The sequence below is a fragment of the Pteropus medius genome, unplaced genomic scaffold (genome assembly GCF_902729225.1).
Source record: "Pteropus medius unplaced genomic scaffold, Ma_sr-lr_union100, whole genome shotgun sequence".
NCBI lineage: Eukaryota > Metazoa > Chordata > Mammalia > Chiroptera > Pteropodidae > Pteropus > Pteropus medius.
Genome location: NW_024350397.1, coordinates 5875407 through 6019585, shown reverse-complemented (window position 1 = coordinate 6019585; position 144179 = coordinate 5875407). Strand labels below are relative to the sequence as shown.

The window sequence follows — 144179 nt, the reverse complement described above, 5'->3', positions numbered from 1 at the left end:
TGCCAAGAATCTTCTTCTCTCTCAGTGTAGGGCTTGAGTTCCCCTCCGCTCAGGGAAATTTGCCTTGTCCTGCATCAATACTAACTATATCTATGGACTAGTCTATAAAATTAGTGTATTATTTTAACAAAAATATTTTTAACCAGATTATTAAGCATTTTTCCCTTTAGTGGGCATTAATCTTGGCAAAATAACTATAAAAATAAATCCACTTGAGTTTCTTGAGTGGCATTAAGAAACATGGTGGAGTGAGAGATGTTGCCAGATCTCTCCCCTTGAAACGACAATAAGCTGAACATCTAAAACTCAATAAAAAACACCCAATCTGCATACAAACACATCTGAGTGAGAGAACTGTGAATAAGAGCTACCACATGTCAGAACCCCTGGAATCAGGCGGTAGACTGGGAGAAACAAACAAGCTGCCTCTCACAGATGGAGCTCCCTGAAGGAGGAGGGAGGGGAAAAGGGAGGAGAGAAGGTGCAGCAGGTTCCCTGAACAGCTCTGCCTGGGAGAGCTGTGAGCTCCACGCAGCAGCAGTGACCAGGAATCAGGGCAGAAAGCAGAGAAGTGGGAATGGCAGACAAGCAACAGTTGATTATTACCAGCTGTGATAGCAAATGCAATGCAGAGCTGTAGCTCCCATCCACCAATCCAGAGGGGGCCCCCCCATATTCTCTAAGACCGAACATTGGGGAGCCCCAGGAGAATCTGAGCAAACGCTACCAAAACTGTCACTAACACTGACAGGGACTGAAACTGAGAGTAGCAAGCATAATTGAATATTTATAAGAAAAAGAAAAGGCATTATTAAGACTTCATATAAAACAGGGATCTAAGAGGCTTAGACCCCACCTACTGGAAACCAAAAGAAAAACGCCTTCTTTGCAACAGGCTTAAGAGAGACCTTTAATATAATAAATCATCTTTCTGGAAAAAGGCAGAATACACTTCCTTTAATGCCCAGGTGTAGAAATAGTCTATTAAACACCATGAACAACCAAAATGACAATGCATCTCAGAAAGAAAGAGAAAAACCTCCAGAAAAATAAGCTTAAAGACATAGAAATAATGTGACTTAAAAGACAGAGAATTCAGGATGATACTTCTGAAAAAAAACTCAATGAGATCCAAAATAATTCATATCAACAATTCCAAGAATTGAACAAACAAATAGATCAGCAGAATGAATTTTTTAGCAAGGAGATTGAAACCCTCAAAAAGAACCAAATAGAACTTCTGGAGATGAAGAATGCACTAAAATAGATGAAAAATAAAATAGCAAGCTTGGGAAATAGATCAACCAAATGGAAGAAAGGATCAATAATATTGAAGACAGAAATTTAGAAATAAATCAGAAGGAAGAAGAGAAAAACTAAAGAATGAAAAACAATGAAGATGAAATACAAAAACTAGCTGATACCATCAGGAAAGGAAACATGAGAATAATAAGTATTCTCAAAGGGGGAGAAAAGGAGCATGGATTAGAAAGCATTTTCAGACATGAGAGTTTCCCAAATCTAAGGAATGAACTGGAGTTTGGAATTCAAGTAGTCAACAGAACACCCAATTATCTCAGCCCAAAGAGGCTTTCTCCAAGATACATTATGTTAAAATTATCAAAAATCGGTGACAAAGAATTCTCAGGGCAGTCAGGGAAAAGAAGACAGTAACCTACAAGGAAAACCCATTAGATTATTGTCAGACTTCTCAGCACAAACCTTATAAGCAAGAAAAGAGTAGAATCAAATATTCAAACTATTAAATGAAAGGAACTACCAGCCAAGAATAACGTATCCAGCAAAGCTCTTCTTTAGATATGAAGGAGAAATAAAGACCTTTCCAGACATACAAAAATTGAGGGAATTCTTTACTATGAGGCTTGCATTACGGGAAATACTGAAAGGAGTCAGCTCACCTAAAACAAAATGACATAAAAATACGTAACTATGAGTAAGGTGACTAGCGGACAGATAGAACTAGATGAGTGCAACCATTATTAAGAACAGGGCATTATAAGCTTAAACAATAAGAAGAAATTTGTTATTGCAAGATAGTATGGAATATTAAGCATATAGGGACAAACTGAGACAACGATATCAGAAAAGGAGAGAATTGAAAGATCCAGATTCGCAAAGGGGAATGGAGATAAGGCACACACAGAAGAAATGGACTAATATATATATCTCCTCTACATATACGTAATGATAACCACACACTGAAGATTCAGGACTGAAGTATATAACATAAAACAAAAAGGACCAGAGGGAAAACACACAAAACCCAACCCAAATTAAAAAACAACAACAACAACAACAACAAAACAAAAAACAAAAAAACACAGAAGCAAAGGAAACACCAAGCTATCAGAAAGAAAAAGATAAAATGGCTATAGGAAAACTTCATATTTCAATAATTACCCTAAATGTAAATGGACTGAACTCAACAATAAAAAGTCACAGAGTTACAAAATTAATCAAAAAACAAAACTGAACTATATGCTGCCTCCAGGACAGACATCTCAGTTCCAAAGACAAATAGACTCAAAGCAAAAGGGTGGGAAATGATATTTCAAGAAAATGGCATTCAGAGAAAAGCATATTAAATGACATATTAGACCAACTGGACATAATTGACATATATAGAGCCTTCCATCCGAAAACAACTGCTTATATATTCTTCTCTAGTGCACATGGAACATTCTCAAATATTGACCACATACTGGGACACAGAGATAGCCTCAACAAATATAAGAGGGTTGAAATCATGCCAACCATATTCTCTGATCATAATGCTTTGAAGTTGGAGATCAACTGTAAAAAGAAAGCAGGAGGAGCCACAAGTACATGCAGATTAAACAACATGCTACTGAAGAATAACTGGGTCAGAGAAGAAATAAAAAGAGAGATCAATAAATACATAGAAATGAATGATAATGATAGTACAACATATCAAAACTTTTGAGACACTGCAAAAGCGGTCGTAAGAGGAAAGTTCATGTCATTACAGACCTATGCCCCAAAACAAGAATGAGCCCAAATAAACAACTTAACACTTCATCTTATAAACTAGAAAAGGAAGAACAAATGAAGCCTAAAGTCAGCAGAAGGAAATAAAATTAGAGCATAAATAAATGAAATAGAAAACAAACAAAAAAATAGAAAAAATAAATGCAACAAAGAGCTGGTTCTTTGAGAAGGTTAATAAAATTGACAAACCGCTGGCTAGACTCACTAAAGAAAAAAGAAAAAAGACACAAATAAACAAAATCAGGGATGAAAGAGGAGAAATTACGACAGACATTACAGAAATACAAGAGATCATACAAGAATACTATGAAAAAGTACGTAACACCAAATTTAATAACCTAGAAGAAATGGACCCATACTTAGAAAGATACAACCTTCCTAGACTGAATCAAAAAGAATTGGAAAATCTAAATAGACCAATCATCAGTATGGAAATTGAAACAATTATCAAAAACCTAACAAAAAGTAAAAGTCCAGGACCAGATGACTTCAGTGAATTCTACTAAACATTCAAAGAAGATTTAATACATATTCTCCTCAAACTCTTCCAAAAAATCTAAGTGGAGGCAATACTTCTCAACCATTTTATGAGGCCAATATCACCCTGATACCAAAACCTGGTAAAGATAACAACAAAAAAAGAAAACTACAGACCGATATCTCTCATGAACACAGATGCAAAAATCATAAATAAGATACTAGCGACCCTGTTAAAAGAAATCGAAGAAGATACAAAGAAATGGAAAGATATTCCATGTTCTTGGATTGGAATATCAACATAGTTAAAATGACCTTATTACCTAAAGCATTATACAGATTTAATGCAATCCCCATCAAAATTGCATCAGCATTTTTTAAAGAAAAAGAACAAGAAATCATCAGATTTGTATGAAAGCACAGAAGACCCCAAATTGCCATAGCTATCCTGAGAAAAAAGAATGAGGCTGGAGGAATCACTCTGCCCAATTTCAAATTATTCTACAAAGCGACAGTAATCAAAATGGCATGGTATTGGCAGAAAAACAGACACAGGGACCAGTGGAACAGAATCGAGGGTCTAGATGTAAATCCATATTTACATGGGCAAATAAATTTTGACAAAAAAGCCAAAAAAACACAGTGGAGAAAGGAAAGCCTCTTCAATCAATGGTGCTGGGAAAACTGGAAAGCCACCTGCAGAAGAATGAAACTAGACTGTTGTCTATCACCACACACCCAAATTAACTCAAAATGGATTAAAAGCCTGAATATAAGACCTTAAACAATAAAATGCATTGAAGAAAACATAGGAACTAAACTCAAGGACCTTGGACTTAAAGAGGAGTTTGTGAATTTGACCTCAAAGGCAAGGGAAGTAAAAGCTAAAAATAAATGAATGGGACTATATCAAACTAAAAAGCTTCTGCTTGGCAAAAGAAACTGTCAACAAGGTAAAGAGACAACCATCTGAATGGGAAAATATATTTGCAAGAAACGCTTCCAATAAGGGCCTAATATGCAAAATATACAAAGAAATCATATGACTCAATAACAACAAAAAAAACAATCCAATCAAAAAATGGACCTGAACAGACACTTCTCCCAAGAAGAAATACAAATGGCCGACGAACATATGAGAAGATGCTCAACATCACTAGAGAAATGTAAATCAAAACCACAATGAGATACCATGTCATACCTGTTAGAATAGCTATAATCAACAGGACAAGTAATAACAAATGTCGGAGAGGATGCAGAGAAAAAGGAACCCTCATACACTGCTAGTGGGACTTCAAATTGGCACAGCCACTGTAGAAAACAGTATGGAGGTTCCTCAAAAAACTAAGACTTGATCTACCATATGATCCAGCAATTTCTCTACTGGGTATTTACCCCGAAGACTTGAAAACTCATATCTGAAAAGATATTTGCACACCATGTTCATAGCAGCATTATTCAAGGTGGCCAGGATGTGGAAGCAACCGAAGTGTCTTATGATAGATGACTGGCTAAAGAAGTTGTGGTACATATACAATGGAATATTACTCAGCCCTAAGAGACAAAATACTGCCATTTGCAACAACATAGATGGACCAAGATATAATCATAGTAAATGAAATGAGCCAGACAGAAAAAATTGAAAACCGCATGATATCACTTATGTGTGGGATATAAACCTAAAAGCAACGAACAAACAGGAGAAACAAACAGAGACTCCTGGACATGGACAATAGACTAGTGGTTACTAGAGGGCAGGGAATTGTGGGGAGGAGGGAGGTAGATGAGATAAAAGGAGTCAAACATGTAGTGACAGAAAGAAATCTAACTATTGACAGTGAACATACAGTGCAATATATCTATATCTATATCTATATCTATATATCTATATCTATATATATTGTGTGTGTGTATATACACACACACACACACACACACACACACACACACACACACACACATATATACACCTTACTGTTGAATCGTGCACCTGAAACTTACTGGATTTCATTAACCAATGTCACCGTAATAAAAAATATATATATAAAAAAGAAAGAAAGAATTTAGCTTCTAGGGTCATATTAGCTTCCACTGTACTCCCCATGGCTGACCATTCTGCTGTCAGATCCTTTTCCCAGGAGACTCATGATATTGTCTCCTCTCCTTCCTCCTCCTGGACTTAGCCTCCCGAACAACTAGAATTGGAGCCTCTGCTTCCTCAGTAATGCTCCGCTCCCCTGGCAACATGGCTCCTATACAGCTTGATTTCATAGATTGCTCCCAGTCACTCTATCCTGTGTTTGCAGCGCAAGTCTTTCTGGTTTAGCACGAATGCAGAGGTCTTGCCTCCTTCTGTCAGTCTGTGTTTGAAATTTGACATATGATTCCTTATAACACTCCTCACTGTTGAGGCCCCATCTGAATGTTTTTGGGCATTCTGCCATGGGAAACAGTGGGCTGACAACTCTAAATTCATTCAATTCTGAAAATGTGACTTCATAAATTCTCTCTTAAGTTTCTTTTGCTTCTCTGCCTCTGAGGCTCCCATTTCCACAACATATGGCAAGTTCTGAAGATGGCCAAAAAGACCCCTCTGTGGTTCCTGTCCTGCAGTCTCCACTAATAAATCTTGTTTCTAGTATCTTCTCTCCTCAAATAGGATCATCCATGCTTGCCTGATATCAGGCTTATAGTAGGACAACAGGCTCCAGGGGTCCTCATTTTATAGATGAAACAAAATAATCAATCCAAATACAACTGTCACGGATCTTCCACATACTGCCCCCTGCCCCACTCCACCCCACCCCATGAAAGTTGCCAATTTCTTTCTTTTTTTTTTTTTTAATTTGCATCTATTCTAGACCTCAGGGTAAAATAGAGAAAGAATCCAGAAGAATCCTCTTTCCCCAAAATTAACAACAACAAAAAAGGGGGATTAAAAAGCTGCAAAACAATGCAGTAGCAATAAAAAAAGGGTGTATGTAGAGGATGGGGTTTGTCTCACATCATAATCTTTAAAAATCCCCATCAAGGAAAGAAAAAGACAGAAGATTCCCACTATCCTCTTGACTGAGCCAGTTTCTAGATGATTTTAACTCATCCTAGTCCCTATTCCCAGAAGCAGCATATGAGGAAGAGGTGAATGGGGGAAATCCATGGAAAATCACCCTAATATGCCCAACAAGAAAGAGGCAGGTCAGTCACTGGATGAAGGAGCTCTTCCAGCTGTGGCGGTCCCTGAAGGTTCTGTGGGGACAGTCCTCCCAGTGGCTAGGTCTTCAGTTCCTTCAGTGTTAGGGAAGGTGGGTGGTGTGCCACAGTATTCACCGCCGTCTACCCCTTCGAGCTGCTCAGATTCACATATATATAGGAGTAGCTCCTCTGAGTCTGAAGGGCCTCTTCCTGGGAGAAGTTTAGAGGAGGAAGGTTAGTGGGACAAACCATAGTTCCTACCACAGCAGCTGGGCTTAGGGCTGCAATCAATACCCCTTCCTCCACTACCCATTCTAGATTCCTCCATTCCTCAGCCAGCACATTTGCTAACCTCAGTGGCCACCTAGTAGTGTCTGAGTCCTTGATCACTATGCCTTTCTCAGGCTGGGGTTGCTGTACTTGTTCATGTACCTTTAAGAGGTGCCAAGTGGATCACCTAGGTGCCAAACACATTCCTCCTGTCTGCGGTGTGAAACAGAAGCCCTTCCTCCTCCATGAGTGCTACAAGGAGAGCGACTCCTCTTCCTGCTGTGGGCACCTTGGTACAAGGAGCCTGAGTACCAGGTGGCACTTCTCCTGGTGTAAGTGTCTCCTGGGAGCCAGAACATTTAGCCCTGCAGAGCCCAGACTTGTGGAGGTGGGAAACACCAATTCTTTTCCCAGTGGGTTCCTGGGAATGACAGAGGCAGGGCCTCTTGGTCCCCAGGCCTGTATAGTCTTCCTATTGTGTACACAGCACTGTGTAAAGGTCTTTATATTTAAACTGCGGACTGTGTCCTGGAGGATGGCACCTCATTCTCTTAAAGTAGTGCCCTGGAGCAGGTGGTTCTGCTGTGCCTTTAACAGCCTGTTCCAACACCTTAGCAGGTCAGTTGCTTCTGGGTTCTGTGATTCAACGAGGGGATCTTTGCTCATGGGCCCACTCACATACCCGTTTGCTGTGAAGTGGGTCCCAGGCCCAATGTGATGTTAGGAAGCATCCTGGGCCAGCGGATCAAACATCCTGGAAGGCCTGGGATAGTGCTGCCGAGGCTCTCTAGACAGGAACCCATATCTGGACTATGTGTCTATTGCTGTTGGAATACATCTCTGTCCTTCCTGAATGGAAGGGGGTCCCAGGTAGTAGACTTGTCTCCTAGTAGCTGGTTGGTCTCTTCAGGGAATAATGCCAATTAGGGGACGCAGTATTGGGCTCTGTTGGCAGATTGGATATTCAGTTGCATAGATTGCTGGATCAGTCCTGGCAAGTGGGTGTATTCATTATCTACTGCTGTATAACAAATAACCCCAAAACTCTGCGGCTTAAAACACATTATTATCTCACAGTTTTTGTGGATCAGGAGTCCAACCCTGGCTTATCTGGGCCCTCTTAGTCTCTCACAAGCCTGTCATCAGATATTAAGACTGCAGCCAACTATCTGGGGAGAGACCTGCTTCCAGTCTCACTCACTGAGGCAATCTTTTCTGAGACCCACCTACTGCCTCATGAATTACGAGTGTTTTCCAAGTTGGCTGTTGGAAACACAAACCATTCCTGGCTCTGTGTGAGCTGAGAACGGTCCCACCTGCTCCTTTCTCTGGTTCTTCTTATAGGCTGGGGGAAGAGCATGAGCCTGCTTGTTAGTGTTCATTGAAAAGAAGCCTCTGTAGAGCTGGGCTACCTCTCTGTGCAGCTCTCCTCCGTGAACGCTGGCTGTCTGGGCATCACAAACCCTCAACTTTAGGGAGACCTCTGGGCTTATTTGTTCCTTCCCTGAACAGTAGCCTTGGAAACTCGTTCCAGACAATGCACTGAGCAATTGCAGAGTTCAGCTCAATCTTGTCCTTTCTCTCAGGGATCCCTGTCCTGTGTTGCTGAAAAACAGTGCTTCATTATACTTTGTTTTCATCTGTCTAAGGTGGAAGGGTAAATTTGGTCCCTATTACTCCATCATGGCCAGAAGGGGAAGTCTCTGTATCCTCTTTAACATTCTGTATTGCCAGCCTTCTTAATTTACTGATCTAATCATTGCTAAATGATCTCTCATGATCTTAAGTTGTATTTCCTTCATAACTAGAGGTAACACAGCTTTTCGTGTGTTTACTGGCCATATAATACTCTTCCACAAAATACTTATGTCTATGACTCCTGTTAATTTTCCTTTGGATTAACTTTTCTTTGATATATAGTTCTTTATATGTTTTGGATATTACTCTTAATTACGCATATTGCAAAAATTAGGACTGCATTTGTGTTCTAAATTTTCACTTAAAATAGAAATTCTTAATTTTAATGTAGTCGAATTTATGGTCTTTTTTTATGGCTAGTTTGTTCCTGTTTAAGGAATCGTTCACTACTTCAAGGTCAAGAAGATATCTTCTTATATGCTGTTCTGATAGTTTTGCTTCTCACAGTTAAGTCCTAGTCCATCAGAAATGGATCCATGGATATATTATAAGGTAAACATTTCATTTCCCCATGTAAATAACAAACCACTGAGTGCCATTTATGAGGAATGCTTCCTTTCCTCACCGATCTAAAAGGCACCTCTGTAGCCTGGAGGTGTGAATGTTGTTTCTGCTCTGGCACTGGCTAGTCTTTGCATGTGTTTTGGTGATCTTTGTGGAATCATTGATCCTGGAGCCCTCCAGGTATGAATTAGGGAAGCTTCCTTCCAGAGATGATTTGCTTCTCCCCTGCAGTTCTCCTTAATGCCCCCCTCGACCCAGAACCCAAACCTGGCATCCTTACCCCACCCTGGCCAAGAGTAAGTGTCCCAACAGCAATACTGCCGCAGGCCTCCTCCTATCCAAGGCAATCCTTCCCTTCACCTGCCCCACCCAGCTTGCATTTTTTTCCCCAGGGGGTGGCCCTTGGAGAGTGTAGGTGTGGACATCTCCAGAGTCTAGTTGAATTATAGTGGAGGGTTTCTCTCAGAGCACCTAATAAAAGTGCAGTCTAGCCCATTTTCTATGAGCTCATATACTTATAGTTTATCCCTAAATATTGTATTCTTTATGTTGCAATTGAAATGAAATTGTTTTATTAATTTCTGATATTTCCTATATAATTATATAGGAAAACAACAAATTTTTATATACTGTGTATCCTGCAACTTTACTGTATTTATTTCTAATAGTCTTTTAGTAGAGTCTTTAGCACGTCAGTGGATGAGACTGACTCTCAAGCTAACTGGCTGTGGGGATTAGCCATGTCCGTAGGGTATGAGCTGCTGTGTATGAGCTGATCTCTCAGAGTAGGATTCCCCCAGCAGGCTCATATATCTGATAAGACCACCCTTTGGGTGTGCTGTTTATGGGGCTAGTCAGATGGTACTCTGTTGTGGTCCGATTCCAGACTCCGGTGTGTTGGTTCTGTGACCTTTGAGAGGGGCTCCCATGTAGACCAAGGTCAGCCACTGCCTTTGATTTCTTGGGGCTACCTTGTCGGAGCTACAAAGTGGTCCGTGGATGGTTGCTGCCTATGCTGTATCTTGAGGCAAGTGGAAGAGACCACACTACAAGCCTAGGTCTTATGGTTATCATTAGGTTTATGTAAAAAAAAGTTTCATACATAACAACAGTTCTTTTTCTACTGATCATATCTTATCTAAATTCACCTGTGCAAGCTCCATCCTTTCTCCCCTCCCCTTGTATGTTTTCGTTGTCGCAAATTATCCCTTTTTATGTTGTGCATGTTTCCGAATTGCTGAAGCTATAGACTTTTTAAAAATGCTTCCCCCGCTTTAACTTCTATGTTATAATTAGCGTTTAATATCCTATTCCAAAATAGAGTTGGAAAAGCGGCACAAGGCCTGCTTCAGCTCTTCTGCTATCATTTCATTGAACTGCACTTGCTGCTCCAGGTACAGGCAGATGACACTGTTATAGTCATGGGTATAAAAGTGATTCCTCTCAGCTTGTAATGCACAGGACATTGTACTGACACATCTCACCATATTCTGTTTGTCCTGTGGGGTAATTTTACTAGTTGCAACCAGTTTCTCACTTTCGCTTTTTCTATTGCTCCCTTGTGAACACCAATAATATCAGGGAAGCAGCCAAGGAAATCTTTATGATTACATTCCATTAGTAAATGGAGATCTTTCTTTGGCTGTTCTGCTATGAGACTGACAATTTCTTCATAAGTCTTTCCTGCTTCTGGTATTGCAACACAGTTGTATTTCACCTTGATAACCACTAGCACTGAATACTGTTGCTAAACTCTGCGAGGCCTGATATTTCTTGGGTAGTGGTCCTGTGAATCGCTTCCAGTGCTCCTGCTCCATGGTCAGCAGCAATTTCATGCCATCATGCATGGCTTTGGTGAATATACCAACAGCATCACATTTCTTTTATTTCTAAAAGTCCAAGTCAGCTGGTTCTATGGTGGCAAATATCATAACTCCCATTAGCTAATTTTTCTCAGCCTCCTTCCCAGTTTTCTATTCCTTTTCATCCTGGAAATTTAGAAATTGCTGGAAAATCTCACTCTGAAATTACTGGATAAAGGCACATCCTGGTCATCCGTGCCTTAAGTCTCTCCATGCGGATTTTGATAAAACCTTCTTCAAAGTGGCTTGTGCCTTGCTTATCCATAAGAGAAGGTATTAGAATGGCTGACCCAAACTTAACCAGGAGACGCTCATATAACCAGTCAAAGTGTTTATACTTGTGGTTTACAGATTGATTAGTGTTACTGTTTGTTGGTTGCTTGGCCAACAAATACTGTTCCATTCCAGGTTTTCCCATTCCAGGAAATTTGTTAAGTGACAGCTTCAGGGAAGAGGCACCAGCATAACTATTTTCATGCTGAGAACCTTTGCTTTGACAGACTATGGATGCTTGAAGTAGGGAGATTACTTGGGGTCGTTCCAGTCTTCATCCCAATTATCATTATCACAAGTTGCTGGTTTTTGATGGGCCTAGGAATGACCAAAGGCAGCATCCCAGTTACTGGAAGTGTTTCCTTGGACTGTAGACCTCTGTGGCTCGGTTCCCAAATTATCCATGCTGTCCCAGTTTCCAGATTTTGAAGAACTCCAGGCTGACCAGGAGCCATTGCAACTGCTGACCTGATTGTTACTGTTGGCACCTGATGAATTGGCTTGTGCTGTATTTGCCAAGAGGGAATCGAGGAAGGTTTGGTCACCACTGAATTTCCACAAGAAAATGGATCTTTTCCGTCACTGGGCAATATTTCAACATAGTCTGTGGGAACAAGACCTCATTCTCCTTTGCTATTTCTTTCTTCTAGCTATCCTCCATCAACATCCAGATTTGTAACTGTGATGAGTTAACCATTAGCCATCAGTTAATTTCCAGGCTTAGCAGCAAAATCATTCATAACCAGAGCCTTGGTGGCCATGGTGGTGGATATCCTGCCCAGGACAGCCGAGGCTGTCAGCCTGAGGCAGGCAGGTCAGGGTAGCTATGGCTGGGCCCTGGTGTAGCTACAGTGGCAGCAGCTCCACCTTGGTCCTGAGCCTGGGTGCTCAGTGACTCCAGGTGACACCTGCTCCTCCCTCAACATTTCTTGTAATGTACATCTTATGGTGGCAAATTCCCTCAGCTTTTGTCTATCTGGAAAGCCTTTATTTCTCCTTCATGTCTAAAGGATAACTTTGCTAGATAAATTTTCTTGGCTGGTGATTTCTCCCCTTCAATATTTTGGATATTTGATTCTACTCTCTCCTAGCTTGTAAGGTTTCTGCTAAAAAATCCAGTTATAACCTAATGAGGTTTTCTTTTTAGGTTATAGTCTTTTCCTCCCAGGCTGCCTTGAGAATTCTTTGTCATTAACTTATAACAGTTTAATATAGTGTGTCTTGGAGAAGGTCTTTTTGCATTGAGATAATTAGGTGTCTTGTTAGTTTCTTGAATTTTTCCATAGGTTTGGGAAATTATTACTTCCCAAAGTTATTATTATTTCCCAATATATAATAATAATTATAATTATATAATTATATAATTATAAATTACGTAATTATATAGTTATTATATAATCGTATAATAATTATTATATAATAATATTATTATTATTTAGGCTCTTTATTCCCCTCTCCCTATCTAATTCTTCTGGTGTACCCATTCTTTTATTTTTAAATTAAAGTTTATTGGGGTAACATTGGTTAATATAATTATATAATTTTCAGGTGTACATTATAATTTGACATCTATATATTCTATTGTGTGATTACCAACCAAAGTCCACTTTCCTTCAGCTACCATATATTTGATCCCCTTTACCCACTTCGCCCTCCCCCTACATCCTATATTTGTCCCCCATTACCCCGTCTACCTACCCCCTCTTCCCACACCCCCTACCATCTGTAACCACTAGTCCATTGTCCATGTCCCCGAGTCTCTGTTTGTTTGTCCTGTTCATTTGTTGCTTTTAGGTTTATATCCCACATATAAGTGATATCATGTGATTTTCAACTTTTTCTAACTGGCTTGTTTCACTTAGAATGATTATCTCAAGGTATATCCAAGTTGTCAGTGTTTCATCTCTTCTTATAGCTGAATAATATTCTGTTGTATATATGTACCACAACTTCTTTAGCCAATCATCTGTCGTAGACACTTCGGTTGCTTCCATGTCCTGGCCACTGTGAATAATGCTGCTATGAACATCGGTGTGCAAATATCTTTGCGGATATGAGTTTTCAAGTCTTTGGGGTAAATTACCCAGTAGAGAGATTGCTGGATCATATGGTAGGTCAAGTCTTAGTTTTTTGAGGAACCTCCATACTGTTTTCCATAGTGGCTGTACCAATTTGCTGTCCCACCAGCAGTGTATGAGAGTTCCTTTTTCTCCACATCCTGTTGATTATAGCTATTCTAACAGGTGTGAGATGGTATCTCATTGTGGTTTTGATTTGCATTTTTCTAATAGCTAGCGATGTTGAGCATCTTTTCATATATTTATTGGCCATTTGTATGTTCTCCAGGAGAAGTATCTGTTCAGGTCCTCTGCCCATTTTTCATTGGATCATTTGTTTTTTTGTTGTTATTGAGTCGTATGAGTTCTTTGTATATTTTGAATTTTAGGCCCTTATTGGAAGCATTGCTTGCAAATATATTTTCCTATTCAGATGGTTGTCTCTTTACTTTGTTGATGGTTTCTTTTGCTGAGCAGAAGCTTTTTAGTTTGATGTAGTCCCATTCATTTATTTTAGCTTTTACTTGCCTCGCTTTTGAGATCAAATTCACAAAATCTTCTTTAAGTCCAAGGTCCTTGAGTTTAGTTCCTATGTTTTCTTCTATGCATTTTATTGTTTCAGGTCTTATATTCAGGTCCTTAATCATTTTGAGTTAATTTTGGTGTGTGGTGATAGACGACAGATTAGTTTCATTCTTTTGCAGGTGGAGTCCAATTTTCCCAGCACCATTTTTTGAAGAGACTTTCCTTTCTCTTCTGCATGTTTTAGGCTTTTTTGTCAAAAATTATTTGCCCTTATAAATATGAGTTTACTTCTGGACCCTCGATTCTGTTTCACTGGTCCATATGTCTGTTTTGCTGCCAATACCATGCCATTTTGATTACTATTGCTTTGTAATATAATTTGAAATTGGACAGAGTGATGCCTTCAGCTTCATTCTTTTTTCTCAGGATGGCTTTGGCAATTCGAGGTCTTTTGTGCTTCCATACAAATCTGATGACTTCTTGTTTTATTTGTTTAAAAAATGCCAATGAGATTTTGATGGAGATTGCATTAAATCTGTATAATGCTTTAGGTGATAAGGTCATTTTAACTATGTTGATATTCCAATCCAAGAACACAGAATATCTTTCCATTTCTTTGTATATTCTTTGATTGCTTTTAATAGGGTCTTACAGTTTTCATTATATAGGTCCTTCACATGTTTCGTTAGATTTATTCCTAGGTATTTTATTCTTTTTGTTGCAATTGCAAAAGGAATTATTTTTCCCACTTCTTTTTCTGACACTTCATTATTAGAATATAGCAACACTATGGCTTTTTGAATGTTGATTTTGTATCCAACGACAAATACAGGAAACTTTACTGTATTTGCTTATTGTTTCTATTAGTGTTCTTGTGAAGTCTTCAGGGTTTTCTATACAGAAAATCATGTCATCCGCAAATAGTGACAGTTTGACTTCTTTGTTTCTTATTTGGATGCCTTTTATATTTTTCTCTTGCCTGATTGCACTCATTAGGACCTCCAATGTTCTCTTGAATAAGAGTGGCGATAGTGGACAGCCTTGCCTTGTTCCTGATCTTAGAGGGAAGGTTTTTAGTTTTTCATCATTAAGTATAATGTTGGCTGAGGGCTTGTCATATATGGCCTTTATTATATTAAGGTACTTTCCTTCTATACCAATTTTGTTGAGTGTTTTGATTATATCAGGGTGCTATATCTTGTTGAAGGCTTTTTCTGCATCTATGGATATGATCATATGATTCTTATTTTTTAATTTGTTTATGTGGTGTATTACATTAATCGATTTGCATATGTTGAACCATCCCTGTGCCCCTGGGTTGAAGCCCACTTGATCGTGGTGTATAATCTTTTTAATATGTTATGTATTCGATTTGCTAGTGTCTTATTTATGATTTTTGCATCTATGTTCATGAGAGATATCGGTCTGCAGTTTTCTTTTTTTGTGTTATATTTACCAGGTTTCGGTATCAGGGTGATATTGGCCTCATAAAATGATTGGGAAGTATTGCCTCCTCTTCGATTTTTTGGAAGAAGAGAATAGGTATTAAATCTTTGAATGTTTGGCAGAATTCACTAGTGAAGCCATTTGGTCCTGGACTTTTACTTTTTGGTAGGTTTTTGATGATTATTTCAATTTCCATACTGCTGATCAGTCTATTTAGATTTTCCAGATCTTCTTGATTCAGTCTAGGTAGGTTGTATTTTTCTAAGTACTGGTCCATTTCTTCTAGGTTATTAAATTTGTTATTATATACTTTTTCATAGTATTTTTCTATGATCTTTTGTATTTCTGCGATGTCAGTTGTAATTTCTCCACTTTCATCCCTGATTTTGTTTACTTGTGTCCTTTCTCTTTTTTTCTTTAGTGAGTCTAGCCAGGGGTTTGTCAATTTTATTAACCTTCTCAAAGAACCTGCTCTTTGTTGTATTTATTTTTTCTATTTTTGTTTGTTTTGTTTTGTTTTCAATTTCATTTATTTCTGCTTTAATTTTGATTATACCTTTCCTTCTGCTGACTTCAGACTTCATTTGTTCTTCTTTTTCTATTTTTTTAAGATGAAGTGTTAGGTTGTTTATTTGGGCTCCTTCTCGTTTTTGGAAATAGGCCTGTCATGATATGAACTTTCCTCTAATGACAGCTTTTGCCATGTCCCAAAAGGTTTGATATGTTGTGCTATCATTATCATTCATTTCTATTTATCTCTTGATCTTTCTTTTTATTTCTTCTCTGACTCAGTTATTCTCCAGTAGCATGTTGTTTAATCTGCGTGTATTTGTGGTTCTTCCTGCTTTCTTTTTGCAGCTGATCTCTAGTTTCAAAGCATTATGATCAGAGAAAATGGTTGGCATGATTTCAACCCTCTTATATATGTTGAGGCCATCTCTGTGTCCCAGTATGTGGTAGATTCTTGAGAATGTTCCATGTGCACTAGAGAAGAATGTATAAGCAGCTGTTTGGGGACGGAAGGCTCTGTATATGTCAATTATTTCCAGTTGGTCTAGCGTGTCATTTAAAGATGTTATTTCCTTACTGATTTTCTGTTTGGATGATCTGTGCATATCCGACATTGGGGTATTTAGGTCCCCTACTATGATAGTGTTTTGGTCTATTTCTCCCTTTAGTTCTATTAGTAATTGCTTTACATATTTCAGGGCTCCCTGATTGGGAGCATAGATATTAATAAGTATTATGTCTTCTTGGTGCATGATTCCCTCTATCATTATGAAGTGTCCCTCAGTATCTTTCTTTACCTTTTTGATTTTGATCTGTTTCGTCCGATATTAGTACTGCTACTCCTGCTTTTCTCTGAATGCCATTTGCTTGAAATATCATTTCCCACCCTTTCACTTTGAGTCTTTGGAGCTGAGATGTGTCTCCTGGAGGCAGCATATGGTTGGGTTTTGTTTTTTGATCCATTCTGCAACACTGTGCCTTTTTACTGGTGAGTTCAGTCCATTTACATTGAGGGTGATTATTGAAATATGAGTTCTTCTTATAGCCATTTTATCTTTTGCTTACTGGTAGCTCGGTGTTTCCATTGCTTCCTTGTCCTTCTGTTTCTGTTTTCTTTATTTTGGTTGGCTTTTGTGGGTTTTCCCAATGGTCCTTCTTGTTTTATGTTATACACTTCAGTTCTGAATCTTTGGTGTGTGGTTACCATTATGAATATGAAAAGGATAGTTATATATATATACATACAGTCGTCCATTTTCTTCTGTGTGTGCCTTATGTCCATTCCCCTTTGCGAATTTGGATCTTTGAATCCTCTCCTTTTCAGTTATTGTTATTTCAATTTCTCCCTATGTATGCTGAACGTTCATTACTATCTTGTTATAACAATTCTCTTCTTATTATTTAAGCTTATAATGCCCTGTTCCTAGTAAGGGTTGCACCTTTCTGCTTCTATTTGCCTGATAGTCACTTTACTCCTAATTGAGTATTTTGTTGTTGTTATTTTGTTTTGGTGAGCTCACCCCTTTCAATATTTCCTGTAGTGCAGGCCTCATAGTGGAGAAGTCCCTCAATATTTGTATGTCTGGAAAGGTGTTAATTTCTCCTTCATCTCTAAAGGAGAGCTTAGCTGGATACGTTATTCTAGGCTGGTAATTTCTTTCACTTAATAGTTTAAATATTTGATTCCATTTCTTTCTGGCTTCTAAGGTCTGCGCTGAGAAGTTCGATGATAATCAAATGGGTTTTCCTTTATAATTTACCGTTTTATTCTCCCTGGCTGCCCTGAGAATTTTATCTTTGTCGTTGATTTTTGATGAACTTTTATGCAGTTTGTCTTGTTGAAGGCCTTTTGGGGTTGAGATAATTGGGTGTTCTGTTGACTTCTTGAATTCCAAGCTCCAGCTCATTCCTTAGATTTGGGAAATTCTCATCCAGTATTTGTCTGAAAATGCTTTCTAGTCCCTGCTCCTTTTCCTCGCCTTCGATAATGCCCATTATTCTTATGTTTCCTCTCCTGATAGTATCAGCTAGTTCTTGAATTTCTCGTTCATTATTTTTCATTCTTCGGTTTCTCTCTTCTTCCTTCTGATTTATTTCTAGATTTCTGTCTTCGATATCACTGATCCTTTCCTCCTTTTGGTCTACTCTATTTCCTAAGCTTGTTATTTTATTTTTCAACTCTTGAAGTGTGTTTTTAATCTCCAGAAGGTCTGTTCTGTTCTTCTTGAGGGTTTCAATCCCCTTGCTCTGCTCATGCAGTTGTTTTTTCAATTTCTGGAATTGTTGATATGACTCGTTTTGGAACTCATTGCGTTTTTTCAGAACTACCATCCTGAATTCTCTGTCATTTAAGTTGCATATTTCTATGCCTGTAAGCTTCTTTTCTGGAGATTTTTCTCTTTCTTTCTGAGATGGCTTATCACCTTGGTTGTTCATGGTGTTTAATGGACTATTTCTCCACCTGGGCATTAATGGAGGTGTATTCTGCTGTTTTTCCAGAAAGAAGATTTATTATATAAAGGTCTCTCTTTAGCCTGCTGCAAAGAGAGCGCTTTTCTTTTGTTTTCCAGTAGGTGGCGTCTAAGCCTCTTGGATCCCTGCTTTATATAAAGCCTAAATAATGTGTGTTTTTTTTTTAATTTTCTTGTAGAAATGTAATCACTCTGGCTACTCTGTTTTAGTCCCTGTCAATGTTAGCAAAGACTTTCAGTAGCGTTTGCTCAGATTCCCCTGGGGCTCCATGGTGATTGGTGTCGGAGGGTGGGGAGTGGGGCCCTCTGGGCTGGGAAATGGGGGCTGCGGCGCAGCCATGGTTTTGCAATCAGGGCTAGTAAAAATCAACTGTTGTTTCTCTGCGACCCTGTCCCACTTCTCTGTGTTCTGCCCTGATGACTGGGCCCTGCTGCCAGGGTAGAAGTCCCGGCACTTCCAGGCAGGCTGATCAGGGAAATCACCGCACCTTCATCCCTCCCCCTCCTCCTACAGGGAGCTCTGGGGGCTGCAAGAGGAAACTTCTTTATTTCTCCCAGTCCACCACCCAACACCAGAGGGTCTGACCTGTGGTAGTTCTTATGCACAGATCACATGCTCAGACATGCTGGTGTGCAGTTTGGGTGATTTTTGTTCAGTTTTAGATGTTCAGCTTATTGTTGTTTCTAGGGGAGAGATCTGAGGACGTCTCTCACTCTGCCATGTTTCCCCACTATTCTTATATTGCTCTTTGAGGTTTTTTTTTTTTTAAACTCTCAGTTCTCTCTCTTCTTCTATCTGAGTCATTAGGTTTTTTTCTTTAATCACTAATTCTCTCTTCTGTGTGGTTCACTATATTTCCTAAGTTCACTCATTCATTCTTCATCTCATTTATTGAGTTCTTCAGCTTCATAATTTCTGTTCGGTTCTTTATTATAGTTTTAATCTTTTTAGTAGAGCACTCCTTTTGTTCACTGACTTTATTCCTGAGCTCATTGAACTGTTTTTCTGAACTTTCTTGTATCTCACTGCGTTTTTTCAAAACTGCAAACTTCAACTCTCTGTCATTTAAATCACAGTCTTCTATGTTTTTGACTTTGGATTCTGGAGACTCTTCTGAGATTTTCCTTCTGAAGTACCTTGTTATTCTTGGTACATGATCGATTATTTCGCTGCCTGGGCATTTGAGATATTGAACTCTTCTTTTTTAGGTGCTGTTTTACTATTAACTAACTGTTCAACAGGTTGATTAGTAGAAGTCTTTTTTTCCAGTAGATGGTGCTATAGTGCAAGTTTTTGCTTTTTCTTATCTGCACTACTGGAACTTCTTGTTGGGGTGGTATAGCCTCAGCCCTGGAAAATGCCCTATATTCCCTGAAGAGGTGGGCATCCTCTCTGTGACTAGGTCCCTGTGGTGGGATGTGGTGGGCAATGGGGCTCCAGGCTTGTGAGTTCCTGGAGCTGCCTCCTTGAAAGCAGGGGCTGCCAGCCACACTGTACTATCTAAGGTGTCCCAGCTAACTAACTCTACCAGGTCCCTCTGGGTTCTGCCATGATGGGTCGGGGAGAAGTGGGAGAGGGCAAGGGTAGAAGTAAATTCATGTATCTGTGGCTTTGTTTTCTCCCTGGTAATGGCAGCTGCTAGACCGCAGCTACCACACCTCTGTGCCACCGTCTCTGCACCTGTTACTGGGTTTTGCTGCAATGGGCACTAGCCACTCAGGCCAGTATGTTGTTTCTGCTTCTCTGGCTCTCCAGGCTGCTGAATGTGGGCTGCATCCGAACGCCTCCACAGTTACTGTGTCACCTGAGGCCATGGCCAGTGCAGGACTGGTCTGTGGCTCCTGTCCCTGTCCTTCTTGTTCTGCCTCACACGCCCACCTTCAGATGTCTTATTGCATGGACCTCTCATATGTGGTTGTGTGTTGAACAGAGAATCTTTTGTGGAATTATAATTGCACTACTTATTGTAACTTTAAGGGGATAAACTAAGAGGTTGTCTCACTCTACCATGATGCTGATGTCATTCTTATAAATTTTTTAACTTAACAATGTGTTAAGGTACTTTAGAGTCCATTGCAGGTAAGGGGACCAGAGGGTGAGGGTTGTTGTTGGATTTTTAGTTTATTGTTCTATTTTATTAATAAAAAGTAAGCTTCTCAAGACCAGATCAACAGAAGTGACAACCGGCCTAGACTTGGAGTAAGGTCCTTTGATTTAAATAAGTCTCACTTATGATCAAATCCTTAAGTAGTAAGTATGATATGAACAGAGTCATAATGCTTTTTTAAAATGCATGTTTGATCCCCAAATAGGCTTAATCACAATGGAGCTTTTAATTTCTGCATGTAGTCTTCATTCCCAAGCACCTGATTTGTGTCAAATGTACTCAACCAATCAAAGATTTAATGGTTTTGATTTTTTTTCTTTAAGTGTGATTCACTAAGCCTAGATGCCTTGTAAAGAAAATCAATAACAAAAAACAAACACCCCCCCCAAATAACTTCAAGAATATGTATGTTTCTTAGTTATTATGAAATTTCCAGGCACTTTAAGTTAAAAAGATTGACTTTACCATTCTTTGTATCACAGCAAGCAAAATAAAACCAAATTAGTTAGCTATAAATACACATGAACAATCTTATTGGGGTGGTGTAAGTGTTCTACATCTGGATTGTGATGGTGATTGCACAATTTGATAAATTTGCTAAAAATTATTGACTTGTACACTTAAAATAGGTGAATTTTGTGGTATGTAAATTAGATCTCCATATAGTTACACACACCAAATTATTTGCAGTCCTTCCTATGACCATGGAGTTTTTGCAAAGACAGCCATGAAGGAATTTTCCATTCATCTGATTTTCCAAAAAGAATGTCACCAACCACTAGATGTAGCTTCCTTTCACTGTAGAAATTCCTTATTTCTGGGTCTCAGGTACTTAAGTTATCAAATACTAAGTCAGGTATCAGAAATAAAATACTTAAAAATATTGGCTTATGCAAATCCACAATGATAGAACTTATCAAATAGTTTTTTCCATGGCCTAGACAATAATTTAAGAATCTTACACTCCAATAATTTTCAATAAGCAAGCTAGAAATTCATTCCTATTGAAAATATTTAAATCATTTAAAACTAGTTTTAGACTAGTTACACATTCTAGTAAATATGTTATATAACTTTGATTATGACTATTGTATTCTACATTTTAAAAAATGTACATTTTAAAGTACAATTTTAAAATTTCCAGTCTAATTCCATTTCAGTTTGAGAAAAGGTAATCAATAAAACTTTTCAAATAACTAGTTAAAATGGAGAAATAGTCTAAAGAGTATAATCTCTCTCATTACTTCTTTCTTTCAAGAACATTAAATATAATCAATCAGATTATGGGAAGGTAAACCTTCTAATACTCACTGAAAACTACAACTGTTTCTGGCCTGATGATACTATTTCTTATTCAGCACAGCCCTTTTAAGAAGGGCAGAGGAAACTAGTGTGCTAGAAAATTTTCAGTCAGTCACATATTGAGCATATTTAGAAATAACTGTAAGTGAAATAACATTTGTCCAAATAAATAATTCTTCCGTCGAAATCTTAACCAAGTTACCCAAAACCAAAATAGACACCTCTGCCTTAATCATTGAGGTCAGCTTCAGTCTAAGGCCGTTTTGCTTTTGAATTCCAGTTAGTATCAAAGGCAATCTAAATGATTAAGAACTTGATTAAGGACTTGAGTACCGAGAATCTAGGAACTATGCTTGCAGGGATAAGAAAAGATAGGGTCTGATGAACTCTTACTTATATTAACTCTTCACAATATCAACAAATGTCAAGGTCAAACTAGAGGAAACAGAGGTTCAGGCAGGTTCAGTTGCCTGCCGAAAGTGACATGGGAAGATAATGGAAGAGCCAGGAATAAAACCCATGTTTTCTGACTCTCAGCCATGAGTTCTCGCTTAAAAGAGGCATCCTTTATTCATTCTACACTTTGTATCATCTGTAACATGGGTTTTTATTTTGTTTCTCGAGCTCTTTTTATCCAGGGAGATTTTAAAAAATAGATAACCACTGCTGACTCAAAAGCTTTAAAATCAAAGTTATGAGACAGTGATGTTTAGAATGCTAAATGTTCTGGAAGAGATATTCAAGTAATTAGTTATGGTGAAAATGCCTTATGACTGAAAAACTACATAGTGAATCCTGATGTGCTTTGGCGAATGAAGTCTATGCAGGTTGTGGAAGTGTTCCCCTTGCTGTCCTGCAAAGCCTCCACAGCAACCCACGCTTCTTTACTCTTTATCATCATGCTGGGTGCTCTGGCTACTAAACTCTGGTAGCAAACTTTCTCCTTCCCCAAAACTGCCCCATCCTATATTTCTGGAGCAGGAGTAACCAGGCATTTAATGATGTAAGTCACGTTTCTCGACTAGTAAGACTAATGGGTAAAGCATTTTATATATCCTCGATAAAGTAGATTTGTTTTCTACCCTTCAAGGTCTAAATTCCAATAAACTCCAGCTTGGGTTATACCAGTTGGGTTATACCAGTTCAGCCATCTCAATAAAAGGATAAATGAAACTATGTAAATAATACAGATCTATACGTGCCTACAAAAAAATCATATTGCCTAAAAACTGCAACCTTCATGGCATCAAATGTATTTTAACACTGGCTGGTTAGGTGAGTAAAAATTCTGGCTGGCTAAGTAGTATGTATGTCTGTGTATTTGTTTTTAAACAAATTAATATTGAAATGGATTAAAGTTCTAAAACTTGGATTAATATTTTCTCATTCAGAATTTTATGTATCATAAAATTTTAATTTAAATTGTTCAGAGGTATATGATCTAATTATCATTACTCTAAGCAATCACCAAATGCCCTCAGTGCCTTAATTGCCAATTACATTTTCTTGATCTTTCAAGCTAAGACAAGACAAATGCTGGCCTTGGCATCTAGGATAAAATACTTTTTAAAAATCTATGAAAATATCACTGCTCTCTCACAATGAATAAAACACTTATTTTCCCAGTATTGTCTATAACTTGTGGTGATGTGATCATGCTCATCTGATCCTCATGAGGCCAATGGTCTGATCACAGGTTAAGATAAGAACTAAAATGGTAGTTCTAGTCAAGATGGCAAAAGTAGGTAAACACTATGCTTGCCTCCTCTAATGACTACATCAAAATTGAACTATCATCATTGAGAATCACCTGTAATCTAGCTGAACAGAAGTCCTATAATCAAGGATATAAAGAATAAGTCGCATCAAGACTGATAGGAGGGGTGGAGATGTGGAACGAGCCGGTCCTACACCATGTGTAGTGGTTAAAAATTGGGAGGGGTATCTCAGCTCTGGAGATTCCCTAGGAGAAGCGAGGGGTCCCAGCCTCATACCAGGCTCCCTAGCCCAGGGCTCTAGTGCTGGGAAGAGAAGTCTCCATAATTTCTGGCTGTAAAATCTAGTGGAGACTGTGGCTGAGTAAGACGGAGGGCTGCTGGAGTAGTAGGCGTTCCTCTTAAAGGGCCTGCACACAGATTTACTCTGATGAACTCACTCATTCTGAGCTCTAGCACTGGGGCAGCAGCTAGAAAGGTGCCAGTAACGTATGGAGAGGAGCTGAGTTGTTTGGCTTAGGGGTGAGGGCTGGAAGGGCAGCTTTCTCCCAGACAGAAGTGCTGGCTGAGGCGATTATTCCTTTGTTTAGCCCTCCCCCTACTCAGTGTGCAGATGCAGGCAACCACCATATCTGAGTCTCCATCAGTCTAGCTAACATAAGTTGCCTAACCCTGGTAATTCTGAGACTGCCCCATCTAATTTGTAGGTCCACTCAAGCCACTTCCAGTGGCTTCTCCATACAAAGGGCTTATCTCGACTCATGCTGTGGACTTTCCTAAAATCTCTCAAAGGTTCACAAATCCCAAACAAGCAGCATCTGGCATCAGTGTACTCTGTACTCCTTGCTTAACAGCCCCAAGACTGGCACTAGTGGCAACCAGCCTCAGTTCCCAGCTTAGCCTATTCAAGGCACTTCCAAGCCCAGCACAAGTGGAAATCATCTCTAGATCACTTTGTATCTCATACCAAGTGGCCCCAGGCAGGACACAGGCAGTGGCTGACTCTGGCCTGCACTAGAGACCCCTCTAAGAGATTCCCAACCAACATATCCCATGGCCAGCTTTAGACCATACCAGAGCACTACCCAACCATCTCCACAAACAACGCACCCAAAGGGTAGATTTGGCAGGCACCAGAGGCCTGCTAAAGCAAATCCTGCTCTACAGGGTCAGCCCCTGCACAACAGCTCCTCCACTGTAGTCATGGCTAGTCCTTACAACCAATCAGCCTGTAGGTCACTCCCTCCCACTGATATGCAAACAGCAACCAAGGCTCAACTACAATAGGAGGGCAACCCACATAAGGGATACACCTGGGGCACCTGGCTCAGGTGACCAGGGAGACTGCGCCACTGGGCCCCACAGGACACCTGCTACATAAGGCCACTCTACCAAGACTGGGAGACATAGCAGCTATACCTAATACATAGAAGCAAACACAGGGAGGCACCCAAAATAGGAAGAGAAGAAAATATGGCCCAAATAAAAATAAAAAAGAACACAGAACAAAGCTTCAAAAAAAGAACTAAAGAAAATGGAGACAATGCGCCACATGCAGGGTTCAAAACATTGTTTATAAGGATGCTCAATGATCTCAGCAAGAACTTCAACAAAGAGATAGGAGACATAAAAATGGAGATAGAAACTATTAAAAAGAACCAGTCAGAAATGAAGAATACGATAACTGAAATAAAAAATACATTAAAGGGAATCAACAGTAGAGTAAATGAAGCAGGGGATCCAATCATTGATTTGGAAGAGGAGATAGCAGAAAATACGCAATCAGAACAGCAAAATGAAAAAAAAAGAGGATAGTTTAAGGGTCTCTGGGACAACATGAAGCGTATCAACATTTGTATCATAGGGGTACCAGAAGGGGAAGAGAGAAAGCAAGAACTCATTTGAAGAAATAATCATGGAAAACTTCCTTAACCTGGTGAAGGAAACAGACATACAAACCCAGGAAGAGCAGAGAGTCCCAAAAGATGAACCCAAAGAGGCCCACACCAAGACACATCATAATTAAAATGCCAAATGTTAAAGACAAAGGGAGTATCTTAAAAGCAGCAAGACAAAAGCAGTAAGTTACCTACAAGGGAGCTCCCATAAGACTGTCACTGATTTCTCAGCAGAAACATTGCAGGCCAGAGGGCTTCCATGAAATATTCAAAGTGATAGGAAGCAAGGACCTATAGCCAAGATTACTTACCTGGCAAAGCTATCTTTTAGAATCAAAGGAAGAGATAAAGATCTTCCCAGACAAGAAAAAGCTAAAGCTAAAGGAGTTCATTGCCACCAAACTAGTATTACAAGAAATATTAGAGGGGCTTCTTTAAGAAGAAAAAGAAAAAAGATTTAAAAAATATGAATAATAAAATGGAAACAACTATATGTTTATCAACAATTACTTTAAATTTAAATGGGTTAAATGCTCCAATCAAAAGACATAAAGTGGCTGAATAAATAAGAAAACAAAACCCTTTACATACTCTGCCTATAAGAGATTTACCTCAGATTGAAAGACACATACAGACTGAAAGTAAAGGGATAGAAGAAGATACTTCATGAAAATAGAAACAAACAAAAAAAGCTGGAGTGGTAATACTATACCAGACAAAATAGACTTTAAAACAAAAGCTATAGCAAAAGGCAAAGAAAGACCTAGTAATCCCATTTCTGGGCATTTATCTAAAGAAGTCAAAAACACTACTCCAAAGGGACATGTGAATCCATATGTTCATTGCAGCATTATTTACAATAGCCAGATATAGAGGCAACTTGAGTGTCCATTAGTGGATGAGTGAATAAAGAAGAAGTGATACATATATACAGTAGAATATTACTCAGCCATAAAAAAAAAGAATGAAATCTTGCCATCTGCAACAACATGGATGGGCCTAGAGGGTATTATGCTGAGTGGAGTAAGTCAGAGAAAGACAAATGTCACATGATCTCACTTATATGTGGAATCTAGAGAACAGGTTAAATGAACAAAACAGAAATAAGCTCATAGGTACTGAGAGAATTTTGATGGTTGCCACATAGGAGGCATTGAGGGGACGGGTGAAGTGGGGAAGAGATTAAGAGGTACAGATTGGTAGTTACAAGATAGATGTAGAGTATAGAATGGGGAATATAGTAGTATTGTAAGAACTATGTATGGTGTCAGATGGGTACTAGATTTATCAGGTGCACTACAAAAAAAAGTGAGCACTACAAAGTGCTCACTTTGTAGGTTATATGTTTAATCACTGTGTTGTACACCTGAAACTAATATAATATTGCTTATCAACTGTAATAAAAATATAAAATAAATTTAAAAATAAGAACAAATGCCATGCATAGCCAGGACAGTGACACCCACAGTTAGTATAGTGAGCAAAACTCCTCGACTTTGATCTCATTTTCCATTATGTTCTAGCCACCTAAGAATAAGCAATTAAAGCAAAATTGGCAGTTCTACTGTGAAATGATTGATTCATTTTAAAGTCCCTTGTTTGCTAAAAATATATGACCTGGAAGTAATAAATTTCCTATATAAAATAACTCATTCTATTGGCAAGTAACTGTGTATCTTAGGGGCAAATAGTCATAGGATTTCCAAATCTTTTCAAATTGTAATAGTTTAATAGTTTACCAGAGACTTCTCAGAGTTATTATGAACATAATTCACTAAACAAGAACAGCGAAAACTGCTTTTACCCCGTATTCTCATGGGCCTTTGGCTTAACTTGGAGTCTGAACATACCACCCAACTCTTTTGAAGTCTTCATAGGCTAAGAAGGTTTCAAGGAAAATAAGGAATTATAGAAATAGCACATATGTTATGTAGGGCTATGGCTGTGACATTTATTGAGTCTTGTGTGGTCAATAAATACAGAATATGTATGACTTAGGGGAAAACTGGGTGAGGCCTGAGCCCAGACCACTGGTTCAGTGTTCTCCAACATTAGTGTGCTTCAGAAACAGGTATGGAACTGGTTAAAAATAGGAATACTCAGACTTAGTGAATCAAAATTCTAGGTATACAGAATGCCAACTAGAATAAACTTATGGGTACCCTCATGTTCTCCACTAGTAGAAAAGCCCATTTTCATTAAGAACATCTTTATTTCGGTTGCTTACTTCCTCAAAAGTATACCAAGAATTACTCTTTGAGAAGAATTTCAAAATCCATTCCTAAGTCAAGCCTGACACTGGTTTGCCATAAGCCAGTGCTTCTGAGAGCTCATCAAACACTAAAAGCAAGACCAATCATAAGCCTTGTTAAGAGCCATTTGTTCGAGAAACCATCATCCCATATATTAAATATCTTCATAAAGTGGTAGGTCGTGGTGGATCCGGCAGGGTTCCTGTGTCCTCCCATTGTTTTAAGGAGACCAGATGGGAGTTTTGTACAGTGATGGAGTTTTCCTTCCAGGGTTTCCATCTATTTAGGCCACAAGGAAAATAAATGCTTGCTCAGAAAGCTATGCTTTCACCAAAAGCTGGTTGAAATCCAGTTTATAGAAAAATAGAACCATCACAGTAATATAAAGATTACTACACTAGTAGTAAGAGGTCTGAGTATTTCTAGTCTCTCCATTGCCAATAATTATCAATATTTAAGTAAATCAACCTGATATTTGGTTTCCTTGTCCATAAAATTAAAGAAGTAAATTATACCTTTGTGACTTCTTTTAGCTTGAAGATTCTGTTTCAACATGTACGACTGTAGCTTTGACATTCCAATAGCCATTTCTTCAATTGTGATCATTTTCTCCTGATCAGTATCAGAGATTTTGAGAAACTAACACACGATGTTGTTCATTAGAACAGGAAAGGTTTGGGTATTCCTAAACCTAACCACCTGGAACCACAGAACTATCTGTCAGTAGCCACACCTATTTGCCCATTGCCAGCATGCACTTCACTGGTCACATTCCTGCCTGTGGGTCCCCGGCTAGGTGAGAGCCACCAGGACAGAAGCATTGTGCTCCCTGCCAAGTTGTCCTCTTGGTCCTCAGCTCTAAAAGCTCCTTGACCTTGGGCAAGTTACTTAAATTTTCTAAGCCTGTTTCCTCCTCTGCAAAATGGGGGTGATAATGAAAGCACCTTGTTGGGTTGTTATGAGAATTAAATGTGATAAGTTCCATATGGCACATAGTATGTTGCCTGGCACAGACTAAGCACTGGGTAAACGGCAGGAATTTTTTTTTGATTGCCATCCCGCACAGCTATAGCACCCATATAACTTAGTACCTAACTGAACAAAGTCCTCGAAGGCGCTGGTTGTCACAGTGTTACCACAGCCCCTAGTCCTCACCTTGCTAACGTAATCTCACTTGCTGACCTGAAGGAATGAACGAACATGCTGACTTCCTATGTCTCTCTCTAGAAACTCTACATCACACAGCCCTGAAGATGGGACAGTAATATAAGGAAACAGGTGGCATAATCAATTAACTAAAGCTATCTCTTTCACAAAAAAGAAACTGTTAACAGTGGCTGCCCTGAGGGCAACTAGGTGGCTTGGCATCCAGGATGAGAGACTGACTTTTCACTGTATACCATTTTATCTTTTCAATTTTAAACATCAATTATGTCTTAAAAATATTTTTAACATTAATTTTTGAAATGTTAAAAGGCACAATTTGTATTTTTAAAGTTATGCTTCCCTATGAGGGTTGGGGATCTCCCTTGAGAGTGTTTGAATGTCCTTTGCTGCTTTCACCTATGCACCCTAAAACTGGAAGAATGTGGGAAGGCCAGAAAAGGAGGGAGAGAAATCTCTTTGGTTCAGGATTATTCAGATTTTGACCAGTTTCTGCACTAAGGAACCAAAGGAATTCCTATTGTAGATATGGAGCAGGGGATTTTATCTCCAACTCTAATCTACTGCCCAGGGAAGGTAAAAGCCCAAATTAAAAGAACAGAGGGCAAATGCAGAGTGCGTGCATATGTGTGTGTGTGTGTGTGTGTGTGTGTGTGTGTGTGTGTGTGTGTGTGTGTGTGTGTGAGAGATAATATTTTTTTAATAAAGAAAGATCTGAAAAACTCTGCGTCCTCTTGAAAATTAAGACTGGCCTAGAAAAAACAAAGGTTGCATTTTATTTGAGCAAGTACAATCTAGTATAACAAAGTACAAATTTTTTCCCCTCTTTATCATTTTCCATCCCTAATGGAATTATGTGTGAGCATGTGAAGAGAATGGCCCTGAAAGGAAACATCTTAAATCTCATAAGCAAGCCTTTACACAGTAGCCCATGGCAAAATGGGTTTTTGAAGAACAAACACTGTGTTAAAAATACATTTGGAATTCTAAGATATGAATAATATGAATAAATATGAAACACTCTTATGAGAAAATGGATTTATATAGAAAAAGCTACACAGAAACCATAAAGATTAAAATATACCATGCCTAAGTAGTTCAGAATCAGGCCTGTGTCTTTAGGATGACCTTAGAAAAGATGAGGCACATTTAAGTTTCTGAGAACCTTGGTCCACATGATGAGACAGAGTAGTCGTGACGTCACAGTTAGCCAACTGGCAACTGGCTCTGCTTGTCTCAAATATGTCCAAATGGCTTAATTATTTTTGATTGTAGTATAGAAAAACATTATGTTGGTTTCACTCATTACATATTTTAAAGGTATACTTTAGGCACACAGGAAACAGCATGCACTGGACATAAGGATATATGAAGAAAACTGAGAGATGTGGTTGCTGATGCGAATGTCCTGTTTCAGGCAAGCACAGAGCTCAAATTCCTTTAAATACATAGCAGGAGATCATTTCCTTTACTTTCCCACTTCAAATAATTTAACATCATGAACTACCTAGTTTGATCTGACAAGGTGGTGTCATCTCATGATCAGGATCAGTAATTTCTATATCCAAAAGTCCAGATTGTGAAACTTTTAGGTTTAAAAATCTGCAGATGCAGCCACAGCTCTGGATTTTGTGCAGCGCTGTTGTACAAGATGTACAGCGTGTATGCAGCTTCAGCTTGTGCTGTCTGGATTTGGTGGGCTTTTGCAGGCAATATCTGCTGGAAGCTGAAGGGAGAGCCCTAAAATTATGCTATTTTAGTACCAAAAGCTTTGGTTTCAGGGACAAATTAGATGAGGAAGAACTGAGTTCCTGTGCACCTTTAAAAGCTTAGTTGAAGCCCTAACTCTCACAAGCTGTTCCTAACTTCCCAAGCAGATGAAGTGCTCACGCATCATCTGGATGGCAGCCACCTGTCAGCTGCCTACACACCATTCTTCCAGAACTCGTTTTATTCAATATTGATGGCCATATGCTTCACCTGGAAACCTGGAACCCTCCCAGCCCCAGGGGTTGAATCTTCACTAGTAATCCAGTACTTTTAATTCCATTCTCCTTGCCGGTGACTGGTTATGATGAAAATTTAGCTAGTGAGACTCAGAGGGGATCTGCTGCTAAAGAGCCTCTGTGCAAACTGTCCTTGTTCTTAAAACGGGACAAAAGAAAGGGTTACTGCCTGTCCTCTCTCTGGTGCCTGCAACTTTAGCAGCAATATTAGGATCAGGGAGACCAGCCTAAACAGTGAACAGGAAGGGAAGGAAGAATCTGGTTGTGATGCCATCAAGTCACTAAATTAAGCAACCCTAGGATTTCCTACCTCTGGACTTATTTTGTGAGGTAAAAAAAATGTCATTATTTAAAGCACTGGGGAGATGAGGGGACATCTGCTATTTTTGGCCCCAGATAATCCAATGCAATCCTCTTCTTCTGAAATAACCACCTATTTTATAGATTGTAGTACACGCACGCACACATGCACACACTCTTTTTTAAACTAATTCTTGTGTGAGTACTAGTTTTACCTCTCCCAGCTCCTAAATTCAAACTCCTTGGAATAGAGTGCACACTCTGGATTCTCTGTCTGGAGGACCCTTCTCCCTGGCACTAGCACTACTTCCTTCAAGGCCCAGCTCAAAATCTGACTCTTACAGGAATAGTTTCTTATAGAATCCCTGCCTACATCTTTTTCTTTCTAACACATAGCATTTACTGCCTCTAACTTTTTACATTTTGCCTGCTGATTCTTGTGTCTCCTTCTCAGTGTCTACCACTGAGTACACATTTGATTTAGTGACTGACTGAATAAATGATGGAGTATAAAGCACAATCGACCAGTTCCACCACTGAAACTAGAAGTGGGATGGGGGCATCCTTAACAAATCAGGAGTTACAGTAGAAAATACAGCAGAGCTTAGTACATAGTAGGCCTTCAACAGAGGTCTCAGGAGAGGATGAGAGATGACATAGCATCCTATGGTTAGGGCTTTGGGCTTACATCTTGAAGCTTTTTATTATAAACAGAGAATGAAATGTGGATACTGCTGTCTCAATGTAATGAACTTCACCTGAATGTGCTAACATAAAATATTTGATCTAATGTAGACCTAAGCTATTTTGAGATGGAAAAAAAAATCTTGGGTTGTTTTTGTTTTACTTCAAAACTCTTAATGATTGTTAGCTAAAATTCAAAATAGAGGGCCATCAGCAGACTTCCAGATCATGTGCAGAAAGGCCTACTCCATCACACAAGCTGAACCTCTAATAGCTGCTCTTCTGTACAAAAGCTCTGGGGCCATCCTTCTGATGAGACAGCAGAAAGAGCATCTGCTGAGATTACCACCCAGTGTGGACATCTGCTCCTGAAACCCTGAAGGTATGCAAATACAGCTGTGACTCTAACTTTTAACTCATTTCAGATATTAACAATTTGTTATAACTTTCACTAGGTAATATCAAACTGACACTAAGAGCTTCTGCAAGACCTTTTATATTACACAATAGAGTAAAAGCTGTAGGAAATGTTTAGATAGTTAAATGACCACCAAACACTACATGTGTAACAACATGGTTCTATTAAAAATGCTCTCCAACTACGGCATTCAAGAACAGCAATACAATATTTTCTTTACAAAGCAACTAATATAAAAATCTGCAAATGTCATAAATTCATTCAAAGGCTATTATTTTTATATAGGCATGTCATTAGATTCTTTCAATTCTTTCCTGAGGTATTTTTTGTGGTTTACTTTTATTGTACTGCTGGATGCATTATCTTTGATCATCCTTTCCTAAAATGATTTTTAAAAGACCTGCAAAAATTTTTATTGCATAGGACACCATTCAGGACAATGAGATTGGGAACTGCAAATATTTGGCATTGGAACAAGTCTTACAAATATTGCATTTTAAAAATTTGTTACATACATTTTTTTTACAGTCTGTCTCTTAAAAAATTGAAGTTATAGCTAAGAGTTAACTACATACAGTGAAGCATTTTAGGAATGTTAGAGATTAGAGAATATGATGAATGATACAAAGGAAAAAAGCCATAATTCTTGCCGGCTATATATTGTATTGCCTTCAAAAGCAACTGTACATGTTGTAATCAGTTCATAGTTAAATATTTCTACTAATCTGTTTTAGGAGAGCAAATGTCTTTCAAGGTTTCAAGTTCCTCTATAAGCTTCTTGTTCTGAACTTCCAGCACTGCAACTCGACTCTCCAGACATTTTACATATTCTTTCTTTCGACGTCGACATTCTTTAGCGGCTTCCCTGAAAAAAGTAGAAGCAAAAGGGCAAACAAAACAATTTTGTATGCTATTGCAAACAGACTGAAGTAAGCTTGGTATATGTGATCATGGTTGCATTCCAAATCTTGGAACAACATTCCCAATTCAATTTCAAACACTAAGCCAAACTGGATTCTTAAGGGTCACGAATGTCCCTTCCATAGTCCACATGGCAGTTAGTAGGATTGCTGCATCTCCTGCCTTGATTAAAGTTCACAGTAAACAAGGTCCATGTCAAAGACAGTTACTCTGCTTTATGGCAATAAAGATCTTTTAGGGCCTTGAGTTCCTCAATGAGAGTCTTGTTTTGGTTTTCAAGCACAGCCACACGATTTTCAAGACATTTGACATATTCTTTCTTCTTCCTGCGACACTCCCGGGCAGCTTCCCTGGAACCAACACAAGGCAAATGACTCAGGAACAACCTCCCAGCACAATCCAGAGGGGCTTGGTGAACTTCGGGCCCCCAAACTCAACAGCCAATCAAGCCTAGGTAAGGTCTGTACAAAGCCACACAACAAATGTGCCCAAGCACATGCCTTTTTAGAGGGTGACTCTAAGAAAACAAGAATAACCCAAGAGCAGTCACTTTGCACAAACAGCATTCATGGTAAACGTGTGTTCTTAGGGCACATATTCCATGATAACAGTTACCAGAATGGTTTTCAGTAACCTAAAGCAAAAGGACCACATCCCTATGTGGAATTTCTACAAAAACATTTACAGATCCTTTCAATTCTCTTAGTTATTTTTATCCACCGTAAGCTACATATTCCATCACAATGAGCTGACTTTATTTGAGCAAAAGTGATTAGAAAAATTCTCAGAGACCTTAAATGTCAATATTAGAGGTTTTAATTTTTAAGACTAAATCTCAGCAAAATAAATAAGATCAATCATGACTGCAAGAAACGGTTTATTGGCTAGAAAACAACATGGATAAAAACAACAATAAATAAATCATAAATCATGCTTATTTTCATAAACCAAAATGAAATGGACTCTGTTCATGGAAATTAAAGAAGGAAAGAAGGGAGGGTACATAATACAATACTCAACATTTCAGATGATTTAAATCCAGGAACGTGAGAACACCACAATTAAAATCATGAAAAGGAAGCTACAGAATAACTCAAAAGTGTACTTCAAGACTGTTTTCTCATCAAATGCATTTACTATCCAATATACTGAATTTTAAAGCACTGTAGCCATGCCCAAAGTTAAGAACAGACAAGCAGCCAAAGCAACAAACACAAATATGTACACAAGTTATGGTCATTCTCATGCTTAACCCCACCAAAAAAAAAAAAAAGTGAACACGATCAACACTTTCTCTTTCTGCATTTTTTCAGGGTGGGAGGGAGTAGCAACTACATCACTTAATTCCCCTATAGAATGTACCCTCTGATAACAGCTTTATTTTGGAGTATTCAATTCAGAATAACTGCCTTTGGGGTACCCTTTACATCAAAAAAGCCTGCATTGAAAGATGATTAAAATACATTTTAACAAAAGTTTTGTTGAATGTCTAAACACCATTTACTGTAATGCCAATTAGCATTGCTGCAATTCGGAACTAGAAATGATATGTACAATAGTTTTGGCCAATTCTGTTTTAGGATAGTTGACTCTTACCAACAACTGGTTATCTGTGTTTTCTCTGTGGGAAGCAAGAGTCAGGAGAAAATGAACTGCAGGAAAAGATCAACCCCTACTTCCTAGCCAAGAACAATGCACTCACCCTGTGAACTCGTAAAGTTCTCAGACTTCTCAAAACTGGTTAACAAAAAAGTAACAAATGTACAAGTGAATTGAATCTGATAAATACAGATTAATCTAATCTAAATGATGCACAGGGACAAGTTAAGAATAAATCCAAGCACACTTATAAATTTGCCCACTTAAAAAGTTTGGGAACACAATTCAACTCTCTTCCACAAAGGAACTAATATACATTTGTGAACACCAAAGTTTTCATGAGTAAATCATTATATGAAATTCTAGATCCGAAAGAAGACAGTCATTTTACAAAACAAGTTACCATTAAAATTTTAATTTTTAATAACGTATGAGATGTTTAATTTTTAAAGTTTTATTTACCAAGGTGTACTATTTACTGTAAATATTCCCACTTCATATTTCATATTTGTGCGTGCTTGTGTTACCGGCATGAATGTTCCAAGCACAAAGCTTTAAATGATCACACTAGTGGATGGCACATTCCTAAGTACTTCTCAGCTATGGAAAACACCTGTTTCTTCTATTAATAGCTCAGTTTTCAGGCCTTTCATTTGTCTGGATATATCCTCAGCATGAAAAGAAAGTACATGGCAAAGAGGAAAAGCTGACAAGGCTGTAAAGGAATAAAAGCTGTTGCTGGATTGGTAGAAATATAATTAAATATCTATTATAAATGCCAGCCAAAAAATCAAGAGAAAATGTATAAAAGTTCTTTCATGTTAATAAGTAAAACCTAAATCCTTTCTATGAAGTTAAATCTGAAGCTTATGCTGAGGTCTTTTTGGGGTGACTGTGCTGTTAGTGCAGTGAATGGACTCCGGAATAAAGACTGCCTGATTGCATATCCAGGTTCTGTCCAGTTTGCGTAATGTGATATTAACCAACTGGTTATGTAAACTCTCTGAACCTCAGTTCCTCATCTGTAAAGTAAGGATAGCTACCAGACCTCTTCCCATGTGAAAGTTATGTGACAGTAAAGAAAACAGTAGAAATAAAGCACTTAAAACTTGCATACGGTATTTACTCGATAGATATTAAACAACCTAAACAGCCATTTATCATCTGCTTTTCTCTTGTCTTGCTCTGAAATAGAATTTGGGAAGCTAAAATAGACCCTTCTCAGAATCCCTTGCAGCTAGGGATTCTATTAGCTATTTCTAGTCAATGAAATGTGGATAAAAGCTGCTGTCAGGATATTCCAGGAAAAGTTTTCACAAGGGTCGGACTCAACCAGCCTCCATTTTTTGGCTCCAGCCCTTCTCCCTTCTTCTTGACTGATGAAATGCCTGGAGGTGTGGTAGTCATGTTGTGATCACAGGAACGAATGTCACACACTGAAGATGACAGAGCAGGGAGCCTGGATCCTTGATGACATGGCTGAGCCTTTGTTCTGGCTGCACGTACCTCTTGACCAGCAACAGAAGATCAAAATACCACCTACAAGGTTAAGCCTCCATTCCCCTTGGTTATTCAGAGCCTAAACACAAATGCTATCCAATAGCTATTATGAACTAATAATTAAAAGAAAAACAAATTTATGACTTTTTTCCTCCCTCAGACGGATCTCATATGTATGTGTAGGCAGCTGTAGGGCATGTTTATTTATTTATTTCATTTTGGTAGTTCTGCCTAATATTTATTTCATTTTGGTAGTTCTGACAAAATGTTTTAATTTAAAACTAAAGATATAAAATGGCAAAAGGACAATAAGAAGGCCACTTTCCTAGTCCTTTCTTTTTATTTTCTTTGTGAAAATAAGACATTGATGAACAATTTTACAGTTTGCATTATCATCATACTTTATGTTTCTAAACTGAACTTCATAATATACATTCTATGACCAGAGAGGCAATTATATTCAGAGGTCCTAAGATCTCTGAAAGTGCAGTGTTAAAGTATCCATATTTCTCCAAAAGATCAAAGTTAGGAATCTTTGATAACAAGACCTCCATAAAACAACCATGATACTATGTGAGCCCCACACATTCAGCTCCTTCAGAATTTCTGAGCAAAATGCTGATGATGCAAAAGGTTAATCCAGCATGACTTGGTAAACCTGGAACAAGCTCTGGTAAAGATGTGTGTATCTGATGATCCTACTTCTGGTAATCTGTCGAGTTCTCCAGGGTACAAAACTCCATCTAGTGATCTGTGATAACTACCATGCCTGGAAACTGTAGGCAACTTAAGGAGTTCTAAAACATAACAAATTGTGACATTTAAAAGGCTATTAGTTAACTGAATATAGCTGCCACTGCCTCACACTCCATTACAAAGGACAATGATGAACTCAGAAGTTATTCGTGAATTTTAGAGGCTCAGAAGCCATAATTTCTACATTAACTAGGTTGCTAACACCTAGTAAATTAACTATCACCATATGGTCCTGATCATAGGAAAACACATGATCCCATCTGAAATGTTGTTTTCTTACAATGAGGACATTGTTTAATATTTAGGAATAAGATGACAAGAATACTGGGAAGTAGACTCTTAGACTGTTCTTATTCTGTTCGTTTTGAAAATCAAATTTGTACCATTCTCCATAACAAAAACTAAACAAAGAAGTAATATGCAAAAAAAGAATTTCGGAAAACAGCATTTTTATGATATACTGCTATTTAAAAAATAAAGTATGGTGCAAGAATAAGTGAAAAAATTAGAGAGAGCAGACAGAAAAATACACTGTAACATCAGTAGGTATCTCTAATAGTGGAGCTATGGGTAATTTTAATCTTTTCTGTTGTTTTGTATTTGCACTTAACTAGAATGTATCAAAATAAATAACTACTTCAGTATAACAGAGAAAAAAACGAAATTACAAAATAGATAAAAGGAAACTACATGTAAAAAACTTAGAATATTTTAAAACACACTTAAATTTATTTTGCTCATAAAGAAGCTAGAAAATTACACTTATCACCTAACTTTGCAAAGTAAATACCAAGTAAAAAAATACATCCCTATGTGTAAGTAGGTCCTTCCATCATCAATAAAAAAATTAATCTTTTAGACATTACCCTTATGAAAATAAAACATAGGAATGTACCTCCTGATGACAAAAATACTTTCATGGTTAGGAACTCTGACTAGCAGAGAATCTAATTATCATCACATGCAGAGCATATACCCACATAAAATGCCACATGAAACTGAACTTGGGAGAAATAGCTTAGGAAAAGTAACTTTTTAAAAAGCCCCTCAGTAACAAATTATGTGTCCTATAAGTGGTTGCTGATTTCTAGTGAACCATCTTACCTGTTTTTCATTAGCCTCAGCTCTCGTTTGCGTGTGGCTTCTTCTGCGAGTTGCTGGGGGCTGTGCAAACTTCCTGGTGAGGCAGCCATCACTACTCCCTGTGGCAAAGCAGTAGTAGGAGCTCGGATCTGGTAAGTTGGCATGTCACCAGTGGCAGCTGCAATGAAACAATATTAAATGCTTACATAAACAATTGACAACTTGATATTTTTATAGAAAATTGGCCTGGAAATAACACTTCTTTTTACATGGCATAAGAGGTGATCATGGTAATGTTTAAGATGATTATTCTGAGGATTATGAAAATCTTAGATATCAAAGATCTTCAGCACTTGAAACACTGACATTTAGCACGCTCTACACATTTAAGGTAGAAAAGTGCACTAATGTGTTTTAGATAGGTTTTTATCAAAGGCTAAAGTAGAGAGACTTTTCAACTGAGAGTTTGTTGAGTCTGAAGTCAGTGGTGTGCTTATACAATGTTTAACAACCAGCTCTCTGGGGAAAAAAGCCCTGATCTGTACCATCTGTCAATTCCCATGATATAAATGCTTTCACCATGGACAATTCCAAGCTACCAATGTGACTTCACTGAATGTAGACTTGAGAGGGCATACACAGCAAGTAGCACAACGAACAGGTAAAATTGATGTAAATAACCTTAAGAGCATAGATAAAAAATTAGAAATGATGAGCTTTGAGTATTTATTAATAGTTTTTAGTGTAATTTATTTGTTAAGTGTGTATAGATAAATTAATAGCTTTTTTAAACAACCAGCTCACAAAAATCCTAAAACTTTAACAATTGGCTCTAGCAAATCAGTAGGAGCTGGCTCTAGCACACCACTGCAAAAATTTTAATTAAGGGATTTTCCTATACCCTATATTATGCCTGAAACAGTCACTGCATGTCTTTAGGTGCAAGTCCTATTACCAGAAGATAACTGAGGTACTAGAAGGAAAATAGTAGAGCACTATATTTTCATTTAAAAACAAAAAATAAGAAACAAAACAGCAAAGCTCTACTTAAAACTGGTCTCTCTGGGGAATGGTCATTTTTGTCTGTTTTAGGTTTCTTAGGATAATTATACATTTCTAAAGATTCATTTTTAAAAAAACACTTTCTAATTATAATCATATGACAGACAATATTTATTTAGTATTCAGATTGAATACTTAAAAGTCCCTCAGAGTATCCTAATTTATATTCAAAATGTGTATATCTACAACATACAATATACAAGTTACTGCAATAAACAGTTTCCTAGGAAAGACAGATGGATTTAAATGATCAAACACATTTCTACCACCAACATTTCAAATTTGAGAACATATGGTCCAGAGTTAATGTCATTTTGATGAGATATTACAAAACACATGCTCTCTTAAAACTAAATGCAATAGTTTTAAAAGTTATTAAATGCTATAAAAATTGGTCTAAACCAAATGCCAATCAAAATATGAAACACATCACTTCTATATTTCATTAAAATGTATTATGCCCATTGAGTAAGAACTGAAATTTTACTCAAAAGGGAGACAGACTTTTTTCATGTAAATGGAATATTATTACTGAAAATAGCCAAGCAATTTAAAAGATTAATCAAAAACTGATCTATGTGCTTCTTCTGGGGTAAATGCCAGGTTCCCCTCTACCCTCCTAGGCTCAAGGATTAGGTGAAAGAATAAAACACTAAAAATATGGCTTTGGGGAAGATCACTTAAAGGTCTCCATAAGATTAACATAAATATCATTTATAATGCTGTACTGCTTCTTCGCTCTATAATTTAAGAAACAATGGTGATAAGTAGTAACTGTGGTAAATATAATGATCACTAACAAAATCTCTATTAATAAACTTGGAGAAAATCCTAAATTTGTGACTATTTAAAAAACTGAATATACAGATGTCTCATTATATGTCACAGACAATTTTATAGCTTTGAAATATTTAGAAAGAGAATTTTAAAGTCAGTGATAAACTGTTAACTTACTAAAAATTTAAAAAAATATTTTAATCACATCATCAGAGGAGATAGAATGGAGCAAAGAATAACAGCTCTTTCCTCTTTTCTCTTTACCCACATCCAGGGAAGAAGGTTATGGGATAATAAAGGTTGAAACAATGGAACAGCTGGAAGCTACATGGGCTTTCTAAAATTGGAACAATAGTCAGTGACGAAGGAGTTGTTTCCGTGTCATCACGTTGACATTTGCAGGCAGCAGGGATGCAGACCTTGGTCTAGGGTTGTTCTTGCCAAAATCTGCTTACAAATAAGTGCAATAAAATTAATAGAAAGGTACAGAAGGGTTCATTATACTCTCTCTCTAGTTTTGTATTCATCTGCTTTTTTTCTGTACTTAAAGTTAGAGCAGGATGTTTATGTGATATACGAGTTAGTTTAAGAGTATTCATTTAAAAAAAAAAGAAAAAGAGAAAAGGAAGGCTGGGATATTTCACAGATGAAAAAGATATTTCATTCATTGGTCTTAGAACCAGAAATGGTTCTAAGATTTTGCCTGTTTCCAAAAGCTGAAGCCACCTTCAAAGGACCAAATTTGGCACCATGAAGAATAATAGAGATTCCAAAAGAAGCATTCTTAAAATATTTTGAGCTACAGCTCAGAGAAAATATCACTTTAAAATGGTAAGTTAGAAGGGATGATATATTTGGATGTATTAGTTCTTGAATGTTAGCTAACAGAGTTTTATCTCCAGTAAAATTGAATTATAGCTCATTAGTTCAAGCCAGAAAAATTAAGCAGTATAAATTAGCAGGAATTAGTATAAATTTCTGTAATAGCCCAAACACTCTATATGATGGTACAGTTCTAATGGTCACTGAATAAATATCAATAGATAAATTTCACATATCCAAATATGATCTTATTAGTAAATACATTAAAAAGATATGGGCAAAGAGAAGCTTGTGTTTTAAGGAAATCCAAATGTCAAAAAGTTTTATTTTTGAAACATTATAAAAAAGTTTATATATAAGAGTTAGCTTCAGTTTCCAATATTATGAACTCAGTGGTAATTCAAAACAGATTAGATACCTAGGATCACAGTTCAAAGAAACATCCTACATTTTTTGATGGCATGTTCTTATCTCTGTACTTACAAAGGCCAATTCCTGTTCCATCTAACCACTAAACGTGCCCAATTTTTCATTCTAACATTTCACTGTATAAATTATTTCTGAAAATAAATGGGTCATCAGTTGGGGTTTAAACTCATGATTAAAGGTATTTATAAAAAAAGATACATTAATTTAATTTTATGCTAAGGCAGAAAAATCTTTAGACAAGTCAGGGTATCTTTTTTAATCTTGGCATCACTGAGAATGTTGCACAGAACTTGGCATGTAATGGGTAAGTTTATTTGTACATTATGAAGTAAATTTTGAACTTCTCAGGGTTTTGCACAAGCCCATTGTCATTTGTAATTTTTCAAATAAGCAGTCTTATTATATAAGATTATTATCTATTATTATAGTTAAGTCTTTAACACTAAGACATGGAAAGCCCTAAAAGATATGTATTTATTCAAACTGGTCCCTCTTGATAAAAGGCATTATTTCCTAAATCTTCCCTTAGATACTAGTCTTCTAACGTGGCATTTTAGAAGCAGAAGAATTCTAGTTATGGTACTGTTTCCAACCATCTAATTCCTGACACGAAAAAAATGTTTTAGGTTTGGTATCAAATATTTCATGGGAAGAGAAAATTCCTAGAACTCTTAATTCTGGTCATTAACTTCATACCTCTCTTTGCAAGCTTTAAACACGGTACAGCAGAAAAAGCATGGGATTTGGAGTCTGGGTTCTAGTTCAGCTCTGCCACTTACCAGCCATGTGACTTGGGGCAAGTTCAGTTTCCTCATCTGTAAAATGGGGATACATTATCTCATTTAATACTCACAATAAACCCTGTAACATATGTCAAAGTGTCTAGCACAGTGCCTGGCACATGGTAGGCATTCAGCAAATGTTAGTTCCCTTCCTCTTCCCTTCCTTAAGTTCTGAAAGACAATGTTCCAAATTATGCTTATACTGTATTAGTTAAAAGGCATGTAACATCCATAAATATATTTTCCCCTAGAGTTTCCCTCCTTACAAACCTGAGTAATAGTATGATTGAAATGTATGGCTCTTACTCCTTATTTTATTTAGAAATATGCCTATTAAAAAACTTTTATAATTTATACTATATTTTATTGAATCCCTTTAGAGAATAAGTTATTAAAAGATAATATTATAAAATATCCTTTCCAATGTATATAATCATTTAAAATAGAACCGCAAAGGTAGAAAGAATCACAAATAACCAAATGATACAATCTCATCAGACAGGTAATAAGAAAATGGAAAAACTCCACAAGTCAAGGAGGTGTCTGTTTCTTCCTAACAAAGAAAGAAATAAGAAACCCGGCCAAATGCCTATCTCGATAGCTTCCAAAGTGAAAGTTTATCAACATGTCCAAATGGTGGTTATATTTGTTTGTTCATTTAGTTACTGAGAGCTCTGTAGTAGATACATTAATAGAACATTTTTATGTATGGCGCGCCTACCTTTATGTCATTTCAGTACGTGTCACTTATCCCAACTACATCTAAGTGATAAGCTATACAAATAACTCAGAAGTCATACTTAAAAGCAGGGAGCTCCAGGAGGCTGCTGACATTTTCACTTTTCTGTTTTGGTTCTCTCCCTCCCTACCTCCACACCAGTGCTCCTAATGCCAAATTAGGCTTGTCTTTGCTTGGTGTCTCACACTCTCAAAAGCTTTCCTTCCCCCATTGCTCCATTTTTTCCTGGAAAATTAAGCCCTCCATAAACATGACTATTTATGTACTGCTGAACATTTCAAATTTGTTACCAACTACCATATAACACATAGATCACGTAGAATTAAGTCCCTAAATAGTTTTTACTTTACGTTACACATAAGGGACCTTTCTGAGTTGTTTATTAAGTGAAAATCTTAGAGTAAAAAGTCTCTAAAAATGAGAAATTATGAATGTTGAAATTTAAAGTTCTATATAATACAACCAAATGCTCTATTGCCCTATGATAGTAATAATAAATACTTTAGGGGAAAAAAATCCACTTTGACTACTTAAAATGATGCTAACTTCATTTTGTATGTTTAACAGCAGTGTGTAGCATGCTCTTGTAACTCATCTAACATTAGCGTTAGCTTATCAGTGTCAGGTGAATTTTGAGGAGCAATGTAATAGGTATGAACCAGATAAGGGTCTGGAGAGCCAAACTGGTTCACCACTTGCTAGCTTTGTAAACTCAGAAGAGTCGTTCACCCACTCTGGTGCCATGTTCAGTTATATGCAAAGCGATTGTAATAATATCTGCCTTGAGTGCATCAGGGAGAGTGCACAGATAGTGCTTTTCCTTGTGGATATTTAGCTATGGTTTCCTTAGTGAGGCCTGTATTTTGTGGGTCTCGAAATCTGATAGTTTATCTTTGACAGCACGTACAACATTTGTATTTTATTTGTAACATTAAGTGATTTTTTAAATTTTAGTTTACATAAATGCAAAGTATTATTTTATTAGGCAATATATTCATATAGGCAAATAAAACTAGATAAATTATCCCAAATTATTTTCATTAAAATTTTTTTTAAAAATAGTGGGAAATTAGCATAACAGTAATTTCATACAGATTTGGAGTTTTATTGACACTTCAGGTAGATAAGTGACCCCTATGTTTTCACATCCAATATGATTCTAACATGTTTTGCTACCAATTTGATCCAAACTATTCTTTTATGTGAAAATTTCCAAACAAAAACCTTTCAAGTAGTTCCCTTTCATAAAGGTTAAATGTTTTGTTATCATATGTCAAATATTAACTAAGATACTATTTTCCAAATCTGAATAAGTTGGAATGTATTTAACAATTCAGATATCCAGGCTGAATACAACTTGTTAGAGTTTAGACTCAGAAACTAAAAGATTGTTAGGCTCCTAACAGTTTATAAATAAAGCCAAAACTGATTTCTAATAAAAATTTAATCTATATCCAACAAAATCAATAATATAATTCTAGAAACTATAAATATTCACTTTTCATACACAATTCCAGGACCCTATAGGTAAATGCTCCTGAAACCTTTTCCAGGCCTGTCCTCATTGTTAGCAGCCTGATTTTAGTCTAGACCAGTTTTTCAAAATGTAATTTGTAGACCACTGGAGGGTCATAAAATCAAATCCATGAAGGAAGGAAAGCTTTTCTAAAAAAGATATAGAAAAGTACGAGTACATTATGTATACTAAAGATAAGCATTATTTTTGAAAGTAGTTTTATATGTCAGGTACACAAAGACACAGGCCTACTGCATCATGATTTAAACGTGGGTCATGGTCAAAAAGTATGTGAGCCAATGATCTATATCAACCCACCCCCAAAAAAAGAAAGGAAATAAAATGTCTTTTCCATTTTCAAGTAGAATTGATTCTGTGAGAACTGACTAGATTTCCAAAAATAATGATTTCCAAAAGCACAATGAGATCTTGTATAAGTTTGACATTTTTAAGCTTCAGCATTTAGAAAATTTTAAATTGGAAAGGGTAGACTCGTGTATAAGCATTATGGTTAAAACAGAAAAAAATATCAAGTATGGTATTTTATTCTGTAAACATAAGTGTATAAAAATGTTCATTTATTTACAAGCAATGGTTAAAAATTTATGAAAAAGTTTACCTTCAACGTTCACTTTTAAATGTATTCTGAGTATATTCATTTTATTTTTTGTTATGATTCTCACTCATGCTTAGACAAATCAAGTGGTGAATTGGAATTAAAGGCTTAGTAAAAAAAGATATAAAACAACTAATCACTTTAAGAAAATAAATATAGGAACAAAAATGCAGTTTGGTTCTAACAATCATTAAACATGCAGTATTTGGGATTATTTAAGTCCATCTATATCTTATAAATTTGTTATTTGAGAGCTCCTGCACTCTATAGCATCCCTAAAACTTCACAAAAACTTTGAGAAAAACAAACAGTAGCGCCTCAAGATAATTTTAAAAACAATTTAATACAAGTGCTCAAGACAATGCAATGTTCCCACCTAAGAAGAGGACTGAGACCCATGCTCTGTAGAGGTAGATTGTGGGCAAGTTGTTTACAATCATCCATTCTTCATGAATTCAATTGCAAATCAGTACTGGGTTAGAAATCAGACACCAGTCAATAAACAAAGTTGCAAACACAGAAGGGCCATTAGCGACTAAGTCAAAACTATTACTTATAACTAAGAAAACCAAACCACGGAAAGAATTACGAGTACAGGTTTAAATAATGCTGCTTGGGGGCGATTTTCAGACAAGCGCTTCCCTGACTGCGCACGAGAGGGCACTGTGAGTCGCAGATCCTGCAGAACGATCAGGGTGAGGGCACACTGGCCCCTGAGCCCACACTGGCCCCTGAGCCCACCTCTCCCAGAACGTGAGGGCCTAGGAGGGGCACAGCCTAACCACGCAGGCTCTGGGCATCTGCCCACACACGCGGTACCGGCTCCCTAAAGCAGATACTTACCTGCAGAGAAATGTTAAAGTGAGGCTTACAAGTCAGGCTACTCAGTCCAAGAGCGATCTTGGAGACAGAGGCAAGCGGGGAGCTAGTTAACAACTTCAAGCTGTCAGCCGCACTTGACAGAGCGGAGAGGATCTGACTCAATCACAGCCTGACTCCGGGCTGACGTCAATGTGCAGCCCGCTTGGAGTTTAACTTTTCCACTTCCCCACCGAACCACGATTCCAGGAAATGCAATGACGTCAGCCCTTTGAACTCCATTAGAGGAACAGACCATTTTAGACACCGAGCAAAGAAACAAGTAGGCGCACAAACATCCCAACACGCTGGTCTGCTTTGGAACTACAACTATACACAGCAATAAAATCGGAAGCTTAATTTTTTACAACTTGAACAGTATGTTTAACTTGTAGCTGAACTGGATATGCAACAGGTTGCAGATGAAGTAACAGCTTATTTTAGGAGGGAGGAGGAAGAGAGAGAGGGAGGGGAGAGAGAGGGAAGAAGGCGGGGAGAGAGGGAGAGAGCGAGGGAGGGCGGGCGGGGGAGAGAGAATTACTGCCCTGATCGAGTAAGCAATACTGAACAAAGAAGCAATTACACTTAGATGTCTTAACAAAGCATGCTGACTATATTGATAACTTATTACTCCTCAGCTACTAGAAAATTAATACTTTTAAAAATACTCAGAGGTGCGTAAAATAATTTTTCTAAATTTCAAAAATAGTTTTGCAGAATTTAAATCCCTCTCTCAAGTTCTTACCTGTTTCATCTCCAGTTACTGCCATGATGGGCTTCTGCATGCAGAACTACCTTGTTTGCCCTATCACAGGTCAACATAAAGTGTTCCAACTAGCAAGCAAGTGCAGTTATGATAAGTGGCAGTATTGACATCACAATGACATCACTAGCCTATCACTGCCATCAATTTGCTTTGTCACAGACCAGCTCACTGAAACCAAAGCCCTATAAAAACCTTTCCTGTAATAAACTATCGAATGCTCTTGTTTCTCATTTTTACATAAAAACCTGTTGAGATGGTTCTGGCAAAAAAAAAACCCCAAAGTCTCATTAGCATTAAGTTACTTGTTTCTTATGGGGTTACTTTATTATTGTTCTGTCCAAGGTTTCTAGGTAAACAAAGGGGTCATAAGCCCTATAGATTTTTCGTAACTCAGAGAAAAAAATACTGGCGATTTAAAAAATAAACCAGTGACAACCAGCCCAGAGAGATGCTGTGAAAGACATAGAAATGTCTTTCACAGTCACTTTTAAATTCACCAAAAAATACCCAGCCACTTTTGTTCACTTAACACATTTCTATTTGCTATACCATAAAATCCAGCTGTTCCTAAAGATATGCAGAATTTGCTAATTTCACTTGAAGGGAATAGATACTGAAAATTTTTAATTCACTGTGCCAAATGTAGCAAGTTTTATATAACACTCTTCCATAAATATTAGATTGAACCATATAAACTTGCTGATATTTGACCTTTTTGGCCCCCAAAAATATCAATTTCATGTGGCTCAATCTATTATTTTACTAAATTAAAATTCCTTGAAAAGAATTATGATTTTAAAAACTTCTTAAATAAATAACAATTACTATTTGCTAATTTAAGAAAATATGTCCAATTTTATTTGGATAACCTAATGAAAGTTCACCACGTGTAGAGCTGGATCACTGTAGAAAATTTAACAATTGCAAGGTTAGACAAAAATTGGCAATGTTCAGTGGCATAGCAGACCACACCCTGGGGAAAAAAAGGATTTGCATCTCTATTGCACAAAAGTAAGTGATATGTCACTGAGACCTTTTACCTTTATCAGTAGGTTATACAAAGCCCAGTCCCTTGTATGATTAGAATTCAAGCTGACTTTAGGTTAATGAGAGGACATCCCACCACATTTTTGCCTTATTCCAAGAAGCACCTTTTGGTAAAAGCAAGGACTTTACACTCAGATGCTCAGGAGGTGAATGTCTGCGTCTTCAGTGTTTGTAGTGATTCTCCCCAGAGCACATGAACTGAAGACATCCTAAGAAAAGTCTAGGGATCACTCCAGATATCACCCCCATCGGAGGCTCCTTGAAGGACATTTTTTTTTTTTTTAAATCCCAGCCGCATCTAAGAGTTTGGATCTGAGAGTACTAGTCAGTTTTCTTTCAAAGTTCAGAAAGTTCAAATTGATTTTATTCTCATCAATTTTTTTAAATTGGCATTTAGGTGCTCAATAAATATTAGTGTAAAAAATGGGTAAAGGAAAGAGGGAGGTTGGTTGTATGATTACTGCTATTCATCAGTAAAGTCTTAATAAATTCCTTGTCAGATAAACTCAGTTAATCAGCACATAGAACTAACAACATTTTCATAGAGGAAGAGTATTTCGCTTTCATTCAGTAAATGGTTAGTGAACATTTATCACATGCCAGGGACTGTGCTAGGGACTAAGGACCCCTGTCCAAACAGGAGTTACCATCTAGGCAGGACACCAAGCGTCATGATACAGTGATCCGTACCCTGAGAGGGCGTAGCGGGAACCCACAGGAGGTGACCTCAGCCAGATGTGGACGTCGGAAGGCTTGCTGGGGAAGTGCTATCCAAGATGAAACTTGAACAATGAATATAATTGGGGAAAGTGTTCCTGTCAGAGCAGATGACTGTGTGAAGGCCCTGGAGAGGCATGTCATGTCACAGCAAATGAAAGATATGCAGCATAAGAGGGAGAAGTTGATAGGGAGGAGGCTGGTAAAGGAAGCAAGGCCTAGATCAAGCAAAGATTTGGGCCACGTTAAGGATTTTGACATTGTCAAAATTGAAGGGTTATGAGCAGGAGGCTGACATAATTAGACGTGAATTTTAGAAGTACCACTCTGAACTGTAGAATCGCAAATGTAATGGAGAAAGGGAAATGCTGGCATTTTGTTTTTAAAAAATATTAGCTCCTAGAATCATTGGGAGGGATGAACAAAAGAGAACCTAGCTGAACTTGCAGGAACAATTCCCAAAAACTAGGCCAAGAAGGGGGCTGTTGCCTCCAACATAATTAGGAAAATCAGGATGCTGCTCCACAGCTATCAGCTTCAGGCCAGCCACCTGGCACACAGACAGAGCCCGCCATGGGAATCCAGGTCAGAGGGGATAGCAGCCAAACTGGGATTATGACAGTGAGGGTAGAGAAGAGTGAAGAGACCTGTGATTTAGCTAGGAGGAAGAACAGTGGAGAAGGGGAAGGAGAATAAGGCATGACACCCAGGTTTCTGGATTGAAGCAACAGGATGGACAATATCCATTACTGAAATAGGGCAAGCAAAAGAAGTGGATTGAAGGAAATGAATGTGGCGTTTTGGATTTAAGGAGTTGGAGATGTGTGACGGACACTAAGTAGTAGCCAGCTGGAGTCTGGGGCATAGTAACGGTGAACTGAAGTGATGGGAAGAAAGGAGTTCATCAAGGGCCAGTACCCAAGTCAGTCAGAAGAATATAATCCTGAGAAACACCACTAACATTCAGGAGATGGGCAGAGGAAGATTAGACCAACAAAGGAGACTGAAAGAGAGGTAGGAAAGAAAGAAGAAAAAATGGTAAGAATGCAGTATCAGGGAAGTGAAACAAGCAGAAGTCAACAGTGTTAAATACTGCAAAAGGATCAATCAAGATAAGAACTGAGATCTCAAAAAGAAATTGCTGTGACCTTTCAATGGGATGATAGGGTGGAAGGTAGATAGAAAGACAAGAATGCCCACCAACCTGCTATGTTTAGTATAGAATGAGAACTCCTGGCTATCATTATTTTTAAAAAGAAGAATAAAAGGAAAGGAAAAGAGGAGGCAAGGCCAAGGAGAAAAAGAAAAGAATAAAGATGAGAAAGGAAGAAACAAAACATCTTATTTGTATTTCATATAAACATTCACACGGTATCACAGATAGCTTCACAAAGAATCAGCATATTATTAGAAGTAACTAGAGTTTAGCAAGGTTAATAGATAGAAGATAAACTTTTTAAAAAATCAATAATATTTCTCTAAACCAGCAAGAGCTAGAAAATGTAATAGAAAGGTACCATTCAAAATAGCAACAAAAACCATGAAACATTTAGGAACTGAACAAAGAATATAAAAGACTCTTTGAAGAAAATCATAAAATGTTAACAGAAGTTAAAAGAAGTTCTAAATAAGTAAGACATTCTATGCTTTGGAATATGTCAACATTATAAAGATGGTAGTCCTCCCTAATCCTTATGTGCTATTAGTGGGATTGTAAATTCATGCAGCCAATAGGGAAAACAGTATGAAGTTTCCTCAAAAAGTTAAAAATAGAACTACCATATGATCCAGCAATTCCACTTCTGGGTATTTATCCAAAGAAAATGAAAACACTAACTCAAAAACATATCTGCACCCGCATGTTCATTGCAGCTGTTACTTAAAATAGCCAAATATGGAAACAGCTTAAGTGCCCATCAGTGGATGAATGGATAAAGGAACTATGGTGCATATATATAATAGACTATTGCTCAGCCATAAAAAGGATGAAATTTTGCCATTAGTGATCACATGGATGGACCTTAAGGGCATTATGCTAAGCGAAGTAAGTCAGACAGAGAAAGACAAATACCATATAATCTCATTTACATGTGGAATTTTAAACAACCACCAACCAACCAAACTCATAGATACAATGAACAGATTGGGGGTTGCCAGAGGTTGAGAGTAGGGGGAGGGGAAATGGGCGAAGATGGTCAAAAGGTATAAACTTCCAGTTATAAAATAAATAAATCCTGGGGATGTGATATACAGCATGGTATATATTTCAAAGTTGCTAAGAGAGTAGATCTTAAAAATACTCATCACACACAAAAAAAGATAGATTGTAACTGTGTGGAGATGGATGTTAACTAGATCAATTGTGGTGATCACTTACTGTGACTTAGACAATGTTGAATCATCATATTGTACACCTGAAACATAATGTTATACGTCAATTGTATCTCAATAAAAAAAGACTTCAGTTCTCCTTTAATCTATAAAATAAAAAAGACTTCAGTTTTCCCTATTCTATAAATTAAATGCAATCTCATCATTGGTTTTATTATATTACTATTATTTCGAAACTCAAACTTATTCCAAACGCATATGAAAAATAATGGTTCACGAAAGCTAAATCAGCATTAAAAAAAAAAAGAGCAACTTGATCTGTGAGATAACAAACCAGCATAGTACTAGCATATAGAAAAAGAGACTCACAGTACAAAATAGAGAGTTCTGAGACAGATCCCAATATACATGAGAACCTCCTGTATAATTAATACTGCTCCATAAACTAATGGGGAAAGGACAAAAATCATCAGTAGGAGAAAACTGGTTCCATACGTGGAGAAAAAATGAAAATAGATTCCTACCTAATACTATGTTCAGAGGTGGACCTCAGGTGAATTAAGGACCTAAATGTGAAAAGCAAAACTATTAAGCTAATAGAATTTATGTAGGAAAACATCTTTGTTATTTATGGAAGAAAAAGAGTTCTTAAACTCCAAAAGCACAAAACTTGTGTATTATCAATGCAAAATATAAAGCAATTAAAAAACTCTCATTGTTAAAGTTTGCAGTGAATTTCCTACATTTAAAAATTAGAAGAAATGATTATTATTTATGATTATACATTTAGATATATAGAGTTCATGAGTATTGGAGAAATAATAGACAGTTCCCTAACTTGCGATGGTTCAACTAAAAAATTTTTAACTTTACGATGGTAAGGAATGCTATCTGCATTCAATAGAAACCGTACTTCGAATTGTGTTCTTTTCCGGGGCTAGCGGTATGAGGTACGATACTCTCTTGTGATGCTGCGCAGGAGCAGGAAGCCGCAGTTCCCATCGGCCACACCATCACGAGGGTAAACAGCTGATATTCTACAGTGTGTTCATTGTATGACATGATTTTGACCAGCTGCAGGCTAATGTAAGTGGTCTGAGCACATTAAGGTAGGCTAAGCTAAGCTATGATGTTCGGTAGGTTAAGTATATTAAATGCAATTCGGACATTGTATTTTCAACTCATGATGGGTTTATCAGGATGTAATCCCATCATAAACAGAGGAGCTTTTATAGTGAGAGGCTTTAATGTACATTTAAAAGAAAATGTTAAAGTATTGGGTAAATAGTATGAGTATTTTTTATACTCCATAAATGCAACCACTTCAGTTCTTCATACACCTTTATTACAGTCCACGAGAACCCCCAAAATACCTAGGAGTAAAGCTAATTTACAAGAGTTTCATCGATTATAATGGTTTTTTTTCCATACTTGGAAGACTTTCAAACTAAAATAACTGATATTATTCCCCTTAAAATTAGTGCTATATCATAAGTCCTAAGTAAACAGACCAAGAGGAATAGAATTAAACTAGAAAAGCAGGATTCTGAAAGTTGTATTAAACACATTGTAATTATTATAAGCACAATTGAACAAAATTAAAGTAATGCACAACTCAAATTTAACTGAAATCTTAGGTAACCCTAAAAGATTAGGGCTCTATCCCAACTGCTTTATTTCACTACTATCAGCTTCTAGAAGACAAAGAATGAGTACCTCAGAATTCAAATATACTAAGAATGGTCTAAAGAAAGAACAAAATCAGCAAATGTTTTGAAATAAAATGTCTACAAATTAGACTGAGTGTAACTGCTGGGGAAAGACCCAAATTCAGCGCAACATGGGTTAGATACTTAAATCTTCATAAATTAAATAATAAAAATAAATTAGGTACAATATTTATAACCCTCAAAATAAGGATATTTATTTAATTTAAAAAAATCATTCATGTTTCCAACTCTTTTTCCATCATGCTACTCTGAATTTAACCTTTCTTTAGAGCCAATAAAACCTGATAAAAATTGAAAATCATAGAATTTAACGTGTTAATAAACTAAAATATTTCTTCTTCGAGCCTAAGTGTCCCCCAACCCCAATCTACCTCCTGTATATTTCAGAAAACTATAAAATCACCACTAAGTGGTGGGATATAGTAATCCACAGATATTCTAAATGTATTAGATTAATATAATATACCTTGAACAACAACCTGGCTGCCTGGGACAAAGAACTGCTGTGTGCCATCAGCTGACTGTGCTGCATACTGTACAATTGTAGCACCTGGTGGAGGAGCTCCTGAATTTGTCATTGTTAATGCCTGTAGTCCCTGAACACCATCAGATCCTGGGTTAGAAATCTGGATTGCTCCACCTTGGGCTATAGCAACTTAACAGAAAAAGAAAAGAAATATTAGAAAATTTCAAGATTCATTTTTAATAATCCCATATTGGAAGAATAATATACTCTGGGTCTATTTATTACCAATATGTCTCATTCTCGGGTTACCCTTATTTCTCTAAGTTGAATTAATAAGGAGATCCTCCTTCACAGGAAAACACTAAAAAAAAAAAAAAATCAACATTTGAAAATATCTTATATTCATAACTGTTTGAAATACACAGAGCCTGTGGAGTTATCCTCCTCCCTGGTATCCATCCAATTAATTATTTAAGAGAAAGAGTGGAGATGCAGACAGGAAGCAAGTCCAGCTTCTTGATTTTCTCCATTCTTTCAAAATTTTTAAGATATGAACAGTATTCTTCTAACTTTTAAGAAATGGTCAGTGAAATTCCATTAAGCATCATAATTACAATAAATTTTACCTTCACTTAGCTAACTACTTTTCTAATTTATCATTGAAAGAAAGTAGCTTTTAATGGAATACATATTATATATTTTGGTTTTTAAAGCTCAAGTCTATAAAACTGTAGCCTTTACCACCCATTTTGAAGTCAGGAGAATCCTGAAATATAAAATGTTAAGTTGGAAAGGACCTTAAAAGGTAACTGTATTGAAACAATTTGTGCTACAATATTTACCTCTACCAAGTGTCTTGAATAACTAACTCAGCTAATGGCAACAAATAGGATTTCCTCTAAACACTGAGACTTGCCAGTCATGTTTAAAAATTAACATATTAACTGAAGGTTAAAAAAAAATAGTGTTGTTTTTAAATTTCACTGTAATAGACAAGTCTAAATATCTGAGAGTTCTGTATACTTTAACATAAAGGTTATAACTTTATGTTTTAGCTTAAACATTAGCGATTAAGTGGAACCAAGGACTACCTTTTTTTAAAAAAAAAAATATAAACTGGCTAACTAGATTTACAATAAAGATAAAAATAACATATCATCAGAATAACACAACACCAATAAATCAATGTAAACGTCTTACAGGAATGTTACAGTAGTATCTAAAATATATCCTGAACATTCCCAAGTCATTCCCTAACATTTTAACAGTATCTAAGCAAAGGACCACTTAGGTGATGAACTGATCCGATAAACTTATCAGAACTATTGCAAAGGGTTGCAACAACGAATCCTCAATTCTTTGACCCAAGTTCCTAGGGCCTAACACAAAAACATGGGTCATCATTTTTTCAGACTTCAACATAGATACATACTCTGCATTTTAGTTCATTGACAAACCAATATTAGAATAAGATTGATGGAAACTAAAGAATCAGTTACAAAATGTCAACAGCTGAGGTTGAGAAACTCTGATGTAATATCACTTTATCTGGCTCATCTAGAGCATTATATACACATTTTAAAAACAAGATTTCACCACAACTCTCCAAAGATTTCAAGGGTCTCAGGATTCACCCCTTACAATAAGAGTTTGAGAGAGATCTAACTATATCTACCTTCTTAAAAGAGAAGAAAAAGAAGAGATAATGCTTCCTTAAACCTTCATGGCTGACCATGTATAAATTTTATGTTATCATATATCTGAATGTGTATTTGCAAATGATAATTAGTTTGTTGTCATAGAAACAGTGCTTTGGAAAGAGTAAGCACAGGCAGTGTAACCACAATGTGTAAGAAGCACAAAGTCTAGTGTTAACCTAAAATTAAAAAACCAACATGAGAGACAACAAGCGTTTATTTGGGATCAAAGAATTGTAATTTGGTAAGCACAGATTCAGACAGAAACTCAAATAGTGTCTCAATTACAGGGTGAAAGTAGAGGTTTTTATGAGGAAAAGGAAAGGAATAATTATATGAAAAGAAGAAAAAATTCCTATTGGTGCTGATAAGCTGAGGTACTACTGGCTATACATGATTGCTTACTGACTCTATCTTCAGATAGAAGATCCACACAATCATCAATCCTTGTGATCAGACTGTCCCTGTTCCTGCAGACTTTACAAACAATTGTTCATAAAACAATTGTGGTCTGCCCAAGTCTAAAGAGCAAGGTGGGGTAGCGGGGGTGGGAGGTAGCGGTTCATCTGAAATGGCTGCTCCGGCTCCATTTTAAAACAGTTCTATTCATGTCATTTTTACACATTTTTTTTACATATATCATACACTCAATAAATATAAGTAAATAGTTATCATTTCCTCAAGACAGACTATATTGCAATCAACTTAAGCCACTTATGAATCTAGAAAAGTTAAATGAAGTATGGTTTCAAATTCTAATAATAGAGCTTAATTTTGAATGCCAATACAATCATCAAGCTAGTAAAATATGAGGTGAGAATAGTTGCTTTCAAGGATAGGAACCATGAAATAAGTAGATAACAAAGATCTTTGCTTTCTTTTTTCTTTTCATACTTTTTTTTTTTTTTTGACGTTTCTCCATAGTTGCAACCAAACTTATTTGCCTTCACAGTATGATAAGATGATAATATTAAGAATCTGTTCTTCTCATCACTTTATTTTCTGGTTAAGTCATTATATAATTAGATGTGAAAAACAAAAGCTAAATACACACACGAGCTGGCTCTAGGGGGAAAATATTTCTACTGAGAAGTCTCCTACTTAAGCCTAGCTTTTTTTTTTATAACAAAGGTGCTCTTGATTTTGGCATTATCAAATGACAGAGGACCTCCCCATTCCAAATGTTACCTCTCATCTGACAATAAACGAGATCTCTCAATGCTTCAGGATACTGGAAATAGCCTGTGTGTGTGCATATGTGTATTCAAAAGGTTTGAGAAAACTTTTTTAGGTTACAAAACGCTCAAGGATAGTAATAATATGTGTTTTCAGCAAGTACACATCAAAATAAATTAAATAGTAGGAAAACTGATGAAAAGCTAAGATGAAATCAACAAAATGAGTTTAGTCACATCTTTTGTTTTAGCTCTTTTTTTTAAACTTGAGAATTTTCTAGTAGACATAAAACTAAAAAGAATTTCATGTCATCATTTCCCCTATCACTCATCCAAAACTTTTTTGTGTCTGTGGAGTATTTTAAAACTAACTCCAGACATTACGTCTGGCTAATCATTTTTAAATAAAATGTTTGGCCCATATCAAGGCCATTAGTAATCAATAAAAATAAAATTTCATTTCCCAATAATTTTACTTTGGAGACCAAGACTTTATTAATACTTTCTTGGGCTGCTACATGCCCACACTGTTGTTAACAATGTAGAGTCCACAGTCAATGAATGTTAGTCAGGACTCAAACAGAAGTAAATCTGTCTCTATTTTAGACTATATCTCTCTCTTTTAAGTAATGCTTAATAACATTTTCATATCTAAATTGAACTAAAATTGAATAGCTAGATTATATAATCAACTAAATTCTACTCCAATGTCCATTATTAATTGATTCAAGCCTGCTAGTATGTTATCTGCTCGTAGTACTGGTGGATAGAGGTTAGGCTCTGCTGTCTTTGTTGCTCTGGGAGGTACCTAACTTCTGCCTTCCTACCCCGCCCCTGCCCCTAAGTCTCAGGTGAGCTAAACCACGTAATTGCCTAGGTCACTCTATATGCACTGGCTGAATGTTGGACACGCTGACTTTACATTAAGAAAGCATTTGTCTAAAATTAGTAGTTGATAGATGGTCACGGAGATGGGAGCACAGCACAGGAAATGCAGTTAGCATTAATGTATTGGCTAGGTGGAGACCCAGAGGAAGGAAAGAGTAATTAGGGGTATATAAATGTCTAACCAATGTACTGTATACTTGAAACTAATAAAGTAAAATTTAAAAAAAAGAAAGCATTCATCTAGATAAGAGTGTAATTCATTAATTTACTAAGTAAGTTTTCGTGGTTATACAAATGTTTTTATATGTATATCTTTATACAGTCATGGTATTTAGTTTTAAAATAGTATAACCCAAGTATGCTTTCTCCATCACCAACTTATCTACCACAGTAACTAGGATGCTATCATATCAACTATTCTAGGCAATAAATTCTTTAAAAATTCCTAGTATACAAAACTGTTAAAAAAAAAATCTGCTACTTCCACTACTCATAGCACTTCTCTCCTAAAACTATTAATAATATTGAAGGAAAATATTTCTTACAGAATGAGAACTCAAGTATTTTGGTAAAATAATTTGTAATTAAGAAATATTTTAAAGTCTTATATATTCACTAAAGGAAAAAAGAAAGATAAAAAAGGGTAGAAAACAAAAACAAAAAAAGTTCAAATAAGAGTAGCATTTATTTAAGATTTCATCTGACCTTTTTTTACTTGATGCTAACATCTTTTTAATCCTAAAACTGTATATATGAGCTACTTCAAAAACATAAACATGTAAATGTTTAATTATAATTTAAAACCATCTTTATTCCAAACTGCAATAAAAAGATTCCTAAATTTTCATTGAATTAATTTTAAAAAGAACAGACTTCATTCCAGTGAATTCTCAGATTTAAATTAAAAAATTAAGCACAAAACAGAACCTGTGAGTACTCCTGCCATAAAAGCAGAAGAAACACTTAAACATCCTCAAGCTAGAACAAGAATAGCAACACCAAGGTTAAAAAGCCATATTTATATTAAATAGATACATTTTATGTTTGCTTTGAAAGTTACCTTGGGGGAATGTAAGCAAAGTCATTACTAACAGTAATAAATGCAACTGCATTTACTTTAGAATGTGTAAGCCTACCATGTGCAAATTCCTTTATGAAGAATTGGAACCAGTGTTTATTCATATGAGCCTCCTGAGAATTCTGAATTCTTTAGCAGTCCACATAGTTCATATATATCTTTTTGATAACTAATGAATTTTGTATTGACCCACTTACCTTTAGTGGTCTAAATTCCAGTAGAGATAAGTTAATAGAGACTCATTCTAACAAGGTTCCCAGTAAAATAAAGTAGGAGCAGGCCAAGAGATGGGACATTAAAAAAATAATTTGAAGACTTGGGTGACAGTCCTTAATGGGTAAGTAACAAGGTCAGATCAGGTAGAGTAAAGTGAGAGATTAAAAAAAAAAAACAAACCTGTCTTTAGAGAAAATTTAATAAATTAAACTTCAAACATTTTAATTTCTTTAGTTGCTTTTACTATGCATTTATATGAATTCACTCATTTAATGCATGTCTTATGCAGCAAGTAACCTTTGCTAATTCTAAACCACCATCTTTAAAAAATATTATTCTGAAACACGATAGATTTTCTTTGACCAGAATGATTTAATTGGCATACAGCAGACTTATTACTAAGATCTGTACTTCCAGTAAAGATTTTTCAAGTGTAGCTCATTTTCTTGGTGTTGCAATAAATCCTTGCCCATTTAAAATTATTTTTTCCTGTCCCACCCCACCAAGGGAGTAGCCTATTCTAACTTTCACTTATTAGTGTTTGTGATTCAAAGACAGGTTGAAATGATAAGACCAATTTCTGTCAAATATCGAACTTTCAGCTCTTAAAAATGTAACAGCTTGTTTATGGGGAAACCTGAGTATACTTATTTTTATTTTATTCAACTTCAACACACAAAGGTCTTTTTGTTTTCAACTTATTATTAATTAATCTAAATTAATAATCTTTGGAAAAAAGACACGAAGCGAAGTTTGGGGGAAAGTCATCCATGGATAAAAGTTGAATAAAGAATAAAACTTAAAAAATTATTTTTATAATAAAAGATTATAAAAGGATCTCAAAAACAGGTACATGAAATATCTCCAGAAATTCTACTAAAATAAACTCCTCTATTCTAAAATCCAAAGGATATCAGACTGATTCTATTCTAGATATTTAGGAACAACATTAAAGCATTAATATCTGTTGTTATTCCTAGTAAGAAATACGACTAATGAAAATGGATCTTGTATATGTGTAAGTATACATTTACCCTCCCATTAAAGTAAATGCCTCCTAAAAAATTGAAATAGTAGTATTTACTCTTCAAATGAAATAATTATTGACAGAAACAAGGGTCACTAAATGTCTAAGAAACACATTTTTAACAAAGACTATGTCGCTTTTCATGAACCAATAAATGCCAATTTTTATCTTTGGACTACCACGACTTTTCATTAAAATTACTGCCAGGATCAATACTGTATGGGTTCAAGTTAAGAAATCTAAGTAAGAGGTAGTCCATGACCTCTAATATGACAAATAAATAAATGTCTAACTTCTAAACATTGGATTTTCTACTTCTCAACCAGAGCTCCTAACTAAACACCCCCACTCCCTACCTACAATGATGTTAAATGAGCCCTCTGCTCCTAGCTGTACTAAGAGTATAAGAAATAAAGGCTTTGGCCCTGGCAACTGTGAATGAGACATCACCATGGCTAGCTTACATTTCTATTTCATATCAAAGTAGCATGTCTCTTCCCCGTCTTTTACCTGTTATCTCCTTGTGTCCTCACACTAACCCGAGTCTGGCAATTTAGTATTACTCTCGCTTCAAAGACTAAAAACCTGAGATTTGAAAATAGAGCTTCTTGTTCGAATCCAGTTAGCGAAATGGCAGGACCAGGGTGTCTCCCCTATATCATCTCTACCTTCAATATTGTCTCAACCTAATGTTTTCATGATTTCAAATTTTCAGCTAATAACCTAAACAAATTAACCCACAGCATCCCTGTCCATACCACCTTGTAAAGAGATAACTGCTTTTATCCATTCCTAAGCAGCATTAGTATATGCCAGAGAAATGTTCACGATGACAGCATTTTACATAGTCCCCCAAACTTTAAGATGTCTGAGCATTATTTCGGCAGTAATTTCCAACCTTTTTCTTGTCATGACACAAATAGAAAATAACATGTGTACAGCCCACTACTCAAGCCTAGAGCTGACCAGTCAGGAGGTTCCAGCAGCACCATGCAAGCCATGCACTGCCATTCTGGGGACAGAGGGCATGACAGAGCTCAGCGCTCCTGTGACCTGTGTGCTGTACTGTAGAGGTACATGGCTGGCAAACTCTGATTTTCAGTTCTAAAACTACCACCATAAGTTCACAGTGGGTCAGACACAAAGGAATATAAATCAGAGAAGTAACAAAAGAGAAATGACAGTGAAAGCCTCCGACTCTTACAGATAGTGGGAAGTTTTGCTTTCCTAACATTGACTTAGGACATGTCCACTATGTCCTGTAGAGGCTGTGAACAAATTATACCCCAGTTCTGCCAGGTATCATGTAGGAGATCTGGAACTACAAAAGGAGAATGTTTAATGCTGCAAATCTACTATAAGAAAAACCCTAAAAAAAAACCAACCCAAATGATTCTATAAGGTCTTCCCACAGATTAAAAAATATTATAAGCTTGTTGTAACAGCCAAGTCTTAAATTAAGATTTGAGACTTTTTCTAGATATTACTGCTTTTTAAAGGGAAACAGAAAACACATCTAAAATCTTAACACTGTTTTTGGACCAACACATATTTAATATCACACATATTCCAGTACCTAAGCAGTTTCTTTTTTAACTTTTTTCCTGTCTCCTCCCATTTTTTTCTTCCTAGCTCTTATTTTTACTAAAGTATTTTTAAGTATCAAATGGTCTTGATTTGGGAAAAAAACTAGTGCTTTAATTGCAGGAAAAAGCACAGAATTAACAGCCCATTAAAATGCACAAGACTAAATGTGAGTGTATCTGTTTATTTAGAGCTTTTGGTGCTTAAAATTTCAAATAAAATGATCTGTCCAATTACTGTAGGTTTTAAAAATAAATGATTTTTCCATTCTCATCTAGAAAAAACTGCAGCACAAATGAACACAGTAGAGTAGTGAAAACAGAATTACATTTAAAACATAATTTAGAAAACATATTTACCTCTTTTAAATTAGTAAGTATAAAATGTAATTGTTGGTAAAAGCCAACAAGAATGAAATACAGACATTTATCTTATGTTTGCATGCATCATAAAGGCAACAAAACAGTAATTTAAAAATTTTTACTAAACATGAAGATAAACATAAAATTAAGAAAAAAACTCTTCCCTTTATTTTCACCCCAAAATTTTCTTCTATATTCAGTAAAAAAATTTTTACTTTTCAAAAGTATATGACAGCTATCAGTACAAATCTCTGCTCCTTTAACATGTACTATTCTTTCTATGATACACAATTTAGGTATTATGATGCATTTTAAAATGAAACAATTTAATGCCAAAACCCGAGTTGCTTCAATGTAATGAGAGAAGACTTAAAGCTAGCACTGTATCATATCGAATTGCAGCATACATACTGTATTGCCCCGTGCTAGTCTGATATATGCTAGTCGGTACTGCCATGGTAGCGATGTTAGGCGGTGTTCCTTCTTCCTCTGATTTTTCTTCTTCAATCTTGGGAACACCATGCACATCAGAGGAAAGTTCATTCAGTATTTTTCTAAAATATAATTTAACAAAACAAATAATTAAGATACATGAATGAGATTTAAAATAGAAGCTATAATGGAAGGATTAGTTTGAAGTACAATTACTCTCTTTTTGAAAAAAGTATCACCACAGTAGGAAATTTAATTAACTTACCGATAAGAGGGCCTTCGTGAAAGGATTTCTCTACGTTTATGAGAATCAATTACACCTTCTGATTCTGCAGACTCATCTGTCTCTGCAATTGTTGCTACCTATAATACAAGAGTTTCTGAAATGCATCATAAAACATATGACCGTCTTCATTCAAAAAAGGGCAATTAAGGGTCTCTGTGTGCAGCCCTAAGCCAGGCTGGGGAAGCGCCCAGCAATAGAACACACTGAACCCACACTAATGGAGTTCACTCCTGGCTTAGGAAAGGAAGCACAGACACAAAGATTTTAGTTGTAGAACAAATGTGAATGGAAAGGAATGGTACAAATAATAAACACTACTACAGAAATGCCAATAAAAGAGTGGTTGGAATGTCAAGTGAGGCTTCACAGGAAAGGCCTAAATATAAGATACATTAGATCTAAGATCTCAACCCTGGAAGTACTTGAAAAATTTCCAGCAGCAAGTGAGTGAACAAGTGATAGAGGCAGGAAAAAACATTTTAATGTCACTGCCCTCTTCACAATACCACAACTGACTTGAACCGGGTCTTCAAATTAGACATTAGATAGATTCAAAGAAGAAAGAATATTTAAACAGGTAAACAAGTGAGTAAATAAGCCTGGTAGAAGCTATAAAATAAAGTAGGTTGGGACTTAATAATAGTAGTTCTTGAAGGTCACAATAAGGAATTTCTCCTTAAAAGATCAGAGTTTTAAGCATGATTTCATTTTTTTCAAGTAATAATAACATGACTATTAAACAAAGTCAGAAAACTAAAATAATAAATCTCTCTACAACATGATTGCTCTCATTATATTCAGCCATTTAGCATTCAGGGCTTAAGACAGTTCTAAGTTTATAAAATTCACTTTACTTAACATTACAATTATATGGGAATTTGATTTGGGCAATATTTAGAAATGTTTAATAAAAGTCATAATACAAAAGAAAGCGTGAAAAGACTTTCTTGTTTTATAATTAGGGTTAGAAAGAGTCAGGAAATCTTGGAATCAAGAATCATCACAAGGAGAAAAAAAAGACAATAGTGAGAATTATTCTTAAACTTTTGAACACAGGAAAAGGCACTTGGTGCTGCAAAGATAACCAAGCTTTTAATGCATGTGGATTTATTATTTCAAATATGTTACAACCTTCATCCTTATTCTGCAATAAACTGTACTCAACAATGCAGAAAAAGAACAAGACTAAGTATGTGCATCAGTTTTTTTCAAAGACCTTTTAGTCATCAATTAGATTCAAATAATTTAAAGGATAACAAACTGACCGAAAAAAAAAAAAGAAATAAATTCAATAAACAAGAAAAGTATACTTTTAAAAATGCACACTTAATAATTTACAACTATTGATGCAAAAAAAAAATGTTTTAGCTTCAAGAAATGTTAAAGATTTATGACCAACCTTGACAATAATAAAAACACATCTCTAGATCACAACCACAATAATTACATCTACAAAACTAAGGTTTAATCTGAGGGGGGTACATGATGTGAAACGTAAGACAAGGAAGACCGTAGTATCATTATTTCCTATGGATTACACATATTAAATTGAAAACAAACTTAAATTTCTACCTAACTACTAATGTGAATAATCATGAAAACATCAGTACTATATTCTTTCTATTACTGTGTTTATCAGACATCTTCTCCAAAGAATCCTCAAAATATTTTTAAGCACCATTGGAGAGCTCTGCTAAATAAATCTGAGTTTGAGCACAGAACAATTTGAAGTCTCACTCATCTGGCAATTACTCATCCTGCAAATTAAGAGCTAACAACAAAATGGTAACTCTTAAGTCAAATCTATGTATCTAGCAGAGCACAATGCACTTTACACGGAAAAGGAAATTCCTCCAAATGTCTAATAAAATGATTTGAGCGTAAAAGCTATACAAGGAAAAGAGGATAATTGAATTAGTTAAAAAAAAAAAAAAGAAAGAAAAGAAAAGGCTCAAGTAGGTCAAAGACAAATCATCAGGGAAGGAAGCTAACCTGAACAGTTTGTATTTGTGATGAATGAATAACCGATGGCTGTGGTGTCTGAATTACTCCCTGGACATGTACAGTTTGGCCCGAAGGTAACTGTACTAGAGTTACAGCTGGGGAGCCTCTTCCGGTGCCTGATCCAGCTACAGAAACCTGCAAAAATGATCATCATTAAGGATTAAGGCTGGGCATTTTATTGTTCCTTTTGCTTTTCTGAAAAGAAATACCACTCACTATGATGACTTGCCTATTTTTCCTCCTTCTAAGAAATGACAAGCAAGCTGGGGTACTTACCATTAGGAGGTGATCACTGTCCTGGAACAGTCATTCTCTGATGTGATAGTAAAGAACCCATGCTCCTCACTTTCAGTTCCCATGCTTCGGTGGCTAAGAATGTTCCAAGCACAAAGTTCTAAAGCAGTTAAACTACCTCACTACGACCTCAAGACTATTAACAGTGAAGCCTTATTTAGGCCAGAGTATAAACTACCCTTTCTAACTTCTTAAGACAAATTGAAGACAGAAATTAACTATGGTGAATTATCTTTCAATAAATGAAACATTCAACATATGATATTCTAGTATTACTCCAGATGCAATTTACTGATGAACATCAGTTACTTTTGTTCCCATAATCACACAAAAAAAGCACAGGCCAAAGAAATCCCAGGACCTCCCATCCCCTTAGTGTCTCTGGCCCAGAGAAAGCTCATGCTTTGGAGTGTGTGTGGCCCTCTCACTTTTTCTCTCCCCTAGCTTGAGCATCCAGCTCAGGAGGGCCAGAACCGCCACGTAGCTTGTACAGAGAGAAGGGTACTCCTACTGGGTCATCTCCTAACTACCTTGAGTGCTTTCAACAGAGATCTCTACTGGCAAAACACAATAATACCTCCAAGCCTCTGGACTCAACACCTGCAAAGTATTCTAATTAGTAAACCACTCAGTCCTATAGGCCAGTGTAATCTTAAAACCACCTCATTTCACTAAGTTTCTCTACTCACTATGACTTACTCAAAATAGTCAGACTTCTACCATCACAGAAACCTATGATGAATGGTAGAATCATACAAATTTTGCAGAAATCTGTGGGACCTTACCAATGATTTCCAATCTATTTATACTAATACTTTAAGAGAATTATTAAAAACTTGATTTATAACAAATAAGGTTTATTTAAAACATCATTTCCTTAGAAGGTAAACTTCTCTGGCAATCCAAAAACAAAATCTTTTATCCATGCATGAGAACCTATATGGTGAGCACTGTACAAGGTGCACAAGAATCAAAAGTAGAATTGCTAAAACTAACATCTAAGAAACAATAGCCTACTAAACAGTTTAGGACTAATTTTTCCATTGTACAGTCCATGAAAGTCATTGGAGTACGTAAAAGAAAGATCGGTATGAGCCTAAAAAAATAAGTGAAGTTTTGTGTAGAAGCCACAGCTTGAGTTGGACCTTGATATGAGCCTGGATAACACTGGGACAGGAAGGTGAGAAACTAGGGCACAGACATGTATCCTAAGAGAAATTTCATCCTACCTGCCCTGGAGTATTATTGTCTACCTTAGATTTCAAGGCAAAGAAAAAAGTTATCCCATAATGGAACCAGTAGATTTAACAACTAGAAGTTAAAAAAAAATTGGGAAGATTTATTCTACAGATGTTCCCAGAACAAAAAAGCAATTCTGTATGAATTATAAAAAGGTACCTAACTCTGCGTGAACCAATTACTTAAAGGTACTCCTTTTGCCACAACTTTTTAGTCTTAGGACAGACGCCTTGACATTCTGAAAAATTAATGATGATCTCAAAGAGCTTTTGTTTATGTAATTTATATCCAGTAGGGTGCTGTAAATGTTTAACAAACAGCTTCTGGGAAGGGAGATCCCTGATTTGTAACTTTTGCCGATTTCTGTAATGTAAATACTCCTAACTATGGCAGATTTCGAGCTCCCAAAGAATGGCACTGAATACAAAATTGGAAAAGAGATGTGTACATCAGCTCTCAGAAGCCAGCGCCAGAACAACGCTGGGTATATGTATTGATATTTATCATACTGGGAATTAAAATGGAGAAATTTAAAAAATACTTAGTAACTTATTTAAAAAACAATTCTATTACATGCTAACAATACTTTATGAAGATTACATTTTTCTAAAAACTTACTAATATCAATGTTTTGTTTTTACAAGTTCTTTTAATATCTAGTTTAACTGAAAACAGCTAGATTTTTATACCTACTTCTGCACTTAATCTGTTGCAATATATTATTTTAGTTGGTATATAAAGAAAATCTGAACCTGACACAGATGTATGATTGAAAAAGAGTATTTTTATAGCTATTTAAAAAATGTGGATATTCTCTGATACTATACCAAAATTTGACAAGTGATTGTTTCTCAAGGGTTAGTTGCAATGTGTAATCTGAAACCACATTTGTTACATTAAAATCCACTGCTGGATCTGGTACTTTGGATAGACCTTTGCCCATGCACGATTTGGTAACACGCAGTTATGTGGAAAACATTGGTTCACTGAGTTAAGCGGATCTCTCAAATACTAACACACTTCATAATATACTATCAGAAAAGCATGTTCATTAAAATATCATCAATCTCATCAGAAAACTATAAATACTAGGAAGCTATCACGCTCAGAATGGCAGATGCAGGTTTTCCAAAATTCAAAACTTCAGCCTAAAAGCTGGAATTTTATCAATAACAGTGAACACTAACCATTCTTTTGACAAAAATGTCCTGTGGAAAAAACCCAGCTAGATCATCCTGCTGCTCAAAAAATAACTCACGTTTTTTTTCCCCCCCAAGAACACCATCGGTCTTAAGTGCACAGCAGAAATGCCTTCAGTGAATGTCCCAATTTCAAAACAATATTAAAACAACATGTACTGAAGGGTCAAGATTTAATATAATTGGTAGTATTTACTGCTTCATTAAGGATATTCTTAATGAAACTGACTTTTTCACTGCAAGTGAATGGCAATGAAGAAAACAATGACAACTATACATTTTGGTGTCACTGACTTGATTCCTGATAAGGGACCAACAGTTTTACTCCGCCTCCATTGTTTTTGTATCATCAGTGCAAATGGCAATAAAAGAAAAAGGAAAACAGATCTTAGCATTTCTGTGAAAATAGTTTTGACCTCCTAAACCTCCTTTAAGAGGCCTCAGAGTCTTCCCTAAGGTTGTGTGTACAATACTTTGAAAAATGCTGCTCTATCTCAGTGTAGCCCCCAAGGCTCTGGCTCACAATCTGAAGGGCAGAGTGTTGAGGCAGGCTGGATTTCAGCTTCACGGCCAAAACAATCATATCCAGTAACCTTGGTAGAGTTTTCATATGTCAGAGACTGAGCAAAATATATAAATTATATCCAAGAGTACTACAAGTATTCTTACAGACTAGATCTGTGGATTAAAATGGTAGCTAGTGCCCATATTCACTTTCTGTGGGGAAATGCCCCAGCTTCAAAGAAGATATTTTGAAGAAATCACAACTCAAGAAAAAGTCATGGGGTTTTGATAAGTATAAATCATGCTTTCAGTTGCTTTAATTATCTTTCAAGTATAATTTTCAGGATTTTAATTTATTAAACAATCACTCTAACAAAATGGCTGTGTCAATACCTGCTGTGGAAAAGGAGCTACACCCACCAATACAAAACTATATTCCTAGAATTCTAGAGATGAGTTATATGAATTCTGTTACCACGATGAAACTCCTCTATGTCCAAATTCTAGGCAGTGAAAAAGCTCATGAGAACTCTTTCATTAAACTACTGGAATAAAGGCTGAGAACCAGCACAAGTGACATACCCTGGAGTTAGAATTCAGACGTATCCTTAAAAATAAACAAAACCTTACATCTAAAGAACCTGTCAGACATTCTATAGTCTCACTGGTTTTGCTAAAACTGGTGACTAGCATTAAGCCTATAACTGTATTGGTAGAGTTAACAAGCTAAATTTCACTATTCATTAATTAATTTCATTATTCATAAAAAAAATTCATATGGCTCCCTTTTAACATTATATTTTTATGCTGATCACATGACCAAATGTATGGTACCCTTTAAGTATGGTACACAGATGGCATAAAAGGAACAAATGCAATGAATCAAGTTCATCATGGTGGCCCCAAAGGCAAAAATGAGTAAATAAAGGAACATCTGTTTGGGGTAAGGAGGCAGATTTAGTTTCAGGTAGGCCAGGATGAAAGCAATGCTAAGACAACCAGGTGGAAATGTATAATAGGCAAGAATTATGGGGCTAATGCTTGGGTTAGAGCTTAGACAGGAAATAAAGATCTGAAAAATACTGACAAGAGTAATCTATAAGAGTATTATAGATTACTTTATTCATAATACGCAAAAAGAATTCTAAAGAAGCTCTGGAGAGAGGAGGAAATTAAGCTTTTCCTAAAAGATACTATTATAGAGACATAAACTTTAGTTCACTTGAACTAAAATGTGCATACTGTAGGCAGAAATTGGGAACAATCTTTTTTATAAATATCAAATATTCATTCTAAGACTTTTTAATCAATCAAAAATCTCACAGAAACAAGTCTTACTTATGAACTAACTCATTCTTTTATTCATTCAACAAATATTTATTGTGAGCCTACCATGTGGACCAGTATAGACAGGGGTAGGTATATAGCAGTGAACAAGAAAAGTCTCTGCTCTCCACCCACAAATACATAATTTTGGGTGGGGCTAAATTCTTAAAAATAAAGCAGGGTAAATGATCAGAGAGTGACGAGGGAGCGTGGAAGGAGGCTATTTAGGATATACCTATGATATGGAAAGCTTCTCAGAGGAGAGAACATTTGTGCGAATGAAGACAAGGAGAAAGCCATAGGAAAATCTATGAATATATTCATCACATTCCAACAAATCAAGTAGGCACCTGCTCAAAAAACAAAAACATAAAATGGATGTATTTTATATTTCATAGTTTCGTACCTCTTTATATGAGGCTCTAAAAATGTGTAGAATGAACTCATAGTAGACATAATTTACCTTTTTTTCCAGCTCCCCTGAAGAATAATCCTCTTCTACAGGATGCCTGAAACATAGATTATGCTGATGCCACCACATCCACCGAAAACCCCACTATAGACAGTAATCTGAAGGAATAAGTTAATATGATGCAATTGACAGCCTTACTTGGCTTTGCAATTTTAAAAAATCCTAATAAAGATACTTGTAACTGAGAAAACCTCACGATTTGTAACACAGCATTTGATTAGCACTTAGTAGAGTAGCTCTAATCTGTAGCCAGGTTCCCTTATGATGGGGGTTTATGATGTCACAGTACAGATGCAAATGTCACAAAGCTTCTGGGCCCACATTCAAAATAGTTAATAAAGGATGAAAAAATGGGAATTTACAATATAACAGATTTTGCTATCAACTCTGCTGCCTGAGAAATCAAATCTATATACTATTACCTATTTTAATTTCAAGGACTACAATAAAAATCCACTAAATTCTGAGCAAGATGTTGGAAAACTATCCTGATTTCTGTGTATTAAGACAGGATTCTCAAAAGAGTCTGTTTCTTCTACAGAAAAAAAGTGTTTAAAGACTATTTCAAACATTTTAAGATTGCAAACATAAAAATAATATAAGTGTGAATATTTGAATAAGATGCAAAATATTTTGCTTTATTTTTTAAAGTCCTATCTAATTGTGCTAAGAAGACAAAGTGAAAATCGCAGCACTCTTATTTTAGCATCTTTAGTGACTCTCTTTCCCACTGAGTTTTCTTTTTAAACACTGTGGCTAGCAAATTGCAAAATCAATAGAGTTAAATTTTACTTAATTTTACCTTGAGAATATTAATTAAAAATATTTATTTATAACAGAGTTAGCCACATATAACTGGTATTTTTATATCTATGTTCAAATTCTAAAGAGGATTACGTGGGGATGTTGCTGTCTCAAGTCCTCTGTGTGTGTGGTAGAGCATAAATATAATCTGAAATCTATAATCTATAATAAAACAAAAAGGAGCAAGTTGATCACTTTTTCTGGCATTTTAAATATAAATAGCTGAATATTATATCTTTTTTTAAATTCCTCTTTTGAAAGCAAAGCAAATATCAGAATCAAGTCATTTTTAATTAGAGTCTATTTTGATAATACTTCCAATAAGTAGTACTAGTCATTCGAAGTCAAATAAAAATTAGGGGTTCTTTATGCTTTTGAAAACAATGCACCAGCTAACTTTTCCCCCTAGCTAATCTTACAGTATTTTGAATTTCCTACTTTTAGTAGATGGAGCATCATTTTATATTCTAACCACCATTTATCATAATACATTTAAAAATACTATGAAAACAAACATGATCTTTATACAAGTCAAAATTCTTTTAGCTCAAGAATTTTTAAAAATCAATCTTATATTTGGTTTCAGTAAGACTGAAAATAAAACTGATCATAATTCACTACCCAAATGTATTTCAAAGTAATAAATAAACAAAGTAAAGTAAGTTGCAATGAGATCCTGAACCAAAAATGGCATTTACCCAGCAAGTATCTTACAAGGGCAAACAGTGGATATTAAAACTACTCTTAACAATAATACAGATCATTTCTAATAATGAATAAGTAATGTTCATGCCAAAAGCCAGAAACCACAGAACGAATGCCTAAAACCACTTATTATCCAAACTTTACGTTAATCTTTATTTCTGACCGAAATTAACTCTTTTAAAAACATCTATGAAGCAAACTGCAATTCACTTGAATTATTCTATCTTATTTCTTCTAACAAGTACTTGGTATGAGTCCTGAAGATTAATGACTTGGCAAAACAAGATGTGGTATGTACCAACAAAGGAACATTATTCAGCCTTAAAAACAAAGAAAACTGTATCACATGCTATAACATGGATGAACCTTGGGGATATTATACTAAGTGAAATAAGCTAGTCCTGAAAAGACAAATACTGATGATTCCACTTATATGAAGTATCTAAAAGTAATCAAGCTCATAGAAACAGAAGGTAGAATGGTGGTTAACAGAGGCTGAGGGGAGGGCATTAAGGGAATTGTTGTTTAATGGGTATAGAGTTTTAGATTTGCAAGATGAAGAAATTCTGGAGATCTGTTTCACAACAATGGGAATATACTTAACAGTACTGAACTGTATACTTAAACTTGCTAAGATTGAAGATTTTATTCATTTTTTCACCACACACGAAGAATAGTAATAACTATGGCCCCAAATTTGATATGATATGATAATTGACTGGCTTCTCTCCAGGAAAACAATAAATTGATTTTACCAAAGGCAATGGGACTGATTTCCTCATCATCTCAATAGACATAATTCTAAAGATCTATGTGATCTCATACTCTTGGCCCTAGAATTACAGTTCAACACACAGAATAGCTATTGGTGCCAGGAATATATGGAAACATTTACTAATATAGCAACATGAATAAAATTTAAATTTTGTATTCTCTACACACACCCGAAGTCAAAAGCTGAGTTGGGATCTAAATATGAAACTATCTTATCTGCTACTGAATAATGGTGTAACAGTATAGAGTGTATGTATATATGCAATAGTTATGCATAGTACTAGGTATATATGGTAACATGCACATGTACAGTTCTATACAGTAACTATATATATACATATATATATATATATATATATATGTAGCATATATTATTACTACCTGCACTATGGATTTCCCAAGGTAATATCCTTTGAAATGGTCTGGTTCAACACTGAGCACCTATTTATTACAAGTAAAGAGTGCTTAGTGAAATCTAAAGCCTGATTGCCTGGGTACTAACCTTGGCTCGTCTTTTATTTGCTGTAAGACCTAACTTAAATTATTCAGCTTCTCTGTACCTCATTTTCCTCAACTGTCAATGAGAATGAAAATAGTTACTTTATATAAAGTTGCTGTGAGGACTGAGTCAATGTGTGTAATGTCTTAGAAAAGTACTTGGAAAATACTGAGTATTCAATAAATGCCCACTTTGTTATTATTGTTTAATTTCATTTAATTTAATCATAGATTAAATTAAAACATTTATTTCATCAAATCTGCCAAAATAAGGTCTACTGCTGCATATTTAAAAGTAAATAAGTATGTTCCTGAACTATTTCTGCTCGCAACATCTTCATCTGATTTTGTCTCATAATACATTCAATACCATACAGGCTTTTCTCTTCCATGCCGTCTTGGAGAACTAGAGTTTCATCTCTGATAGGGCTCAGAAAACTCACATTTATGAGAGCACTTAAGATGTCATCACAACCAATGAAGTGAAAATTTCCCAAAGCCTGGTTTCCAAATGTAATTCCTTTAACGATATGGGATTTACAAAGGTTGTAGTAACAAAAATTAAAATAAGGCAAACCAAATAATTTCTGAATCTTATTCAAATAAATTATAAAAATTAATATTTCCCTTTTTCAAATTTCAATGTCTAGTCTATTTTTTTGTTCTTTTTTTGGTGGTAAAAATATATATAACATAAAATTTACCATTTTAACCAGCTTTAAGTGTACAATTCAGTAGTAAGTATATTCACACTGTTGTGAAACAGATCTCCAGAACATTTTTATCTTGAAAATCTGAAACTCTATACCCCTGCAGCAACATTTCTGCTTGCAACATCCCCTCAAACTACATTTACTAGAAAATATCAGAGAAAAGGGTAAAAAATAACTGCATTTATACTCAGTTATTTCTCCATTACTGTTAGTGACAAACTGTTACTAAAACTGAGAATGCTACACTAAACAAAAAGTACCCAAATCTCATAGGAAATCATTATAAATGACAAAATCTTTACCTCTCAAACACTAAAATAAATTTGGGTGAATTTTTTGGTGTGTGATGATAAGAAATATAAAAACAAAATCTTTTCCTGAAATATGACTTTGATTCGTACCTGCTGAAATTACTTTTGAAACATCATTTTATTCAAAGTATTACTACCTTGAATACATTGGAATGAAAATATAGAGTGCATTCTAAAACCAAAACTAACCTTTAAAGAAAGATACTATTATACATAAAATTGTCAAACTATGAGTACAAGTAAATAATAAATTCTTATTCAAATGGAACAAATGGTCACTTACATTAACAGTTCATAATTACTTTTACTTATGTCCCTCAAACCTTGAATTACCTTCAAAAATGAGTTACATTTGAAAGTAGTATATTTTCTTGAATTAGTTGATTGAGGAACAACATATAATGTGGATTTAACATTTATTGAAAAAAATTAACTTTTACTTTTTCTTCCAACTTTTGTTCATTTTTAGAGATAATTCTAAGTGAATACAAACATCACATTTAAAAAAAAAATTAAATAAGAGCAATGAAAAAGTGCCAGGGAGAGGAATACATACAAAGAGCAATAGAAAGTCAACAGTAAAATGTGAATTTTTACTTCAAAATCTTAAGAGGACCATTTTTCTCCTTCAGTAAGAGTCCATCGAGTAAGGGAATTAGTATATTGAAGTCTAACAACAAGATGCAGTTAAACACTGAGCTTAAACTAAATCTACTTAGGTGACACTAAATACACTAAATCAACCTAACACAATGCAGACTATCTTTAATATACAAATATGATGCTACTGACCCATTATCAACAGCGAATGTGCTTGGGTTCATTTGATTTTCTGATAGCTATCCACCCACATCTTTTCTGGTCCTATTTAGGACCAAGAATATGGATTTTTGACATGTCTGGCCACAACGATGAAACATACTAGTTCAATTTTCCACCAGATTGAAAAAGAAAACACACAACTCATACATTAAAATATATCCCTTGTTAAACTGTCCCCACTTCAATCCTCCACTGTGTTTTAGGTCTGCTTTATTCTGAGGTATTTTTTTACATGCTGTCTGCATTTAGAACAGAGAGGATAAAAAATGAGACTAGCAGAATATAACACCTGAACCACATTCCCTAGCGGTTTTCTCTGCTCCCCAGAGTCCCTTATTTCCAAAAATATAGAGGTCTTCAGAAAGGTTAAATTTCATATTAGAACTAATTCTCTCGAAGCACGATGCTGACCCTGATGATCTCCAGTCTCCTTCCAGTTCTATGACTCTTGTCTGCTCCTTTCATCTTTCCTTTTTATCTTTGCTGAATCCTTGAAAACTGGTCATTTACAAGTTATTAAGCTTTCAGAGTTAAGGTGAGGTGACACTCAGGCCCACAGGCTCCATCAGTAGCTATAAGGAATGAAGCTTCCGAAAGCTAATTTTAAAGTACATCCTTTTCCATGGCTCCATCTGGATCACCTCGCCTACCCAGAGCCTCATGGCAGCATTATCAATTCCCAAGAGACTTGGAACGAGAAAAGTTCAGGGTGTCATCACAGTTGCTTTGAGAATAGATTACACATTTGTGAGATAAATGGGGAAATGTGAATACGGAGTGTGTATTAAGCCAAAGAATTATGCTTGATTTTATTAGGTATGATCATGACATTTGGTTATATAAGAAAATGTCCATATTTTAAGAGTTGCATACCAAGAAGTAGGAGTGAAATGACATGACGTCTGAGATCTGCAAAGCTGCTTAAAATACTTCAACAAAAAGAAAAAAAGATAGATGAGGCAAATGCTACAAAATCTTAAAAATTATTGTTTATATATACGAAGGAGCATTATTCCACTCTGTACATGTTTAAAATCTTTCATCACAATTTTTAACTTCCCATTACCCATTTAAAGATTATATTATTTACAGAGGATGTGAGGGTGACTATTTTTAAAACTACTTGTATATATAGTAATTTTGCTTTTCACCATTTTGGCTTTTGCAAAGGGTTTCCTCCTGGTTTGGTTATTTAAAATAGACTCTCTAACTTACTACTAAGAGTTTTTCCGTTGGAGAAGAGGGATGGAATCTGGTCTTATACATCAACGCAGACACTTAACGAACAAGATACACTTAACCAAACAACTCCTTTTTATACAGCTTCAATTAAAATTAAATCAACATTAAAAACAAAACAAAACAAAAAAACACCTCAGGAACAAAAGCCAAATCACATTATTTAACCTCAACTACTTGCCACCCATGGTTTGTTTATGGCAACTCCTGCTTTCAGCTCTTTGACACTGTCAACAAGGTGACTTCTATTTACTTTTGAATACAGATAGAAGGGAAAGGCTCCATTTATATCTAGGAAGTTATAAAATAGAAAAACTGGAAACTGAAAACTCGAGCTTCCCTTGGTACACTCCTGCCTCCATCAGTCAGTCAGCAGAACAGAGGCCAGAGGGCCAAGAGCAAGCTCGAGTTTTCAGATCTTTGTAAATGGGATGATTTTGAGAGTAAACTTGGCTATCAGATGCTTTGGAAAGACCAGGAAACTCAAAACTACTGCTGTCAAATGACTGGATGCAATGGATCAAAATGACTGAATCTTTTGGTCACATCTTTTTTCCCCCCACTATTTAATAATTTGACCATGTAAAAAGGAAAGTATTATAAATTCCTCTTTATACAAAACTGAATTAAGTCTAAAACATTGTGAATTTACAGTCTTCTAGTTTGAAGAAAATAAAACTAGTGATAAGTAAATACAATGACAGCATAAATTATTCGGAGGTCAATCACTTTTACTACATGATGCATTTAATAAAGATTTCAGCTTGATACTCAATCCTTTTATGATATAATATTGCATAACAATAATGAATACTCATAAATAAATATACAGCTTGTAAATGGGATGATTTTGAGAGTAAACTTGGCTACTCAGCAGTCAGAATTTTCTAAATGTAATTACTACTTTATAATCTAAATGTAATTACTACTTTACAATCTAAAGTAGTAATTACATTTAGAAAATTCTGACTGCTGAGAATTGTGTCCTAATTCTTCAAAAAATCATGATCCATACGTGGCATAGAGGACAAACTCTTAGTGAATCAAAATAATCAATGACTCTGCATACAGATTACTTCTTAATCTCTTAAGATTTCTAGTATGTGAAAGATAAAAACCATAGTTGATTTTTAGGGAATATTTAAAAAATATAAAAGAATATAGCAGGTCCATGAACTTGCTATCCATATTTAATAAAAATCAACATTAGATATATTTGAGATTTTGGAAGAAGTAAGCATTATAAATGTGGACCACAGGCTTTTTCTAGTTCTATGATTCAGTTGTCACACAAGTCCTCCATTCTCCCTTTCTATTTTATTCAAAACTCTCCCAAATTTCCCACACCCCAAGTTGTCGCTTCTTTGTCTCATAGACCCATCTTTCTCAATTACTTCACAGAAAAATTTCTTAAAGAAATCTATACTTTCAATTTCCACTTCTTCTCCCTCTTGTTTATTCTCTAATCTACTAAAACCTAATTTCTCAACTTCTATTCAATTCCGAAACCTCATAAATCCAAGGTTATTTTTCAAACTTCATATTATTTGACCTCTTTAACAACTTCTAAGGCTCACCCAGGCTGAAAATCTTCAGAACTGCAAATTATCATCTTTAGACAACGAAGAGCTATTGTTTTGACTGCGCAAGCCCAGAAGGCTGGGGGGAAAGGCGTGTATGGAGGTCAGTGAGTCAATAACGGGAGGGAAGTGGAGGCAGAAGGAAGATTTGTTTTAGACTACCACTTCAACAAAGAAGGGCAGAATTACAGACCAGGAATCACAGTTATGACAACTCTAGAAGATTCCGAATTCAGGAAGAAAATATATGTGCATTCCATTTCATTCACACAGACAAAAAGACTGAAGGATATACACCAAAATGCTAACAATGATTATATTTCTCCATGTTAAGAAGATGGATAGTTTTTATTTTCTTCTTTATAATAATATATATTTAATTTTCTACAATGAACATGCATATTTTTTACTTTATTTATTTAAATTAGTTTCAAGTATACAGTACATTGGTTAGACATCTTCATGCATATACGAAAAAGGCTGCCTTTTTTTCACCCTCTTAAACAGCAAAGGTCTGCACGCCTGTCTTTCAGAGTAACAAAGGAGGTTGTTGCCAGGGAGATGCAGCTCCACAGAATACTTGAGAAGAGAAAATCCCTGGGGAGCGAGTGGGTGTCAAGAGCTTGAATGAGGGAAGAAAAGCAGACTGGGTGCATGGGGCTCACTCAGTCTTGGGAGAGAGGAGACCTCATGGGAACTAGTCTGGCCTGAGACAACCCAGGAAGCAACTGGCATGCCCCCGGGCCTTCTAGTCAGCCCTCAGGCCCTTTTAACCCTCCTTTTAGGGTACTGTGGAAATCTCCCTGCTGCTCTTTCCCCACACTACCATGGTTCCACCAAATGGTGTCCCCACTACCAGCTCACTGATTTCCAATCCGACCTCCACACAGCTCCTAGTGTTTTAAACACAGGAAAAATACTTCAAGAGTATTTAGAATACAGGATACTTTATACTCTCAAAAGTATACAACTCTCTGCTGACCTTGACCAATTCCACTTCCCAGCCCTACCACTAGGCTGCTGTAGCCTTGACACCTGTAGTTCTCTGACTGCACACACTCTTCCCTGGCCTAGAATTTTCTTGCCTATCCCTACCTACTTGGCAAACTTTCACGCACCCTTTATGTCCAGCTCAAAAGTAAAATCTTCAGCAAAGTACTCCTAGTCAACTGGTTGCTCCCTCCTCTGTACAACTTAGTTGTTTTGTACATTTTATAGCACTTCGTACTCGGTTAGAATTATCATTCAAATACCTGTCTACCCACTAAACCATGAGATGTTTAAGGCCAGGAACCACATATCCTCATGCATCTAGAACAGTGTCTAGATACAGTGGGGACTCAATAAATACTTGATGAACTAAATAAACATGTTTTTACTACATATTTTTACAGATATCTCAGAAATAAATTTTAGGAGCTGACACTAACTCATACTGGTGCTCTTTAAATGAAACCAATTCAAAGTTTAAGACCTAGGTGGCTTTATAGTGTAGTGGTCAGCACGTCTGCTTTACACGCAGAAGGTCCTGGGTTCGTGCCCCAGGTGGAGCCACCGATCATAGGGTGTGCCAGGTCCCCCAAGTGCGCCAGGCATGCCAGGCCCCAGGGTGCATGCTACGAGCATGCGGGAGGAGACGCCTTCAGAGATCCAGTTCTGAGTAACCGGTAAGACTTCTGCCGTATTTACAGCTATGAGTATAAAACTATAATAATTTGGAATTACCAACCTTCTAAATAATAATTTCAGGATTACATATTGTGGAGAGATTTTTAGCTTTCTCTTGCATAGTGGTGGAGGGAGCACTGCAAAGTGTTACAATGCAAAAGTAATTCAAATATGGAGATTCTCTTTGAAATCAAATCACTAAGAATGTCTGATAACCAAGGAACAAGGGAAACATAAGATCAATTGCAAGAAAATAGAATTTACACATAATTCTCATTTCCATGTAGTTTAACTTTCATCATGCCTGCCTATTGCCTACATTGAATTTACCTGAGCTAAAGTAGGAATTGAATTTTGACCAGTCTGGGTCTGCATATGAGCGGATTCGCTCTCTGCCACAGAATCTGTTATACTTCCATCCTGCTGAGATTCAATTGTTTCCATGGTCATTTGTCTGAAAAGACAATAAAAAGGAAGAAATATTAAGGTCCTATCTGAAACATTTCTGTTTTTACCTATCTTTCTGATATTCATTTCTCTCATCCAAATTTACTTATTTTTTTCAAGAAATATGTTCAGTGGCAGATTCCTAACTTCAAACGTAAGGCACCTTCTCTGCTCACTGGATATGAACATTATTACCAAAGGAGCACTGCAAAATGTTTGATGAAATTAGTTTATTAAAATTTTTTTAATCTTATTAATAAAATCTCCTTGATAATTATTTTAAGCCCTGTAGTATAAATAAGTGATAAAAATGAGGTTTTCTATTTTATGTGAAGTATAAATATTCTATGATTCTCAAGGCCTAATATAAAGCAGATGCTTTATAACATGATGTAATATGAAAGAATGTTCCCACTGTCTAAATAAAATGCATTATAAAATAAAGGTATGCCTACCTTTTTAAGCACTAAGTAGTTTCTGATAAGCCTCTCAAATTGAATCACTGAGTTGGCCATTTGTTCTGAAGCTCCTCAGTTAAAGAGGAGAATCTAAATTTTCCAGGAAAAACTTCTGACGTGATTTTTTGCCTATGATTTCAACTTAAGTTAATTATTTCTATATGAAGTTTTTCCAGATAGAAGGTAAACCTTTTAATAATAAATTTTACCCTACTAGGAGAAAATAAAAATACCAGCAAAATAAAACCAAATTTTAAAAACTCATAGGAACTACTCCCTGCTGTTGTATATCTTTTCAATTGCCAATAGTATATCTTTTCAATTGTCAATAATATGATGCGTTTTTTTCCCTAACTTAGAAGTCTAAATATACTTCCAAAAAGCATGCAAGCCACTCAGAATTTTAAATTTAAATGTCCAGATCTTTTTTCTCAGATTTAAAGAGATGTCAGACCCTACAGATCTTCAGCTACAGTCTTTCACTTAATACCTTCTTTCGCATTTCAGCAGCCACTAACTACCTTCCAAGCCTTCCAATCTCAAACCTATGGGCCAGTCTATACTACACCTAGAGTTACTTCTCACTATTCAAAGTCATTTTAATACTTATGATCATGACAATTTAGAGTAATTATAAACAATAAAAATCTATAGTCTATTATAAAAAAATTTCTTTCCCTCAACATCCCCAAATTCCTTTACCTCTATTTTTATTTCCCAGCAGGGCCTCTCCAGCTGTAGGTAAGTATAGGTTACCAACCTGCATAAACTGCCCAATTCCCATAAGCAGTTCCCAAAGATAATACCTCAGAACATTAGTTCCACAGGATGTGAAAAGGTATGATCTAGGAAAAAGAGTAGGGGGAATGCTTACTCAAAAAATTTTAAATATCCAGGATTAAAAGATTTTGTAGAACTTCTCAGAAGCTTGAACACGCCATTCTGCCTTGAGAAGGGTTGAGGGTGCAGATCCAATAGGTAGCATTTTCCAAAACTACCTGACCACCAAAAGCCCTCTTTACACAAAGCATGTCCTAGCAGTAGTGTTCTGGAAACAACTTGAGAAATGCTGTCTTATGCTATTTCTTACAACTTTATTAAAAACTCTCTTAAGGCTCAGCCAAGAATTTGAGTGTCTACTCCAATATTAAATACTGAAAAGCCTTTCTCACTAAACTCTACTCATTTTAGAAATATTCATTCATAGCACAATCTACGTGACAGGCCCTGAAAATACAAAAGTGGGTTAGTTACAACCCTTGCCCTGAAGGAATTCTCTCATTAGTTGGTCCTTAGTTTCTCAAAGTACGGTCCTTGGACAAACTATATCAGAATTAACCAATGTACTTGTAAAAAAGAAAATAATAATAAAAACAAAGATTCCCAGGCTCAACCCCAAATCTACTGTATTGAACTTTCTGGGGATCTAACTTTTTCATATCAAAGAGATTCCAATGTACATTAAAATTTGAAAAAAAAACTTAGGTTATTGGTAAATTCCATCAAGTAGACCATAATGAATATAAGTAAAGTAACTTCTTAAATTGTGTGAAGGATGTTATATATGAAATGCTTTGGGATACATGATTTAGTTTGCCTGAGGATGGGCCACGTGAGTTTTATTTTGAAGGAAAAGAAGAATTTCCTTCAGGTAGAAAAGGAAAGGAAGACTGAAAGGAAGAAAGTACAGAGTACATTTAGAAAACATTATAGCTGATTATAACAGAGAATCTGGGTGACAGGGGAGCCTATTTAGATTTAGTGGGGAGAAAGAGTAGGACGGTTAGAAGTAGGTGATAAGGCTGGATGGAACCAGATGAAGAACAGCTTTCAATACTCTGGAAAGAAAAAAAAAGAAATCTACCTCAAATGCCTCATCTGTTTTAGGCCCTTCAGTATGTATGAAACCAACCAATATTTACAAAGTTTCAACTATTTGATATCTACATAGAATTCAGTCAAGAACCAAAGAACCAAACAATAAGCTTAATAGGCAAAACAAATGGCCCAAAGTCCATATGTTAAAACTCCTGAATGAAGAGAACCTCTCCTGGTCCATACTTTAAATCCATTCATTTTTATTTAAAATACAATCCTCATTTATCTAGTTTTTAAATACACTGGATATAAGAAGATACAGCTGACAATGGGTAAAACTATATAGAATATAATAAACATTTCAAGAATTCCAAGTGTGTGGCAATTTGAGTCCATACAGGATAAAGTTGCCTAGTTCTTTATACTAAACAAATTGAAGTATTTATTAATTAAAACTCAATAAGTGATACTTACAATAACTATCCTGAGTCATCAAGAAAATGTTAACTATACTCAGTATACTTCAAGGAAAGAGGGGTACACATAATAGAAATCAGGAAGACTCCCATTAAAAAGGCTCTAAATGCTTAATTAAAAAGGGAAACAAACTACTCAGGACTAATCTTTTAAAGAGATAATAAAAGACTTCATAAGTTATTAAATATTTTTAAATGTTTACACATGAAAGTGATTTTATATACATTATCTGATGCTATCACCTTAATAGTTCCCTTTTTCTCCTGGGTATTTCCCGGAGTTCAATCTTTCGTCCTTCTCCTCTTTGCAACCTATGTATTATGGCTTCTTCAATTCTATATGCAGGTAACTCTCAAATCTGTATTTATGCACATCTCCCTTCTACTGAGCATCTCAGCCTAGAGTTTTCACAGACACCTGTTCCTTCCTTTATATTCCTTCTTTCAGTCAAGAGCATTACTGTCCATTTAAGCTCCAAAGCTAGAATCATGTGTCTATACATGAGTAACAGATCAGCTACAAAAAACCCACAGTTAAGTATCAGCCAAATCAGACCCTGAGCCTCGTACTAAAGAAAGGCAGAAATGGAAGGTCAGTGGCCACGCCCATTCATTCTCCTTGCTACACTTGGTTATTTACTATAACTTCCTATCCCAACACTGGACCAGCAGCTGAGTTACTGCTCCTCACAACTGCTGCTCTGAAGACCACATATCACAGACCATGGGCCTCCCTGGAAGCCATGACTAAATTCTGATGCCCCTGCATACACGGCAGAATTACGTCCATTAATACCTTACATCCCTATTTCTCCAGTCACTGTCAAAGCTATAAACTCTTTTCATATTTCATCTTCACTCTCATAGCTAGTACTTCCTTTCCCCCCAGAATACAATTGCTCACTCCTATTCTCCCTGCAAGCCTTAGCAATATGTTGTCTGGAACTCCTAAAGCCCCCATAACTCCATAACTCCTCACAAGAGAGAGTTGCTTGTCTTCCCAACTTCATCAAGATCAAATGTTGACTTGGCATCCTCTTTGATTCCCCACTACTATTTCCCAGCTGTTCCTCCTCTGCTCCTTCGTAAAAACCTTTGTTCCCTTGAGGCTCACGGTAATTTGGTGTACCACCCTATACACATCCATATGATAATCATCATCTTCTACTCATATCCAGGATGTAAACTGAAGATTTTGACACCTGACTCAAGAGCCTTCTTCTACAAGTAATAACAAATGTTGGAGAGGATGCAGAGAAAAAGAAACCCTCATACACTGCTGGTGGGACTGCAAATTGGTACAGTCACTATGGAAAACAGTATGGAGGTTCCTCAAAAAACTAAGACTTGATCTACCATATGATCCAGCAATCCCTCTACTGGATATTTATCCCAAAGACTTGAAAACTCATATCTGAAAAGATATTTGCACACAGATGTTCACAGCAGCATTATTCACAGTGGCCAGGACATGGAAGCAACCAATAGATGATTGGCTAAAGAAGCTGTAGTACAGCTTCTTTATATACAATGGAATATTACTCAGCCATAAGAAGAGATGAAATACTGACAACTTGGGTGTATCTTGAGATAATCAATCAAAGTGAAATAAGCCAGACAGAAAAAGTTGAAAGTCACATGATATCACTTATATGTGGGATATAAACGTAAAAGCAACAAATGAACAGGACAAATAGACTCATAGACATGGACTATAGACTAGTAGTTAAGGGGTGGGGAGGGTGGGGGGCAAAGGGGGGAAGTGGGGTAAAGGGGATCAATATAGCTGAAGGAAACATACAGATGTCAAATGATAATGTACACCTGAAAATTATATCTTGATGTTATGATCCTGCATTTTCCACTGTCATCTGATTCACTGACAATTCCTCTTTTGCCAGTTCCTTCTCTTACTCAATGTTAACCTTCAACATTGTATACGTCTTCAGGGCTCTGTTTAGCCTTCTCGCCTTCATTCTCAAATCTCCCCGCTGTGTAATAATATCATCTAGATTCTCTAGATTCAAGCTTTAAGCTTATGACTCTCAAATCTAAATCTCTATTCCAGAGGTCTCTCTTGGACTCTAAAATCATGTGTTCAAAATGCTAACTTAACATATTCAGATGAATATCCTTCAGGTACCTCCAACTATATGGGTCCAAAACTAAACTCTTTTTCTTCCTCCACAAACACATTCCTTCTCTGAGTTTCTCATCTCAGGAAATGGGGCCCCACCATCCATCCAGTTGCTCAGGTGGAAACCTGGGTGTCATCCCTGAAACCTTCACTCTTTCATTCCCTACAGCATCATCACCAGGTGTGATGATTCTACCTTCTTAAGAACAATTCAGTCCCCTTTTCTGCCACCACTGTATCTCCTTAATCTAATCTATGCCCAGAGTTACCTCCCTAAAACATATATTTCTGCTTAAAACATTTCTCTGCTCAAAACTCTGCAGACAGCTCCCTACTGACTATAGGATAAAATCTAAACTTCTTCCAATTATCATAACTACAACTACCATTTGTTGAATGCTTACCATGTGGTAAATGCCTATTAGTTTTAATCTTTAACAACTTTATAAGGTCAATATACTTAGTTTTTCTTTCAGAGATAGAGAAAAGGAGACATAAGAGGTTAAGAATTCGATCTTACCACAAAGGTACTGAGTGGCATAGTCAGGTTTTGAACTAAGGCCTTTTTCCAAAGTCCATATTCTCAGTTACCAAACCAAACTGCCATTCAATCTCTTTCACAATGTGATCCTATTTTACTTTTACAGCCTCATCTCCAGCTACTCCATTCCTCCCCACACTCTGCATTCTGGCCTCCTTATAAGCCCCCTTTTTTTTCAAACACACATCTGTCAGATGTTACTAAAAATGATTAAAAAAAAAAAAAGGTTCAGAGAAATTAAGTGACTTTCTACAGGGCGCATAATCAATAGCATGAGGGAGGGTGAACAAGAACTCTGGGACTATGACTCCAGGGTTCATTTCATACCCAGTTTAGACACTTTACAATGATATGCTTTTGAATATGCTGCAATTGTTGTTACAATCTTCATTCAGATATGCTTAGTCTTTCACACTAGGATGCAGAGACTCTAATTTTATCCCAGTTGAATTCTTCTGGAGTGCTTCGTATATTTCCCAATACATGTCATTCAGTAAAAGATTGATACTAAAATCAATTTATTTGACGGTAAAAATTATCTACAGAAGACTAAGGTCAATACTATCAATTTAAAATATGTACCCTATCATTTTCAAGCAAGTTTATTCTGCTGATTTACATCCAGCAGCTCTCTAGCACAACCTCCTAAACCCCCTAAAAAACAACTTCAGGGCAGGATTCAGGGCAAATGATTCAACTAACATTCAAGTGCTCAACACAGATCACATACTGTACTGGGCATTTTCAAACACTACCTCAGCAGGACATACTGGACCCAGAACTCAGCTGTAAATGATGTATACACAACATTAACATCTGTAAGTCAGTGTCAGCTAGTCCAGACAGAACTTATTTATAAAGTGTAAAAGAAAGATCCATTATAATCCTGCACTGTTCATCATGTTTTTGATAGCTAAAATTGAAGAGATGTATCATAGAATATTTTCTTACAAATCTCATTTTCTATAACAATCAAATATTAAATAGTATACTAAAATTAACAGAATAATCTATGAATTAAGTAATTATATAATATTTTAATCTTAAACAATCATTAGAGAAAAAAGATCAATTAGTAATTATAAATTACAGAATATCTAAAAATGAAAACATGTAAGATGAAACAGTAAAAAACTAAAACAAAAAAGTCCATTAAGCACTATAAACTAATAGCAAGCAAAATACTGGCAAATATTCAGTCCCACAATTCCAAAGAACAGATGAATTTTGCAACAATGGGTACATTTAAACTTATGATTAATAGTAGTAGCAATATTCTTTTCTCATGAAGTTAAGTATTTCATCTGAAGTCTTCTTTTTATTATTTAGCAAACTATTTTCTTCTTTGATTGAAAAGTAAATGTTATCTCAATATGTTCTGAACATATTTGGTTTCAGTTGAACAAAATGTTAATATATTGTTTTAGATGAAAAGGCTCCACCCATTAGCACAATTTTCAAAGACTTCTCAGGTGAACTACTTTTGGGGGGTAGCACTGTATTTATCTGCTTAATGTTATTTTCTAGGCTGTTAACAGAACATTCACATCATATTGCAATTACGCCCCAAAATACTGAAGTACAACGGTACATACTGTTGGTGCAGCACAACACTAACAATAGGTAGACAACCAATAACATACTTTCAAGAAATGAATAAAAAGAAATATATTCATAAAAATTAGATTTACAATTATAGAAATACTGAGGTAATTAATGACCAAAGTTATTTAGGCATACTTATGTAACAAGAACATACAAGATACATATATAGAAGGCAAAATGAGAAGAAAAAGGAAAAACCTTTTAAAGAAATTCTATCATAGGTACCCAAGGAAGTGTTCTTAAAAGATAAGATAGGAACAAAGAACAGAAAAGGAAATACAGGCCAAAAATATCTAAATGACAAATAAGACAATGGCAGTTTCCTAATTATAATTAACTGTTCAATTAACTAATAAACTTCTAAAATCTTAGTTGTATCCACTTTGCAAAGACAAATTACACTGCAGAGCCCTACTCTCGGAAAAATTTTTCACCTTTTAAAAACAGAATCCAGCTGGAAAAGGAAAATTATTAAAGTTGTTTCTATTCTCTATTTTTAAATAATTTTATCAAAAATGTCATAGAAAATTTATTTTCTTTTTAAAGCTAGAGCCAACTAATGAACCAGAATGTCTCTGAAAGCAACCAAATTGAAAAATTCTATTTGGATTTCTGTAAAACACTGGTAGAGACTTTCTTGTTTTACAACTGTTGGGTACAAGGAGGAGGAAAAGGAAAATTGTCCATGTCCTTAGATGGTCTCCTTTCTAACTGAAAAGGCCAGCGCTTAGCATAAGATGAATGTGCATGTCCACTTATCCCCAATAGAGCCTAGCACAGTATACAGGGTAGAAGAGGAATTCCTTAATTGAATGGTTGCATAATTTGGGTACATACAATTACATTTTATTATTTTAATATATGTGCACAGGTATATGTATGTGTACATGTCTACATTATTAATTTATTCCATCATTTTAACTTTAAGCTCTCCAAGTAGAATTTTCAAAAAACTGGAAAAACATATCCACCTACCTTAGATTTGTCTTAATATATTTTTTCCTGCCACACTTGCTCATTATTAAGACATTTGTAATCAATGCTTTGCTCCTTTACTGTTTTCTTCTTTAGTTATCCTGCAGTAAAATTATAATGTTGAATTGGGAGATCATAACATTCATTTTTTTCCTAAATTTATTTAATTAGTTTCAAGTATACAATACATTAGACATCTATATAGTTTGTAAAACGATCCCCATAATTGCTCCCTCCCTCCTGACCCTCCACTTAGCCAACATATTAATGCTAATTGCATTCCCTATGCCGTACTCCCCATCCCTGTGACCATCCATCAGCTACTAATTTGTACTTCTTTAACCCTTCACCCAGCCCCCAAACCCCCTCCCCTCTGTTCATCACCAAATTGTCCACTATATTTGTGTCTGTTTTTTATTAGTTTGTTCTTTTCATTCCTTAGATTCCACATATAAGGAAATCACATAGTGTTTATCTCTCTCTGTCTGACTTAAATACCTTCTAGGTCCATCAAAGCAATATCGTTTTCCATCCTCTTCCTTTTAGTCTGTGTGTCTTTTAATCTCAAGTGAGTCTCTTATAAGCAACATGTAGGGGTCAAATTTTCTTATACATTCATCCACTCTATCTTTTAGTTGGAGCACTTAATTCTTTTCCATTTGAGGAACTTATTGATAGGAATGTAGTTGTTACCATTCTTTATTCCTGTTTTTGATACATGTTTTTCTTCTTAAAGAAGTCCCCCCAACATTACCTGTAATACAGGCTTGGTGGTGATAAATTCCTTTAGTTCATTTTTGTCTGGGAAGCTCTTTATCTGTCTTTCAACTCTAAATGATAGCTTTGCTGGATAAATTATTCTCGGTTGTAGATCCTGGGTCTTTATCCTGTCAAATATTTTTTGCCAAGCCCTTCTGTCCTACATAGTTTCTTTTGAGAAATCAGCTGCCAATCTTATAGGTTTTCCCTAATAAGTAACTGTTTTTCTCTTGCTTTTAATATTCTTTCTTTGGCATTTTCTTTGGCATTTTAATTATCATGTGTCCTGGTGTGGGCCTCCTTAGATCCCTGATTTTTGGAATTCTCTGAGATTCCTGGGGTTTCATGTCCATTTCCTTCACCAGGTTAGGGAAGTTTTCCATCATTATTTCTTCAAACAGCTATTCAACATCTTGATTTTCTTCAGTTATGCCGATCAGACAGACATTTGGACCCTTAATAGTGTCCCATATGCTTCTTAAATTATTTTTATAGTTTTGGCATCTTATCTCTTGCCATTCTGATTGTGTGTCCTTGGCTTTCCCATCTTCTAGATAGGGCATTAGATCCTTTTCTTTATTCACTTTTTTTATTTCTTTGTTTATTCCATTTACTATACTTCTCATCTCAGATAATGTGTTCTTCATTTCAGACTGGTTCCCTTTTATAATTTCCATTTCTATTTTTCTGTTTTTTTATGAAGTTCTCACTGAATTTATCTATACTTTCCAAAAGTTCATTGAGCATCTTTATAACCAGTGTTTTGAACTCTGGATGTTATATTACTTGACTCCATTCTATCTGGATCTCTGTTCTGTTCCCTCGTATGGTTTCTGCTGATTTGTCTTCCCATTTTGGCTGCCTTTCCGTGTCTGTTTCTATGTACTAAGCAAAGCTCCTAAGTCTCCTGGTCTTATTAGTGTGGATTTGTGAAGTAGGTTTACAGTGGCACAGTCTTGAGAGGGGTTTAGCTGCAGGCCAAATTTAGCTCAAGCCTCTACCCCTCTGGGGCCACCTGTTAACATTCAGCAAGCAATCCACAAATGCTGTGCTTATAGTTGCCTCCAAAGGCAACACCAGAAACCGAGGCCAGCTGCCTCCAGTGTGAGTCTAGGCACTGCTCAGCAAGGAGCACCTGACTTGCTGAGGATATACCTGGATGGGGCTTGGATGGGGCCCAAGTTGGGAGAGGTGGGATTTCAGGGAATCCTTTGAGTGGAGTGACCTCTGTTATCCAGTTTGATGATGTCACAGCTATGGCTGCGCTGTGTCTGTGCTCTGGGAGTGGGGAAGACTCAAAAGGGAACAATGGATACTGGCGGCACTTCTGTACCAAGCAAGGCTCGCTTGGGCCCTCATTCCGACAATGTCTCCCTGTAAGTCCCTGGTGCCCCTGCGCCGCAGCCAAACTGGCACTGGTGCTCAGAGCGAGCAGGTCCATCACCACGAAAATCTGCTTGCGGACGCAGCCCCTTTAAGAGGCGTCCGCTGCTGCTGCTGCTGCTGCTGCAGCAGCCTCCATCTTACTCACCCATTCAAGATGGGGCAGCCTCATGTCCTTGCCCTACCCTACCTTCTGCCATTGCAGGGTGATTTCTTGGATTTCTCCCTAGTTGTATGGCTTGTTCATCTAGATCACAGGCGATTTTTCCTTGCTGCTGCTCCTTGTTTCCGTCACAAGTTTGATTTGGTCACCAGAGGGATAAACAGAGCCTCTATCATCTACACCATTTTTTCCTCCATAACATTTTATTTTTAAAAAATTAAAATCTCTCAAAACTACATCAGAAAAATAACCTAATTTCTATAAAATTTTAAAAAAGAATAGAAAGCTGAAAACAATTCCATATTTTTCAATCTTATTTCTATTCAATTTTATGATCTTTCTAGAAAAAAAATTTTTCAACTTAAATCATGTGCTATTCCTCAGATTCCTCTCTACCGAAGAGAAAGCAGTGCTGTCTAAACCACTTAATGTACATTAGACATTGCGCATAGGTATCAGCTCTATTTTAAAATGATAATAATCAATAAACTGAATTTGTCATTTTCTTAAATTTCAATTCACTGCAACAAATCTGTCGACCATTTTTCATTTACCCTAAATTTGAAACTGAGTTTTGCCAAAGAATTTTAACTCCAAAAAATATATTAACAGTTTGTTTAAAATCTCCTATCAATAATCTTCAACCTATTACAAAAGCTGTTTTAGGCATTCGTTTTTTTACTAATATCTTTTAAAAATATGCATTTGGCATGCCAAAGTAAAACTGGCAAAGACAAAAAAGGATATCTAGGAGACCTTATTTTAGAGTTGCGAAGGATGAATGTGCACATCCAGAAGTACCTTCTACATGCACCCAGCAATAGCAACGCTTAACCACAGATATACAGCCTTCAGGGTTCCCTTCTAAGTGGTTCCCTCTAAAATGGTGCCACACCATCCCAGTCAATTTTGAAAGTGAGTTTGCCACACCATGCTAAGGGCACTAAACCAATGGTTATTGCTGCTACCACCTGCACAGAGACAAGAGATGGTAGGGCATTTGGACCAGGCTACCTACAACACGAATAAAAAGCAAGGACAGTGGGATAGTGCTACGACTTCAGATTAAACCTTATTCTGTTACATGATGCTGTCATTTTCCATGGGGACATCTTATTTTCCATAAAAAGTGTAACCAAGAAGGGCAAGACCATTTATTTATTAAAGAGTGACAGGCACCCACAATATGCCAGGCCTTTGTGCTAGGCACGGGAGACAGATAATAAAACGTCCCTGCTCTTCAGGAGCTTGGCATTCTAATGAGACATATGTTTAAACAAAGAATGATGACAATATTACTTGAGTAACAATGATTATGGCACCATATAAGTAAGTAACCGCTAATTTCTATAGTTCTCTTGGAAATATCATTTCCTTTAATTTTTGAATAAGTAACACATTCTTATGGTTCAGAATTCAAAAAGTAGAAAAAGGTATTCAGTAAAGTCCAGGAACAGCTACCTATTTCTTATTCCCAGAGGCAAGCAGCATTGAAGTACCAGCCTCCTGCTACCACGGCCACAGGATGGCAAAAAAGACAACTAGACTCACATCAGAATAACGACCATCAGGTAAACCTGATCCTGACTCAGGCTTATCAGAATTATTTCATTTCAAGTACCAGGACATTATCACTGAGTGGATTACGTGCTCACCAAATCACAAGGCTTTTCAGTCCCGATCTTCCTTAAGAGCCCTACAGCATTTCCTATTCTCAAAATTTCATCTCCCTTGAACTTAGTGACACCACTTTCATGCTTTTCTTCCAAATTATCCTGTCCTCTGTTCTGTGTTCTTTAGTCATTCTTTAAAAGGTTGGTAATCCTAGGCTTCCAGTAACAAAAATCTCCTTCACATTTTCCCTAGGCTATTTCACCCTTACCTAAGTCTCAGATCTCATCTCCAGCACTGACCTCTCTCTCCTGAGCTCTAGCCCTTTTGTCAGCTCGTTAGATGTCTTTTAATGGCTTGCTCACAGATCTTCACGCCTGAAATGTTCAAAACTAACCTCAATTCTCTTGTTCTGCATCTTTCCTCTTGCTGGACTCTTATCTCAGTGACTGGCATCACCATCGACTCAGCCTACCTGGGAATCCACGTCTTCTTCATTCCCCACTTTTCTTGCCTCCAGTTCCAGAGAAGGCAAAGTGGTCTGTCTAGTGATGGTGGCACAGTTGTGTGTCGTATAAAAAGCACTGGTGCTGGAGCTTGATCTGAGTGTTAACTTGAGTTCTATCACTTATTAGTTGTGTGAGCTCAAACGATTATTTAATTTCTCCAAGCATCTTTTCCTATATGCCAAAAGAAATGACATCAATCTTGTTTTGAGGAAATATAATAATAAATACGAAATGTCCAACTGTGCTTGGAATATAGGCAAGGACCACTAGCTTGCTTAACCTCAATGATTTTATTTCCTAAATATCTTGACTGCTCTGTTTTCTCTATTCTCATTGCTACTTTATTAGTTCTGAAACTGATCATTTCTTGACATGATTAAATTAGTAACAGCCTCCCTATAAGCAGTGTCTCTTTCTATAATTATTTCACCTCACTCAAACCTCATTGCAATCCACTGTAATCCCCACTCCATTAGAACATAACGCTCTATTCAAAATGCAAATCAAAACATGCTATTTCCTCATTTAAAACCCTCCAATGGTTCCCTCTTGCCTTATTAATAGCTATCCGAAGTTTGGAGCATTATAATTTGAGGTACTTGGCAACTGCTTGATAAAGTCTGTTGCAAAAGCATTCGGATTTTAAGGTATGCTATTTCTTTCTAGTACATAAATTTCTCAGGTTCAAAATTACCTTGTGTGGATTTGTAAAGCAGGGGGTCTCACATTAATACAGTATAAACTATGCACACTTTGAAAACTCAATTGCTTTTTAAAATATTAATCTCATCCCAAATCTGGTTTTAATGTCCTAGAACATGCTCCTAAGGGGTAGATAAGGATTGAATCTAGCATCCCCCATCTGCACATACATAAACACCTGAATGGTTAAGAGCTCAAATGTCCTAACATGGCCTTAATACTTAAATATTCTATTTAGTCTAAAACATACCCGTTGAATTTGTCATCATGTTGCATGATACAGTATGAGGTTATAATTTTTAAGCTGATCTCTTTATACCCAAAATCAAAGGATACTGATATAATGTCCTGTATACTACTGATATTCTTCAAAAAATAATTTTAAAGTCTTATCTGACAAGGAAGCTTTATCTTTTAGAGTAGAAAGGTATACTAGTTTATTGCAGGCAAATAATACTTTATACAGAAAGAAAATGAGTTAAAAAAAATCTTTTGTGCACATTTGGATTTCTGTGCTGTATTTGGAAGACATTTATCACACTGATAAAAACTTTCTATTGTATATTATTTTTGACTACAAAAGTAACATTTGGCTTTCACCTTACTCTTCACCAGTGTCTTGTTTTATTCACTCTCTGGCACAACAGCTTCAATTTCAATGCCATTAAATATCCCTTAATGTAACAGCTCTCTGTACATTAAATAAATATTTAAAATATGCTGATTAAAGATAACACAAGTAGCTTTATACAGGTATTTAAAATATGCTGATTAAAGTTGGCACTTATAGTTAAACTTACAAAATTCTAAACATCTACTCTGCTGTGTTTAATTGCATTACCATCAACTTTCTGGAAAAATTAGGTAATTATAAGAATCAAACTTCTTGGGCAACTTTTCAAGAATATAAAAGCTTACTTAACCAACTTCCACCTCATTGACCAACTCACTGTATTAAGAATGTTCGCCATTCCTTCTGTAAAAACCTTCTGTTTAGCTAATGCCCACTGCATTTCTTCTCTAGTGTTCCCAAACACTTCTGCTCCTATTGGCTGGGGTATATGCTTACCAAAATTTAGTTGTATTTATTACCAAACTTGATTACTCCAGCCATATTTACAGTTGCAATTTGGAATTCTGTTAAACATTAGATAAAATTATTAAATAGAGAAAACAATTTAAAGAGATAACTGTTTCTATAAAACTAAGCTGAATGCTTTGGAAATACAATGAAGGCAAGTTGCTTTCAAAACTCCTGCTTTTGGAGTAGCTATTACAGTTGAAGAGAACTATAAAATATTGGGGAAATATGACATATATGTAGAGCTCTTTACAAAGACAATTGTAAAACAACCTAAGTTCTTCTTTCGCTTTCAAAAATCCCCAAATGGAAATTGCAAATTATGCATTGAGATTTTTTTTTTTGGCAAGGCCAAAAAACAAAAACAAAAACAAAAACACACCCAACCAACCAAACAAAAAACTCCCACCATTGCAATTAGCATTAGTCAAATTAAAAAGCATGTGGAATGAAAGGTAGTATGCCTCTTATGGAAGCAGAAAGAACACAGAAAAGCACAATCTATTTCTTTGGTTCTGGGATGAAGCACAGCTTTAGTTCTTTGGGAAAGTAGATCTCCATAGGTTAACTATGATTTAAGTAGCAACGGCAAGTAAGGTTTGAAAGATAAAGGAAGAATATGAAGCTCATATTGTAAAGCTGGTCCCTCTCAACTAAGTTGATTTGAAAGTTGGAAGCAGGGCTAGCTAGAAGAGAGAATTCATTCCAAAGAGCCATACACTTGAAGTTGACAGGAATGAGCCTATGGTTATTATGCATTTTCCGTAAAGAGATGAGTACAGGAAACACAAAGGGAGGCAGTAACAACAGGAAATTACAGCACTTTCAAAGTTCTGTAATTTTTGTGAAGCAAAAAATTAGCATTACAAGTAATAATGTGCACTTTAGTGTAAGAATTGGAGAAGCCAGGAGCAATACTTGTAAAGTTATCTGAAACACTTGTGAGGCAGGACACATAACCTGGAGACGTACCCTCCCTCTCCAGGATGTGGCTCCTCCGGCTCTTTTCAGACCCTTCCCTGTCTCAGTCCAGGCAGGACACAAACCAAAACCAGTCCTAGTCAGTCTGGCTGCCATCTTTGACTGAGACCTGACCTTTGGCTAATTATAATATCATCATAATCTCATCAGCATTGTAGTAATCCTGGCTCCCATCATGCACCTGATGCCATGACAGTTCCGGAAACATCAAATAAGAAAGTAGGAAACCGAGCTCCCTGCCCACTGGGAAGAGACAACAAGGCTATGTCAGTACCATATCTCCAGTCTCAGCCCTCAAGAAGAAAAGCCCACTATCCAGAAATTCTCAGTGTGACTATATCTCTGAGATTGCCCGCTGGTATCTCCCTCTTAAGTGTGTACTTTCCCTTCAATAAACCTTGTGCTTTCCTGCTTGATATTCATCTTACCCATGAATTCTTTCTCGTGACATAAGACAAGGGCCTGGTCACCGGAGTTGTGGGTCACTTGTAAGTAATGTCTTTAATATTTTGAACATGAATCATACATACAATCAGGTGGCTTTCTAGTATAGATTCAAGGCCACTCCGACTTAATTGCTTGAGATATTGCCATTATTTAAGAAATCTTAATTTCTAAAGTCACAGAAAGTTTAACTATTCAAGCATCTCTTTTTTAATTCATTACCCACCTGGTGCCTGCTTTTGGCTATTTCACAGTAGAATGAGATGCTAAGGAGGAAATGAATGACCAGTAGAATGAGATGCTAAGGAGGAAATGAAAAATAAATTCAAATAATCATGGCCTATCTCCACCTCTCCAAGCACCTACCATACCTACCACACCACCAGCATCCGCCCTCCCCCTGCCACCACCATTACCACTGCTTCATGAAGGGAAACAAAATTTAAAATCTTTTGGGGGAGTTATCTGCTGGACTAGAGTCACTGTAGGATTTTGCTTTTCAATAGTATGTTTTGTTACTACACTTTAAGTACAACTACATTGACTACTAATTTGTAAACCTGGGAAAGTAGATTAGCTAAAGTCAGAGATTTCAAAGTTGTTATACTTACCTAGATTGGTCCTATCTTGTGTATTTGAACAAAACTTATTTTTCTAGGTGCAGAAACACGCCTAAATAAGTTAAATTTAACTCCTCCATCAATTTTGAGTAGCAAATGCGTCCTATGCATCTACTATATACGGTAACATAGGTCTTTATGCATGACATAGTTGCCCTAATTCCAGAGTTGGAAGCTTTCACCATTAATCAATGCTGGCATAAAAATTCCAGCTTAAAATATTTCTAAGCAAAAAAATCATTTTTGTGCTATCAATGAAAAAAATTGAGGCTGTTTGAGATTATGAACAAAAATGTATGACTTCTGACATTCCGAGTTAGGATGGTTCTAATTTTAAGTATGCTGAGTTAAAAAAAAAAAAGCTTCACTAAGATAACTTTGAAGAAACTCAAGTTTATTTTGTGAAAATCTCAAAGTGAAATATTAGAATCACATGAGCCCCACTGTTAAAATTTTACAGGATTTTGATATTTAATTGGTCTTGTTGTACATTGTTCAGAAAATATACCTGATGCTTCCTATTTTAGAAGAACTGGGAGGTTTCAAAGGAGCCTCACACCACAGCTGCTAGTAACACTTTGTTGGAGACAAGCATCCTTCCTCACCATTTATTTAGTCTTTAAGCAAAACTCCCATAACTTCCTAGCCTACACTTTTCCTCAAAATTGTTTCACATGCATCTGGCCAGTAATTTCCTGGTATGCCATTTAAGAGATGTGCAAAATATTTTATTTTTTAAACTTTCTTATAACTGAGTTATACCAATAAGACTCAAGATATCCTCATGAGTAATAGCTATATAAATTCCCACTAACGTTATCCTTTAGTTTTCTTCTTCATTCTCCCTTATTCTCTACAGGATATCCTAGAGCATTAGAAAAAAGAAAACCTGTGAGTAAAAGTATTTACTCTTAACAGCAGCACACTCTTTATTGTGAAGTTCCTATGGTAAAAGTATTTTAAATATCTTATGTATTCTTTAAAAGGAAATTAATGAAATGATTTTAAATTTATTTCTACCTATGTGAAACAGGTGAGAAACACTTTCCCTGAAATGTTTTTATACTCTATATATGTATTGATATTAAAATCACATCCCATATACAATATCTCTTCTCAAAGTTGACTTTTACCTATAGAATCCACCAGTTCAATAAAGTAGAAATACTTAACAGAATTCAAAGACATTTCAGGCTTATTTCCTTAATGACCAATTTGACTGTATATCAAAATATCAATGGTTCATGTTAAATGTTTGCATTTCTTAGTTTCATTCAGCTTTATTTTTGAACGTTCTTTCTAACTAGAACAGGACATTTGAGTGCTTTACAATAATAGACTATCCACTTCAATAATAAACCTGGTCTAATTTTCTGGCCCAATACTTATTTGTAAAGAATATCAAGTTGGGGAAAACAGGATCAGAAATATGCTACACTAGTAAAGATTCAGTCAGGACTCCTTATATTAATAATCTGAAACTCTTCCCTACTTTCCATGACATAATCATAATTCTAAACAAGATTTCATATTTGAATAATGCAATCATATGGCTCAATGGAGTCTGGAGTTTGTTAAATTCATCAGAAGTAAATTTCATTAACCTGCTGGAACAGTGCAAAAACAAGACTAAAGAGCTCTTCTGTGTTTATATATCCAATAAAAATTTATTCATATACTTACAAAACATGTACACAAAAAAAAAATCAGTGTAATTACAACTTCACACTCACCAAAACAATTCCAGTTGACCAGCAAGTCACTGGGAAAGTATTCACTTACATTGACCTATTTACAAATTCACCATAAACGTTTTGAGCAATTATCAACATTTCATATGACAATGCTTTCAGTGTTTGTTTATTCATCCAAGATAAAAACATTTAAATGTCTTCTTAAAAGTTATGTTTGAATCAATAAATATTTCCTTAAACATCATTTTTTTATACTTCGCATTCACCGGCCAAAACAAATTGCAATTTGCTTTCCTTTGGGGGGCGAGGGGAATTACTTCAAGTTCAAAGATTTAAAGATTTATGAAAGGAAAGCAGCTTGTTATTCAAAAAAAAGATCAAGGCTAGGAGAAAATTTTGGTACCCAAAGGAAAAAAATAGAAAACATGAATTATTAACATAATCCGATATAATATTCATACTGCACCTCTCTTATTGTGCATCTAGATTTATATTTATCTCATGAAAGGTGGTTGCACTCCCATAAGTCCGACAAATTAAGCAGAAAAGGAAGAAATTTTATGCAAGTCACGTTGGTAAGCCGCACTGTTGAAAGGGGCTCTTTCGGTTTTAGTCGGACTTTCAGGCTGATCCTGTAAGTCAAAATTTTTGAAATTTTGATCGCAAACTGACAGCAGCATTACAGACCACAGTTCAGGAAACAGCTAAGTGATTTCAAACAGGGCTCCGGTATACTTGAAATAAGCAGGAAGATAAAGAACTATGTTGAAAATGTGTTTATTCCCATGTTCTGGGAACCTTGCTAGAGGACCCTAAAAAGGCAAAAATCAAAAGTAAATAAGAAAAACCGCGATATGTTCCTTCTTCGCACTATCTCATCAGCTCTATCGTGTCTGGGGGCTAAAATGAGTCAATGGCGATGTCCTTCAGACTCATGTTTCGGAGAAGAAATGGGTTAACGTTAATTTACATGCTAACTGAGTATATAAAATTGGGACAAAGGTGCTACTAATTGTCGGCTGTGGTAAATAAAACCAACGTCCTTACTTCTTGCTTCCCTTTTCTTTGCATAGTGAGGACCACACTCATCAGAGCAAGAAGTCTTTTTCAGAAAGACTTGTCCAACGTGTACCAAGTTCAAAGGAGTCAAGAAGGCCAAGAGCACAGACGAGCAGCCCGGCCAACACGGAGGCGACCCTGAACCGACGAGGGGGAGCGGACGGGAAGGCCGCCGGAGAGGCCCCGCCACCCCCGGTCCCGCCAGTCCCGCGCCCCCTCAGGGGCCCCGACCAGCCACCCGGGATCCGCTCCGCCTCCTGCCTCCGCCTCCTGCGCCGCGTCCCTGCTCCTGGGTCTCTGCTCCGGGCCGCCGCGCCACTTACCCGCCGCGAAGGGATTTACGTAGCGGTCCTCGTCACTGCTTACGGACGCGAGGAGGTGGGGACGGCAAGCCGACCGCCGCTGAGGAGCGGCGCCGCCGCCCAGCAACCCGGCGCGGCGCCGGCTGCGGCCCCACGTTGCCCACGTCAGCTCTGATGCGGCAGCCGCGGCCTTCGCGCAGAGCCCCAACCAAAAGTAGCGCCGCAGCGGACCGAACCGCGTCCGCGCGCCCCGTCCTCCCCTCCCCCACTCCGCGACCGCCTCTGGGGGGACTCCCGGCGGAAAAATCCAAGCTCGAACTCCGCCCCCTGCCGGCCGCCAGCGGGAGTGCGGCGCCGACAATCCAACAATTAAATGGAACGGGGGGGGCGGTGAGGAAGAGGGTCAAGGGGCGGGGCCTCAGAGAGGAGGGGCGGACCGGGCCAGGGGGCGTGGCCGGGAAGAGAAAAGCCTGAGATTGAGGCGGGAAACCGAGTTTGGGGCGGGGCCAAAGGAGTCGCCGGAAACCGGAAGCTGCCTTACCGCGCGTGCGCGCGAAAGCAAGGGGCTTGAAAACAAAGCTAACGGTGGTTATTGACTCCGAGCCACGGTCCGCGAGCGTCGTGGGTATCTCCTGACCGGGGGTGCATCCTGCTGAACCTCAGGAGCCTGCCCACTGCCGCGCCCCTGCTGTGTCCTCCGTCCTGTGAAACACTTCTAGGTTCGGGGTTCCCGGCTGGACGCGAGACCTCAGAAGCCCCGACTGGCCGGCCTTATTACCAGCCTGCTGCTACGTCCCTGGTTACCGCGCGTCGCGGAGAAACAGCGATAGTTCTCAACTGGAGATGCGATAGAGATGAAACCTTTTTGGTAACAAGCAAACCCCTGCTTATAAAAGGGGGAGAGTTTAATTTTCATCCAACTGGAAACCTGAGGCTTCCCAGTAAGAGGAACGTTTCTGGCCTGTAAAGCAGTCACCTGTTGTAAGTTAGGATCCCATTTATATGTATTCAGAACATACTGTGATCGTAAGGCGGAGTAGTCCCTTAGAAAGGCAGAGCTTTTAGCCTAAGAATAAACCTCTTTACATTCAGGAAAAACGAAATCCAAACAATGATCTTTCATCCTACTTAGAAATGTGTCACACTGGAAACCGCTGTCAAGGATACTATTTGAAAAGTTGCTGAGAAAAAAAAAAAAATCAACGTAGTAGTACAGATTGAGGAGGAAAACTTTGAAATATTATTGTCCCAGTACAGTGGGAGAAAATCCTGAATTCTTCAGTGCTAGATTTTGGCCGACCCAAGCTACTTCCAGCTGTAATGCATACTAGAGATAAGAAAATTAAAACCTGGTAAATTCACTTCCCCTTTTTGACACAGGCAGTATTCCGAAGTTCCTCCTCCCAGTGTAATACAAGATGACACTTGTCTTTAGCCTATAAAAATTAATTCTTAACGAGGAACATTACCAAGTAAAACATTAACCAAGTCCTTTTGGTGTGTGTAATTAGAGAAGGCTGGCACAGGATATTCATAAGTAATCAATACAGCTCATTTTATCTCAGGAAAAAAGAGGTCATCAGAAGGAAAGAGGAAAAAGATGGGATTTCTAAGCCTTGAAAAATACCATTCATTGAGGTCAAGGTTGATCATGTGCTGAATAAATAGATTTTTAGCTGCAAGTGGTTTCGAGGAAACTGATCATTCTTGCCAAAACTGTTTTCCGCCTGCTTGTTTATTCCAAAATTTCTTTAACAAAGTAAACATTCTTTACATAGAATCTATTAGACATTTAGAGGGCTTAAAATGCAAGTATGAGTGGTAAATCAACACGTACTAAGATGTAAATGGAATCCTTGAGAGCAGGGGAAGAGTACCTGCTCTTTTTGAGAACAGGAGGTAGAGTGCCTGGGACTTGAAGGGAGAGGGCAGGAGATAGCAGGAAAGGTACACTAGTTTCCTATTGCTGCTATGACTATGTCAAACAGTAGTTTAAAACACAAATTTATTATCTAACAGTTCCATAGATGGAAAGTCAGATAATACGTCTCAAAGAGCTGAAGTCAAGGGATCCACACCAGGGAAGAGTCCATTTCCTTGCCTTTTACGGCTTCTCAATGCCACCCACATTACTTGGCTTGTTGCCATTTCCTTCATCTTCAAAGCCAGTGACAGCTGGATGAGTTGTGTTGCCATCTCTCATTTTTTCTCTTGCCTCCCTCTTCCATTTATATTGTAATCATAATCATCCTTATGATTACATTGAGTGCATCATGATAATCTAGATAATCTGTCTCAAAATCAGCTGATTAGTAACCTTAATTCCACTGCAACCTTAATTTTCACAGGTTCCAGGGATTAGGATGAAAACATCTTTGGAGCGAGGGGCGTTACAGTAAAGGATTCCAAAAGAAGCTTGAGTACCTAAGACAAATCACCTGCCTCTCAGGGTCATCTCTTCCAAATAATTGAAACACTTGATTAGAAATGCCAATAACTGATTTTCCTCATATTTATACCCATTGTGAAGTTTATAGTCAATTTTAAAATGGGATACTAGGGATAAAGAAGAGCAGCATGGTTATAGAGTATTCTCATTTTGTATGATCAGCCACTTGAACAAACTCTAAAGAGTCTGGAGGCTTTGCTAGAAATAAATGATAAAGACTTATTTAAAGGTCTTGGAGTTCGCAAACTGGAAACACAGGCAAAAACACATTGGTGTTCCAAAGAAGAAGGAAAAGTTAAAGGGTTCTTATTGTTAAAAATGCATTCTTGAGAATAATCAGTCCTTCATTCTTAGCCCTAGAATTGGTTCAGGATGGTTATCAGTTACATGTCAGGCAGTCTTGATGGTAGATGCCAAGTTGTCTGAAAGATAGGTGCCAGGAAGTCTGGTCACATCCTTTGGTCTGGAGAGTAGATGTTACATGGACGTCAAGTGATCTGGTTATATGAGTTCTTCAGTGGGTAATCAGAGGTTTGTTTGGAGATCTGATGTAGATCCAGGTATTGACACACAAAGAACTAATATATCCAGGCATTGGTGCAGGACTAGAAAATTTACAAGTTCTCAGGCTAGTTAGAACAAGAATAGAATTGTTTCCTCATGACTCAACCTTCATAATGTTAATTTTAGCAGCTTTGTTAAAGCGATTCCATTTTATATATTTCCTATCTTTACTCTTTCCTCACACCGTAGTGTCACAGTGTTTTCATAATTTGCACTGAATAGGCCCTACTCTAAATCCAAGCTTTATGAAAACCTAATTTTCATTGATCACTTCAAGGGGAATCGTATCCATAAGAATTGTCTGTACCATAGAATAGGAATACTCAGGCCAAAAGCATTTCCACTTTTACCAGTCTGATTGAGGTCATCCTTGCCTCCTATATCATCCTATGTATTTCTGTCTTGTTTATTTTCCCCATGCACAATCTCATGATGTAATTTTTCTTTTTAAAAATCTAGAATGACTAAGAGAGACTGAGACTTAAGTGGCCAGAGGTAGAAAAGAGACCGAATTCCTTTTGGTGGTCTCTTAAATTTTGTCCTTCATATGTGCATTACATATTCTAAAAACATAAAATTTTAATTAAAGCAGAAAATTTCAGTGAGATCTTATTGGCTAAGAAAGTCCAAATATCTTAGTTTGGCAAAAAGCCCTTTAATGATCTGGGTATAACTTAAGTTTACAGTTCTATTCCGTATTGGACCCTTTTTGTTTTCTACCACACTGGTTACACATACCTTTCTGCACATCAGAATCACCTGAAGAGCTTGTTGAGAAGACGTTCCCAGGCCATAGGCCCTACATGCTGACCCACTGAGTCAGACTCTCCAAAGAAAGGGACTGCAAATCTACCTCTTTTAAGATTTAAGCGTCGGCCCAATGAGCTACAAGATTATTACTCTGCAGTATTTTAGCCAAACCTTAGCATTTACTGTTCTACATGATTATCTTACATTTTCCAATCATTTTTGCCTTTATGCACTTCATTTCCTCACCAGTTCTCTATATTTCCCTGTTAAATTTTTACCCATCTTTTAAGACCCAGCTTAAATACCACCTCCTTTACCAATCCTCTTTAAAAATAATCATCTTCTTTGCTTGTAATTAATGATTATTGTCCAGACTTCAGAGAGAGAATTCTGAATTAAAATTCCATTTTTGATACTTGATTAGTGCAAATGTTGGGCAAGTTCCTGAACACTTCTGGGCCTCACTTTCCTGTAAACTGGGAATGATATTAGTACCTCCCTCATAGGTGGTTGTGAGAATTAATTCATGTAAAGTATGTAGAACTTTGTGCCTGGCCCAAAGTAAGCACTAAATAAGTGTTAGCTTATGGTGGAATGGGCAACTGATCAGACCAAAAAGAGGGAACCCAAGACTAAGTTAACACAGGGGAGGCAGTATCAGTGCTGTAACTTGGAGTAGGGTGCTCTGGAATGCTAAATTAGGATGTCAGCAAAGAAAATTAGGGATGGAGAGGAGAGAATGAGAGGGAAAAATAAGACTAGAAGACTGTTTATATATATTCCCTACCCGCTTTAAGCATTTAAGACTAGAGCAAGGATTGGCCAAGCATGGGGAAAAGGGAGAGACTGTCATTATTAATAAATTTCATATTTAAAAAGGGTTCTGTGCCACGTTTTTTCTTCATGCCCTTAACTCCTCTCTCAGCCTACTTTTCAATAGCTGTAGAAGAAGGAATATAATACTGACTCCATAGGGTATTCATGAAGAAGAAATTAACTAATAAATAATCTAAGGCTTTAATACAGTGCATATCACACAGTGAGTGCCCAATAACAGCTATCATTATATAGTCAGTTTATATCACATTTGTAATATAGTAGAAGAGGTAGTAGAGACATTTAGAAATAACCTAGTAAAGTCTAATCTCGATACATGTACTTATTACATTTTGAATTTAACAACATTGTGAAAGTCATATCCATAAGACTAGCTGGTTGTATATTGCTGAACCTTATTGTGCTTTTGTCTGACAAAGATTTTGTACTTGACCAAACTCTAGCCAGGCTTCTCTATGCCCTTTTCTCAACTAGGCCTCAACCTTGACCTATAAAGACTTGAACGAAATGCAAAAATAGTTTCTAACAACTCTAGGCCACATCCTTATGTAGACTGTAGCCCCGCCTTAAAGTGCTTGCCTCAGAAAACAAAGCTGCCAAAAAAATGTACAGCTTGTTCCAGCCAACACAGACTGGGTCTCTCTGTCTCCTAGTTTCTGTGAGTGGATGGAGCTTCAATAAGCACCAGTTAACAAACCCAAGTGGGTTTCACATGGCCTAACCCCACCTTCCTGTTTTTTATAATTTATTACTTCCCTTACTACTGAGCCCCATTCGCTCCCTTACTATTCATTCATTATCGCTTTAAAAGGCCCAATCGCCTCTCTACAGATCGAAGTTTAGTTCATGCTGGACTCTTTTCCCTATTGCAATACTGTATATTTGATTGAAATCTGTCCTTCCACTTTCACAAGTGACTGGCTTTGTTTAAGACAAATCATAGTAAGCCATTAAATATCCTGGAGTGCTTACTACCTATGACAGGCAGGGAAATAGTCTTATCTACCACCCTTTTCTTCTTCATTGAAGAGATATTTTTAATACCTGCCACACTCCTATTTGCCTTTGTGTGCTCACTTTACATTTAAGCTCACTACAGGCTATAGTGCTCTCCCTCCCTGATTCAGGATGCTGTGCCTTCCTCTTTTTTTAAATTTATTTTTTCATTACAGTTGACATTCAATATTATTGGTGTCAAGTATACAACATAATGATTAGACATTTATACACTTTTTGAAGTGATCACCCGATAAGTCTAGTACCCGCCTGGCACCATGCACTTATTACAATATTACTAACTATATTCCTTATGCTGTACTTTCTATCTCCATGAACTGGCAATTTGTACTTCTTAATCCCTTTCACCTTTTTCACCCATCACCCCAACCCCCCTGACATGTGGCAACCATCAATTTGTTTTCTGTATCTATGAGTTTGTTTCTGTTTTGTTGTTCATTTATTTTTTTTTAATTTCCCATATAATTGAAATCATATGGTATTTGTCTTTGACTTATTTCACTAAGCATAGTACCGTCTAGATCCATCCATGTTGTCACAAATGGCAGGAATTCATTTTTTTTTTTTATGGGTCAGTAATGCTTCATTCCATATAAATACCACTTCTTTATCCAATTGTCTATTGATGGGCACTTAGGTTGCTTCTTTATCTTGACTATTGTAAATAGTGCTGCAGTGAAAATAGAGGTGAAGATTTATTTTCAAATTAGTATTTTAGGTATCCTTAGATAAATACAGAGAAGTGGAATTGGTAGGTCATATGGTAGTTCTATTTTTATTTTTTTGTGGAACCTCCAAACTTTTTAATAGTGGCTGCACCAATTTACAATACCACTAACAGTGTATGGGGTTCTCTTTTCTCCATATCCTCACCAACATTTATTGTTTGTTGATTTATTTTACTGATGGTAACCATCAATAAAATGTGTGAGGTGATATCTCATAGTGGTTTTAATTTGCATTTCCCTGACAATTAGTGATTTTGAGCATCTTTTCATATGTCTATTGGCTATCTATGTTCTCTTTGGAGAAATGTCTATTCAGGTTCTCTGCCCATTTTTTAATAATATTGTTTGTTTTTTGATGTTGACTTGTGTGAGTTCCTTATGTGTTTTGGATATTAACCCCTTATCAGATGTATCATTGGCAAATATCTTCTTCCATTCAGTAGGTTGTATTTTCATTTGTTAATGATTTTCTTTAGCATGCAAAAACTTTTTGGTTTGGTATAATCTCATTTATTTTTCTTTTGTTTTCCTTGCCTGAGGAGACATATCCAAATGAATATTGCTAAGAATAATGTCAAAGAGGTTACTGCCTATATTTTCTACTAGGATTTTATGGTTCCAGGTCTTATATTTAAGTCTTTAATCTGTTTTGAGTTTATTTTTGTATATGGTATAAGAAAGTAGTCTAGATTCATTTTTTGCATGGATCTGTCTAAGTTTCTTAACACCATTTATTGAAGAGACTGTCTTTACCCCATTGTATATTCTTGCCTTCTTTGTCATAGATTAATTGACCTTATAGGCGTGAGTTTATTTCTGGGCTCTCTATTCTGTTCCATTGATCTATGTGTCTATTTTCATGCCAGTACCATGCTGTTTTGATTGCCACAGCCTTACAGTTTAGTTTGATATTTGTTGGTGTGATACCTCTAATTTTATTCTTTCCAAGGATTGCTTTGGCTGTTCAGGGTCTTTGGTAGTTCCATACAAAATTTTAAGATTATTTGTTCTAGTTCTGTGAAAAATGCCATTGCCATATTGATAGGGATTGCATTGAATCTGTAGATCGCTTTGGGTAGTATAGGCATTTTTAATGATGTTAATTCTTCCTACCCATTATTATGGTATATGCTATTATTTATTTGCATCTTCTTCAATTTCTTTCTTCATGGTCTTACAGTTTTCTAAGTATAGGTGTTTTAACTCCTTGGTTAGATTTATTCCCAGGTATTTTATTCTTTTTGATGCAATTGTAAATTGGATTTTTTTCTTAATTCCTCTTCTGATAATTTGTTACTGGTATATAAAAATGCAACCAATTTCTGAATATTAATTATGTATCCTACTTTACTGAATTCATTTATTAGTCTTAATAGGTTTTTTGGTTGGGTCTTTAGAGTTCTCCCTCTATATGTGTATCATGTCATCTGCAAATAATGACAGTTTTACTCTTTCATTTCTAATTTGAATGCCTTTTGTTTTTCTTCTCTTATAGCTGTGGTTAGGACTTCCAATACTATGTTCGATAGAAGTAGGGAAAGTAGACATCCTTGTATTGTTCCTGATCTTAAAGAAAAAGCTTTTAGCTTTTCACTGTTATTATGTTAGCTGTGATTTTGTCATACATGGCCTTTATTATGTTGAGATATGTTTCCTCTGTTCCCACTTTGCTGAGTTTTTTTTAAATCATTAAGTGGATGTTGGATTTTGTCAGATGTTTTGCTGCATCTATTGATATGAGCATATGATTTTTATCCTTCGTTTTGTTTATGTGGTGTATTATGTTAATTGATTTGAGGATATTAAATCAACCTTGTATCCCAGGAATAAATCCCATTTGATCATAGTATATGATCTTTTTAATATATTGCTGAATTTGGTTTGAGCAATATATTGTTGAGAATTTTTGCAACATCTTCACCAGGGATATTGGACTATAATTTTTTTTATCTTGACTTGTGAGAATTAAGATAGGATAGATTTTTTATGCTCTCAGTTCCTGAAACATGCTACCTCAGGCCATTTACATATGCATGTCATTCCCTCTGACTATAATGCTTTTTCCTTACTTTGCCTAGTTAATTTCTATTACTCTTCAGAGCTTGACTCATTATCTCTTCTTCAATGAAACTTCCCTTTATTTCGCAGACATACTTTCATTTTACTTGGACTTCTCTTTTGTAATCATGACTTGGTCTTTCTGGTGACCAGCCCCCATCCTGAAGCCCTCTAGGAAGCCACTAAGAGTTGCCTCATTAGACCAAATGATGCTTCTATTACTCAGGAAATTCCAAGGGATGTAGGAGATTTGTCTCAGGAGCAAAGACCACATGTTAAAACAAAAGATGCTCTAGCACTCCTATCACTCACAAAATTACAAGAAGTTAAGGAGCTATGTGTCAAGAATCAGAGGCAGAGACCAAATATATGTATGTATGTATACATATATATGTATACACACACACATATGTCACAATTAGTCATTCTATAAATGTGCATCTTGACAAAGATTTGAGTTCAGTATATTTTCATGTGCTTATTTTCTCTATCTTATTTGATAAAGTGTCTTTGCCTATTTTTAATTGTTTTTTTTCTTATTTTTGACTTTTGAGAATTATTTACACATTTTGGATAAAATTTCTTATTATAGAGGTGTTTTCCAAATATTTTCTCTCTTTCTCAGCTTGTCTCTTTATTATCCTAATGATAACTTTTGAAGAAGAGATGTTTTTAACTTCGATAAAACCTAGTCTATCAATTTGTTATTTTATGGATCAAGCCTTTGATTTCATACCTAAGAAATCTTTACCTAAAGAACAAAGACTTGTCTTATATATTTTCTTTTAGAAGAATAATTTCAGATTTTACCGATCAGTTTTCTTTATTTTTTTTATTTATGGTTACAAGGCTGTGAAAAAGAAATCAGGGGCAAAGTCTTCTATGCCATACTTTAAAAAGGTAATAGTAAAAAATGGATATTAATGAAAGAATCAACAGAATCACCCCAGACTGGCTCAAGAAGGCAATGTAAACTAAGAAAGTGTTACAAAAAAGTAAACTCTCTGAAAATCCTAGTGCATCTAAATGCGACTACCAAAATGTTTGTGTAAAAGAGTAGGTGCACTGACTTTCTTGGAGACCCAACAGTTAGTGAATCCCCTAAGTGTTAAAATGTGGTAAAAGTATATGGTTCAAGCAACTCCATAATACAGATGTGGACCCACAGAAATATAGAATTGAAAGAAACTTCCGAATTTTTGTTTTTAAACTTTGTTTAACAGTTTAACTCCTTTTTAAGGCAAATAACTGAACCGATAAACATAAGACTTTGAAGCCGAGACTAGCCTTACCTCCTCCAAGGAGAATGTGGTTGAAAATGTGTTAAATTTCCCAATAAGAAGATCAGTTAATGAACATTAAATGTTACTTCGTGCGGACACTGTGTGTAGGCAATGAAAATGTGAATCAGGGAGCCCCTGCCTCGTGTTAGAGAACAGGAATGTGCAAGGAGCGTTGGAAACTATCAACTTTTTAGGGATGTGTAGAAAAAAAAGGAACCAGCAAAGACATTCAGAAGTGTGGTCTGTGAGATGGGAGCAGAATGCAGTGTCTATGGATCAGCTCACCTGCACCTGAGCTCCTTTCCCCTCTGTTATCCTACTAGTTATAGTGACTGGAGTGGAATGATGATGAGATATGCTGGAGAATAGATGATGCCTAAAGTGGGGAAATAGTGAATACTTGAGTCAGATCACTACCCTAGAAGCACTTCAACATGAAACGTACCTTTTCCCAAGTCCTAATTTCCTCTGGAGCAGCACAAAACAGCATCTAGGCTTTTCTCCCTTTCCCTCTAGTAGGTATTACTAGCCAAGGCAGATGATGGTCCTAAGAAATAAATAAAAGCACAAGGGGAAACTCGTGAAACATCTGAGGAGCAAGGTAAGTATTAAAGTAAAACAATCATAGAACTACTATATTGGAGAAAGTCAAACTAATGGATCAAACATAATAATTAAAATTCACGTAATAAAGAACTTCAGAGAAAGAATGAAGAATGTTGGAAATACGGCACATAAACAAGCATTTGTAAGTTGGATATTAGGTATGACAAATAATGAAATAAAGAACTCAATGGATGGGTTGACTATCAGAACAATATAGTTGGAGAGATATTTCATGCACTGGAAGTCATCAGATCAAGGAAAGGATTATGAAATAGAAAATTAGGAAATATGGAAGGTAAATGTATAAACAATTTTTAATGGAAATCCCAGAATTAAAATAAAGAGTAAGAAAATGATGGAATTACTGCTGAGAATTACCCAGAAATGTCAGAATACATAAAATACATAAAATTAAATGCAGTTGTGTGATTTAAGTTCATATTTCTGTAAAACTTATTTTCTTCTATGCCTACTTGTTTTGTTGTCCACACAGAATAAGCCTCCAGCAAGATAGAACTTCACATGTAGTGTAAGGACCTTTTAACAGTAAATTCTCGTTCTTCTCTTCCATTCATTGTGCTACTGTTGTCATACATTTCACTTTTTTCCTTTTTCTTTTTTTTGCACTCATACATTTCACTTTTTACATATGCTCTAAACATATGAAATCTTGCACTCTTTTTGCTTTTGACAGTTATGCTTTAGAGCTGGGGTCCTCAACACCCAGACCGCAGAATGGTATTGGTCCATGGCCTGTTAGGAATTGTGCCATACAGCAGCAAGTGAGCAGCAGGCTATTGAGCAAAGCTTCATCTGTATTTGTAGACACTTCCCAGCACTAGCATCACTGCCCAAGCTCCACCTCAGATCATCAGGCATTAGAGTCTCATAGGAGCACCAGTCCCTGGTAACAAAAAAGCTTGGGGACTGCTGCTTTAGATCAATTAAAATAAGGAAAAAAATTATTTTACTTGTTTATATTCATTATTCATTTCTTTGTGTAGATCCAGATTTCAACCTTTCAACCAAATATTGTAATTCATCCTCATGAAGAAATTTTAACATTTGTTGTGGAATAGGTCTGGTGCTAATGGATTCTCTCTTTTTGTTTGAGAAAGTCTTTATTTCTCCTTCATTGTTGAAAGATATTGTTACTCGGTATAGATATCTAAGTTGACTGGTTTTTTAAAACAATATTTTAAAGATTCGACTGTATTGTCTTTTAGTTTGCTTGGTTTCTAAAAAGAAGTGTGCTGTAATTCTTATCTTCTGTCCTCTGTATATAATTTTCCCCTCTCTGGATGCTTTACAATTTTCTACTTGTATTTTGTTTTTAGCAGTTTAAATATGATATTCCAGTTTGTGTCTAGTATGTGTGTTTGCATGTATAGTGTGTTTTAATCTATCTTGGTGTACATTTTTTGGATCTATGGTTTGGTATCTGCCATTAATTTTGGAAACTTGTCAACCATTATTTACTCAAATATTTTTTCTGCTCTTCTCTTTCTGGGGTTCCAATTACTCAGATGTTAGACTGATATCTCACAGTGATTGGATTTTCTGTACTGTTTTATTTTACTTTAATTTCTCTTTGTGTTTCAGTTTGGGTAATTTTTGTCTACTGTCTTCAAACACACATGTTAGATTTTATTATTCATGTCAATTCTAAATTATGTTTATTGAAATATGTGGCTTAGTAGAATAGAATTTATTATTTTAAATATTGAATAATTTTTAAATAATTTTACTGGAGTTTTTTACTTCACAATTAGAAGTTGAATTCACATATGTATAATAATCTGTAATCTATCTATATATGTATATAATCTTTATATTTTTTCCACACATTGATTCAGTCATTCTTTCATCCATCCATTCATCCCACAAATATTATGTACCAATGTTCTAGAAACTGGGTACACAATAGTAAAGAAGAAAATGTTGTTACCCTAATGGAGCTAACGATGTTGAAAGAAATAGCAAATATTCGTTTATTTGAACTCTCATAGGATTTACACAAATAATAGCACTTGACATTTACTAAGTACTATACATATTAATATTTGACATAGAGTCAAATTCTCACAATAGTCCTGTATCATAAATAAAGATAATTTTAGTTTGAAAGGTTTCAAAGAGTGCTAAACAAGAGATAAGGAAAAAGGCACACCCAGGCACATTAATGTGAAATTAAAGACAATCAGAATAGAAACATAGTAGAACGGAGGTCTCCAGGAGTTGGGGATGGTTGGATGGGGGGGGATGGGAAGTAATAGTTAAAGAGTACAAAAATTCCAGTTAAAAGATGAATAAATTCTGGGGATTTGATGTGCAGCTTGGTGACTATAGTTTTTTTTATTATTAAGTGTATTGGGGTAACATTGATTAATACAATTATATAATTTTCAGGTGTACATTATCATTTGACATCTGAATATTCTATTGTATGTTTACCACCCAAAGTCCAGTTTCCTTCAGCTAACACATATTTGATCCCCTTTACCCACTTCACCCTCCCCATACACCCCTATATTTGACCCCTTTATTTACCTCCCCCCACCACCTTCATCCCTCTGGTAACCACTAGTCTATAGTTCATGCCCATGAGTCTCTTTCTGTTTGTCCTGTTCATTTGTTGCTTTTAGGTTTATATCCCACATATAAGTGATATCATGTGATTTTCAACTTTCTCTGTCTGGCTTATTTCACTTAGCATGGTTATCTCAAGGTCCATCCATGTTGTCACAAATGGCAGTATTTCATCTCTTCTTATGGCTGAGAAATATTCCATTGTATATATGTACCACAGCTTATTTAGCCAATCATCTATCAAAGGACAGTTCAGTTGCTTCCATGTCCTGGCCATTGTGAATAATGCTGCTATGAACATCGGTGTGCAAATATATTTTCAAATACAGGTTTTCAAGTCTTTGGGGTAAATACCCAGTAGAAGGATTGCTGGATCATATGGTAAATTAATTCTTAGTTTTTTGAGGGACCTCCATACTGTTTTCTATAGCGGCTGTACCAATTTACAGTCCCACCAGCAGTGTATGAGGGTTCCTATTTCTCTGCATCCTCTCTAACATTTGTTATTACTTGTCCTGTTGGTTATAGCTATTCTAACAGGTGTAAGATGGTATCTCATTGAGGTTTTGATTTACATTTCCCTAATAGCTAGTGATGTTGAGCATCTTTTCAAATATTTGTTGGCCGTTTATATGTCCTCTAGGGAGAAATGTCTATTCAGGTCCTCTGCCCATTTTTAAATGGATCATTTTGTTGTTGTTGTTATTGAGTCATGTGAATTCCATGTATATTTTAGGTATCAAGCCCTTATCAGAAGTGTTGCTCGCAAATATATTTTCCCATTCTGGTGATTGTCTCTTCACTTTGCTGATGATTTCTTTTGCTGAGCAGAAGCTTTTTACTTTGATGTAGACCCATTCATTTATTTTTGCTTTTACTTCCTTTGCTTTTGAGATCAAATTCATAAAATCCTCTTTAAGTCCAAGGTCCTTGAGTTTAGTTCCTATGTTTTCTTCTATGCATTTTATTGTTTTAGGTCTTGTATTCAGGTCCTTAATCCAATTTGAGTTAATTATGATGAATGGTGATAGACAACTGTCTAGTTTCAATCTTTTGCAGGTGGTTTTCCAGTTTTCTTAGCACCATTTATTGAAGAAGCTTTCCTTTCTCCACTGTATGTTTTTGGCTTTTTTGTCAAAAATTATTTGCCCATATAAATGATTCTCGATTCTATTCCACTGATCCGTGTGTCTATTTTGCTGCCAAAACCATGCCATTTTCATTACTGTTGCTTTGTAGTATAATTTGAAGTAGAGCAGAGTGATTACTCCAGCCTCATTTTTTTTCCCCTCAAGATGGCTTTGGCATTTTGGGGTCTTTCATGCTTCCATACAAATCTTATGTTTTTTTGTTCTATTTCTTTAAAGAAGGCCAATGGGATTTTGATGGGGTTTGCATTAAATCTGTATAATGCTTTAGGTAATAAAGCATTTTAACTATGTTGATTCTTCCAATCTAAGAACATGGAATATCTTTCCATTTCTTTGTATCTTCTTCAATTTCTTTTAATAGGGTCTTGTAATTTTCATTACATAGGTCCTACACATGTTTCATTAGATTTATTAGTAGGTATTTTATTCTTTTTGTTGCAAATGCAAAATGAATTATTTTTTCCACTTTTTCTGACACTTCATTATTAGAGTATAGAAATGCTATGAGTTTTTGAACATTGATTTTGTTTCCAGAGACTTTACTGTATTTGCTAATTATTTCTAGTAGTGATCTTGTGGAGTCTTTATGGTTTTCTACGTAGAGAATCATGTCATCTGCAAATAGTGACAGTTTGACTTCTTTGTTTCCTATTTGTATGCTTTTTATATTTTTCTCTTGCCTGGCTGCACTCGCTAGGACCTCCAGTGTTATATTAAATAACAGTGGTGATAGTGGACAGCCTGATCTTAGAGAGAAGGTTTTTAGTTTTTCACCATTAAGTATAATGTTGGCTGAGGATTTGTCTTAGATGGCTTTTATTATGTTAGGGTACTTTCCTTCTATACTGATTTTGTTTTGATCATAATAGGGTGCTGTATCTTGTAGAAGACATTTTCTGCATCTATTGATATGATCATATGATTCTTATTTTTTAATTTGTTTATGTGGTATATCACATTAATCAATTTGCAAATATTGAACCATTCTGTGCTCCTGGGATGAATACCACTTGATTATGGATTATAGTTTTTTAATATGTTGCTGTATTCGGTTCACTAGAATCTTATTTAGGATTTTTGCTTTTGTGGGTTTTCCCTCTGGTTCTTCTTGTTTTGTGTTATATACTTCAGTTTTGAATCTTCTGTGTGTGGTTACCATTACAAATATATAGAGGATAGTTATATATGAATAGTCATCCATTTTCTTCTGCGCGTGACTTATCTCCATTCCCCTTTGCGAATTTGGATACTTGAATTCTCCCCTTTTCTGTCATTGTTATCTCAGTTTGTCCCTATGTATGCTGAACGTTCATTACTATCTTGCTTTAGCAATTCTCTTCTTATTATTTAAGCTTATAATGTTCTGTTCTTAGTAAGGGTTCCACTCCTTGGCTTCTATTTGTTTGATAGTCATTTTACTCCTAATTCTGTTTGTTTTTTTTTTGTCATTTTGTTTTAGGTGAACTGACCCCTTTCAGTATTTCCTGTAGGGCCGGCCTCATAGTGGAGAATTCCCTCAATTTTTGTATGTCTGGAAAGTTCTTAATTTTTCCTTTATATCTAAAGGAGAGCTTAGCTGGATACATTATTCTAGGCTGGTAGTTTCTCTTACTTAATAGTTTAAATATTTGATTCTATTCCTTTCTGGCTTGTAAGGTCTGCTCTGAGAAGTCCGAGGATAATCTAATGGGTTTTCCTTTATAATTTATCATTTTCTTCTCCCTGGCTGCCCTAAGAATTCTGTCTTTGTTGATGATTTTTGATAATTTTAATACAATGTGTTTTGGTGAAGGCCTTTTTGGGTTGAGATAATTAGATATTCTGTTGACTTCTTGAATTCCAAGCTCCAGCTCATTCCTTAGATTTCAGAAATTCTCATCAGCTATTTATCTGAAAATGCTTTCCAGTCCCTGCTCCTTTTCCTCACCTTCGATAATGCCCATTATTCTTATGTTTCCTCTCCTGAGGGTATCAGCTAGTTCTTGTATTTCTCTTTCATTATTATTTATTCTTTAGTTTTTCTTTCCTTCTGATTTATTTCTAGATTTCTGTCTCAGTATCACTGATCCTGTCCTCCATTTGGTCGACTCTATTTCCCAAGCTTGCTATTTTAATTTTCAACTCTTACAATGTGTTTTTTTTTTTATATTCAGAAGATTTATTCTGTTCTTTTTGAGGGTTTCAGTCACCTTACTGTGCTCATCTAGGTGTTTTTTTAATTCCTGAAATTGTTGATATGACTCATTTTGGAATTCACTGAATTTTTTCAGAAGTATCATCTTGATATCTCTGTCATTTAAGTCACATATTTCTATGTCTGTAAGCTTATTTTCTGGAGATTTTTCTCTTTCTTTCTGAGATGCCTTGTCATCTTGGTTGTTCATGGTGTTTAATGGACTATTTCTCCACCTGGGCATTAATGGAGGTGTATTCTGCTATTTTTCCAGAAAGAAGTTTTATTATATAAAGGTCTCTCTTTAGCCTGTTGCAAAGAAGGGGCTTTTCTTTTGGGTTCCAGGAGGTGGCGTCTAAGCTTCTTGGATCCCTGCTTTATATAAAGCCTTAAACATGCCTTTTTATTTTCTTATAGATATTTAATCACACTCACTACCCTCAGTTTCAGTTCCTGTCAGTGTTAGCAACAGTTTTGATAGCTTTGCTCAGATTCCCCTGGGGCTTTGCAGTGTTCGGGCTCTGAAGTTACGCGGGGATAGGCTCTCTGGGTTGGGGTATGGAGGCTGCTGCTCAGCCTCGGTTTTGCAACCATGTCCGGTAAAAGTCAACCATTGTTTTTCTGCCATCCTGCTTTTCAGCCTTCTGCCCTGATGACTGGGCCCTGCTGTGGAACTCACAACTCTCCCAGGCAGGGCTGTTCAGGGAACTCACCACAGGATCTCGCTGTACCTTCTTCCCCTACCTTCCTCCTAGAGGTAGCTCTGGCAGCTCTGAGAGGCAGCTTCTTTATTTCTCCCAGTCTACTGTCTGACACCTGGGATTCTGACCTGTGTTAGCTCTTATGTGCAGATCCTACGCTCAGATGTCCTGGTGTGTAGTTTGGGTATTTTTTGTTGAGTGTTAGATATTCAGCTTACTGTTGTTTCAAGGAGAGAGATCTGGGGATGTCTCTCACTCTGCCATGTTTCTGAAAATCTCTGGTGACTATAGTTAACAATACTGTATTGTATACTTGAAAGTTGCTTAAAGAGTAAATCTTAATTGTTTTCACCACACACACATACATACGGATAACTATGTACAGTGATGAATGTGTTGACTAACTTTATTATGGTCTATTATTTTGAAATATACACAAATGTCAAATCATCAACTTGTATACCCAAAATTTACACAGTGTTCTATGTGAATTATATCTCAATAAAGATGGAAAAATAGACTATAAGGGACAAAAATAGATACAGATCTTTTCAGATTATTCTTTCTGGAGTAAGCTTTGGTAGTTTGTACCTTTTAAAGAGTTTCTCTATTTCACCTAAATTGTCAAATTTATGGCACAAAATTGTTCAAAATATTTCCTTATTCTTTAAAGTCTGTAGAATCTGTAGTTACAACCTCTCTTTCAAACTTAATATTGGTCATTTTTGTCTTTTTCCCCCCTTTCCTTTTGTCTTTATCTATTTGTTGCTCTTTTAAAACAATTGGCATTTGGATTTATTGATCTTTCTCTTTTTGTTTTCTATTTCATTAATTTTTGCTCTTATTTTTATTATCTTTTCCACTTTCTGTGAATTTAATTTGCCCCACCCTCCCCTTTTCTTAAGGTGGAAACTTAGATCATTGGTTTGAAACCTTTCTTCTTTTCTAGTGAAAGCATTAATGTCATATTTTTATCTCTAAAAACTGCTACAGCAGCATCCTACAAATTGACATATGTTGCATTTTAATTTTCATTCAGTTCAAGATATTCCCTAATTTCTCTTTTGTTTTCTTTTTTGCTCCTTACATAAAAATGTGCCATTTGTGTTGGTGACAAATTCTTTCAGCTTTTATTTTTCTGAAAACATTTTTATCATTCCCTCAATTCTGAAAGTTATTTTTTTTTCCTGGATAAGGAATTTATGGATAAGCATTTTTTTCAGTGCTTTAAAGATGCCTCTCCCTATTTTTCCGACTTTCATATCTTTTGATAAAAAGTATGTTTTAATTCTTATTTTTGTTTCTCTCTGTATAAGTATTCGTTATCTCTGGCTTCTTTTAAGATGTCCTCTCTCTCACCGGTGTTCAGCAATTTGATTATGATGTGCTTTGTAATGGTTTTCTTTATGCATATTCTGCTTGTGGTTTTTGAACTCTTCAATCTGTTTGTTTTTTATCAAATTTGGAAGATATTTGGCTAATCCATCCTTCCCTCTTCCTTCCTTTTCCTCTTCTTCTTCCTTCCTTTTCCTTTTTTTCCTTCTTCTTTCTTCCTTCTTCTTTTCCTTCCTTCTTTCCTTCCTTCCTTCCTTTCTTTCTCTCTTTCATGGCTTGCTTTTTCTAGACTCTAATTACACATGTTAGACTATTTCATGTTATCTCGAAGATAATTGATGTTCTATATTCTATTTATTTTTCTTTGTGTTTCATTTGGATAGTTTCTGTTGTTGTGCATTCAAATTCACTGATCTTTTCTCTGCAGTGTCTAGTATGCCTTTAATCCTACACAATATATTTTTTCATTTAAGACACTGTATTTTCATTTCAAGAATTTCTGTTTGGGGCATTTTTTTATACATTTCTCATCTCTCCTTACCATGGCCATGTTTTCCTCTATCTCTTTGAACGTATGTTATATATCTATAAGGTTCTTTTTAATGAATTTGTCAGCTAGATCCATCATGTCTGTTATAACTAGATTTGTTTCTATTGTTTGACACTTCTATTTTTTCTCCTAATTACGGATCTTATTTTCTTGTTTCTTTGCATACTTAGTAATTTTTTTTTATCAGATATTGTGAATTTCACATTGTCGGTTACTAGATTTTGTTGTGCTTGAAATCATTTATATTCTTCTGTAATTTTATTTTAAGATTATTAATGTAGGTGAAAAACAGCCTTTGTACTTGGCCTATTTTAATCCCATAATTAAGGCAATAATCTTCTAAGGATTCTATCTCTTGCCTTATATAATGCAGTCTCTGCATTGTGGCTCATGAAACCTTAAATTATTCTCTTTGTACAGTCTAGGAATTGCTCTGTATACTACTTTTCAGAGGTTATTTTCTTGGCCCCAGTTATATTCTTCTCATGATTGAACAGCCCCAAACTCAGCCAAAGATACTTCCAAGTCTTTATACCTTTCTCTATAGAGCTGTGTCTTCTCAAGTACTCTGTCATGAAAATTCTAGTGACTTTGGTCTCCCTTACCTCTGGTTTCTATCTCCTTAACTCAGCCAAAGAGCCAGACTCTGTCTGGGTTTCCTTTACCTATACTGCAGCCTAGAAACTGCCTACAGGCAATAAGCCAGTTCAACTATAGGGCTCACCCTTCTCTCAGGGGTCAGTCCCACACAGCCTGTTATCCATTGTATGAAAAAATATTGTTTTACATATTTTGTCTGATTTTCTTATTGTTTTAGTCAGGAGGATAAATACAGTTCTAGTTTTTTCATCTTAGCTAAAGCAGAGTTCCAGCAGATGAGATTTCGACAAATTTTTATAAGACTAAAAGAATGGAAGAGTGATAGCTAATAGTAGACAGCTTCAAAGAGGAATACTAATGAGAAATAATTTGATTCAGGTACTTCAGAAGATAGGGGCTGAAAGTAGGACTTGTTTGAGAGTTTGTAGAAGGATCAGGTAAGTCTTCGATTTCCTCTCTACACATAGATTTTTGTGCAGTTTGGAGATTGGCTCCTTTCCTACTATATTCCCAAGCTCTAGATAGGAGACTGGTAGTTTGTAATCTAGAAAAACTGAATCAGAGAACAAGAAAAGTTTTTTGAGAATTAATAGTATGATATCTGAAACACAGATGATTCGCAAATGAACTGATATATCACTGTTCTTCCCTGGGCTTCAGGCATACATTTATAGCTTTCTATATAACATCTCTATTTGGATGCCTAATAGATATTAGATGTAACTATGTTCAAAACAGAATTATTGAATCTTGTTTCCCTGCAAATTTCTTCTTCCCCAGGCTACTCTATCTCAATATATGACAATACACTTTTGCTCAGGTCAAAAACCTGTTAATCCCTGCATACATAGTACATATGTATTTTCTTCTATGGATTTTATTGTTTCAGGTTTTATATTTAGATCTTTAATCATTTTTGAGTTATTTTTTTGTGAATGGCGTCAAATAGCAGTTTAGTTTCATTCTTTTGCATTTGGCTATTCAATTTTCTCAACATTATTTATTAAAGAGGCTATCTTTTCTCCAGTGTATGTTTTTGACTCCTTTGTTGAAAATTAGTTACCCATATACATGTAGGTTTATTTCTGGGCTCTCAATTCTGTTCCATTGGTCTGTGTGTCTATCTCTGCCAATACCACACTGTTTTGTAGTATAATTTGAAGTCAGAGAGTGTGATACCTCAAGCTTTGTTCTTTTTTCTCTGGATTGCTTTGGCTGTTTAGGGGTTGCTCATGGTTCTATACAATTTGAGGATTTTTTTTGTTCTATTTCTGTGAAAAATGCTATTGGGATTTTGATGCCATTGCATTAAATCCGTAGGTTGCTTTAGGTAATATGACCATTTTAACTATGTTGAATCTTCTAATCCATGAACATGGAATATCTTTCCATTTCTTTGTGTCTTCAATATCTTTTAACAATGTCTAGGAGTTTCCAGTGTATAGGTCTTTCACTTTTTTTGTTAAGTTTATTCCTAGGTATTGTATCCTTTTTGTTGCAATTGAAATGAATTTTTCTTCATTTCTTTTTCTGATAGTTTGTTGTTATATAGGAACACAGTGAACTTTTGTATATTGATTGTGTATCCTGCAACTTTACTGTATTTGTTTATTGTTTCTAATAGTCTTTTGGTGGAGTCTTTTGGATTTTCTCTACATAGAACTATGTCATCTGAAAAAAGTGACAATTTTATGTCTTCATTCCAATTTGGATGCCTTTTATTTCTTTCTCTTGCATAATTGCTTTGGCTAGGACTTCCAGTAATATGTTGAATAACAGTGGTGAGAGTGGGCATTCTTGTCTTGTTTCTGATCTTAGAGGAAAAGCTTTCAGTTTTTCACCACTGATTATAATATTAACTGAGGGTTTGTCATACATGGCCTTTATATGTTAAGATACTTTTCTTCATATTCATTTTATTGCATATTTTATAATATATCGATGCTGTATCTTGTCAAATGCTCTTTCTGCATCTATTGATATGATCATATAATTTTTATCTTTTATTTTGTTAATGTGGAGTATCACACTGATTGAGTTGCATATGTTGAATCATCTATGTATTCTTGGAATGAACCCCCACTTGATCATGATGTACTACTTTTTAATATAGCGTTGTATTCAATTTGCTAGTATTTTATTTAGAGTTTTTGCATCTATAGTCATCAGAGCTATTTGTCTGTATTTTTCTCATTTTATGTTGTCCTTTCCAAGTTTTGACATAAGGATTTTGTTGACCTCATAAAATGAGTTCAAATTTTTGGAAGAATTTCAGAAGGATAGCATTAAAACTTTGAATGTTTGGTCGAATTCATAGTGGAGCCGTCTTGTCCTGAACTCTTAGTTTTTTGGAGGTTTTTCATGATTGTTTCAATTTCCTTACTGTTGCTTAGTTTATTTAGATTTTCTGATTCTTCATGATTCAGTGTAATAAGGTTGTATATTTTTAAGAACTTGTCCATTTCTTTTAGGTTACTGAATTTGGTGGTATATAGTCTTTCATAGTTTTTGTATAGTCTTTTGTATTTCTGTTGTGTCTGTTGTAATTTCTCGTTCATTTTTATTTTGTTTGAGTCTTCCCTTTTTTCCTAGTGACTCTAGCAAGAGGTTTGTCAATTTCATTTATCTTTTCAAGGAATCAGCTCTTTGTTGCCCTATTTTTTCTGTTGTCTTTTTGTTATCTATTTCATTTACTTCTGTTCTAATTTTTATTGTGTCCTTCCTTCTACTGACTTTAGGCTTTGTTTGTTCTTTTTCCAGTTCTTTAAGGTGAAATATTTGGCTTTTTTTTTGAAAATTTACTTGTTTCTTGAGGAAGGCCTATAATGCTATAAAATTCCCTCACTACCACTTTTGTTACAGCCCCCAAACTTTGACGTGTCATATTATCATTTTTATTTGTCTCTATTTATCTCTTGATTTCTTTTTTTATTTTTTCTTTGACCTAGTTGTCATTTAGTAGAATGTTGTTTAATTTCCTCATATTTATAGTTCTTTTTCAGCTTTTTTTTTTTTTTTGCAGTTGTTTTCCATTTTCAAAGCATTGTGGTCAGAGAATATGCTTGCTTGGTTTGATTTCAGTCTTCTTAAATTTGTTGAGGCTAGTTTTGTCCTCCAACATATGGTATATCTAAGGGAATTTTTCATGTGCACTAGAAAAGAATGTATTTTCTGGTGTTCTGGGATGAAAAGCTCTGTAAATGTCAATTGTGCCCATTTGGTCTAATGTTTCATTAAATGTGCCGATATTTTATTAATTTTCTGTTTAGATGATCTATCCATTGCTGTCAATGGGGTATTTAGGTCCCCTACTATAATTATATTTTGTCAGTTTCTCCCTTTAGTTCTGTTATTGATTTGTCATGTATATGTATATGTAGGTATTGATGATATTATTGATGACATGGTAGTGACATTGTTATTGTTGTGTATTGTATGTGTGGTGTGTGTGTGTGTATTTGGTGCTTTCAGGTTGGGTGCATCTATATTATTATGTCATCTTGATGTATTGTCTCCTTTATCATTATAAAATGTCCATCTTTGTCTCGTTAACTTTTTTATCCTGATATCTATTTTGTCTCATATAAGTATGGCTATACCTGTTTTTCTCTAGAGACTATTTGCTTGGAGTATCATCTTCCACCCATTCACTTTGAGTCTGTATTTATCCTACAAGCTGCTATGTGTCTCCTAAAGGCAGCATATTGTTGGGTTTTGTTTTTTAATTAATCCTGCTACTCTGTGCCTTTTAATTGATGAGTTCGGTCCATTTACATTTTTGGTGATTATTGATATATCAGGATTTAGTATAGCCATTTTATCTTTTGTTTTCTGGTTTCTCCATGTCTCTATTGTTTCTTTTTTCTTGTGTTTCTGTCTTATTTTAGTTTGGTGGTTTTCTATGATTTTTTCCCTCCATTTCTTCTTTTTTTATATTATGTCTCAGTTCTAAATTTTTGTTTTGTGGTTACTATTAGAGTTAGGCAAAAAAAAATCATCTATACAATGGTCCTTTTTCTTCTGATTACATCTTAATTCCTTTCACCTGTGCAAGTTTAGTCCTTTCTCCCTCTCCTATTAAGTTTTTGTTATCACAAATTGCCCCTTTGTGTGCTATGCATTCATTTCCAAATTGTAGTAGCCATTGTTGTCTTTTTTTCTTGACATGCTTTTACCTCCTTTAACCTTTATATTATACTTAACTGTTCGATACCCTATTCTGAACAACAAAAGTTGCAATTTCCTGCTTCTGTTAGTCATCTTATTTACAGTTTTATGTTCTTTTGTCTTTTTGTTTTAGGTAGAAGAGCACCTTTCAGTATTTCTTATAATGTTGGTCTTGTGTTAAATTCTCTCAGTTTCTGAATGTCTGGAAAAGCATTTATTTCTCCTTCATATCTAAAGGATAACTTTGCTGGATTTATTATTCTTGGTTGGCGATTTCTCTCTAAACTCAATGGGAAAAGTAATGTTTGTCTTCCAGGCTTTGCACACATACATTTTGTGCAGGTACATGAGTATCTGTCTGTGCATGCATACATGCAAGTGTGTATAAATATGTGTATGTGTTTGTCTCACAGTAACATTGCTTTTGTGCAGGTAATAGACTGTATAGGTATACCTTGTTTCATTGCACTTTGCTTTATTACACTTCACAGGTATTGCATTTTTTACAAGTTGAAGTTAAGACTCTCTATCAAGAAAAAAATTACAACTCAATTATGTCTCTGAAGTCTCAGATAATGATTAGCTTTTTTAGCAATAAAGCATTTTTTAATTAAGTTATGTACATTATTTTTATAGACCCAATGCTATTAAACACTTATTAGACTACCATAATGTGTAAACATAACTGTTCTGTGTACTAGGAAACCAAAAAAATTCATGTGACTCATGAATTTATATTTTGACATTTGCTTGAATTTATATTTTGATATTTGCTTGAATGTGTGGTCTGGAACCAAATGCACAGTATTTCCAAGGTATGCCTATACTTAGTCTCTTCCAGATGTTGGAGACAGAAGTAATTTACCATAAAATTAATGAAGCTTAAATTTCCTTTTCAAGGCCCTCAGTTGGGCCCTGTAACATTTTTCATTTGTAATCTTATATTTTCTTAAATATAAGCACCCCTCTAATCTTGGATTTGGTGAGGTTACACTTTATTGTGAAACTTTAGACTAAATATAGAGGGGAAAGGATGAATGAGGGGCAGAATCTGGGATCAATATTAGTTCAAACAGGCTGGAGAAAACCATAGATTGATGAAAACATTCGAGCCAAGTAGAGTCAAGATGAAACCACCTCTAAGGTGCATTGGTTTCTGGCTTAGCTATTTTTAAAAGATTAGATACTGAATAAGAAAACATTAGAGAGCTTTTCGTATTGATTTTACAACTAGTTCTTTTCCTTAATAGATAGCATTATTCAGCTTAGGTTTTATGGAATTTTAACAGTTTGGGCTGGAACACTGAAGATCACCCATTTCAAGTTTCTTATTGTAATACTGAGGCATAGACGTTTAAATGACCTGTGTGGTGGTATAGGTACAACACACATCTCCTGTTTCTTGTGCTCTGTCACTGCTGCTTCCTCTAATTAGAAACCATTCTCTTCTGGTGTCCTAGCATTAGAGCAGTAAGCTGATCCCAAGCTGTGTTACCACCAAAGTCAAAGCAGCTGCTCTAGTTCTAGGTTAAACACATCTGCCAATTGTGCTTTTATTGCTAGCGCAGAATTGAATTATGGAAAAGACTGTTTTTGAGCCGAAGTGTTATAGGAGTTGATTCAGAGGAAACAGGTCTTTATGTGATTGGTGACCAAGCTGTAAGAGGGTCTAGCATGCTTTACTTGTGAGAAGTTGAAATATGGGTCTCAGAGATTCTACATTAGGAATTAGTAGGCATTAATCTATTGTGTTGATACTTCAGTCACTTAAATCTTCATTCTAACTTCCAGAAAAGCAGGGATAATTACTGACCCTAAAATCAAATCAGCGACTTTAAGTTAATGTGATGATATTAAAACAGTTTCTCATGTATGGCTAGACATTGGTACTATTGAGGTCAGAGTCTGATCTCCATTTATATCAGTTGGCCGAAAGCAGCTGGTTCTATAGCCATGGGCTTTCCCACAACAGTAAACCACTTTGTAAGGGAGATCAAGTGAGTGAAGGTCTGTTGATGGCTTAATACCTCTCATTTTTACTAGGGGAAAAAAAGGACAAATTTTAAGTAATTAGTAATCCAAAAATGCTCTTCTCGTTACTGAAATAGTGACCTGGCAATGGTCTTTGAAAGGCAGTGAGAAAAGTATGATTAATATCATCAAAGTTGCATCCCGTAAATTTTGTTTATTATGTTTCTATTTTAGTTTATTTCAAGATGTTTTAAACTTCTCATTTGATTTCATCTTTAACCTTGTTTGTTCAAGAGCGTGTTATTTAATTTCCAAGTATCCATGAATTTTCCTACTTCCTCTTGTTATTGATTTTGATTTTCACACCATTGTGATTAGAAAAGGCACTTGATATGAATTCAGTCTTAAATTTGTTAAGACTAATTTTGTGATCAAGCATATGATCTATCCAGGAGAATGTTCTGTGTGTATTTGGAAATAGTTATATTGTGATGCTGTTGGATAGAATGTTTTGTATATATTTGTTAGGTTAAATTTGATCTAGCGTTATTCAAGTCCACTGTTTCCTTATTGACTTTCTGTCTGGATTATCTATCCTTTGTTGAAAGTGAGGTATTGAAGTCCTCTCTATTATTGTATTACTATCTCTTCAGTTCTGTTAACATTTCCTTTATATTAATAGATGTACTAATGCTGGGCGCATATATATTTACTTGATATACCATCTTGATGATTTGACCCCTTTATCATTGTATAATTATTTTCTCTGTCTCTTGTAACAATTTTTGACTTGAAGTCTATTTTGTCTGATATAAATATTGCTACCACTGTTGTCTTTTAGTTGCCATTAGCATGAAATATCTTTTCTATTCCTCACTTTCAGTCTGTCTTTAAAGCTAAAGTGAGTCTTCTGCAGGCAGCATTTTATTGGATTTAAAAAAAAAAAAATCCATTCAGCCACTCTATGTGTTGACTGGAAAATTTAATCCATTTACATTTAAAGTAATTATTGACAGGTAAGAACCTACTATTGCCCTTTTGTTTATTGTTTTCTATTTTGTAGTTTTGCTCTTTTCTTTCCCTCTTGCATATTTTCTTTCTGAATTGATTATTTTTTGTAGTATTATGCTTTGACTTTTTTCTCTTTCTCTTTTGTCTATCTACTACAGCTTTATTTTCTATGATTACCACGAGGCTTACATAAGACATGTTATAGTTACAATAGCCTATTTTAAGCTGATAACAACTTAACTTTGACCACATACAAAAATTCAATGCTTTTACTTATTCCTTGATATGTTTTATGTTATTGATGTTACAATCTACATCATTTTATATTGTGGATCCACTAATAAATTATTGTACCTATAGTTACTTTTAATACTTTTATCTTTTAACTTTTATACCAGAGTTCAGAGTGACTTATATAACACCATTACTGTACTAGAGTATTCTGACTGTATTAGGGGTTTTGACTATATACTTACTGTTAACAATGAGTTTTATACTTTCATATGTTTTTATGTTGTTTATTAGCATCCTTTTATTCAACTCTTTTTAGCATTTCTTGTAAGGCGGGTCTAGTGGTTATAAAATCCCTCTTCTTTTGTTTGTCTAGGAAAAGTCTTTATTCCTCATTTCTGAAGGACAGCTTTGCTTGGTAAATATTTATGGTTGGCAGTTTTTTCTTGGAGCAGTTTGAATATATCATCCCACTCTCTCCTGGCCTGCAAGGTATCTGCTGAGAAATCTGCTGATAGCCTTGTGAGTGTTCTCTTGTATATGACAAGTCGCTTTTCTCTTGCTACTTAAAAAATTCTCTCTTTGTCATACAGTTTTGACAATTTGATTATAATGTGTATCAGTGAAGACTACTTTATGTTCAATCTATTCGATATTCTTTGAGCTTCGTGAATCTGGATATTCACTTCCCTTCCCAGATTTGGGAAGTTTTCTCTCATTAGTTCTTTAAAGACGCTTTCTGCCCTTTTTCTTTCCCTATTCCTTCTGATACTCTTATAATGTGTGTATTTATTGTTTTTATTGTGTCACATAAGTCTCTTAGGTTTCTTCACTCATTTTTTTTTTTAATGTTTTGTTCTTCTGACTGGATAATTTCAAATGATCTGTCTTTGAATTCACTTATTCTCTCTTTTGGTATTCGAGAATGCTGTTGGAGCTATCTATTGAATTTTTTAGTATAGTCATTGTATTCTTCAGCTCAGGAGTTTCTATTTGGGTCTTTTTATGGTTTCTATCTCTTAGTTGAAATTTTTTTGTTATTCATGTATTTTATTTAGTGGTCTACATTAAAGTGTGTTCTCTTGTATCTCACTGAGCTTCTTTAAGATGAATATTTTGAATTATTTATAAGGCAATTTGTAGATCTCCATTTCTTTGGGGTCAGCCACTGGTGCTTTGTTTTCTTTCTTTGGTGATGTCATGTTTCCTTGATTTTTCAAATTCCTTGAAGGCTTGCATTGCTGTCTTTGCATTTGAAGAAACAAGTACCTCCTCTAGTCTTTACTGACTGGCTTCAGGAGAAGAAGATTTTCACCAGTCAGCCTGGCTACAGTTTCTAGGGATCTCTCAAAGCTCTTCTGTGGTTGCACCTGCTTCATTCTTCTTGTTCTCTCCTGAAAGGAACTTTTAGCTAAGATTATTTGCCTTCTCTCAATCCTACAAAGCTAAACTGGGAGCTGAGAACCTCCTGATTATTTTCCCCAGGGTGGCGCCCTGGCTGTTCAAGGTTCTGAGCCTTCTCTAAATTGAGAAGAGTCAATCTGGCTTCTGATATCCATATCAGAAGCTTGTGTATGAATGATTTCTGTGGAGGCTTGTGCTCCCTATTTGTGAGGAAATGTGCACTGTTCACATTATACTAGCCGTATAAGTGTATGGTGGTCACATGGAGTGCTGTAGATGCACGTTAGCTAATTGGAAGGTGAGTCTGTATGTGAGGTGCCCTGTGGGGCTTCTAATGAAACCTGTAAACCAGTCAGTAGAACCTGTGGCCAGTTGTATGATTTTACTTGAATGTGTATCTAAACATGGAACTCATAGAAACATGAAGTAGAATGGTGGTTGCCAGGGGCTGAAGGGTGGGGGAAATGGGGAGAAGTTGGTTAAAGGGTACAGACTTTGAGGTATAAGATGAATAAGTTCTGGGGATGTAGTGTACAGAATGGTAACTATAGTTAATAATATTGTATTGTATACTTTAAAGTTGCTGAGAGTAGAGCTTTAATGTTCTTGCTATAACAACAACAACAACAAAATGGTAATTATGTTAAGTGAAGAATGTGTTGACTAACCTTATTGTGGTAAACGTTTTGCAATATATATATGTATCAAATCATCACATTGTACATCTTAAATGTACACAATGTTATATGTCAATTATATATCAATAAAGCTAGAAAAATAAATAAATAAAATCCTCTCAAAACAAAAAAAATTGAACAATGTACCAAAAGGGTAATTGTAAATTCCCACACACACAAAAAGTGGCTTTATTAGGATATGTTCACATTAAATCTTGTTGGTCAGCTTGTTTTTATTGTGCTAGTATTAGTATTTGTTTCTTTGTGTTTATTATAGATGAACAATACAAATCTTTATGTCAATTTTTATTTTAAAAATTCAAATTTAAAATTTGAAGGGTAATAGTATAGCTTCTCAATAAAAGGGAAATAGCAATAAAATGGCTATAAAATAGTGGTTGATGAGACCTCTAGAGAACATATAAAGAAACTATCATGTCTCCTTAATGTTAATCAGGCAATGACGAAATTAGTTGTAATTCACATAAGAAATGCTAATCCAAACTATCCTAATCAGGTCACATGAGCTTTTATAGCAAATTGAAGTAATGGCACACCCAGAGGACACATAAAACTTATACAAATTCAAATTTATTCCAAATTCTAACTGAAAATCAGGGACTTGGAATCTCTTATGACCAAAGCAAGTAGATCTTGACAAGAGTGCTCATTGTGCTATGAAAAATACAGCAGAGTGGAATCATCCTGGAGACAGCATCCTGGACTCACGTTCTAGTCCGGAGTCTCTGACTATAACCCAATTCTACAATTGTGACAGAGTTCTGAATCTTAGATGGGGTGACTTCAGCAAGCCTGAGGTTATTTCTATTCCCCCTAAGCTGAGAAAGTGACTTTACAGCCCTGGGAAGAGGTAGAAATAAATACAGAAATGTAGAAAAAGTAAATTAAGCCCATGGTATTAATATTTTCTTATTTGGTTTAAGAATAAGTTTTGTGGTAATTGTGTAATTTGTCTATGTTATTTTTGTGCTTTAAAGCTTTTGAGACTAACAATATAGTTTTAATTTGAAATATCTAAGAGAATGTGGCTGTAAACAGTATTGAAAATTTTAAAGAGTCCAGTTTAGTAAAATGGTATGTTTAGACATTGATTTGTAATAGTGTTTATATCCTAAGGAAGATTTGTTGTAATTGCTGTAAAGTTGCCATTGCTTTGTTTAGAGTGTGAAATCCTTGAACAGTTTTAATATATTGAATTTGTGGTTGTGGTTTAAAATTTTTAAGGGAAATTACTAAATAAAGCTTGTATATGTTTGGGAAAGACTTAGAGAAATTTAATGTGTGGAAATTATAAACTAATTGAGCATTAGTAGCAAAAAGAAGTGGAGCTAGGTGTTTTTAATATTTTAATAAATAGTTGATTTATAAACTAACATTTGTAAGTTGAGTTTAAAGGCTAATGACAAACTCAACTTTTAATTTAAGTTTAATAAATTAAATTGAATATGAATTTAAATACAAAAAAACATGTTGTTCTTCTCCCTTTGCCTAGTTAATGTCCATTTAGTTTTTGCGTTTCAGGTTACATACCTTTCCATAAGGAAGGCTTCTGTATTGGTTAAAAATGCATTTGGCTGGGAGTAAAATAAAATAAACAGTGGCTTAAATAGAAATATAATGAGTTTATTTGTTTCATGAAATAACAAATACAGGAATGGTATAGTGATTTAAAGATATTTACAAGGACCCAGAATTCTTTTATCTTTCTGTTACATCTTTAGAGTGTGGCTTTTGTCCTTATTGTCACTAGATGGCTGTTGCATCCAAGTTCAGGCAGGAAGAAAAGATAAGGGACAAAGGCCAAAGAACAAAAGACTTCTGGTGAGATTTTATCATTTTTACTCAAGAAAGATAATTTTCTTCTGGGACTATTGCCTACCTCCTAATTGGTCGGAAACATGTCACATGGTTATCACTAGCTGCAAGGATATATTTGCCCCATGTAGAGGAAAGCAAAGGAGAAGAGAGTTGGAATGGGTGCTTCATGAACCATTATTTCTGATCTCTAAGACTGTGTTAGATGTCCCTTTTATGTGGCCTATTGCACTCTGTAAATGAGACCAACTAGAATATCCTTGTATACTATAATCAGGTTTGAAATATATTAGTAGATATGAAAATACAAACAGTGTATTCTACATATTTTACCAACTTGCATGATGTCCATATACATTAATAAAAGTAACTAGATTAAAAACTCCTTAAGAGCAATATATGGAATTTATGATGATTGCCTAGCACCTTTTCTTGAGGAGCTTGCTCAGAGTGTTGTTCTAGACTAGCAGCATCAATATCTGTGAGGAACTTGATAGAAATGCAGAATATCAGGGCCTTTCCAGATCTCTGAATGAGAATCTGTATTTTAACAAGATCTCCATGTAATTTGTTTGAACAGTAAAGTTTGAAAAGTACTGCTTTATGAGATCTAGCTATGCCAGCTTTCCCTCTGGGCTTCCCAGTTACATGAGGCAGTACATTTCTTTTGTGTTTAAATTTGTTTCTGCCATTTGCAGTTGAAAGAATTCTGAATGATCCAGACAGTGACCGTATATTATTAGGTGCTTTATTCTCTACAGTGATTCATACATTTTTGTTGAATTGAATTTATGATGGAATCACTCATCTAATCATAAGCATGGATCACAAAAATACATCAAGAGTAGCAAATGGATTTCAACTCTCATGCTCTGTTCAACTGTTAGTGTGGCTCCCTGGCCACTCTCATTGTGTTGTAAAGGACTCTAGATTAGTGCAAAGTCTCAACAGATAATAGTGCCCTTAGTGTTGACTGTCAGTCACGAGATATGAGCCTGTGGTGACACTGATACCACCCTCTTATTAGAGGCAGATTCACATTTCATAGTGTATTAGGGGTTTGGTGGTGGTCAGGTCAGCTTGAATATTGCTCCTCATTCATTGATTCAATGATTATTTATTAGGATTTACTATGTCTCAAGCACTGTACCAGGTGAAAGGATAAAGTGGTATAAGATATACATGATTCCCACCTAGCCAAATTTATTGTCAATTGGGGGATACAGAATTAAATAAACACTAATTACCTGACTACACTTGTGATTAGGGTTTGAAGGAAAAGTATAAAAAGTTACACAGACATGAAACAGGAACCCAATAAATTCTATAGGGCAGGTTGGCTTCCCTAATCAGGAAGCTTTTGAGCTAAATCTTGAAGGATGGATAGGAGTTATCTCAGAGAAGAAGCAGAATAAAATTGTTCTGAGCAAATGACAACTTGTAGAAAGGCTCTGTATTATGAAGGAGTTTGGCATTTGAGGACCTTCAAGAGGACCAATATGGCCGCAGCATAGAGTACCCCAGGAGAGTGAGAGAGATCAAGGCTGGGAAATTAGGGGCAGAGCACAAAGTCTCCTTATCACTAGTATGTAGGGATTATGAGGTCCTGAGGAAAAACTGACAAGATTCATATGAGGCCTATTTCCAATCAGAAAATCAATTTAATAATTGATTCTAAAGTTTACTACCAACATTATGAACATTAGAGTACTCCGTAAGAAAAGGAAATAGACAATCATGTCTACCATGGAAATACACATGATCTAGTGATTTCCCACCCATTCAAATCACACATTTATGCAATTAGTATTTATTGAGTGTCCAATTAGACATGTTTCAGCCTTCTTACATATTCCCTAGTGTTTTGCACAGAGTAGTTGCTCAATAGCTTTGCAATCTAGTATTGGCAAATAATTCTCCGTGGGTCTCTAACATTTCTGCACATTTTGCAGACAGAGGCACTGACCACTTTTGTTCTGGACTATGGTTTCAGCATGTTGTATAATGACCCATTTTAAGGCAGCTGTTTATTAGATTTGAGATTCCTCAGCTGTAACACAAACCCCCTATATACTCAATAATCACTTGAGCTGCTCATTTAACCCCATAACATTTGTTGGGGTAGGTGGGGGCGGGGGGCAGTGAGGCAAGGGAAACCAGTATGAACATGAAGCTCATGCTTCCTGCAGTGCTGTGACAGTCTTTTGTCTCTGACTCAGGAGATAATTTGTCTGCTTGGAAGTAATATAAATTCTCAAATCCTTCAGAGTTCTTGACATCGAGTAAGGGAAACCTATATGTGAATAGGTTAAATTATGGTATGAAAAGGACAGTGTTCATACAGAAGTATGAATACCAATACTAGTTTAGCTTTGAGTAGTGGTAAAAGGTTGGGAGAACAGAATCTGTAGAATGAATAGGACTTTCACTCAGAGAAGAATAAAGATACTCCTGATAGAAGGACCATGTATACAACGGCAGAGTCATTAAAGGACCTGATTTGTCTAGAAACAGTAAAAAGTTTAGTATAGTAACAGAATAGATTAGATGGGTAGTGGGAGATAATGTTGGAAAGTATTAGCCCATTTAAGGAGGGGATGTCCAAAACTATCAAATATAGCTCTAATTGCACTGTTTTCTGACCTTATTTTCTACCAAATTAGTACTTTGGGAAGTAAACATGCATCTTTGAGCAAACTAGATTATTCTGGACAAATTCGAATTCAGGTAGTGTTCTTTTCTAAAAAGGAGACTGTTTAAATGTATAAATGTGCTTACTTTTTTTTTTGACCTTGTAAGATATATTAAAGAAGTTAATGGATTTTTGGGTCACAAAATAATGGATTTTTGTTTGCACATCTCTTCTTAACATATAAAAGCTATTGTTCGTAATGTATTTCAAAATATTTTTAAAATATCTATCCTAAGATTGAGTGCTGTAGCTTAATTTATTTTTCTTTTAATTATAAATTGTCACCTTTCTGTTTTATATATTTCTTTCCCAGCACGGATAGATAAAGCCTATGCATAGAATTGTAAATGTGGAATCTGGAAATAAACTTAAGACTCTTTTAGTCTAGTATTCCTCTGCAAGCTGGATGTAAGTGTTCTTCTACCACTAAAGGTGAAAAATAATTGTCATAATTTATAAAAAGCATTAGGCTAATAGACATAATATTTCAATTTTTCATTTTTCTTCCTTCAAATTTTTACACAATTTTGCCTCTATTTTTTTAAAAATACAATCTATAGAAGATAGCATCTAAATTAGAATAAAATGATATGTTAACTGTTAAAATTATAAAAATAACCATTTTGTCACATTCCTGTAGGAATGTCTTGACTTCCAGGTACTATGTCTTTGACATGAGTTTAAGTTCTCCAAATCCTTACTTTCACAGATGAAGGACTTGAGACTTTCTTGAAGGTTATAAGACTTGTCCAGATGGAAGACTGGAAACTCTGTGTTATAAATAAGTTTCCTTCGTTTCCACTGCCCTAAAGTCTTATTCTCCTGTTTCCTTTTCTTCCTTCTTCTCACTACCATGTACCTGCCCAAAGATATAGGCATTTTTCTTTCTACCACACTTTTCTGGTGTCGATTGGTTAGAAATGGCTGGCAAGAAGGGAGAAAAATTTAAATGAGAAAGAACTTGGATGAGAACCCACGATGACATGGAAAGAAAAAAGTGATATTAAGGAACAGCAGGAGAGACTTCGTTGGGTGAGGGAACTCTTCTTAATCCTGATTGTGGTGGTGGCTACGTAGATCTATACATGTGTTAAAATCGATAGAACTGTACACCCCTCTCCCAATCAATTTTACTGTATGATAATTTAAAATAAAAATAAATACCGAAAAACAGAAAACAAAGTGCAAGGAGGTCATGCCTCCAGTATATCCTACCTTCCTCAACAGTTATAAGGGAAATGTGATAAGGACCTATGCTATAACTTATTACATATAGTATAGGTTAAAAGACCCATTAAATTTACACATAAGGTGATTTCCAAGACTACATATTGTGACTGTTTTACTTTTTTTTCCTCTCTTTTTTTACTAGCAAAAGACATATTTTTGGAAGCAAGAAGTTGGTAACTGTTTTTTTATGTTGGTATCATACATGAATATTTTCTTTTATTAAGTAATAAGCTACTGTACAATTCTTACTATATTATTAGTCTTATTTGCTTCTTCACAGAGATGTAGCTGAGTAGACCATAAGGCTAATAAGGGTCAATTTTTTTCTTACTTGACTAGTGTTCCACTTATTGGAAAAAGCACTAATACTCAGCTAAGGCTCTTCACTTTGCTATGCGTAAACATGCTATTTCAGAAACTGGTTGCATAATCTTGTATATTTTTATTCCCAACATTGATGTTGAGCATACTTAAGCACTTAAGACCCAATAGGTACAAGTTAACACTATTGACGGCCTACCTTCCTTTGTCCAGAGACTGTGATGTTTTTAAGCCCATTTACCCGTTCTCTAAATTAGCTTTCTTCCAGACTTATCACATTCGATTTGCTCTGCTTTATTTGTCCCTTTCTTTTCAAATTACTTATTTTTTATTAAGTTACAAGTTCTCCCATCTTCTCTGTCATCATATTTATCTGATGAATCATAATTCATATTCTACTCTTCGTGGCATGCATAATTTTAATATGACATAACAGTTAAGAAGAATGTTATCTCTCCTTTTATGTCACATGTGATTTTTTTGCAATCCATTGCTCAAATTCACTCCCTATTTTTATTCTCAATTCTGAGAAATCACCTAAATGCACTATCCCAAATGATGAAAGTTATGGGCATTTCTTTAAAATGAGCTATCTTTCAACCCAGTTTTGATCTGTTAAATTACCTGTCTGAATGTGACTATAAAAAAATATAAGGGCTTCATAGGTAATTTTTTTAATTTAAAAGAGAATATTTTTTCTTTTTTTTTTTTTAAACAGCTTTCAACCAGAATTATATAGGAAAGTCAAAGATATAACCTGTTCATCTGGTTCTACCTTCTCATACAGAAAATCTTATGGGCTCCCAGCTTTTCTGATCAGAGACCTTGTACTTTTTCTTCTTTTAAGTGTACATTTGGATGATTCAAAAAAATTTAATGACTTTTTTTTTAGAATAGATTTAGATTTACACAGAAATTGAGTAGTTACCAGAGAGTTCCCATATACCCTCTTCCTCCCAAACCTCCAGTTTTCCTTATTAACATCTTACATTAACATGGTACATTTGTTATAATTAGTGAATCTATTTTGATACACTGTTATTTAAAAAATCCATATGGTTCAGGTTTCCTTGGTTTTTACCTAATGTCCTTTTTCCATTCTAGGATACTATCCAGGATATCACATATCATTCAATAGTCATGTCTCCTCTTGGCTGTGACAATTTCTCAGACATCTTGTTTTTGATAATCTTAATAGTTTGAGGAGTTCTGGTCAGATATTCTGTAGGACATAAGCCCCTCTATTGGAATTTGTCTGATGTTTTTCTCATAATTAGATTGTAATATGTGAGTTTGGAGGAAGAGGATCACAGAGGTAAAATGCCATTCTTATCACATCACATCACGGGAACATAATGATAATGAGTTATCATTATTAATGTTGACCTTAACCATCTAACTGAAGAGGCATTTGTCAGGCTTCTATACTATAAAGTTACCCTTTTGAGATTTCCTTTCCATATTATATTCTTTGGAAGGAAGTCACTCTTCTTGGTTCACACTTGAGGAGTAAAGAGTTCTGCTCTTGCCTTTTGTGGTGAAATATCTACATAATTTATTTGGAATTGTCCTGCATGAGATTATTCTTCTCCATTTATTATTTTTTTCAATCATTTATTTATATTAGTATGGCTCCATTGATATTAATTTTATACTTGAGTTATAATTCACTACTACTTTATTTTCTTGCTCAAATTGTTCTAGCTTTGGCTATTGGGAGCTCTTTCAATTCGTAACTCCTATCAATATGAATGCTTTTATTTTTGAGTACTTCCTTATTTTCTTACACTGCAGTATGCTCCAGCCTTATCTTGTGTATTCCCACCCCAGTCCTACAGTCAGATATTTTTCTAAAGCAGAGCTTTTCACTTTTATAAGCACAAAAATACCTCTTTAATCAGGTAATCCAAACATGAAAACTATTCTTCAATATCTCATTTTTTAAAGTTTACTAGAAGCAAAAGGTGAAAAAGTTCAATAAATGGTATAACCAGGAAATGCAAATCCACAGTAAAGATTTAAGAAAAGATGATTCAGATTTAGTGTATAGAATATAAAAATGAGATAAATTATTTTAAATTATAAATGTCCCAGAAAAATTAGGGCTCTTGGGTTTCATGTCTATCAAGGAAACTTATAAAGACAGAAAATGATTCTTGTTGAGGTCCTCAAATAGTAGGTACAGGGAGATTATGAAATGAACTTGGAAAATTTTGAAAAAGGAAATTGTGTCCATTCACAAGTAGAAATGAATAGAAATCGATATACTTTGTTACCAACTTATGTAATGACATTTAGAAATTGTCTACTTAAAATATTTTTCATTAATTTTCCTTTTTAAATATTAATTTATAAATTACTTTGCCAGACTAACAATTATTTAAGTGTTCTGACAAAGATCAATAGCTGGCTACAAAATAGCATATCTATAATATGATCTGATTTGTGTAAATATACTTAATCATAGTTATAGATAATATCTTGAGGAATATTTATCAACCTAAACATGGTTATCTATTTCTGTAATATTGGCAAGTTTTTTTTTTACACAAAAGGCATTTATAACTTTTGAAATAAAAAAAAGGAATCCAATAAATATTATACAAAGCCCAAACGAAGTATATTTTACTTATACATGTAGTCTTCGCTGAAAAGTAAAACAAGGAAAAATTTTATAGATAAACTAGGGTTAGAGGTTTATTGTTGAGGTGAAGATCAACCATTGTTTAAAGTGGTGGCTTGAAAGATGGACCAAAGGATACCTTTGTATTCTGGAAGGAAGATGTAATCTCAATTTAATATTAAGGGCTTAGATGCTTTAACTTTTTTAGAAATATAATTTTCCTATTAGATTAGTTAAATAAACTATGAAGGGGTGAGAGATCTCTGGAATTAAGAAATAGGGGGGGTGTTATAGTTATTTATGTTTGACATCCTTTATGCTAGTCCGTACCTTAGCTAGAGTTTGAAAGGAAAGTAGTGAGATCAGAGGTGGTTTATGAGTCAGAGCAACAGTTCTCAAACTGTTTTGTCTCTGGACCACCTTACACTCTTAAAAATTATTGAGATACTCAAAGAACCTGTGTTTATGTGGGTTATACCTATGAATAGTTACCATATTAGAATTAAAAAGAGAACTTGACAAATGTGTGGCGACAGAAGGAGATTTGACTTCGGGTGGTGAACACACAATGCAATATACAGATGATGTATTACTGAATTATACACTTGAACCCTATATAACTTTATTAACCAATGTCACCCCAATAAATTCAATGAAAAGAGAAATTTTAAAAATTTATTAGTTAAAAAATAATAAACCTAAATGTGTGTTAACATAAATTACATATTTCTATGAAAAATAACTATATTGTTCAATATAAAAAAATTTTAGTGAGAAGAATGGCATTGCTTTCCATTTTGGATAGCTCTTTAATATCTGGCTTAATAGAAGATAGCTATGTTCTCTATAGTTGAAGTAGATGAAGAAAATAGGAGGACTTAGGAGGAGAATTTAATAGTCTTTTCGGGTAAGTGCAAATATTCCTCTCTGACACTACAGAAAATTTGACAAGTGGTAGTTTCTTAAAGGTTAGTTGTAATAAGGAATCTAAAATCATATCAAAGAACATTTTGTATTTTGCTTTTTTACACACACACACACACACACACACACACACCTATCTATCCATTGGTCTATCTTGCACTTTGAATGGATCTTTTATCCATGCATCATTTTGTAATGTCCTGCATTAATCATTTGGAAAATATTTGTTTATTGTATCATGTAGATCTTCCCTATGTTGACATATCTTATACAATGTCAAAAAGTCACATTCATTAACAGTCTCACGAGAAAAATCTTTAAGCTGTCAAGCTCATGGTGGTGAACAGAAGTCTTCCAAATTTTAAAATTTTACTTGAAAGCTAAATTTTATTATTGGCAACAAATACTGTCAGCTGTTTTGCTTGCAGTGTTAGGCTCACTTTGTTCATTTTGAAGAAATATTTGTCAGTTCTCAAGTCAGAGTAACATTACTTTGTTAGTTGTTCTTTCAAGAAAAAATGGTGTTACATGAAAAATGCAGCTAGTTCTTCCACAACTATCTACTTTGGTATATAGCAGAAGTGCAGTGCATGTGTACTTCCCATTTCTTCACTCAAAATATTAGAAAGACATGTACACAAAAGTTGACATTTATAAAATTAATATTTTTTACTACTTAATCAAGAATATTCCCAAATCATTTACAAAAAAACTGGGAGTGTGCGGCAGGGAAGAATATAGTGATCCAATGACCACTCCTGCTAAGACAATGTCAACAGTTGACTATCACCATCAGTACAAATGTGAACCCAGTAGAAAAAAGACAAAGAACGTGTTGTGTTATTATGAAGATTGTTTTTAACCTTGAGAGCGCAAAAAGGTCTTGCAGACTTCCAGAAGTGTGGGGACCACCCTTTGAGAATTGCTGAATTAAAAGAGGGAAAAAATATGGGGGAAAAAAGGTCATATAATGGAAACGAATAGTTGAATTGAATAACTTTATTAAAATAGAGTACAGACTTCAAGTCATGAGATGAGAAAGACTGGTGGGATTTACCAGGTCAGGAGACAGAATTTTAAAGGGGCCTTGAAGGGGTTGATAGAAACTGTTTGAAGAAAGAAGGTCGGAAGAGAAAGGCTTGTTCAAAACGTACAAACGAAGAACTGACCAAGACTCTAACAAGATTGAGATCTTATGCGTATGAAAGGTAAAAAAGGGATAAAGCTAGGTTTTGTTTCATTATGGTCCTGTGTATATGAGGAGTGATAGGTAAATTCACATTTTTGTCAGCATTACCATTTAAAACTGTAAGGGAGGGATACCCTTCAGACTGATATGATGGTGGTGGGGGAGGTGGGGAGTTAGTGGTCAAGACTCCGAAAAGAAGTTTTATTGAAAATACATTTATGTTTCAGAATTTGTCTACAGATGAAAACCCACTAGAAAAAGGGTATGTCAGAGGAAAAAATAGTTTTGCCAATATATTTCTGATTATTTGAAAAGCCCGTGGAAATGTGTGGTGCTGAGAATATTCACACAGGTCTGAAACAATTCAAAGGATAATACTTTTGCTGAAAACACCTGTCTGATATATTGTCATTAGTATGTCATCCCCCAGCCTGGTGGGTACTGGGTCTCTTGAGCACAGCGAACCGTGATTGCCTCATTCTGGTGAGCGCCGCAAGGATTCCCTTCAGATTCTGTGTTGATTTCCGTGGCCTTTCGCAATTGCACTAAAGCGGGCTCTCTGCGCTTGCCGTAACATGGACTCTACCACTGCGCTCCGAGGGGGGACTTTGAGGTAGCGGAAGAGGGAGGGTGTGTGTTGGGAAAAGTCGGGCGCTCGGGAAGACGATTGTTTCACGGATCCGGTAACCAGCCTGTCCTTTTTCCCCTCCCCACTCCCCTTTTCCCCTGTCCCGACCCGGCTTCTTTGTGTCTCCGCGCGGCGGCAGGTGAGCGTCCAGCGCGCGGGCTCCCGGGCTTCGCGGCGCACCCCCCGTGTCTTTAGGGCGGGTGGCGGCGGCCGGCCGGGGAGGCGGCCTCGGGCACAGTAATGGCAGCGCTGTGAGCAGGGGAACGCGAGTGACAGCCGCCGCCGCCGCCGCCCACCTTCCTCGCCGGGGCCTCGTCCTTCATTCCTTCGGGCTGCCTCCCCTCCCCTTGTCCCCTGCCCCCTGTCCCGCTTCTGCAGAAGGTAACCCCGCTGAGGGTCGGGGAGCCGGGCTGCAGGCGCCCGGAAACTTCCCTTCCCGGTTGATGGGTGGCGGAGATAGGGCGGAGGAAAGGAGTTGGGGGCGACGAGGGGGGAGGGGAGAGGAGTGGCAGGGGGTTGGCCAGGGAAGATGGTGTCCCATAAGTGACCCTGGCTCCCCGGAGCGCTGACCCCTAAGCCCGGCCACCCCCTGGACTGAATCACGGGCCTCCCCAACCCGGCCTTGGCCGCCCCTCCCTCGGCCCCATTTTCCTCTGAAGGAGGCAAGGTGAGAGTGCGTCTACTCATCTGCTTATTTACGTGCTCACGGATACACAACTCTGTATTTGGGGGAGAGGGCATCAATCTCTTACATCCTTACCACGAGTATTTTCACTTTTGTTTTCGCAGACAGAGAAGATGGATAGCTATGGGGAAGAGTAGCCAACGTACATGCTAGACCTGTCTCAACACTTAGGGTCTGGTGAAATGAGATCCTTAGGCTCTCTTTGGAGCACTTACATGCTGGGGAGTCTGGACCATTCTCTACCACCCCACAAATACGTGCATGTGAATAAAACACCTGTGAATTGCAGACTGTTACTGTTAATAACAATCTGCAATTCATGGATTTTCCCCATGGATTACTGTTACCAGTTGAAGGGCAGTACTTTGGAAGTTTAAAATTTGAAAATAATAAGATATAAACTGTTAACATTCACTATGTACTGTGACTTTACAGTAGCAAAATCTTTGAACTAGGTCTGTTCAAACCAACATTCATAGTAAACTATAGGAAATAATCACTGTTATGACTGATTTTTAAAAACACTCAAAAGACTGTTCCCTGCCCTTCAGAATCTCACATTCCTTTCCAAGAACACATTGGTTATACTTTGCCTCTTTTGCCCAAATCCAGTGTTGGAAAACCCTTCCAAAAGAGTCACAGATGAAATAACATGTATACCCGTGTTTTGAATTATTATTCTTAAGTTTTTTTTCAGATGTTTATAAGTTGGGAGCACATTTCTGCAGTATGCATGTACATGGTGTGTGAAAAAACCTTTTTTATGTGTTTGAATGTTGATATGCATGTGAAATACTTTTACCTTACTCTCCAACCTCTCTGATGATTTTGTTTTATGAATGTGAAGATAAGTTTATCTATGTCTTTTATCTTCACCAGTCTATCACTAAATTAAATGTCGTAGACTTCTTTAAAGTCAGTTTTGCCTTATCTACTAGTTAAATATTAAGCACCTTTTTCTTATGCCTAGCATTATTGCAAGCATTAGAGCCTACAACAATGAACAAGACACGTGAAATTTCTGCACTCCTGGAGCTTCAATTTTGGTGATGTGGTGGAGGGAGAGGCAGACAATAATAAATAAAAATAATTTCAGAGAATCATAAATGTTATGAAGGAAATAAAATAGGGAGTCGTGATAGTGACTGGGAGAAGACTACTTCACTTGATGTGGTCAGGAAAGGCCTATCTGAGGTGACTTTGACCTGATATCTGAAAAATGAGAGGGATTTAGCCTTTGGCAATCTGAAGGAAGAGTGTTCCTGTCTGAGGAACAACAAATGGAAATGCCTAGAGGTGGTATCTAGCTTGGGTTCAGCAAACCAGAGAAAGCTTAGTGAAGGTGGGCCCTGTGTAAGATAAGAAGTGAGGTCACAGCTAGGGGCCATATCATGTGAAGTCTTATTGTCCAGAGGCCTTTGGCTTTTATTTTCAAAGTATGTTGGAAAGCTATTGGAATTTTTGTGAAACTGGGAGTGATAGGGCCCGACTTACACAGTCTGACTGGGGGGAGATTGAGTAAGAGGAAAAAGAGCAGGGAGACCAGTGAGAAGGCTTTGACAGGTTGAGTAGTTAGAGTATTAGAGACAAGTGAAAAAGGGTTTGAAATATATTTTGGAGATAGAGGTATTTATTGAACTTGTGGGTTGGATGAAAGTGCAGTTGATTGGGACAGGGTGAGGCCTGGGTTTTGGGCTTCAGCTGGAAAATGGTGATGCCATGTATTGAGATGAGGTAAGCAAGTTGTATGGGGATAGGGTAGAATTGAACATGTTAAGTAGGACTTATTAGATGTTCAGACAGAAGTGAGAAGTAGGCACTTGGATGTACAAGTCTGGAATTTAGTGGAGAGGTTAAGGAGTAATTCAACACATTTTTCAAGTACCAGCTGTGGACCAGGCAGTGGGGATATAGTAGTGAAAAAAATAGACAAAAATCTCTGCTTTCGTGGGACTTGAATTCTAGTGAGGAGAGAAAGAGAGATGGGGAGTCATCAGCATTTGTTGGGTTATTTATATTTTGAATAAAAACCACACATGATTCAAATTATAAAATGTTCGATGGGGTATAAAATGAAAATCTCCCTTATTTTCCACTCAACCAGTTTTGGTTGGATCCAGTGTTAGTGTTTTCTTTCATATCCTTCCAAAAATACATTTTGTGCATGTATAAGCAAATATGTATGTTTTCTTCCCCCCACTTTGAAAAATTAGTAGCGTACTTCACCTGCTTTGACACCTTATTACCTTTTAGAGCATTAAATAGTATTTAAAAGTTATGAAACAGGATGGATCTCCCTAAAGAAAGAATGTAGAAAGCTGAGGAGAAAGCTATGGGGCACTGCCCCCTTTGAGTTTTGATGTACAGATGTGCAGTTGTTTAAAGAGCTGTTGCTTTTTGTGAGACTTTTTATGAAAGTTTGCATTTTTGGGGGGGAGGGGTTCCCTCTTTTTCTTCCTGCTGTCTTTATATAATTGAAAAATGAGTATTGTTGAAAGGGTGTTTTCATTCATGTGCTATCAGTTAAATTCAAATAAATTGATGACAGGATCAGGCCTTGAATCATATTTTGAAGACTTCTGAATGGCTAATGTTAAATCTTGGAAAAACAAGTCAAAATTTGGAATGCTATCATGAGATTTACAACGAGTTATTGATACTTGAGATGTAAGATTGAATTCTCTCAGTAATCAGTTAATTGCAGTATCTGTTCAGAGTGATCTGTCTCTTTGAATGTAACAGTAGTGTTTCTATTACATTGCAGATGTTAGCATAATCCTTGTGTTACTATCTTTAATATATAGATTCATCCTATATTACTACTTTGATTTGGAAAGGCCTATTGGAGGTGGTAGAACAGTATACAGTTCCTTTGATTCTTACAAGTTTTGAAACAATGAGTAGTGTTAAGAGCATGATGTTAGCATTTGCAACAACTTTTGGAGTGCAGTTAAACCCTGTTGATTGAGTCACCTGGTGGAGGGGATATGGAGTATTTAAGTTTCTTTAAGCATTATTATTTTGAAGAATTAAAAATCCAGACACATATTATGTTCACTGAATTTAAAATACTTTCTGTATTGGTTGACATTTTGATTTTCAGCTGGCTGTCTTTAGCTGGATACTTTCTATATAAATTGATCTACCTTTTTTTTCTTTGATTGTTCTTGGTTTAATAACCATTTAGTTTAGTTGAGTTTGATTTTTGTGGTTATTTTTGTTATTGTTACCGCTCTCTTTTTTTTTTTTTTGCCTCAGATTAAAGTAAGCAGCTAGTTTCTATGTTGGAGAAATATAATCTTTGATAGAAAATAATAATACTTTGTGAAGCATTAGACATTATTACATATGAGACTACTGTATGAAATATGTGTAGTGAATTTGTTAAGCTTACTTAGGCTCTGTAAATGTACAGGTGTTAATGTCCTATTTGAAGATTTTAGTTATCCAAAGGATTTTCATTTACAAATGTTAACATTATAAATGACGTTACTGTTGTTATTTAATCATTAGGTTATAGTCTGATTGATTATATGTGTGTGTCAGAATTTTTCATCAGTCAGGCTAACAGTTTATCATTTTTATTTTTTATCAACTATAAACTTTTTGAAGGCAACATTTCTAGCACCTGGTACAGGCCTTGAATATAGTAAATACTCAATAAGTATTAACTCCATAACTTGTCTTATTCTAATGTTGGTTACTTTTCAAATAATGAAATGTTGAATTTATCCTGTATAAATATGACTTGAATTTCTCAACTTTTTTTTTTTTTAATTCAGTTAAAGGAGAGAAAGTACAGGATACTTCTTAAAAAAACCTTACAAAAACTTTGTTTTGAAATGTATTAGACTTAACAGAAAAGTAGCAAAACTGGTACAGAAAACTCAGGTATATCATTCACCCAGCTTTCCCTATTGTTAACTTACATGAACCGGAACATAATGATCAAATCCAGGAAATTCAACAATGGTACACTACTATTAACTAAACTAACTACAGACCTTATTTGAATCTCACCCGTTTTTCCACTAATGATCTTTTTCTGTTTTAGAATTCGGTCCAGCATCAGACATGGCATTTGGCTAAGTCTCCCTAGTCTCTTATCTGTGACAATCGTTTCTCATCTTTTATGACCTTAACAGTTGTGATGAGTATGATCAGTTACTTTGTAGAATGTCTCTCAATTTGAGTTTGTCTGATGTTTTCTCATTAGATTGAGGTTATGCATTTTTGGCAAAATACTACTGAAGTGATGTTGAGTCTTTCTCAGTGCATCATATCACAGGTTACAGGATGTCAGTATATCCTGTTAGAGATGATGTTAGCTCTCGTTTGGTTAAGGTCATATCTGTCAAATTTCTCTACTTGTAAAGATAACTGTTTTTCTCTTTGTAAGTACTAGCCATCTTGGGTAGATTATTTGAAACTATGCGGATACCCTATTCTCAAACTCTTGCAAACTCATTGCAGAATTCTTTGGTAGACAATTACAGAAAGGGTCACTTAATGATTTTATATTTTTCTCATTTCCTTCTACATTTATTAATTGAAATTCTTCTGTAAGGATGAACTGTCACCTTTCCACATTTATTTATTCAGTAATTCGTTTATATCAGTGTTGAGTTATAGATATTTGTTTTATTCTGTGGTTTATAATCTAAAACTATCATTTTATTGCTCAAGATCTAGCAATGGCCTTTAGGTTGGCTCTTGTATTTTCTCTGCTGCAGCCCTGGAATCAGTCGTTTCTCCAAGGAGCTCTGGTTCTTTTTAATAGAGAATGGTATTTAGGAGCCAAGATCTGGATGCTGTGTGTACTCAGTGTCACTGGGGTGTCATTGTTCATTGGCCCTCTCAGCGACAGAGCTAGAAATATATGTAGGTATCCTAACCCATGCATATATAAACATCTGTGTATTTCTATATCTTTTTATCTGTGCGTGTGCATAAAAGACCATGAGTTCATACTGATAACTATAATCAAATACTACAGAGTGTATACTAGCCATCCCCCTTTATTTGTAACTGGTATTTTCTGATAGTGAGAAATAGAGCATACTTTTCTAATAGTTATAATAATCCTGTAAGTAGTATGATGACACCAAAATAATGAATAAATGTGACAAAGAAGATTCCCAAATAGTCCTCAGCCTTGGAAAATTTAAGCTATGTCTCAAAATACTTATCTTTTATTTGGTCTATCTGAACCAAAAATAATGACATTTTGTCGTCATAGTTTTAAGTATTGTTTTGACTATTAAGCATCCATTTAAAGTTTTTTCGAGAGCACTTTGCACTGAGACTTAGATACTTTTGCATCAAAACTTTGTTGTCCATTTAAGTGCTTAGAATAAGGACAGTGCTTTTTTTTTTGTATTGTTTTTATTGTGGCAAAATATACATAACAAAAGTTACCATTCTAATGGTTTTTAAGTATACTGGCATTTATTGCATTCACAGTGTCCCCATCACCACTATCTATTTCCAATTTTTTTTTATTACCCCCAATAGAAACTGTAACCATTAAGCAATAACTCCCCATTTCCCCTCCTGCCAGCATCTGGTAACTTATAATTTATTTTTTGTCTTTATGAATGTGCCTATTTTAGATGCCTCATATAAGTAGGATGATAAAGTATTTTTCTTTTGTGTCTGGCTTATTTGATTTGACATAATATCTTCAAGGTTCATCCATGTTGTATGATGTATCAGAACTCTTATGTTTTGATGACTGAATAATATTCCATTTGTGTATGTACCACATTTTGCTTATCTATTCTGTTGATGGACACTTGTGTTGTTTCTACCTTTTGGCTGTTGTGAATAATGCTGCAACGAATACTGGAACACAAGCA

At 35.9% G+C, this 144179-nt stretch overlaps 2 protein-coding genes and 1 pseudogene across 29 annotated transcripts in view; 1 reads left to right on the top strand and 2 right to left on the bottom strand.

Moving 5' to 3' along the window:
- Positions 1-10478: 10478 nt before the first annotated feature.
- LOC120584087 (sorting nexin-9-like) lies at positions 10479-12067 on the bottom strand (annotated as a pseudogene).
- Positions 12068-32224: 20157 nt separating this feature from the next.
- Positions 32225-97500, bottom strand: CREM (cAMP responsive element modulator). 22 transcript variants are annotated; one of them, XM_039839785.1, is made up of 10 exons: positions 90425-90654; positions 86034-86134; positions 77907-78030; positions 63417-63563; positions 61404-61501; positions 61118-61260; positions 52680-52868; positions 41891-41926; positions 38043-38199; positions 32225-33433 (listed from the first exon to the last, which is right to left on the bottom strand). In XM_039839785.1, the coding sequence occupies exons 2-10, from the start codon at positions 86075-86077 to the stop codon at positions 33289-33291; spliced, it is 1083 nt and encodes a 360-aa protein (XP_039695719.1). In that variant the 5' UTR covers positions 86078-86134; positions 90425-90654; the 3' UTR covers positions 32225-33288. The 22 variants fall into 22 exon arrangements, with proteins under 22 accessions (XP_039695719.1, XP_039695725.1, XP_039695740.1 ...); XM_039839784.1 differs by lacking the exon at positions 90425-90654 and adding an exon at positions 97363-97497 and having other exon boundaries at positions 32303-33433; XM_039839787.1 differs by lacking the exon at positions 90425-90654 and adding an exon at positions 97363-97497 and having other exon boundaries at positions 32303-33027.
- A 40110-nt stretch (positions 97501-137610) lies between these two features.
- Positions 137611-144179, top strand: part of CUL2 (cullin 2) — a 93708-nt gene continuing 87139 nt past the window's right edge. For 2 of the 7 annotated variants that reach the window (XM_039839778.1, XM_039839783.1), the window contains exon 1: positions 137641-137775. The gene's annotated coding sequence lies outside the window, so the exon portion shown is untranslated. Of the gene's footprint in view, positions 137776-137838; positions 138018-138169; positions 138304-144179 lie in introns of those variants that run through there. The other 5 variants (XM_039839779.1, XM_039839782.1, XM_039839776.1 and 2 more) reach the window with 5 other exon arrangements.

Excerpts from the sequence above, each read along its gene's own strand:
- CREM (XM_039839784.1), bottom strand. The coding sequence starts at position 86,077 with ATGAGCAAGTGTGGCAGGAAAAAATATATTAAGACAAATCTAAG. Across the intron at positions 78,031-86,033 it reads TATATTAAGACAAATCTAAG|ACAAATGACCATGGAAACAA; the intron begins GTAGGTGGATAT and ends TTGTCTTTTCAG. Across the intron at positions 52,869-61,117 it reads GACTAGCACGGGGCAATACA|TTGCTATAGCCCAAGGTGGA; the intron begins GTATGTATGCTG and ends TTTTCTGTTAAG.